The 121,896-nt window shown below is 45.3% G+C and overlaps 4 protein-coding genes and 1 long non-coding RNA gene across 11 annotated transcripts; 2 read left to right on the forward strand and 3 right to left on the reverse strand.

The window, feature by feature from the left end:
* The first annotated feature begins 7,803 nt into the window (after positions 1 to 7,803).
* LOC145360807 (uncharacterized) lies at positions 7,804 to 12,970 on the forward strand. The gene is made up of 3 exons (XR_013889772.1): positions 7,804 to 8,249; positions 10,847 to 10,956; positions 12,731 to 12,970. It is a non-coding gene; the product is annotated as an uncharacterized LOC145360807 (long non-coding RNA).
* Positions 12,971 to 28,662: 15,692 nt separating this feature from the next.
* LOC145360656 (uncharacterized) lies at positions 28,663 to 36,346 on the forward strand. The gene is made up of 4 exons (XM_080216005.1): positions 28,663 to 28,750; positions 31,657 to 32,052; positions 33,511 to 33,984; positions 36,225 to 36,346. The coding sequence occupies exons 1-4, from the start codon at positions 28,696 to 28,698 to the stop codon at positions 36,344 to 36,346; spliced, it is 1,047 nt and encodes a 348-aa protein (XP_080072131.1). The 5' UTR covers positions 28,663 to 28,695.
* A 15,097-nt stretch (positions 36,347 to 51,443) lies between these two features.
* On the reverse strand, positions 51,444 to 76,067 carry psma4 (proteasome 20S subunit alpha 4). Of its 2 annotated transcripts, none has more exons than XM_080216106.1 (10): positions 76,020 to 76,067; positions 73,809 to 73,893; positions 69,894 to 69,921; positions 68,162 to 68,204; positions 67,872 to 68,034; positions 66,831 to 66,908; positions 64,563 to 64,651; positions 59,348 to 59,478; positions 54,240 to 54,363; positions 51,444 to 51,794 (listed from the first exon to the last, which is right to left on the reverse strand). In XM_080216106.1, the coding sequence occupies exons 3-10, from the start codon at positions 69,894 to 69,896 to the stop codon at positions 51,640 to 51,642; spliced, it is 786 nt and encodes a 261-aa protein (XP_080072232.1). In that variant the 5' UTR covers positions 69,897 to 69,921; positions 73,809 to 73,893; positions 76,020 to 76,067; the 3' UTR covers positions 51,444 to 51,639. The 2 variants fall into 2 exon arrangements, with proteins under 2 accessions (XP_080072232.1, XP_080072233.1); XM_080216107.1 differs by having other exon boundaries at positions 73,837 to 73,893; positions 76,020 to 76,060.
* A 700-nt stretch (positions 76,068 to 76,767) lies between these two features.
* On the reverse strand, positions 76,768 to 120,309 carry LOC145360826 (hydroxylysine kinase-like). Of its 4 annotated transcripts, none has more exons than XM_080216311.1 (5): positions 120,265 to 120,309; positions 83,517 to 83,853; positions 83,180 to 83,319; positions 80,864 to 81,047; positions 76,768 to 79,035 (listed from the first exon to the last, which is right to left on the reverse strand). In XM_080216311.1, the coding sequence occupies exons 2-5, from the start codon at positions 83,842 to 83,844 to the stop codon at positions 78,566 to 78,568; spliced, it is 1,122 nt and encodes a 373-aa protein (XP_080072437.1). In that variant the 5' UTR covers positions 83,845 to 83,853; positions 120,265 to 120,309; the 3' UTR covers positions 76,768 to 78,565. The 4 variants fall into 4 exon arrangements, with proteins under 4 accessions (XP_080072437.1, XP_080072439.1, XP_080072436.1 ...); XM_080216313.1 differs by lacking the exon at positions 120,265 to 120,309 and adding an exon at positions 88,651 to 88,748; XM_080216310.1 differs by lacking the exon at positions 120,265 to 120,309 and adding an exon at positions 86,792 to 87,230.
* LOC145360825 (hydroxylysine kinase-like) lies at positions 90,806 to 120,351 on the reverse strand. Of its 3 annotated transcripts, XM_080216307.1 has the most exons (8): positions 120,265 to 120,339; positions 118,473 to 118,640; positions 114,365 to 114,455; positions 102,311 to 102,647; positions 100,616 to 100,758; positions 98,236 to 98,419; positions 91,877 to 93,347; positions 90,806 to 91,658 (listed from the first exon to the last, which is right to left on the reverse strand). In XM_080216307.1, the coding sequence occupies exons 4-7, from the start codon at positions 102,636 to 102,638 to the stop codon at positions 92,878 to 92,880; spliced, it is 1,125 nt and encodes a 374-aa protein (XP_080072433.1). In that variant the 5' UTR covers positions 102,639 to 102,647; positions 114,365 to 114,455; positions 118,473 to 118,640; positions 120,265 to 120,339; the 3' UTR covers positions 90,806 to 91,658; positions 91,877 to 92,877. The 3 variants fall into 3 exon arrangements, with proteins under 3 accessions (XP_080072433.1, XP_080072434.1, XP_080072435.1); XM_080216308.1 differs by lacking the exon at positions 118,473 to 118,640 and having other exon boundaries at positions 120,265 to 120,351; XM_080216309.1 differs by lacking the exons at positions 118,473 to 118,640; positions 120,265 to 120,339 and adding an exon at positions 118,805 to 118,921.
* Positions 120,352 to 121,896: the final 1,545 nt, after the last annotated feature.

Genomic DNA, 121,896 nt, shown 5'->3' on the forward strand with positions numbered 1-121,896 from the left:
TCTTTGTCAACCTGAAAATATCCCATTTACCCGTTTCAGTGTTTCCCATTAGTTTACCAATCCTTTATCCATTCCAAGGTTCAAATTATTTGACAGAGTTGATACAAATGAAAAGGGCAATCTTAAAATTAGAGATTCGTCATCTTGATTTGAAATCAAGCAGCATTTTTTTTTACCACCAAGGATAGTGGAAATCTGGAACTGTTTCTCCCCAAAATGCTGTGGACACTGGGGGATAGCTGGTGCCTTTAAGGCACAGACTGATAACATTTGGTCAGTCAAGACTTCCAAGGAATTTGGGGCAAAGGGAGATATTTGGAGTTATGGTGAAGATTTACCATGGTCTCATTGAAAAGATGAACTGGCTCGATGGGCTGAATGGCCTCCTCCTGTGCTTACTGGTAGTGTTTTGCATACGCACATTGAACATGATGGTCCCAAGATCACACAACGTGCAGCCATTTCTAGCCCACGCTCACACAAGGAAAGTGAGAGCCTCAAGAGGAGAAAACTGAGGCAAAAATGCAATGAGCACAAAATAAATACAGGTACTGCATGGCCTACAGTGGCTGAAGTTCCTATGTTTCCTGTTTCTTTGCTGAGATACTGGTTAAAGACAGCGATGGAGTATCATACACTTCCACCGTTTAGATGCAGTGGGACTGAAATTAATGCTTCACCTCCAAGGCACATTCTCAGGGTGTGGATGGTGATGGAAAGGCAGAGAGGAAGGTGAGTGGGGAGGTGGGGGGGGGGGCGGGGGGGGCGCGGTATGTTGGTGGGGGACAGTGCAATTGTTCAGCTTTGACGGTGTGGGACATGGACCCTCCTGTTTCCCTGCCTCCACCCAGTTTAAGCTGGGATAGGAAGGCTCTGGGCAGCCTTCCCACCAAATACTTTTTGGCACCTTTGACTGAGCAACTCAGAGCTTCATCCGACTGTCACTGATATTCAAGCCATTGCAGAGGGTGGGGTGAGAGGGGGTTGGGGGGGGACTCACCATCTGGGGAGATTAACAAGCTATCCCTGCCAGATTTGCTTGTAGCCAAGTGTGGAGTGGGAGGTATTTATTGTCACTTCGCTCAAGATCAAAGGACCTGGCATCGGGTGGGGGGGGTTGCTGAGAGCACCACCCCCTACTCTTTCCTCCCACCCATTACCCCTCTCTTACTGGCAAACCACTGCCCACAGCTGTCATCCCACCCAGCATTTGTCCTTCTTCAGGGGCCCACATGATGAGCCCCCTGGTGAAGGCTCGGTTGGATTACCAGCAGCAGACACGGTGCCCAGTGGTGCTGCCAACAGTGGGGAGCTGCCAGCCTCTGATTGGTTCTCAGGAGCAATATTGCCATCTGACTGGGGAATGTCCAGCAAATTAATGTACCCCCACCCCCAGAACCGGGAGCTCACAGTTGGGTTCCCACTGCCAGCTAGGAACTTAATCCCACTGGGGCTCCTGGAGATCAATTTGACCCAGGAACAGCGAGACTGGAAAATCCTTGTCCCTTATGTTTCCAGCTGGTTAGTATCTCCATCATGCTGGCGGAGCAGGGTCTGTTCATATGTCTGCTGTGGTGTTATGCACTCTCATCCTGATGTACAGAAGCATACTTTGGGTGCAACCTTACTGGCTCCCCAGACCTGTTTCACAGTTGGTTTCTCATCTCTCCTGATCCACCAGCACAGTTTTACTGACAAAATCAGATCTGTGCCCAGAAATATCAAAGGCATAATTTAAATGTCATTAGTGAATCCTGCACGCTATTGTCCAGGTTCATTTGCCCTGACCTACTCACCGGTCAGGGTCCCCACTGGCGAGAATCACTGCTGGTCTCCATCAATGTCAGGGACTGGGCCTGGTCACGTTGGTGCCAGCCTGGCAATGCGCAACAGGCACCATGGGAATGCCAGAGGCAGTGCTAAAGGGGAAGGTCCTGAGGGGGTTTGGGTTTGAGTGAGGTGGAGGACATAGGAGGGTCGAGGCAATGCAAAGGAGCTCCACAGTGGGAGGGAGCGAGCAACTGTGCAGCCATGATGATTGAAGGAGTTAGTGAGGGGATCTCCACAAAGGGGGGATTGGAGAGTGGGAGGAAATCTGTAATGGGGGCAATGGGAGGGGAGAAACACTTCAAAGTGGGCAATTGGGGGGCTGGAGGAAACTCAGCAAAGCAGGGGATTGAGGGGGGTGGGGGGGTGCCGATATATGTGGTGACTGGGGAGAATGGGGAGATCAACACAGGGAGCAACTAATGTGGGGAGTGTACACTGGGAGATCAGGGCATCTGCGCAATGGCGCCCCATAAGCTCAATAGCCAGCTTCATCGGTGAGATTAGGCTACGCTCCACCCACTACTGGCAAGAATTGTGTCCTGGCTCTTGTTTTGCATGAACAGCAATCAGATTGTGACTCGCAGCTTGCCCCAAAAATCCATGCGCTTCTCTCACATTTTCTCACTCTTTCAAAACTTTGAATTCTTTTCATTAAATTCCATTCTTTGTATTTTGGAGCTTTTTGTGATGTCTCTGGTTGGAGAGTCAAACAAACATCTCAACTGCTGTCCCCGGTTGCATTAACACAATGTCAGAGCTCACATTTCAGCTAAATCGGACAAACGGGAAATTATTAACTCTCATGCCATCTCGAGAAGTTCAGCTTCTCTTCTTTCTCACACCTCGGTGGTAAGAGTGCAACCATTACTCAGCAAGCACAGTCTAGTAATCTGAAATGGCACCCGGTGCTCTGTTTGTGGGTCTTTTTCTTCTCTCCCAACACGTTGCTGGTAAGGATGAATACTTCCAACCTTCCAAATGTTCTTCACATGGAAAGAAAAACAGAGAGTTTTGAAGCATTGCTGTTCTTGTGTAGATGTTTAACACAGTCTATTCACAGTCTTTCCTGTGTGTGTTTAATATGGTGTAACCATGGAGCATCAGTTTGATATTGTCATTCAGGGAGTGAGGAGAGACTAGGAGCAGTTCTTTACACAGTGAGTTGTTGGGGCAATGGAATACTTTGACAGGCAGTGTTTGAGTTAGAGACCATTCTATATTTCATCTGAGCATTGGGTAAGAATTTGAGGTTGCGAAAGATACAGGAGAGCGATTTGCTCAGTTAGTTCTGGCAGAGAACCACAATTAAAATGCAATTCATATCGGAGTGGGTGATTCAGTGTTACAGGCAGATCAAATCCCTTTGAGTCCAGATTTCCATCACTCTCTATTATGCTTCATATAATGAACCACAACAGCTCAGTGACTATCACTGCTAGCTGTGCAGATACATGGATTTGGGCCAGTGTCTGTGGGAGTTTGCGCATTCTCCCTGTGGTTGCGTGGGTTTCCTCCAGGTGCTCCGGTTTCCTCCCACACCCCAAAGATGTGCTCTTAGACTCATTGGTGTAACAAATTGTCCCTAAATTATTCTCCCCTGAATCTGGTTTCCAATGGGGGTACCATAACGTAGACACCAGTCAAGGGTGGTGTAGAAAAAATACATTGTTAAGATGGCGGCGTGGGCTTATTGGGCCGAAGGGCCTGTTTCCCGTGCTGTGTTGTTCTTTGTTCTTTGTATATTTCCTTCACTCCGACTCTATGGCAATATTCTTGTCTCTGTGTTAAAATACAACTCCTGACCTGTGTCTTGTAAAAGTTGGAAAGGTTTTGGGACTTCAGGAAGTGAGCTACACATCACAGAATTCCCAGCCTATGACCTGTTCTTGTAGCCACAGTATCATGGAGATGGTCAGTGGTAACCACAAGAATGTTGGCGATGATTTGACAATGTTGCTGGTATTGAATATCAGGGGGGGATCACAGAATTCTAACAATGCAAGAGGCCATTCAGCCCATTCTGTCCGCACCAGTTCTCTGAATGAGCAACTCACCTAATGCCATTCCTCTACCTTCTCCCCATCACACTGCACATTCTTCCATTACAGTTAACAGTCAAACTCCTTTTCAAATGCTTCAATAAACCTGCCCCCTCCACACTCTCAGGCAGTGCACTCCAGACCTTAACTACTCTCTGCATGACAAAGCTTCTCCTCGTATCAGTTTGCTTCTTTTGCTAATTAATCTAATGTTATACCTTCATTCCCGATCTTTCCATGTATGGGAACAGTTTCTCCGTATCTACACTGTGCAGAAGCCTCATGATTTTGAACACCTCGATCAAATCTCCTCTCAGCCTCCTCTTCTCCAAGGAAAACAATCCCAAATTCTCCAATCTATCTTCATCATCACTGGAATCATTGTTGTGAATATTCTGCATTCTCTCCAATGCCATCACATCCTTCCTAAAGTGCCTTGCCCAGAATTGGAAGTAATACTCCAACTGAGGCCAAACTAGCATTTTATAGAAATTCTACATAACCTCCTTGCTTTTGGACTCTATGTTTTATTAATAAAGCCCAGGTTGCTATATACTTTATTAACTGCTCTCCAACTGCCTTGCCACCTTCAATGATATATGTACATACACACCCAGCTCCCTCTGCTCCTGCATCCATTTTACTGTTGTAACTTTCATTTTATATTGTCTCTCCATGTTCTTGCTTCCAAATTGAATCACCTCACACTTCTCCACATTGAACTGCATCATCCACCCGTCTGCGCACTCCACCGACTTGTCTGTGTGTTTTTGAAGTTCGATACTCTCCTCCTCACATTTCACAAAGCTTCCAGATTTTGTGCCGTTGGCAAACTTTGTAATAGTGCCCTGTACACCCAGTTATAGGTCAGCAATAGACATCGGGAAAAGCAAGGGTTCCAAAACTGACCCCTGGACAACTCCACCACAAACCTCCCTCCAGCAAGAAAAACATCCATTAATCACTTCTCGCTGTTCTCTGTCGCTCAGCCAATTCCGTCTCCATGTTGCTGAAGTCCCTCTTATTCCTGGAGCTGCTCACAAAGCAGTTTTGCAGCTCTGTATCAAACACCTTTTGGAAGGAAAGGATTCTCTCTTTTTTTTGGAGTTAGTCATTTCCAGACATTTGTGTGATGTGAATGTCATGTGTCACTCCTCAGCCCGAGTCTGAACATGGTGTTGGTCTTACTTCATGTGGGAATGGACTGCTTCAATATCTGAGGAATAGAAGCAAAGAAAAAAGGTACAGGAGAAGGCCATTCAGCCCCTTGAGGCTGCACCACCAGTCAATATGATCCTGGCTGATCATGCACTTTCAGTTTCTCACTCCTCCTTTCTCTCCATACCCCTTGATCTCTTTAACTACAAGGGCCACATCCAGCTCCCTCTTGAGTATATCTAACAAATTGGCCCCAACAGCTTTCTGTGGCAGAGAATTCCAGAGGTGCACAGCTCTCTGGGTGAAGTTCTTCCTCATCTCAGTCCTGAATGGCTTACCCCTTACTCTTAGGCTGTGACCCCTAATTCTGATCTTCCCCAACATCGGGAACATTTTTCCCTCGTCCAGCCTGTCCAGTCCCATCAGGATTTTCTATGTTTCTATGAGATCCCCTCTCATTCTTTAGTACAAACCCAGCTGATCCAGTCTCTCTTCATATGTCAGTCCTGCCATTCTGGGAATCAGTCTGGTGAACCTTCACTGGATTCCCTCAATAGCAAGAATGTCCTTCCTCAGAGTAGGAGAACAAAACTACTCACAATACTCAAGGTGTGGCCTCACCTTGACCCTGTGCAACTGCAGCAAGACACCCTTACATTTATACTCAAGTACTCAATAGTGATTGGAGAATGAACGTTGTGTAATCATCAGTCACAGTGCCATATGTAACCTTATGATGGAGGAAAGGGGATTGATGAAGCAATTGAAGATTGGCCTTCCGTCAACAACTTCAACCATCCTCCTTTCTCCCATGTATGAGAGTTTTTAGACTCAGTGTAATACTGTGGGGAGGGGGGAAGGGGTGTCTTTATCCAGACCTCTGTGATGGGGGAATCTCTAATCAGACTCATTTACTGTGACAGGTTTTGATGAACATTAATGTTTAATTATCTTTCCTTATGGAATGTTATTTATCTCGATCCGATTCTGTGCTTATCCCTGCAGGATCCACCTATCTCCATTTCCGAGGATCAGGAGATGTCATCATTCTGCAATGCAACACACCCACTGGTGCTGGGAATGTCGGAACCTTGTGCAGCATTCAGGATTTCAGTACTGGAGCAAAAATTGAGAAAATACCATGTGAGAAAGAAGCGAAGAAAATGCAGGATTGTGAAAATTTTGGTCATGAGAAAAAGAAAGAGAAGCTGCAGTGTCAAAAATGCAAAAATAATGAAGGTGAAATGAATTCACTGACATTCGCTGTGAAGACAGTCGACTCGATGATATTTACCTGCACGGTTCAGGATTCCACAGAGTCATCAAAATGTCCAAACTGGGAAAACCCTGTCAGGGGAGGGATGTGAAAACCACAACTTGTTCTTTGTGATAAACCCGAGCGGTGAGTGAACTGGAGATATCGGGGGAATTATCACCGGGGGACATTGGGAAGATTGAAGCTGAGATATTAGGGGAGGCATTAGGACAGAAAGCTGTCATTCGAGACAATTATAGATTCTTTATGGAGATGAAATTATCAAGAGTAAAAATTGAGACACAACTGACTTCAAAGATAATGGCCAGGATGGCGGCAGGGCCGGAGAATCAACGGGAGTCCTCAAATGGATTTTACACAGTTGGGATTTCCTGTCTGTAATGTTAGTTCCTGCCATGAAAGGTCGGGAAGTCCATTGCCACACATTTTAATCTCATTAATGGGCTTCCCACTCTTATTATCCCCTTACGCTTCAATTTCCCCCCTCACTTCAGTGGGCTTTATAACAGCTTTTTGGCAAATAGTTTAAAGTTTTAAAGTTTATTTATTATAGTGACTGGTAGGCTTACATTAACACTGCAATGAAGTTACTGTGAAAATCCCCTGCAAAAATCCCTGTGTGGCACCTGTTCGGGTACACCGATGCAGCTAAACAGCATGTCTTTTGGACTGTGAGAGGAAATCAGAGCACCCAGAGGAAACCCATGCAGACACGGGGAGAATGTGCAGACACCACACAGACAGTGACCCAAGCCAGGAATCAAACCCGGGTCCCTGGCGCTGTGAGGCAGCAGTTCTAACCACTGTGCCACCATGGCGCAAACAGGGACCTGGCAAAGAAAACCCATCTTGGGTACACAGGAAGTACAGCCCCAAGGGGGTAGAGGGTCATGCCTGGAAACTATCCTGGCAGCACCTCCTGACATTGCCCCTTGGCACTGCAGTGCCAGAGGGAATTGCCGGAGAGGGTGGGCTTCCAGTAGGGAGGTCTGTGGGAGATGGTAAGGTGGTATTCCCTGGTGTTGGGGTTTCGCTGGGAGGGGCATCTGCATGGAGGTGGAAGGCGGTGCGGGGGGGGTGCTCCCCATTTCCGTGGAGGGCGGAGGTGGGATCCCCTCTTATTTTTATTGGTTTGGTTTGAAAGATGCCAGGTCTCTTGAAGTCTGAGGTTACTGTGGGAGAAGGTTCAATCAGCAGCCGGCCCGCCAGTGTGACATTTGGGAACCACCTCCTGGATTTATTTTGAGCAAGTGTGAAAAATTATGGCGGGAAAAGCCGGCAGTGGAGCTGGTGGGCTACAAAGGAACAAAAAATTCTGCCCAATGTGCTTGATAAACTGTTGAGGAGGTAACAGACAAAGTAGATGGAGAAATGCAGTGAATGTTATTTAACATGGACTTTTGGAAATCCTTTGACAAAGTACCGCATTGAGATTATTTGAATAAAATTATTCTTTTCGATATTGTTTCTAGATTCGGATGAAGGATTTTCTACTGTTGAAACTTTCTCGTCACTGACTGCATCAGAGGGAGAGAATGTGACTTTACCCTGCCAGTTTGAGAATAGAAAATCTCTGCCCTTCACTCTGCTTTGGATCATATCTGGAAATATTAACAAGTGTCTGTACTCTGTTCATATTGAGGATTATAGATCACATTCTAACATACACTGCTGTGTGGTTAAAGAGTCATCACAAAGAATCTCTAACCAAAGCTCAGGGAATCCTACAAATAAAAGTCAGTCTCACAACCTCACTATTCACTCAGTGAAGGAGTTGGACACTGGGAGCTATCTCTGTGTTGTACATGGTCAGGTCACAGGGAAACCTGTCTGGAAGATTACAGCAAACATCTCCCTCAGTGTTATAAAAAGTGCAGAAAATCCAGACACCTACACCTCAACATCTGGAATATTTCCAGTGACCAACAGTGGAATGCCTACAAATGGTAAGTCAGACTATGCATGAAATGAGTTAAATCATTTAATATCAATAATTCCAGCTGAGGGATTATGTGCATGCTGTTTCTAGACTCAGATGAAGTATTTTCTACTGTTCAAACTTCCTCATCACTGACTATATCATAGAAATCATAGAAATCCTACAGTACGGAAAGACGCCATTCAGCCCATCGAGTCTGCACGATCACAGTCCCACCCAGGCCCAACCCCCGTATCCCTACATATTTTACCCATTAATCCCTCTAACCTCCGCATCTCAGGACACTAAAGGGCAATTTTAGCAAGGTCAATCAACCTAACCTGCACATCCCTGGAACCCGGGAGGAAACCAGAGCACCCGGAGGAAACCCATGTCGTTATGACGCAGTGAAACTTGTTGAGTGTCAAGTTGCAGATTCTTCCAACTCACATCAATGGCAGATATGAAAAGAGAGAGAGAGAGAGATTCCTGGTCAGGGGTGTGATGGACAAGAGGTTGGAGCGTCTATCACTACAGTCCATAGCTCCAGACCGCAACACACATGTAAAACGTTCATGCTGCTACATCAACCCAGACTCCCTGAGTGAACCATGATGTACCTTCATATATGTCAGGTGGGAGGTGAGCAGCTTGATGAAGGAAATTAGTTTCGGGGGGCGGGGGGGTAGCGGTTGTGTAAAAAGGATGAAGCTGGTGGTGTGGTTCTAGATGAATTTTGGCTACAGAGCCGTGCTGGCTGAAGGTGCAACCACCAACGGTGGAGAGAAAGGAAAAGGATTTGAGGAAAAACTTTTCCAGCCAACGGATGCTGGGAATCTGGAAGTCACTGCCTGGAAGTGTGGTAGACTGGGGCAGCACGGTGGCACAACTGCCTCACAGCGCCAAGGACCCAGGTTCGACTACCGGCTTGGGTCACCGTCTACATAGGTCTCCTCCGGGGGCTCTAGCCTCCACCCACAGCCTGAAAGATGCGCCGACCAGGTGCATTGGCCACGCCAAACGTGCCCTCAATGTACCCGAACAGATGCCGGAGCGTGGTGGCCAGGGGATCCCCACAGCAACTTAAATGCAAGCCTGCTTGCGACTCTAATAAACAAACTTAAGAGGCAGAGACTCTCATAACATTTAAGAAGTTTTATGTATGTTGGAGCATAGCCCCTTTAAGGGGATGGGTCAGATAACCTGGGGTGTGGGGTGAGCTAGTTGGGAACTGACCTGAGTAGACCGTCAACGAGTGGCGTGCGGAGCAAGTAGACTGAAGAAAGACCTGTGTTCCCTGATGCCTGGTTGTGGAGTAGTTCTTGAGAAAATGTCTCAGTACTAGGGATTTAAAAAGAAATGTTTGGATGAGCACTTTAAATGCTGTACTATACAAAGCTGTGAACCAAATGCTGGAAAATGGAATTTGAATAGATATGTACTTGAAGAGCGGTACAGACTCTGTGGACCGAAGGATCTCGTTTTGTGCTGTGAAACTCTTCGGAAGCAATGCTTGAGAGATCAGAATCAGAGGAGCAGTGAGTCAGATGGGGGCGTGTTCTGCTGGAGGATGTTACAGAGATAGAAAATGGTGAATCTCCATGGGACTTGTGGATGGGAGTGAGAAGTTTAAATCTGGGGCGTCAAGAAGCCGGGAGCCTCTGTAGATTAATGAGGACTGTGCAGGTAAGTGAAGAGGACTTGAAATGGCCTAGGATTAGAGAGAGCAGAGTTGGTAATAAGCTGAAGTCTACAGAGGTTGCAAGATTGGAAACCAGCCAAAAGATCATTGAGGCAATCAAGTAGATAAATACAAAGTTGAGGGATTCAGCTGAAATAAGGCTGGATTAGGAGTGGATGCCAAGATCATGGAAGCAGGAAGTCTTCTGTGTTGCAGACAATATGGTGTTGGAACGTCAGCTTTTTGTTAAATTGGATACAAATGCCAGAATTTTGCCACCTCACCGGTCCGAAGCCCGCACGATCCCAGAGGAAGAGAATGTGACTTTACCCTGCCAATTTGAGAATCAGAAAACCTCACCCCTTCGCTCTGCTTTGGATCATATCTGAAAATGTTAACAAGTGTCTGCAGTCTGTTCATATTGTGGATTATAGATCACATTCTAACACACACTGCTGTGTGGATAAAGAGTCATCACAAAGAATCTCTAGCAAAAGCTCAGGCAAATAAAAGCAATTCTCACAACCTCACTATTGACTCAGTGAAGGAGTTGGACACTGGGAGCTATCTCTGTGTTGTACACGGTCTGATCTCAGAAATCTGTCTGGAAGATTACAGCATACATCTCCCTCAGTGTGACAAAAAGGGCAGAAAATTCAGACACCTCAACATCCGGAATATCTCCAGTGACCAGCAGTGGAACTCTGATCAACAGTAAAAATCAGTAAGACAATCTGCAATATGAATCATTCAGTGTCAGGAGTTCCAGCTGAGAGATTCTGGGTCTATTTGTACAGTTTGTATCTGTTGTAAATTGGTCCAATTTCCTTCCTTTGCCATTGACTATTGTAGATTCTAAGGGAAAGGTTTGTAGCCAGTGCAATGAGCTGTATCTAGAACACTGGATTGCAATGCCTGAATTTAATGTTGCTTCTGCTCTGTAGATCGTGACAGCAGTTGCAGTTCCATGCGTGTAGGTATCCTGGTTTTCTATGTGGCTGCATTAATTTGCTCTAATGGAGCATAATCAGAAGAGGACAACAATCTGCCAGAGGTAAGCAAGAATTTTAAAATATGTTTCTTCAAACTGGAAATTGTATTTTACTACCAACTAATTATGATGATTTTTACAGTCTTGCTTCTAACACATCTCATTTGTCTTGATCATGGCAACAGGAGAAGACCTTTCAGCCCATCGAGCTTGTTCTGCCATTTAATTTGATGATAGTTTATCTCTATCTTTACTACATTTGCTCATCTTGGTTCCACATCCCTTCATATACCTCATAGAAAATCTATCAGTCTCACCAAGGAAATTTTCAATTGATTGCCAAACTAACACCCTTTGGGGAAAGAGTTCTAGATTTCCATTACCCTTTGATGTCTTTTCTTTACAGCCCTGCTCGAACCTCAAGGTTGGCTCTCCTGATTTTAGACTCTCACAGCAGAGGTAGCAGCTTCTCTCCATCTTCCTGATCTAATCCTGAAAACATCTTAAACATCTCAATTAGATCACCACTTAATATATTCAAGCCCACCCTCTTTACTCCTTTTAGCATCCTGATGAATCTCCGTTCACCAAATTAACTTTCCTGAAGTGCAGTGGCCAGAACTGGAGCATAACTTCTACACCTTTATACTCCAGCCTCTGTGAGATGGATTTACACCCCATCAGCCTTTTTCATCATGTTATGTACCTGTCAACGAACTTTAGTGATTCACATGAACAAACACTAATTCACTCGTAAGAAGTTCTAAGCTTCTCACATTTCAAAATACTTTGACCAGTCTTGGGTGCAGTGTGGATGATGTCTTTACACTTCCCCACTTTGAATTCTGTCGCTGCCAATTTGCTAACACACTTAATCCATCAATGTCCCCTTGTGACTGTTGTCTGTACTACTTAATGTGCCTTAGTGTTATCAGCAAGCTCAGCTATTGCTTTATTGAAGTCATTTATAAATATAGTGAAATGCTGGAGTTCTGGGAGGTACAGATATTTACATCCTGCCAATGTTACTATATACCTACTGTCCCTATTTTCTGCCTTCCATACTTCCTAACCAATTTTATATTCATGTCATTGCCTCCAATTCCATACAGTTTATTTTTGTTGATAGCCTCTTGTGTGGAACTTTATTGAGTTACTGTCTAGAAATCTACATGGGTCACATCCAAATGCCCCCTATTATCTACCAAACTTGGTAATCCCTTATTAAATTAAATCAGGTTTGTTAGAACGAACTTACATGTTCGCATTGAGTTCAACAGATTCCTGATGGACAAGATTGCATGAAGCAGAGAGGATAGTAGAGGTAAACCACAATCAGATCAGCCACTGGTGGAGCAGGTTTGAGGGACCGAATGGCCTTCACTCCTGCTCCTAAATCTTTTGATCTTGAGTCCTCGTAGCAGATCTAGTAATTTCCCCACATCAGACTAACGGGTCTATTATTCCCTAATTTCTCTATCCCACCTGTCTGAAATTATGGAATAACAATGGCAGCATTTCAATCCAGAGGGATAATTCCTGAATCAATTGAGTTTTGGAAGATCTTGATTTAAAAATGCCAAATCCCCCTTTCAGATGTTTGACATTGTTTGAAGTATATGTCATTAAGTATTTCACCTGTTTTATTTTAGTGACAGAGGCAAATGTGAAGTTCAAGAATTAAAATGTAAGTAGTTTCATGGTTTGAGTATAATCCTCCCAGTCAGTGCTGTATCTAAGGCTCCATTATCCCATGTGACTGCACAGTGCCATTTTATTAATTGTCCCCAGCCAGAATTGGAACCCATTCAATGTGATCTCTTTTCTTACTATCCAGAGAGAGTCCAGAGGGACAGTGAACATGAGCGATGCGACTGAGCCCCTCAATGTCAGATGTGTTTTCACAGCTTGTGACGTGGAAATTGCGTGAAAAGCAGAGAAATCTTCTCAGCCATCCTGCGATAAGCCACTCCTCAGCTTTCACAGATTGTTCTGAAGTTATGAAGATCAATTTCACCACCCCCCACCTGCCCAACCCTCTCCATGGACAGCACAATGCTCTGCTGCTTATTATACACAACATGTAACTGATGTGATGGAAAGTCACTTAATAAATGATTGCTTTGAAATGATAATGAAATGATGAGCTGAGTAGGAATTTTATCCCAATCTAATGGAATAAATCAATTGACCCCAGCGAGGTTACAACTCTGGGTTTAAGGTTAGAATTGCCAATCACTTCACTAGTTACTCTTTGCCAACCTGAAAATATCCCATTTATCCCGTTTCACTGTTTCCCATTAGTTTACCAATCCTTTATCCATTCCAATATTCAAATTATTTGACAGAGTCGATACAGATGAAAAACAGGGGAAGGTAATCTTAAAATTAAACATTCATCATCTCGATTTGAAATCAAGCAGCATTTTTTTTGAACCACCAAGGATAGTGGAAATCTGGAACTATTTCTCCCCAAAACTCTGTGAACACTGGGGGAGAACTGGTGCCTTCAAGGCACAGACTGATAACATTTGGTCAGTCAAGGGGTCCAAGGAATCTGGGGCAAAAGCAGATACGTGAAGTTATGGTGAAGATTTACCATGGTCTAATTGAAAAGACTAACAGGCTTGAGGGGGCTGAATGGCCTCCTCCTGTGCTTACTGGCCCTCATTTGCACATGCACATTGATCATAATCAGAGTGTGGAGTTGTGATGGTCCCAAGATCACAAAACATGCAGCCATTTCCTGCCCAAGCTCACACAGGAAGACTGAGAGTCTCAAGAGGAGATAACTGAGGCTAAAATGCAATGAACTCAAACTAAACACAGGCACTGAATGACCCACAGTGGCTGAAGTTCCAACGTTTCCTGTTTCTTTGCTGAGATACTGGTTAAACACAGTAAGGAGTCTGACAACACCAGGTTTAAGTCCAACCAATTTATTTGATAATAAACTCACAAGCTTTCAGGGTTTGCCCCTTCATCAGGTGAATGGAGAGTCCTGGCCTCAGACAGAGCATATAACAGCACAGACAGTTTACAGATTACTGATTAGAATGCGAGTCTTTACAACTAACCTGCTATTCAAGTCTTAAAGATGCCGACATTGTGAGTGGAAAGAGCATTAGGCACAGGTTAAAGAGATGTGTATTGTCTCCAGACAGTATGGTAAGTGAGGTTTTGCAAACCCAGGCAAGTCATGGGGGATACAGATAGTATGACATGAACCCAAGATCCAACGCCGGCATCTCCACATCATACTGGTTAAAGACAGTGATAGAGTATCAGAATTTAATGCTTCAGCTCCAAGGCAAGTTCTCAGGGTGTGGATGGTGATTGGGAGGCAGAAAGGAAGGTGACTGGGGACGGGGGGGTTGCAATTGTTTGGCTCTGAGGGTGTGGGATTATGGCTCCTGCTGCTTCCCTATCTCCATCCAATTTAATTTGGGATAGGAAGGCTCTGGGCAGCCTTCCCACCTGATACCGATTGACGCCTTTGACTGAGCAACTCATGGCTTCACCGGACTGTCACTGGTATTCAACCCATAGCGGGTGGGGGCCTCACCATCTGGGGAGATTGACAAGCTATCCCTGTCAGGTTTGCTTGTGGCCGAGTGTGGAGTGGAAGGTGTTTATTGTCACTCAGCACAAGATCAAGGGAACTGGCATCGGGAAGTGGTGAGGGTGGGGGCCTGCTGAGAGCCACCACCCCCCCACTCTTTCCTCCCACCTATTACCCCTCCCTTACTGGCAAACCACTCTCCACACCCCCAATCCCATCCAGCGCTTATCCTCCTCCAGGGGCCCTCACGATGACACCACCACCACCCCCCCCCCCACCCCAGGGAAGGCTCGATTGGATTACCAGCAGCAGACACAGCACCCGGTGGTGCTGCCAACAATGGGGACTGCCAACTTCTGATTGGTTGGCAGTTCTCAGGAACGGAATTGTCACCCGACTGGGGAACATCCGGCAAATTAATTTCCCCCCCAGAGCCGGGATCTCAGCAGCAGGGTTCCCACTGCCAGCTAGGAACATAATTCCCTTGGGGGTCCTGGGGATTGCTCTGAGCTAGGAGCGGTGGGACTGGAAAATCCTGGTCCTTGTGCATTCGGATGGTTAGTATCTCCATCATGCTGGGGGGCAGGGTCTGTTGATGTGTCTGCTCCAGTGTTTCGCAGTCTCATCACGATGCACAGAAGCACACTCAGAATGTACACTTTGGGTGCGATCTTCCCGGCTCCCCGGACCGGTTTTACGCCCAGTTTCTCACCTCCTCTGATCCACCAGCACGGTGTTGCCAATGAAATCAGATCTGCACCCAGAAGCATCAAAGACATTAGTTAAATGTCATTAGTGAGTCCCGGACCCTATGGTCCTGGTTCACTTGCCCTGACCTACTCACCAGTCGGGGTCCACACCAGCGAGAGTCACAGCTGGTCTCCATCAGCAGGTTGTCGGGGACTGCACCAAGCCACATCCCCTGGGCATTGCCAACTTTGCAGCACCCAACAGCTACCCTGGGAATGCCAGAGGCAGTGCTAAAGGGACATGTCCTAAGGGGGTTTGGGCTGAGTGAGGTGGGGACATGGGAGGGGGCTCCACAGTGGGGGACAGTGAGCAACTCTGCAGCTGTGACAATTGAAGGTGTTAATGGAGGGATCTCCACAAAGGGGTGATTGGAGAATGGGAGGAACTCTGCAATATTGTCATTCAGAGAGTGAGGAGAGATTAGGATCAATTCTTTACACAGAAAGTTGTTGGGGCAGTGGAATACTTTGACAGGCACTGCTTGAGTCAGAGATCATTCTATATTTCAACTGATAATTGGGTAAGAATTTGAGGTTGTGAAAGATACAGGAGAGCGAGTTGCTCAGTTAGTCCTGGCAGAGAACCACAATTAAAATGCAATACATTTCGGAGTGGGTGGTTCAGTGTTACAGGCAGATCAAATCCCTTTGAATCCAGATTTCCATCACTCTCTGCCACTTTGTACATATCCTTCACTCCGACGCTATGGCAATATTCATTACTCTATTAAAATACAACTCCTGCCTTGTGTCTTGTAAAAGTTGGAAAGGTTTTGGGAATTCAGGAAGTGAGCAAAACATCGCAGAATTCCCAGCCTATGACCTGCTCTTGTAGCCACAGTGTCATGGAGATGGTCAGTGGTAACCTCGAGAATGTTGGCGATGATTTGACAATGCTGGTACTATTGAATATCAGGGGGAGATCACAGAATTGTAACTGTACAAGAGGCCTTTCGGCCCATTCTGTCTGCACCAGTTCTCTGAATGAGCATCTCATCTAATGTCATTCTCCTGCCTTCTCCCCGTAACCCTGCAAATTCTTCCTTTACAGTTAACAGTCTAACTCCTTTTCAAATGCTTCAATAAACCTGCCCCCTCCACACCCTCAGGCAGTGCATTCCAGACCTTAACTACTCTCTGCATGAAAAAGCTTCTTCTCATCTCAGTTTACTTCTTTTGCTAATTAATCTAAATTTGTACCCTCATTCCCGATCTTTCCACGTGTGGGAACAGTTTCTCCGTATCTACACTGTGCAGAAGCCTCATGATTTTGAACACCTCGATCAAATCTCCTCTCAGCCTTCTCTTCAAGGAAAACAATCCCAAATGCTCCAACCTATCTTCATCATCACTGGAATCATTCTCGTGAATATTCAGCATTCTCTCCAATGCCATCACATCCTTCCTAAAGTGCCTTGCCCAGAATTGGAAGCAATACTCCAACTGAGGCCAAACAAACATCTTATAAAAATTTCACATAACCTCCTTGCTCTTGGAATCTATACCACTATTAATAAAGCCCAGGTTGCTGTATATTTTATTAACTGTTTTCCAACTGGCTTGCAATGATATATTGTACATACACACTCCCTCTGCTCCTGCATCCATTTTACTGTTGTAACCTTTATTTTATATTGTCTCTCCATTTTCTTGCTACCAAATTGAATCACCTTTTGCATCATCTGCAAACTTTGTAATAGTGCCCTGTACACCCAGTTATAGGTTAGGAATAGATATCGGGAAAAGCAAAGGTTCCAACACTGACCCCTGGACAATTTCAACCACAGACCTCCCTCCAGTAAGAAAAACATCCATTAATCACTGCTTGCTGTTCTCTGTCGCTCAGCCAATTCCGTCTCCATTTGCTGAAGTCCCTCTTATTCCTAGAGCTGCTCACAAAGCAGTTTTGCGACTCTGTATCAAACACCTTTTTGAATGAAAGTCTTCTCTTTTTGGAGTTAGTCATTTCCAGACACTTGCATGATGTGAATGTCGTGTGTCACTTATCAGCCCAAGCCTGAACGTTGTTTCAGTCTTACTTCATGTGGGAACGGACTGCTTCGGTATCTGTCTCCTGTTACGTTTACCAATCCTTTATCCATTCCAGTGTTAAAATGGTTCGACAGAGTCGATACAGATGAAAAACGGAGGAAGGTAATACTAAAGTTAGGGATTCGTCATCTCAATTTGAAATCAAGGAGCATTTTTTTACCACTCTGGATAGTGGAAATCTGAAACTGTTTGTCCCAAAATGCTGTGTACACGAGGGGATAACTCAAGCCTTCACAGTACAGACTGATAACATTTGGTCAGTCAAGGGTTCCAAGGGATTTGATGCAAAGAGTTACGTAGAGTTATGTGGAAGATTTATCATAGTCTCATTGAAAGGGTGAACAGGTTTAAGGGGCTGAATGGCCTCCTCCTGCACTCACTGGTCCTGCTTTGCCCATGCACATTGAACATGATCAGAGTGTGGGGTCGTATTGGTCCCAATATCACACAATGTGCAGCCATTTCTAGCTCACGCTCACACAGGAACAGTGGGAGCCTCAAGAGGAGAAAATTGAAGCAAAAATGCAATGAACTCAAACTAAATACAGGCACTGAATGGCCCACAGTGGCTGAAGTTCCTATGTTTCCTGTTTCTTTGCTGAGATACTGGTTAAAGACAGTGATGGAGTATCATGCACTTCCACCGTTTAGATGCAGTGGGACTGAAATTAATGCTTCACCTCCAAGGCACGTTCTCAGGGTGTGGATGGTGATGGGGAGGGGGGAGAAGAAGTTGAATGGGGGAGGATGTTATTGTTTGGCTCTGAGGATGTGGGATATGGCCCCTGCTGCTTCCCTATCTCCACCCAGTTTAAGGTGGGACAGTAAGGCTCTGGGCAGCCTTCCCACCAGATACCGATTGACGCCTTTGACTGAGCAACTCACGGCTTCACCGGACTATCACTGGTATTCAACACATAGCAGGTGTGGGATTCTCCATCTGGGGAGATTGACAAGCTATCCCTGTCAGCTTTGCTTGTGGTTGAGTGTGGAGTGGTGCTTATTGTCATTCAGCACAAGACCAAGGGATCTGGCATCAGGAAGTGGGGGGAGGGGTGGGCTGCTGAGAGTCACCATCCCCCACTCTTTCTTCTCACCCATTATCCCTCCCTTACTGGCAAACCACTCCCCACTGCCCCCATCTCTTCCAGCACTTGTCCTTCTCCAGGGGCCCCCATGATGAACCCCCGGTGAAGGTTCGATTGGATTACCAGCAGCAGACATGGCACCCGGTGGTGCTGCCAACAATGGGGAACTGCCAGCTTCTGATTGGCTCTCAGGAGCAGAATTGCCACCCGACTGTGGAACATCCGGCAAATTAATGTCCCCCCCGGAGCCGGGAGCTCAGCAGCAGGGTTCCCACTGCCAGCTAGGAACTTAATTCCCTTGGGGCTCCTGGGGATTGCTCTGAGCCAGGAGCGGTGAGACTGGAAAATCCTGGTCCTTGTGGGTCCAGATGGTTAGTATCTCCATCACGCTGGGGGGCAGTTGATGTGTCTGCTCCGGTGTTACGCAGTCTCATCATGATGCACAGAAGCACACTCAGAATGTACACTTTGGGTGCGATCTTCCCAGCTCCCCAGACCGGTTTTACACCCGGTTTCTCACCTCTTCTGATCCACCAGCACGGTGTTGCCAGTGAAATCAGATCTGCACCCAGAAACATCAAAGACATCGTTTAAATGTCATTAGTGAGTCCTGGATGCTATGGTCCTGGTTCACTTGCCCTGATCTACTCACCATTCGGGGTCCCCACCAGCGAGAGTTACAGCTGGTCTCCATCAGCAGGTTGTCGGTGGCTGGGCTGGGCCACATCCCCTGGGCATTGCCAGCCTGAAGGAAATCTCACAACACCAGCTTAAAGTCCAACAATTAATTTGTAGCAAACGCCCCAAGCTTTTGGAACACGTTGTCCCTTCGTCAGGTGGGTGGGAGTTCTGATCACAAACAGGGCACAAAGACTCAATTTACATGCCTAATGACAGGAATGTGAATCTTTATAGTTAATCAATTCTTAAAGGTACAGACAATGTGAATGGAGAGAGATTTAAGCACAGGTTTAAAGGATGTGTATTGTGGTAGGATGAAAGGATGTGATGGGGCAGCACGGTAGCACAGTGGTTAGCACTGCTGCTTCACAGCTCCAGGGTCCTGGGATCGATTCCTGGCTCGGGTCACTGTCTGTGCGGAGTTTGCACATTCTCGTGACTGCGTGGGTTTCCTCCGGGTGCTCCGGTTTCCTCCCATAGTCCAAAGATGTGCAGGTTAGGTTGATTGGCCATGCTAAGAAATTGCCCCTTAGTATCCAGGGATGTGTAGAGGAATTAGTGGGTATAATATGTAGGGATATGGGGGTAGGGCCTGGGTGGCATTGTGTTCGGTGCAGACTCAATGGGCCGAAGGGCCTCTTTCTGCACTGTAGGATTCTATGATTTCTATGTATTGTTTCCAGACAGGAAAGTTAATGAGATTTTGCAAGTCCAGACAGGTTGTGGGGGTTACAGATAGTGTGACATGAACTCAAGAGCCTGGTTGAGGCTGTCCTCATGTGTGCGGAACTTGGCTATCAGTCACTGCTCAGCGACCCTGCACCCTCGTGTGTCATGAAGAACGCTTTGGAGAACGCTTACCTGAAGATCAGAGGTCAAATGTCCATGACCGCTGAAGTGTTCTCCAACAGGAAGAGAACAGTCTTGCCTGGTGATTGTCGAGCAGTGTTCATTCATCCCTTGTCGTAACGTCTGCATGGTCTCTCCAATGTACCAAGCCTCGGGAAATCCTTTCCTGCAGCATATCAGATAGACAACATTGGCCGAGTTGCAAGAGTATGTACCATGTACCTGGTGGATAGTATTCTGACATGAGATGATGGCATCCGTGTCGATGATCCGGCATGTCTTACAGAGGTTGCTGTGGTGTCATGGTCACTATTCTCCTGAAGGCTGGGTAGTTTGCAGTGGTCAATGGTCTGTTTGAGGCTGTGCAGTTAGAACCATAGAAAATTACAGCTTTTGGCCCTTCTTGTCTGTGCCGAACCCTTTTTTTCCTTGTCCCACTGACCTGCACTTGAACCATATCCCTCTACACCCCTCTCATCCATGAACCCGTCCAAGTTTTTCTTAAATGTTAAAAGTGACCCCGCATTTACCACTTTATCCGGCAGCTCATTCCACACTCCCACCACTCTCTGCGTGAAGAAGCCCCCCTCTAATATTCCCTCTAAACTTTTCTCCTTTCACCCTTAAACCATGCCCTCTGGTTTTTTCTCCCCTCGCCTCAGTGGGAAAAGCCTGCTTGCGTTCACTCTATCTATACCCATCAAAATCTTACACACCTCTATCAAATCTCCCCTCATTCTTCTACGCTCCAGGGAATAAAGTCCTAACCTATTCAATCTCTCTCTTTAACTCAGTTTCTCGAGTCCTGGCAACATCCTTGTGAACCTTCTCTGCACTCTTTCAACCTTATTTACATCCTTCCTGTAACTAGGTGACCAAAACTGTACATAATATTCTAAATTTGGACTCACCAATGTCTTACATAATCTTACCATAACACTCCAACTTTTATACTCGATACTCCGATTTATAAAGGCCAGTGTACCAAAAGCACTCTTTACAATCCTATCCACCTGTGGCGTCACTTTTAGGGAATTCTGTACCTGTATTCCCAGATCCGTCTGTTCAACTGCACTCTTCAGAGTCCTACCATTTAGCCTATACGTTTTACTTTGGTTTGTTCTTCCAAAGTGCAATACCTCACACTTGTCTGCGTTAAATTCCACTTACCATTTTTCAGCCCAATTTTCTAGTTGGTCCAAGTCCCCCTGCAAGCTTTGAAAACCTTCCTCACTGTCCACTACACCTCCAATCTTAGTATCATCAGCAAATTTGCTGATCCAATTTACCACATTATCATCCAGATCATTGATATAGATGACAAACAACAATGGACCCAACTCCGATCCCTGTGGCAGTCCACTAGTCAAAGGCCTCCACTCAGAGAAGCAATCCTCCACAACCACTCTCTGGCTTCTTCCATTGAGCCAGGGACTAATCCAATTTACGACCTCCCCATTTATACCTAGCGACTGAACCTTCCTAACTAACCTCCCTTGAGGGACCTTGTCAAAGGCCTTGCTGAAATCCAGGTAGACAACATCCACTGCCTTCCCTTCATCCACTTTCCTGGTGACCTCCTCGAAAAACTCTAATAGATTGGTCAAACATAACCTACCACGCACAAAGCCATATTGACTCTCCCTAATAAGTCCTTGTCTATCCAAATATTTGTAGATCCTATCCCTTATCACATCTTCTAATAACTTGCCAACCACCGACGTCAAACTTACTGGCTTATAATTTCCCGGATTTCTTTTGGAACCATTTTTAAACAACGGAACAACATGAGCCACCCTCCAATCATCCAGCACCTCCCCCGTGAATATTGACATTTTAAATATGTCTGCCAGGACCCCTGCAAGTTCAACACTAGCCTTCCTCAAGGTCCGTGGGAATACCCTGTCCGGTCCTGGGGATTTATCCATTCTGATTTGCCTCAAGACAGCCAGCACCTCCTCCTCTTTAATCTGTAAAGGTTCCATGACCTCCCTACCTGTTTGTCCAATTTCCGAAGACTCCATGCCCGTTTCCTCAGGAAATACGGTTGCCAAAAACGCATTTAGTATCTCCCCCATCTCTTTTGGTTCCATACACAGTCTACCACTCTGGTTTTCAAGAGGACCATTTTATCCCTCACTATCCTTTTGCTCCTAACATACCTGTAGAAGCTCTTTGGATTTTCCTTCACTCTGTCTGCCAAAGCAACCTCATGCTTTCTTTTAGCCCTCCTGATTTCCCTCTTAAGTAGCTTCTTGCATTTTTTATACTCCTTGAGAATCTGATCTGTTCCTTGCTGCCGGTACATTTCATACAACTCTCTCTTCCTCTTAATCGTGTTACAATCTTCATCGAGAACCACGGTTCCTCATACCTATTTACTTTGCCTTTAATCCTGACAGGAACATACAAACTCTGCACTCTCAAAATTTCTCCTTTGAAGGCCTCCCACTTTCCATTTACATCCTTACCAGAGAACAGCCTGTGCCAATCCACACTTCCCAGATCCCTTCTCATTTCATCAAATTTGGCCTTTTTCCAGTTCAGAACTTCAACCCAAGGACCAGATCTATCCTTATCCATGATCAGATTGAAACTAAGGCATTATGATCACTGGATCCAAAGTGTTCCCTCACACTCACATCCATCACCTGCCCTAACTTATTTCCCAATAGGAGATTCAGTATCGCATCTTCTCTAGTTGGCACCTCTGTATACTGATGTAGACAATTCATCTGAACACATTTAACAAATTCTACCCCATCTAAACCTTTAACAGTATGTGAGTCCCAATCTATATGTGGAAAATTAAAATCCCCTGCTATCACAACTTTCTGTTTCTTGCAGTTGTCAGCTATCTCTCTGCTGATTTGCTCCTCCAATTCTCACTGACTATTGGGTGGTCTATAATACAACTCCATTAATGTGGTCATACCCTTCCTGTTTCTCAGCTCCACCCATAGGGTCTCTGTAGACAAGCTCCCGAATCTATCATGCCTGAATACCACTGTAACATTTTCCCTGACCAACGATGCAACCCCCCAACCTTTTATCCCTCCCTCTCTATCACGCCTGAAACACTGGAACCCTGGAACATTGAGCTGCCAGTCCTGCCCCTCCTGTAGTCAAGTTTCAATAATGGCTATAATGTCATATTTCCACTTGTCAATCCACGCCTTCAGCTCATCTGCCTTCTCCACAATACACCTGGCATTGAAATAGACACACCTCAAAAGATTATTTCCACAACACTCAACTCTTCCATTTGTGATTTTGCTTGAACTATCCTGTCTTTTTACCCCCGCTCCATTATCTGCTCTGGCACTCTGGTTCCCATCCCCCTGCAAATCTAGTTTAAACACTCCCCAATAACACTAGCAAACCTCCCTGCAAGTATATTGGTCCCCTTGTAGTTTCGGTGTAACCCATCTCTCTTGTACAGGTCCCACCTGCCCCAGAAGAGGTCCCAATGAGTCAAGAATCGGAAACCTGCCCCTACACCAGTTCCTCAGCCATGTGTTCATCCACCCAAGCATCCTACTCTTACCCTCACTGGCACGTGGTACAGGTAGCAATCCTGAGATTACTACCCTCGGGTCCTGCTTTTTAACTTCCTTCCAAGCTCACTATACTCTCTCTTTAGGACCTCCTCACTCTTCCTACCTACGTTATTGGTACCGATGTGTACCACGACATCTGGCTGATCACCTTCCCACTTTAGAACACTGTGCACACAATCAGAGACAACCCTGACCTTAGCACCCGGAGGCAACAAACCATGCGGGAGTCTCATTCCCGACCACAGAACCTCCTGCCCGTGCCTCTGACTATCACTACTGCTCTCCTCTTCTTCCTCCCACCCTTTTGCACTGCAGAACCAGACTCAGTATCAGAGTTCCGGCTGTCGCAGTTTGTCCCAGGTAAAGCATCCCCCATAAAGTATCCAATTCAGAATACCTGTTGTGGAGGGGTATGGCCACAGAGGAACCCTGCACTGCCTGTCCTTTCACTTTTCCATTTCCTCTCCTTACAATAACCCAATTTCCTGTGCTCTACTGCTTAGGCGTAACTACCTCCCTAAAACTACTATCTATGTACTTCTCATTCTCCCGAATTAGACCGAGGTCATCAAGCTCCTTCTCCAGTTCCCTAACACACTTTGCTAGCAGCTACAGCTGGTTGCATCTTTTGCAGGTGTTGTCATTAGGGATGCTGGAGGTCTCCCTCATCTCCCACATCCTGCAAGAGGAGCATTCCAACATCTTGCCTGGCATTTTTTTTCTGGGGAAAAACAAGAATGAACATTCCGAAAAGGAGAAAAAAGACTACTCTCGCCTCTGCTTGTTCCCACCAAAGCCCATTTTGAGCCAAAGCCCTTCAGCCTTCACTCTGCTCCCTCTCACTCCGCTGCCCGCTGTTTATACCTCCCACTCACCACTGGCTGACGTCAGTCGCCTGCACAGTCTCGAGACAAAAAAATTACCTGCTGTCACTCCAAGCCTTTTTTTTTAAGGTTGGGGGGAGCAGGTGATGCTAGAAGTCTGGAGTCTCAGGTTTCCTCTCCATTCAAATTTATTGGGGGAAAAAAAGCCTTCCTGGGGTCACTGGGGCCTACTTCCTGTTTTACACTCCAAAACTGAAAAAAAACTCCAAAAAAAGTAAGGTAAAAATCCCTTATATCTTCAAGTTTTTGTAATGAGTCTCCACTCCAACTTCTCCTCTGGAAACAGTGAGGTCGAACCCTCTAAGGCAAACTCCTTTTAAAGGGGGAAAAAAACCTTCCCAGCGGTCACTGGGGCCTACTTCTTGTTTTACACTCCCAGGTTGTTTGAAGGCAAGAAGTGGGGGTGAGGGGATGGCCTTGGCGAGATGTTCGTCTTCATCAATGATATGTTGGAGGCTCCAGAGAAGATGTCGTAGCCTCTCCACTCCAGGGAAGTACTGGACAACTAAGGCTACTCTGTCCACTGTGTCCCGTGTTTGTCTTCTGAGGAGATCAGTGCGGTTTTTGGCTACGGCACATCGGAACTGTCAATCGATAAGTTGAGCGTCATATTCTGTTCTCATGAGGGCACCTTTCAGCGTCTGAAGGTGTCTGTTGCAATCCTCCTCATCTGAGCAGAGCCTGTGTATACGGAGGGCTTGTCCGTAGGGGATGGCTTCTTTAATGTGTTTATAGTGGAAGCTGGAGAAGTGGAGCATTGTGAGGTTATCCGTGGGCTTGCGGTACAGTGAGGTGTTGAGGTAACTCCTTAATGGAGATGCATATGCCAAGAATGTAACCGATTCTGGAGAGTAGTCCATGGTGAATCTGATAGTGAGATAGAACTTGTTGATATCATCATATAGTTGTTTCAGTGACTGTTCGCCATGAGTCCAAAGGAAGAAAACATCATCGATGTATCTAGTGTATAGCAACGGTTGAAGGTCCTGTGCGGTGAAGAAGTCTTGTTCGAACCTGTGCATGAAGATGTTGGCATATTGAGGTGCAAATTTGGTCCCCATGGCTGTTCCCTGTGTCTGGGTGAAGAACTGGTTGTTGAAGGTGAAGACGTTGTGGTCCAGGATGAAGTGGATGAGTTGTAAAATTGCATCTGGAAACTGGCAGTTGTAAGTGTTGAGTACTGAGGCAGTTGCAGCAATGCCATCGTCGTGGGGGATGCTGATGTAGAGTGCCGAGACATCCATTGTGATGAGGAGTGCTCCTGGTTCAACTGCTCCATGTGTACTGAGTTTCTGTCGGAAGTCCGTAGTGTCATGACAAAAGCTGGGGGTTCTTTGTACAATGGATTTCAGGATGCCCTCGACGTAGCCGGATAGGTTCTCGCCTAGGGTCCCATTGCCCGATACGGTGGGACGGCTGGGTATGTTTGCCTTGTGTATCTTTGGGAGGCAGTAGAGATCTCCAACGTGGGGAGTAAGTGGGATGAGAGCACAGAGGGTGCTCTGAAGGTCCGGATCAAAGGTCTTATCAGAGTGTTGAGTTGACGGGTGTGTTCTTTGGTTGGTTCTACGGGTAATTGTAGTATTCCTCGTTGTTGAGCTGTCGGTACACTTTTTTGCTGTAATCCATTCTGTTCAGTATGACAATGGCCCCTCCTTTGTCTGCTGGTTTGATGACAATGTTATGGTTGGGCTTGAGAGTGTGGATGGCATTGCATTGTGCTTGGGTGATGTTCAAGGCTGTCTTGTGAGTGCGGTTAATGAATCTGGTGTTGACACACTTCCTGGCCTAGGGATACATGTCAAGTTGAGGGCAGTGGCCTTCTGGAGGAGTCCAATTGGACTCCTTCCTCTTCGGTCGCTGCACTGCAGATCTCTCTGTCGGCTGCTCCGGTTCCAGTTCACTGACTGTCTCATTGTGTTCGCTGTTGGCCTCTTGGGGTTTGTGGAAGAACTCCCGCAGCCTCATTCGCCTGATGAATTCCTCTGTGTTTGCTGCGAGACTGATGGGGTCCATTTTGGTGGTGGGGCAGAAATTGAACCCTCGGCTGAGAATTTCAACTTCATCTGGTTGAAGTGTATGGTCCGAGAAGTTGACAATGGACTTCCCTGCAGTGGTGCTGTTATCTACTGTCGTACCAGAGGAGGCTTTGTTGCTGCTGGTGATGATACCGAGTTTCTCAAGTTTCCTGTTCTCAATGTGCATGTAGGTGGTGTGGTTCCTTTGTCTCGTCTGCTTGGCAGAGTTTCACAGATGGTCTGCATCCTGAGTGCAAGTTGAGAATATGAAATCTATCTTGGTTTCCAGGATGTGGCGTTTGCTGTAAAGCTGGTGTATGAGGTGGTTGAGGACTGTGAAAGAGGTGCAATGGCAAAGTCTCTCAGCGTAGTCTGTGTTATAGGTTGACCTGAGTGGGTTTGTGATCTGGATCTGCTCAGATGAGGAGGATCGCAACAGACACCTCCAGACACTGAAAGATGCCCTCAGAAGAACAGGATATGACACTCAACTTATTGATCGACAGTTCTGACGTGCCACAGCCAAAAACCACACTGACCTCCTCAGAAGACAAACTCGGGACACAGTGGACAGAGTACCCTTCGTCGTCCAGTACTTCCCGGAGAGGAGAGGCTACGACATCTTCTCCGGAACCTTCAACATATCATTGATGAAGGCAAACATTTAGCCAAGGCCATCCCACACCCCCACTTCTTGCCTTCAAACAACCGCACAAACTCAAACAGACCATTGTCTGCATCAAACTACCCAGCCTTCAGGAGAACAGTGACCACAACACCACATAACCCTGCCACAGCAACCTCTGTAAGACGTGCCAGATCATTGACACGATGCCATCACCTCATGTGAGAACACCATGCACCAGGTACACGGTACATACTCTTATAACTTGGCCAACGTTGTCTACCTGATATGCTGCAGGAAAGGATGACCCGAGGCTTGGTACACTGGGGAGATGTTATGACAATGGATGAATGAACACCGCTCGACAATCACCAGGCAAGACTGTTCTCTTCCTGCTGGGGAACAGTTCAGTGGTCATGGGCATTCGGCCTCTGATCTTCAGGTAAGCGTTCTCCAAGGCGGCCTTCACAACACACGACAGCGCAGAGTCACTGAGCAGAGACTGATAGCCAAGTTCCGCACACGTGAGGACGGCCTCAACCGGGATCTTGGGTTCATGTCACACTATCTGTAACCCCCATGATTTGTCTGGGTTTGCAAAATCTCACTAACTGTCCTGTCTGGAGACAATACACATCCTTTTAACCTGTGCTTAAAGCTCTCTCCATTCACATTGTCTGTACCTTTAGGAATTGATTAGCTGTAAAGACTCACATTCCAGTCATTATGCATGTAAATTGAGTTTGTTTCTTTGTACCCCGTTTGTGATCCGAACTCCCACCCACCTGACAAAAGAAAGCTTGGGACGTTTGCAACAAATTAATTTGTTGGACTTTAACCTGGTGTTGTGAGATTTCTTTTTGTTTTACCCCAATCCAACGCCGGCATCTCCACATCATTGCCAGCCTGGCAGCACCCAACCAGGCACCCTGGCAATGCCAGGGGCAGTGCTAAAGGGACAGATGCTAAGGGGCTTTGGGCCTGAGTGAGGTGGGGATATTGAAGGGGGTCCACAGTGGGGTAGAGTGAGCAATTCTGCAGCTGTGATGATTGAAGGGGTTAGTGGAGGGATTTCCACAAAGGGGGGATTGGAGTGTGGGAGGAACTCAGCAATGGGGCCAATAGGAGGGGAGAAACACTTCAGAGTGGACAATTGAGGGGCTGGCGGAAACTCAGCAAAGCGGAGGTTTGAGGGCTGGGGGGCTGCCAATGTATGTGGTGATGGAAAGGGGGGAGACCAACACAGGGAGCAACTGATGGGGGGAGCATACACCGGAAGACAGGAGCACCTGCGCAATGGTGCCCCATGAGCTCAGTAGCCGGCTTCATCGGTGAGATTAGGCTCTGCTCCACCCAATACTGGCAAGAATTGCATCCAGGCTCTTATTTTGCACGAAGAGCAATAAGATTCTGACTCACAGCTCACTCCAAAAACCCCCACGCTTCTCTCCCGTTTTCTCACTTGTTCGGAGCTTTGAATTCTTTTCATTAAATTCCATTCTTTATATTTTGGAGCTTTTTGTGAGCCTCTGGTTGGAGAGTCAAACAAACATCTCAACTGTTGTCCCCGGTTGCATTAACACAACATCAAAGCCCACATTTCATCTAAATTGGCCGAACAGGAAGCTATTATCTCTCTCACGCCATCTTGAGAAGTTCAGCTTCCTTTTTTTCTCACAGACAGGGAAGTAAGGGTGCAACCACTACTCAGCAAGCACGGTCTAGGAATCTGAAATGGCACTCGGTGCTCTGTTTGTGGGTCTTTTTCTTCTCTTCCAACATGTTGCTGGTAAGGATTAACTTCCCATTAACTTTCCAAACGTTCTTCACATGGAAAGAAGAAGAGAGAGATTGAAAGCATTGCTGTTCTTGTGTAGATGTTTAACATAATCGACTCACAGTCTTTCCTGTGTGTGTTTAATATGGTGTAACCATGGAGCATCAGTTTGATATTGTCATTCAGATAGTGAGGAGAGATTAGGAGCAATTCTTTACCCAGAGAATTGTTGGGACAATGGAATACTTTGACAGGCACTGCTTGAGTCAGAGATCACTCAATATTTCAACTGAGAATTCGATAAGAATTTGAGGTTGTGAAAGATACAGGAGAGCAAGTTGGTCAGTTAGTTCTGGCAGAGAACCACAATTAAAATGCAATACATTTCAGAGTGGGTGGTTCAGTGTTACAGGCAGATCAAATCCCTTTGAATCCAGATTTCCATCACTCTCTTCCACTTTGTACATTTCCTTCACTCCGACGCTATGGCAATATTCATTACTCTGTATTAAAATACAACTCCTTCCCTATATCTTTTAATAGTTGGAAAGGTTTTGGAAATTCAGGAAGTGAGCAACACATCGCAGAATTCCCAGCCTATGACTGCTCTTTTGCCACAGTGTCATGGAGATGGTCAGTGGTAACCTCGAGAATGTTGGCAATGACTTGACAATGTTGGTGCTATTGAATATCGGGGGAGATCACAAAATTGCAACTGTACGGGAAGCCATTTGGCCCATTCTGTCTGCACTGGTTCTCTGAATGAGCATCTCACCTAATGCCATTCTCCTGCCTTCTTTCTGTAACCCTGCACATTCTTCCATTACAGTTAACAGTCTAATTCCTTTTTAAATGCTTCAATAAACCTGCCCCCTCTACACTCTCAGGCAGTGCATTCCAGACCTTAACTACTCTCTGCATGAAAAAGCTTCTCCTCGTATCAGTTTGCTTCTTTTGCTAATTAATCTAATTTTATACCCTCATTCATGATCTTTCCATGTATGGGAACAGTTTCTCCGTATCTACACTGTGCAGAAGCCTCATGATTTTGAACACCTCGGTCAAATCTCCTCTCAGCCTCCTCTTCTCCAAGGAAAACAATCCCAAATTCTCCAATCTATCTTCATCATCACTGGAATCATTGTTGTGAATATTCTGTGTTCTCTCCAATACCATCACATCCTTCCTAAAGTGCCTTGCCCAGAATTGGAAGTAATACTCCAGCTAAGGCCAAAGTAGCATTTTATAGAAATTCCACATAACCTCCTTGCTTTTGGACTCTATGTTTTATTAATAAAGCCCAGGTTGCTGTATACTTTATTAACTGCTCTCCAACTGCCTTGCCACCTTCAATGATATATGTACATACACACCCAGCTCCCTCTGCTCCTGCATCCATTTTACTGTTGTAACTTTCATTTTATATTGTCTCTCCATGTTCTTGCTTCCAATTTGAATCACCTCACACTTCTCCACATTAAACTGCATCATCCACCCGTCTGCGCACTCCATCAACTTGTCTGTGTGTTTTTGAAGTTCGATACTCTCCTCCTCACAGTTCACAAAGCTTCCAGATTTTGGGTCATTGGCAAACTTTGTAATAGTGCCCTGTACACCCAGTTATAGGTCAGCAATAGACATCGGGAAAGCAAGGGTTCCAAAACTGACCCCTGAACAACTCCACCACAAACCTCCCTCCAGCAAGAAAAACATCCATTAATCACTGCTCGCTGTTCTCTGTCGCTCAGCCAATTCCGTCTCCATGTTGCTGAAGTCCCTCTTATTCCTGGAGCTGCTCACAAAGCAGTTTTGCAGCTCTGTATCAAACACCTTTTGGAAGGAAAGGATTCTCTTTTTTTTGGAGGTAGTCATTTCCAGACATTTGTGTGATGTGAATGTCATGTGTCACTCCTCAGCCCGAGTCTGAACATGGTGTTGGTCTTACTTCATGTGGGAATGGACTGCTTCAATATCTGAGGAATATAAGCAAAGAAAAAAGGTACAGGAGAAGGCCATTCAGCCCCTTGAGGCTGCACCACCAGTCAATATGATCCTGGCTGATCATGCACTTTCAGTATCTCACTCCCTCTTTCTCTCCATACCCCTTGATCTCTTTAACTACAAGGGCCACATCCAGCTCCCTCTTGAGTATATCTAACAAATTGGCCCCAACAGCTTTCTGTGGCAGAGAATTCCAGAGGTGCACAGCTCTCTGGGTGAAGTTCTTCCTCATCTCAGTCCTGAATGGCTTACCCCTGATTCTTAGGCTGTGACTCCTAGTTCTGATCTTCCCCAACATCGGGAACATTTTTCCTGCGTCCAGCCTGTCCAGTCCCATCAGGATTTTATGTTTCTATGAGATCCCCTCTCATTCTTTAGTACAAACCCAGCTGATCCAGTCTCTCTTCATATGTCAGTCCTGCCATTCTGGGAATCAGTCTGGTGAACCTTCACTGGATTCCCTCAATAGCAAGAATGTCCTTCCTCAGAGTAGGAGAACAAAACTGCTCACAATACTCAAGGTGTGGCCTCACCTTGACCCTGTGCAACTGCAGCAAGACACCCTTACTTTTATACTCAAATACTCAATAGTGATTGGAGAATGAACGTTGTGTAATCATCAGTCACAGTGCCATTTGTAACCTTATGATGGAGGAAAGGGGATTGATGAAGCAATTGAAGATTGGCCTTCCGTCAACAACTTCAACCATCCTCCTTTCTCCCATGTATGAGAGTTTTTAGACTCAGTGTAATACTGTGGGGAGGGGGGAAGGGGTGTCTTTATCCAGACCTCTGTGATGGGGGAGTCTCTAATCAGACTCATTTACTGTGACAGGTTTTGATGAACATTAATGTTTAATTATCTTTCCTTATGGAATGTTATTTATCTCGATCCGATTCTGTGCTTATCCCTGCAGGATCCACCTATCTCCATTTCCGAGGATCAGGAGATGTCACCACTCTGCAATGCAACACACCCACTGGTGCTGGGAATGTCGGAACCTTGTGCAGCATTCAGGATTTCAGTACTGAAGCAAAAATTGAGAAAATACCATGTGAGAAAGAAGCGAAGAAAATGCAGGATTGTGAAAATTTCGGTCGTGAGAAAAAGAAAGAGAAGCTGCAGTGTCAAAAATGCAAAAATAATGAAAGTGAAATGAATTCACTGACATTCGCTGTGAAGACAGTCGACTCGATGATATTTACCTGCACGGTTCAGGATTCCACAGAATCATCAAAATGTCCAAACTGGAAAACCCTGTCAGGGGAGGGATGTGAAAACTACAACTTGTTCTTTGTGATAAACCCGAGCGGTGAGTGAACTGGAGATATCGGGGGAATTATCACCAGGGGACATTGGGAAGATTGAAGCTGAGATATTAGGGGAGGCATTAGGACAGAAAGCTGTCATTCGAGGCAATTATAGATTCTTTATGGAGATGAAATTATCAAGCATGTAAATAAAGAGTAACAATTGAGGCGCAACTGACAGATTTCAAAGATGATGGCCAGGATGGCGGCAGGGCCGGAGAATCAACGGGAGTCCTCAAATGGATTTTACACAGCCGGGATTTCCTGTCTGTAATGTTAGTTCCTGCCATGAAAGGTCGGGAAGTCCATTGCCACACATTTTAATCTCATTAATGGGCTTCCCACTCTTATTATCCCCTTACGCTTCAATTTCCCCCCTCACTTCAGTGGGGTTTATACCAACTTTTTGGCAAATAGTTTAAAGTTTATTTATTATAGTGACTGGTAGGCTTACATTAACACTGCAATGAAGTTACTGTGAAAATCCCCTGCAAAAATCCCTGTGTGGCACCTGTTCGGGTACACCGATGCAGCTAAACAGCATGTCTTTTGGACTGTGAGAGGAAATCAGAGCACCCAGAGGAAACCCATGCAGACACGGGGAGAATGTGCAGACTCCACACAGACAGTGACCCAAGCCAGGAATCGAACCCGGGTCCCTGGCGCTGTGAGGCAGCAGTTCTAACCACTGTGCCACCATGGCGCAAACAGGGACCTGGCGAAGAAAACCCACCTTGGGTACACAGGAAGTACAGCCCCAAGGGGGTAGAGGGTCATGCCTGGAAACTATCCTGGCAGCGCCTCCTGACATTGCCCCTTGGCACTGCAGTGCCAGAGGGAATTGCCGGAGAGGGTGGGCTTCCAATAGGGAGGTCTGTGGGTGATGGTAAGGTGGTATTCCCTGGTGTTGGGGTTTCGCTGGGAGGGGCGTCTGCATGGAGGTGGAAGGCGGTTGGGGGGGGGGGTGGTGAGGGGGGGCGGGTGGGGGTGGGGGGGGGTTGGGGGGGGTCAGTCGGGGGGGGGGGGTTGGGGGGGGTCAGTCGGGGGGGGGGGTTGGGGGGGGTGGTGGTCCCCATTTCCGTGGAGGGGGGAGGTGGGATCCCCTCTTATTTTTATTGGTTTGGTTTGAAAGATGCCGGGTCTCTTGAAGTCTGAGGTTACTGTGGGAGAAGGTTCAATCAGCAGCTGGCCCGCCAGTGTGACATTTGGGAACCTCCTCCTGGATTTATTTGGAGCAAGTGTCAAAAATTATGGCGGGAAAAGCTGGCAGTGGAGCTGGCGGGCTACAAAAGAACAAAAAATTCTGCCCAATGTGCTTGATAAACTGTTGAGGAGGTAACAGACAAAGTAGATGGAGAAATGCAGTGAATGTTATTTAACATGGACTTTTGGAAATCCTTTGACAAAGTACCGCATTGAGATTATTAGAGTAAAATTATTCTTTTCGATATTGTTTCCAGATTCGGATGAAGTATTTTCTACTGTTGAAACTTTCTTGTCACTGACTGTATCAGAGGGAGAGAATGTGACTTTACCCTGCCAGTTTGAGAATAGAAAATCTCTGCCCTTCACTCTGCTTTGGATCATATCTGGAAATATTAACAAGTGTCTGTACTCTGTTCATATTGAGGATTATAGATCACATTCTAACATACACTGCTGTGTGGATAAAGAGTCATCACAAAGAATCTCTAACCAAAGCTCAGACAGTCCTACAAATGAAAGCCAGTCTCACAACCTCACTATTCACTCAGTGAAGGAGTTGGACACTGGGAGCTATCTCTGTGTTGTACACGGTCAGGTCTCAGGGAAACCTGTCTGGAAGATTACAGCAAACATCTCCCTCAGTGTTATAAAAAGTGCAGAAAATCCAGATACCTCAACACCTGGAATATTTCCAGCGACCAGCAGTGGAAAGCCTACAAATTGTGGAGGTAAGTCAGACTGTGCATGAAATGATTTGAATCATGTAGTATCAATAATTCCAGCTGAGGGATTATGTACATGCTGTTTCTAGACTCAGATGAAATATTTTCTACTGTTGAAACTTCCTCATCACTGACTGTATCGTAGAAATCCTACAGTATGGAAAGACGCCATTCAGCCCATCGAGTCTGCACCGATCAGAATCCCACCCAGGCCCAACCCCCCATATCCCTACATATTTTACCCATTAATCCCTCTAACCTCTGCATCTCAGGACACTAAAGGGCAATTTTAGCAAGGCCAATCAACCTAACCTGCACATCCCTGGAACCCGGGAGGAAACCGGAGCACCCGGAAGAAACCCATGTCGTCATGACGCAGTCAAACTTGTTGAGTGTCAAGTTGCAGATTCTTCCAACTCACATCAATGGCTGATATGAAAAGAGAGAGAGAGAGAGATTCCTGGTCAGGGGTGTGATGGACAAGAGGTTGGAGCGTCTATCACTACAGTCCATAGCTCCAGACCGCAACACACATGTAAAACGTTCATGCTGCTACATCAACCCAGACTCCCTGAGTGAACCATGATGTACCTTCATATGTGTCAGGAGGGAGATGAGCAGCTTGATGAAGGAAATTAGTTTCGGGGGGTGGGGGGTAGCGGTTGTGTAAAAAGAATGAAGCTGGTGGTGTGGTTCTAGATGAATTTTGGCTACAGAACCGTGCTGGCTGAAGGTGCAACCACCAACAGTGGAGAGAAAGGAAAAGGATTTGAGGAAAAACTTTTCCAGCCAACGGATGCTGGGAATCTGGAAGTCACTGCCTGGAAGTGTGGTAGACTGGGGCAGCACGGTGGCACAACTGCCTCACAGCGCCAAGGACCCAGGTTCGACTACCGGCTTGGGTCACCGTCTACATAGGTCTCCTCCGGGGGCTCTAGCCTCCCCCCACAGCCTAAAAGATGCGCCGACCAGGTGCATTGGCCACGCCAAACGTGCCCTCAATGTACCCGAACAGATGCCGGAGCGTGGTGGCCAGGGGATCCCCACTGCAACTTAAATGCAAGCCTGCTTGCGACTCTAATAAACAAACTTAAGAGGCAGAGACTCTCATAACAGTTAAGAAGTTTTATGTATGTTGGAGCATAGCCCCTTTAAGGGGATGGGTCAGATAACCTGGGGTGTGGGGTGAGCTAGTTGGGAACTGACCTGAGTAGACCGTCAACGAGTGGCGTGCGGAGCAAGTAGACTGAAGAAAGACCTGTGTTCCCTGATGCCTGGTTGTGGAGTAGTTCTTGAGAAAATGTCTCAGTACTAGGGATTTAAAAAGAAATGTTTGGATGAGCACTTTAAATGCTGTACTATACAAAGCTGTGAACCAAATGCTGGAAAATGGAATTTGAATAGATATGTACTTGAAGGACGGTACAGACACTGTGGGCCGAAGGACCTCGTTTTGTGCTGTGAAACTCTTCGAAAGCAATGCTTGAGAGATCAGAATCAGAGGAGCAGTGAGTCAGATGGGGCGTGTTCTGCTGGAGGATGTTACAGAGATAGAAAATGGTGAATCTCCATGGGACTTGTGGATGGGAGTGAGAAGTTTAAATCTGGGGCGTCAAGAAGCCGGGAGCCTCTGTAGATTAATGAGGACTGTGCAGTTAAGTGAAGAGGACATGAAGTGGCCTAGGATTAGAGAGAGCAGAGTTGGTAATAAGCTGAAGTCTACAGAGGTTGCAAGATTGGAAACCAGCCAAAAGATCATTGAGGCAATCAAGTAGATAAATACAAAGTTGAGGGATTCAGCTGAAATAAGGCTGGATTAGGAGTGGATGCCAAGATCATGGAAGCAGGAAGTCTTCTGTGTTGCAGACAATATGGTGTTGGAACATCAGCTTTTTGTTAAATTGGATACAAATGCCAGAATTTTGCCACCTCACCGGTCCGAAGCCCGCACAATCCCAGAGGGAGAGAATGTGACTTTACCCTGCCAATTTGAGAATCAGAAAATCTCTGCCCTTCGCTCTGCTTTGGATCATATCTGGAAATGTTAACAAGTGTCTGCAGTCTGTTCATATTGTGGATTACAGATCACATTCTAACACACACTGCTGTGTGAATAAAGAGTCATCACAAAGAATCTCTAGCAAAAGCTCAGACAAATAAAAGCAATTCTCACAACCTCACTATTGACTCAGTGAAGGAGTTGGACACTGGGAGCTATCTCTGTGTTGTACACGGTCCGATCTCAGAAATCTGTCTGGAAGATTACAGCATACATCTCCCTCAGTGTGACAAAAAGGGCAGAAAATCCAGATACCTCAACATCTGGAATATCTCCAGTGACCAGCAGTGGAACTCTGATCAACAGTAAAAGTCAGTAAGACAATCTGCAATATGAATCATTCAGTGTCAGGAGTTCCAGCTGAGAGATTCTGGGTCTATTTGTACAGTTTGTATCTGTTGTAAATTGGTTCAATTTCCTTCTTTTGCTATTGACTATTGTAGATTCTAAGGGGAAGGTTTGTAGCCAGTGCAATGAGCTGTATCTAGAACACTGGATTGCAATGCCTGAATTTAATGTTGCTTCTTCTCTGTAGATCGTGACAGCAGTTGCAGTTCTACACGGATAGGTATCCTGGTTTTCTATGTGGCTGCATTAATTTGCTCTAATGGAGTAATCTGCATAATCAGAAGAGGACAACAATCTGCCAGAGGTAAGCAAGAGTTTTAAAATATGTTTCTTCAACCTGGAAATTGTATTTTACTACCAATTAATTATGATGATTTTTACAGTCTTGCTTCTAACACATCTCATTTGTCTTGATCATGGCAACAGGAGAAGACCTTTCAGCCCATCAAGCTTGTTCTGCCATTTAATTTGATGATAGTTTATCTCTATCTTTACTACATTTGCTCATCTTGATTCCACATCCCTTCATATACCTCATAGAAAATCTATCAGTCTCACCAAGGAAATTTTCAATTGATTGCCAAACTAACACCCTTTGGGGAAAGAGTTCTAGATTTCCATTACCCTTTGATGTCTTTTCTGTACAGCCCTGCTCTAACCTCAAGGTTTGCTCTCCTGATTTTAAACTCTCACAGCAGAGGTAGCAGCTTCTCTCCGTCTTCCTGATCTAATCCTGAAAACATCTTAAACATCTCAATTATCACCACTTAATATATTCCAGCCCACCCTCTTTACTCCTTTTAGCATCCTGATGAATCTTCATTCACCAAATTAACTTTCCTGAAGTGCAGTGCCCTGAACTGGAGCATAACATCTACACCTTTATACTCCAGCCTCTGTGAGATGGGTTTACACCCATCAGCCTTTTTCATCATGTTATGTACCTGTCAACGAACTTTAGTGATTCACATGAACAAACACTAATTCCCTCGTGAGAAGTTCTAAGCTTCTCACCATTTCAAAATACTCTGACCGGTGTTGGGTGCAGTGTGGATGATGTCTTTACACTTCCCCACTTTGAATTCTGTCGCTGCCAATTTGCTAACACACTTAATCCATCAATGTCCCCTTGTGACTGTTGTCTACACTACTTAATGTGCCTTAGTGTTATCAGCAAGCTCCGATATTGCTTTATTGAAGTCATTTATAAATATAGTGAAATGCTGGAGTTCTGGGAGGTACAGATATTTACATCCTGCCAATGTGACTATCTACCTATTGTCCCTATTTTCTGCCTTCCATACTTCCTAACCAATTTTATATTCATGTCATTGCCTCCAATTCCATACAGTTTATTTTTGTTGATAGCCTCTTGTGTGGAACTTTATTGAGTTCTGTCTAGAAATCTACATGGGTCACATCCAAATGCCCCCTATTAGCTACCAAATTTGGTAATCCCTTATTAAATTAAATCACGTCTGTTAGAACGAACTTACACGTTCGCTAGAACGAACTTACACGTTCGCATTGAGTTCAATAGATTCCTGAGGGACAAGATTGCATGAAGCAGAGAGGATAGTAGACGTAAACCACAATCAGATCAGCCACTGGTGGAGCAGGTTTGAGGGACCGAATGGCCTTCACTCCTGCTCCTAAATCTTTTGATCTTGAGTCCTCGTAGCAGATCCTAATAATTTCCCCACATCAGACTAACGGGTCTATTATTTCCTAATTTCTCTATCCCACCTGTCTGAAATTATGGAATAACAATGGCAGCATTCCAATCCAAAGGGATAATTCCTGAATCAATTGAGTTTTGGTTTAATCTTGATCTTGATTTAAAAATGCCAAATCCCCCTTCCAGATGTTTGACATTGTTTGAAGTATATGTCATTAAGTATTTCACCTGTTTTATTTTAGTGACAGAGGCAAATGTGAAGTTCAAGAATTAAAATGTAAGTAGTTTCACGGTTTGAGTATAATCCTCCCAGTCAGTGCTGTATCTAAGGCTCCATTATCCCATGTGACTGCACAGTGCCATTTTATTAATTGTCCCCGGCCAGAATTGGAACCCATTCAATGTGATCTCTTTTCTTACTATCCAGAGAGAATCCAGAGGGACAGTGAACATGAGCGATGCGACTGAGCCCCTCAATGTCAGATGTGTTTTCACAGCTTGTGACGTGGAAATTGCTTGAAGAGCAGAGAAATCTTCTCAGCCATCCTGTGATAAGCCACTCCTCAGCTTTCACAGATTGTTCTGAAGTTATGAAGATCAATTTCACCCCCCTCCGCCTGCCCAACCCTCTCCATGGACAGCACAATGCTCTGCTGCTTATTATACACAACATGTAACTGATGCGATGGAAAGTCACTCAATAAATGATTGCTTTGAAATGATAATGAAATGATGAGCTGAGTAGGAATTTTATCCCAATCTAATGGAATAAATCAATGGATCCCAGTGAGATTATGACACTGGGTTTAAGGTTAGAATTGCCAATCACTTCACTAGTTACTCTTTGCCAACCTGAAAATATCCCATTTATCCCATTTCACTGTTTCCCGTTAGTTTACCAATTCTCTATCCATTCCAATGTTCAAATTAGTTGACAGAGTCGATACAGATGATAAACAGGGGAAGGTAATCTTAAAATTAGAGATTCGTCATCTCAATTTGAAATCAAGAGGCATTTTTTTACCACCAAGGATAGTGGAAATCTGGAACTGTTTCTCCACAAAATGCTGTGGTCACTGGGGGATGAACTGGAGCCTTCAAAGCACATTTGGTCAGTCAAGGGTTCCAAGGAATTTGGGACAAAGGGAGATACGTGGAGTTAAAGTGAAGATTTACCCTGGTCTCATGGAAAGGATGAACAGGCTTGAAGGGCTGAATGGCCTCCTCCTGTGCTTACTGATCCTGTTTTGCATATGCACATTGATCATGATCAGAGTGTGTGGCTGTGATGTCCCCGCCCTGGCCCCCCAGGAGCCAGGAACCCAGCAACAAGGCTCCCACTGCCAGCTGGGAACTTAATTACTTTGGGGCTCCTGGAGATGGGATGAGGGTGTTTTGAAGGTCTTTGGTAGACTTCTTCCAATTGACCAGAGGAGACGCAGGGATAGGTTACAATAGTTTATCGGGGTTCAAGCATGGAGGGAACTACCCCAGAGAGTTGGAGTACCCTCCCCTGCTCTAACAGAATAATCACAGTGACAGCAATCTAATACTGCTCTCTGCTACAAGTCACAGATACAGGCTGCTTATACAGTTAGTCAGTACACAGAACATTGTTTTAAAATTCCGATCTTGCCTCCATTATTAAACATTTGCCCAAAACCTTGTCCATCATTGCCTGGCTAGGAACTGTCTGTTTTCCTAAAATGTAAACTACATTGTTGACAAATTCTTCTGACCTCTCAGGTTGTGCATTCGACTCACACGTGACAATACTCTAATGCAGGGGCCTTAGGTCTACTTACCTTTTTATTCAACCTGTAATTTCACCTTTGCTGTGGCATACTTTGAGCCCACATTGCCCTCATTAACCTGTGCCCAGTGGGTGGGGAGGGGTGCAGTGGAGGGGTGGGGGTGAGAGTATTTTCAGGGGGTACAGTGGATGGGAGGGGGCTGGGGGTATTTGGAGGGGGTTGCTGGGGGAAGTGGAAGCCAATTGATGAGGATGCTTAGGTGGAAATCAACAGTAGTGTAGAGGAACTGTTCAGAATTGTTACAAGCTGGATGTTGGACAGAGGGTCAGCAGGTTGTGGCCTCTGATGGGTTTAAGGAAATATCACAACAACTGAATTAGCATTCAAGACAGTAAAATATCCCAAGATGCTTCACAGAGCCATAAACAAAATGCAACCTGAGCTCAGGAAGGATAGATTGGCCTTGAAGAATGTACCAAAATGACATTGACTGGAATTGAGGTGGCACAGTGGTTAGCACTAATGCCTCACAGCATCAGGGACCGGGTTCAATTCTGGCCTCGAGTCACTGTCTGTGTGGCGTTTTCTCCCTCATGTCTACCTGGGTTTCCTTCGGGTTTCAGTTTCCTCCCACAGTCCAAGAATGCGCAGGTTAGGTTGACTGGCCATGCTAAATTGTTCCTTAATGATGAAAGATATGTAGGTTATACGGATTAGCCACGGCAAATGTGTGAGGTTATGGGGATCGGGTGAGGGAAAGGGTACTCTGTCAGAGAGTTGGTGCAGAATCAATGGGCTGAATGGCTTCGTTCTGTGCCGTAGAGATTCTATCCCTCTTGTTAACAAATATTTTTTTTTAAAACAAATACCAAAAGTGTTACTGGATATCTTATTTTTGGAATACCAAAAAAATGGTTATGACCTGTGAGCCAAGTTTCCCTCTGGGGCTTGGTTAACTCTGCAATTAACATCTGCTGTGGTCAGTAATAACTGCTGAGGTGGTATGACACATTGTTCACCAGTAATTCCTAGGTTGTTGGAACATTTTCTTTGGGTGGGTGGGAGACTGGAATGAATTAAACTTGAGTCCGTTAATTATTTGTCACATTCACTGGAATTTTCTTCTGATTCAAGTTTTGAAGGAAAAAAAGTGAATGAGGAACTGATAGAAGAAACCAAAGTGTTGGGGAGTGATGGATGGAGCACAGCACATTGTTTCTAGTTGGATTAAGGAAATACCACAACAACTCGAAGGAATAGAACTGCAAAGGAAACTTAAAACATCAAAACAAAATGTGATTAAAGAGGTTGATAAAATATTCTAGCCCCTTTGTGCCCACTGGGCGTGGAAGGCAATGATCAAGCAGAAAGACACTGCATGCTCCTTCTCTAAGGACACCATTGTAGCAATGGTACAGGGCAGACAGAAGGGGTGACCCCCTCGATCACCCAGACTGCTGCCATTCTAATTTGATTTTGTTTGTATACAGTGAAAAGTATTGTTTCTGCGCACTATACAGACAAAGCATACTGTTCATAGAGAAGGAAAGGAGAGGGTGCAGAATGTAGTGTCACAGTCATAGCTCGGGTGTAGAGAAAGATCAACTTAATGTGAGGTAGGTCCATTCAAAAGTCTGACAGCAGCAGGGAAGAAGCTGTTCTTGAGCTGTTCTTTAACAAATTAATATAAACGCAGATGGTACTAATGTCCCAGATTAATATCACAAAACAAATTATTACGTCCAGGATTTTTGATTTTTTTTCTAAATTTGAGTGTGGAATTGTTTAAGGATAATATTTTTTTAAAAGAACAGAAACACCACAGGTTTAAAAAGATTGGCTGCTGGTTGCAAATGGTAAAGAATGCCTCATCAATCCGTATGATGCCATGTCTGACAATACCAAATTTTAACTCAGCCTAACTGACGGATGGATTAGCCGTGGCTAATGTGTAGGTTACTGGGATAGGACTCTCTTAAGGTTAACATACCGGTTCAGTTGGCAGTTAGCAAGGCAAATTCAATGTTAGCATTCGTTTCTAGAGGGCCAGAATACAAGAGCAGGGATGTACTTCTGTGACTGTATAAGGCTCTAGTCAGACCCCATTTGGAATACTGTGAGCAGTTTTGGGCCCCACCAAGGAATGGTTTGCTGGCCTTAGAGAGGGGTCATGATGTGGAGATGCCAGCATTGGACTGGGGTAAACACAGTAAGACGTCTCACAACACCAGGTTGTGATATGCTGCAGGAAAGGATGTCACAAGGCATGGTACATCGGGGAGACCATGCAGACACTACGATGACAGATGAATGAACACCGCTCGACAATTTCCAGACAAGACTGTTCTCTTCCTGTTGGGGAACACTTCAACGGTCACGGGCATTCAGCCTCTGATCTTTGGGTAAGCGTTTTCCAAGGCGGCCTTCACAACACAGAGACAGACACAGCAGAGTCGCTGTGCAGAGACTGATAGCCAAGTTCTGCACACATGAGGATGGCCTCATTCGGATCCTGGGTTCATGTCACACTATCTGTAACACCCACGACTTGCCTGCGTTTGCAAAATTTCACTAACTGTCCTGTCTGAGACAATACACATCTCTTTAACCTGTGCTTAACACTCTCTCCACTCACATTGTCTGTACCTTTAAGACTTGATTACTTGTAAAAACGCGCACTCCAACCATTATTTTGTAAATTGAGTTTGTGTCTTTATATACCCTGTTTGTGAACAGAACTCCCAGTCACCTGACGAAGGAGCAGTGCTCCGAAAGCTCGTGGCTTTTGCAACCAAATAAACCTGTTCGACTTTAACCTGGTGATGTTGTAAGACTTCTTACTTGGAGTGGGTGGGGGGGAGGTGGGTGGGGGAGGGGGTGGTGGTGATGGTCTAGAGGAGATTCACAAGAATGATTACAGAAATGGAGAGTTTGTCACATGAGGAGAGGTTGAGGAGGTTGGGTCTATATTCGATGGACTTTAGAAGGATGAGGGGGGATCTAATTGAAACTTACAAAATACTGAGAGGCCTAACTGAGTGGATGTGGAGAGGATGTTTCCACTAGCAGGGGAGACTAGAACTCGAGGACACAATCTCAGAGCAAAGGGACAACCCTTTAGAACCGAGATAAGGAGGAATTTCATCAGCCAGAGAGTAGTGAATCTATGGAACTCATTGCCAGACAGATCAGTTCATTGAGTGTCGTTAAGACAGAGATGGTTATGTTCTTGATCAATAAGGAGATCGAGGGTTACAGGGAGCAGGCAGGAGAATGGGGATGAGAATCATATCAGCTTTGATTGAATGACGAAGCAGATTCGATGGGTCGAATGGCCTAATTCTGCTTCTGTATTTTATGGTCTTATGGAAACTGGGCTATGCCATAACTAAAATCCCTGTCAGCTTTTTCTCACTCCAATGCCAGAGTTAAGTTTATTTATTAGTATCACACATAGGCTTACATTTACACTGCAATGAAGTTGCTGTGAAAAGCCCCTCCTTCAGCGCAGTGGCACAATGGTTAGCACTGCTGCCTCACATCCCCAGGGAATCGGGTTCGATTCCAGTCTCAGGTGACTGTATGGAGTTTGCATGTTCTCACCCTGTCTGCGTGGGTTTCCTCCGGGTGCTCCAGTTTCCTCCCACAGTCCAAAATGGCACAGGTTAGGAGGATTGGCTAAATTGCCCCTTAATATCCAAAGATGTGGCGGTTAGGGAAATTAGCCATAGTAACTGCATGGGGTTACGACTAAGATGCTCTGTCAGCAAGTCACCGCAGACCCAATGGGCTAAATGGCCTCCTTTTTCCACTGTATGGATTGTATGATCCCACTTGGCAGCCCAGCTGAATCTGGTTAGAGTCTCATTATTATCTATAAATAGAAGGGGAAAGTGTGGCATAATGATAATGTCGCAAGACCAAAGGCCCAGGCTAACGGCCTGGAGAAATGGGTTCAAATCAAAAGCTAAGTCCCAGTAAATTGTCATAAAAACCTACCTGGTTTATTAATGTCTCTTAGGGAAGGAAATCTGCCATCCTTAATCTGATCTGGCCCACATGTGATTCCAGACCCAGAGCAATGTGTTTGACTTGTAACAGCTTTCAAGGGCAATTGGGATTAGCAACAAATGCTGGCTTTATCAATGACTCCCACATCCCATGAATAAATAATAAAGAAAAATCAGGTTCCTACAAGCTAAATCAAAGCCAAGGCATTTGAGGGATAGGGCAGAATTTGGGAATTCTGCAATGAGTCACTCACTTCCTGATTCTCAAACACCATCACCAAGTCAGGAGTGTGATGGAATACTCTCCATTTGCCTGGATGAGTGCAGCTCCCAACAACACTTGAAGTTTGACATTCCATTCACCACCTTGAATATTTGCTCCCTCCAGTGCCAATTACAATGGCAGCAGTGGGTACTGTCTACAAAATGCACTGCACAAATTCATCAAGGCTCCTTTGACAACACTTTCCAAACCTGCAACCTTTACCACCTGGAAGGACAAGGGCAGCAGATAATAACAAACACCACCACTTGAAAGCTCTCCTCCAAGACACACACTTCCTGACTTGGAGCAGATCCTGACACAATGGTTAGCACTGCTGTCTCACACAACACTAGGGGCCCAAGTTCAATTCTGGCCTTGGGACACTGCCTGTGCAGAGTCTGCACATTCTCCCCATGTCTGCATGGGTTTCCTCTGGGTGCTCCACAGTCAACAGATATGCTGGTTAGGTGCATTGACCATGCTAAATTCTGCCTTGGTGTATCCAAACAGGTGCCAGAGTGCGGCGACTAAGGGATTTTTACAATAACTTCACTGTAGTGTAAATGAAAGTCTACTTGTGACACCAATAAATGTAAACAATGATTTACACAAAAGGATGCCTGAGGCTATCCTTTCAACTCATGCTATCAAAACAATTTGAAAGCTGGAGTTTAGTAAATACATGGGGCTATGAGGATATGGCCTGGGTGGAATTATTGTTGGTGCAGGCTCGATGGACCGAATGGCTTCCTTCTGCACGGTAGGAATTCTTTAATTCCTTCACTGTGACTGGGTCAAAACCCTGGAATTACTTTCATGTGCAGAGTCTGCATGCTCTCCCAGTGTCTGCGTGGGTTTCCTCCGGATGTTCTGATTTCATCCCACAGTCTGAAAGACGAGCTGGTTAGATTCATTGGCCATGCTAAATTCTCCCTCAGTGTACCTGAACACGTATCTGAGTGTGCTGATTAAGGGATTTTCACAGTAACTTCATTGCAGTGTTAATATAAGCCTACGTGTGACAATAATAAATAAACATAGAAACATAGAAAAACTACAGCGCAAACAGGCACTTCAGCCCACAAGTTGCACCGATGATATCCATACCTTCTAGGCTTACCTATAACCGTCAATTCTATTAAGTTCCATGTACTCATCCAGAAGTCTCCTAAAAGACCCTATCGAATTTGCCTCCACCACCACTGACAGCAGCCGATTCCACTCACCCACCACCCTCTGAGTGAAAAACTTACCCCTGACATCTTCTCTGTACCTTCTCCCCAGCACCTTAAACCTGTGTCCTCTCGTAGCAACCATTCCAGCCCTGGGAAATAGCCTCTGAGAATCCACCCGATCTATACGTCAACATCTCATACACCTCTATCAGGTCACCTCTCATCCTTCGTCTCTCCAAGGAGAAAAGACCGAGCTCCCTCAACCTATCCTCATAAGGTATGCCACCCAATCCAGGCAACATCCTTGTAAATCTCCTCTGCATCCTTTCAATAGCTTCCACATCCCTCCTGTAATGAGGTGACCAGAACTGAGCACAGTACCCCAAGAGAGGTCTGACTAGGGTCTTATAAAGCTGCAAATATAAGTATAAATTAATATAAATTAAATTAAACAAAAATGACAAACAGCATAGTGGGTGTACCTACGCCCGTGGCCTCCAGTAGTTCAAGAAGGCAGCTCACTGTCACCTTCTCAAGGCCAATTAGGGAGGAGTAATAGATGTTGCCCAGCAGTGACACCCATATCCTGTGAAGTAATATACGAAAATAACAAAATCCAGCCAGTTGTACTGAGACAAAAAAAAGGAAGTGCAGCTATTTTTGTGGTGGCAGGAAGGGCAGCAAGTTGTGAATGACTAATCTTATTGAGATCACAAGTGTAGCAGACCAGGGTTTCCCCGGGACAGAAAAAAACACAGATGCTGAGAAGTGAAAAAGCAGAACATACTGGAAATACTCGGCAGGTCACACAGCGCCTACAGAGAGGAAAACTGAGTTCAAGTTCCAGATCAACAAACTTCCATCAGGTGTCTATGGATGTTGTCGATATAGATTTTTTGGAGACATTTTGACAATCCCACAAGACAGATTATTAGTAAAAATAAAAGCACTTGGAATTGAAGGAGACACTGTGACATGCCACAATGATTGGGTGGGAGGTAAGAAACAGAAAATGATGAGAAAGGGAACGTGACCTGACTGGCAAGATGTACTGTGGATTTTCCCAGAGATTTATACCGGCGTGAGGATAGGGGGCACAACTTCTCACCATATCAGCACTGGATGAAGGATTAGAGTGGTTGTGTTTTGTAAATGACATTGCTCGGCAGATCTGGCAGGAAGGGTTAATGTTTCAGGTCGCTGACCTTCTTTGACAAGTGGACAAAGTTTAAGTGGTGTAACAGGTTTTAAGCTTTAGATCAGGTTCAGCAACACCAGTACCAAGAAGTTGTGCGTGCAGCATCCTTAAAGATACCATGCAGTGATAAATAACACGTCTGCAGCCACTTAAGAGAGACCACACACATAGAAGAACAGCTCCTGCATGCTGCAATTACATTTTAAAGAAACATTGGTCAGAAAACAGACCAGGGAGAGAGGAATGTTAACACAATAGGAACTATAATGGGTCTCTCAAATCTTCCCTCAAAACCACCAAGTGTGGCTGTAAAGATTAAAAATGGTCTTATTTTCTCATGAGTCCTTTACATACTTCTCTTTAAAAAAACCTCACAATGAAATTAAATGTGGTGGTAGACTATTTTTTCTTTATGTCACAAGTAAGGCTTACATTAACACTGAAGTTACTGTGAAAATCCTCTAGGCACCACACTCCGGCGTCAGATCGGGTACACCGAGGGAGAATTTAGCACGGCCAATCCACCTAACCAGCACATCTTTCAGACTATGGAAGGAAACCGCAGCACCTGGAGGAAACCCACAAAGACACAGGGAGACTGTGCAGGCTCCACGTAGACAGTGACCCAAGCCGGGAATCGAACCCGGGTCCCTGGTGCTGTGAGTGCTAACCACCGTGCTGCCCCTGTAGGCTGACTGAAAGTGATAAGAAATCCAGTGAACTGTATAACATTGCACAACTTGCCTGAACATTATTCACCCTGAACCCTCCATTCAGTATGTGGATGACCCGACTAGACAGGGGGCAAAGCCTGACCTCCGCTTGGGAAATAAGGAAGGGCAGATGACAGAAGTGTTTATGAGGAATCACTTTGGGACCAGTGACCTTAATTCCATTAGTTTTAAGATAGCTATTGAGAATGATAGATCTGGCCCAAAAGTTAAAATTCTAAATTGGGGCAAGGTCAATTTTGGTGGTATTAGACAGGAACTTTCAAAAGGTGACAGGGGGAGTCTGTTGGCAGGCAAAGAGACATCTGGTAAGTGGGAGGCTTTCAAAAGTGTGTTAACCAGGGTTCAAGTTAAGCACATTCCTTAGAGTGAAGGGCAAGGCTGGTAGAAGTAGGGAACTCTGGTTGACTTTGGATATTGAGGCCTTGGTCAAGAAGGAGGAGGCACATGAACATACACAGGCTACTGGGATCAAGTGGACCCCTTGAAGAGTATAGAGGGTGTAGGAGTAGCATTAAGAGAGAAATCAGGAGGGCAAAAAGGGACACAAGATTTCTTTGGCAGATAAGGCAAAGGAGAATCCAAAGAGTTGCACGGTGGTTAGCACTGTGGCCTCACTGCACCAGGAACCCACATTCAATTACAGCCTTGGATCACTGTCTGTGTGGAGTTTGCACATGCTCCTCATGTCTGCACGGGTTTCCTCCCACAGTGCAAAGATGTGCGGGTTAGGTTGATTGACTAAATTAACCCTAGTGTCAGGGGGATTAGTGGCGTAAATATGAGGGCTTGTGGGAAAAGGGCCTGGGTGGGATTGTGGTCGGTGCAGACTCGATGGGCCAAACGGCCTTCTTTTGCGCTGCAGAGATTCTATGAAATATATAAAGGGCAAAAGAATAACAAGAAGTAGGGCTTCTTAATGATCAACAAGGTCATCTATGTGTGGATCCACAAAAGATAGGTTAGATCCTAAATGAATATTTTTCATTGGTATTTATTGTTGAGAAAGGCACGGATGTTAGGGAAGTTGGGGAATTAAATAGTGATGTCTTGAGTGTATATATTACAGAGGAGGTGGTGCTGGAAGTCTTAAAGTGCATCCAGGTAGATAAATCCCTGGGACCTGATGAAGTGTATCCCAGGACGTTGTGGGAGGCGGGGGAGCAAATTGCGAGTCCCCTAGCAAAGATATTTGAATTATCGATAGTTACAGGTGAGGTGCCTGAAGATTGGAGGGTGGCAAATGTTGTGCCTTTGTTTGAGAAGGGCTGCATGGAAAAGCCTGGGAACTACTGACTGGTGAGCCTCACATCTGTGATAAGTAAGTTGTTGGAAGGTATTGTGAGAGACAGGATCTACAGGCATTTAGAGATACAAGGACTGATTAGGGACAGTCAATATGGTTTTGTGAGTGGAAAATCATGTCTCTCAAATTTGGTTGAGATTTTTGAAAGGGTAACCAAGGCAGTGCCGTCAATGTTGTCTACAAGGACTTGAGCAAAGCCTTTGTCAACCTACTGCATGGTAGGTTGTTGCATAAGGTTAAATCTCACAGGATCCAGAGTGTGATAGCCAATTGGATCAAAATTGGATTGATGACAGAAGACAGAGGATGATTGTAGAGGGTTGTTTTTCAAACTGGAGGCCTGTGACCAGCGGTGTGCCTCAGGGCTTAATCCTGGGCACACTATTTGTTATTTATTTTAACAATTTGGATGAGAATTTAGGAGGCATGGTTTGCAGAGGACACCAAGATTAGTGGCATAATGGATAGTGAAGGTTATCTAGGATTGCAACGGGATTTTGATCCATTGGGCCAGCGGGCTGATGAATGGCAGATGGAGTTTAATTTAGATAAATGCGAGATAATGCATTTTGGTAGACTGAACCAGGGTAGGACTTATTCAGTTAATAGTAAAGCGCTGGGGAGAGTTACAGAACAAAGAGATCTAAGGGTACAGGTTTATAACTCTTTAAAAGTGGAGTCACAGGTGGACAGTGAAAGCGGCATTCGGCATGCTTCGTTTCATTGGTCAGAACATTGAATACAGGAGTTGGGACGTCTTGTTGAAGTTGTACAAGACATTGGTAAGGCCACACTTGGAATACTGTGTACAGTTCTGGTCACTCTATTATAGAAAGGATATTATTAAATCTTTTCTGCACACTTTCTAGTTTATTAGGATGATATGGGACTTGATAGCTTGCGTTATAAGGAGAAGCTGGATAGACAGAATTTTTCCCCCGGAATGTAGAAAACTTAGGGGTAATCTTATAGAGGTCTATAAAATAATGAGAGTATAGATCAGCCAGATAGTCAATATCTTTTCCCCAAAGCTAGTGGAGACTAAAACTAGAGATCATGAGTTTAAGGTGAGAGGGGAGAAATACAAAAGGGTCATGAGTGTCTGGAACAAGCTGCCAGAGGTGGTAGTAGAGGCGGGGACAATTTTTTAAAGAAGCATCTAGACAGTTACATGGGTAAAATGGGTATAGAGGGATATGGAGCAAACGCAGACAATTGGGACTAGCTTAGTGGTAAAAACTGGAAGGCATTGACAAATTGGGTCAGAAGGCCTGTTTCTATGTTGTAAATCTCTGACACTCCCCATTTTGAGGCCTGGGACATGATTTTGATTTATTATTGTCACAGTGAAGAGTATTGTTTCTTTTGCACTATACTAACAAAAAAAGCATACCATTCATAGAGTAGATAGAGGAGAAGGAAAGGAGAGTGTAGTACAGGCAACATCCGGTTCCTACATCTCGAGTCCTCCCAGGCAACTGTGACCACACCGTCTGTTTCTCCACAAGGGGGCACCTTTGAACCACATCCAATCCTCACAAATCCATTAGTTATTTCCATCTTGCTCATTCCTGCATTTATTTCCCTTGCCCTTTGTGACTGGAAAAGTGGGCCTTGGTCTGGCCTCAGGGAACTACAGCTGGATCCCACCCCTTGTACTGGGTAAACAGAGAGGGTCAGCATTGTGCCGGGGTGGGGAGCGGGGTGGTCAAAACCACTTCAATCTCTGGTTGTAAGCTCCACCACCCTTATTAAGCAGTACTGGGGCTGACATTCTCTGCCAATTGGTCATAGTGTGAGAACGATCTTACAGAATAGAGAGTTGTGCCACCTAGTGGTCATAGCTATTAATTATTGGCTTACTAGGGAAATACCTGATGAAACAGAGAGCACGACCAGAGAAAAGATTAATTTAGTTTACAGCTCTTGCAATATTTCTGTTGTTTTTCTGGATTTGAAGCATTATTTAAAAGTGAAAGTTTTTGAACACTTTTGTGTCAGGTACTGCTGGTGAAGTGGGCACAAAGATCTCTCACGCTGTCACTGAGGCAATACAGTGGGACAGTGTCCATCATGCATCTTATGACTCAGTCAATAGGTTGTTCTTCAGAACTCTTCTGTTCCACATCTTAGGTTTGGAAGTTACTTTAACACTGGGTATCCAGAACCCATATTTGGGGAGTGATGCATGCCTCGAGTATTTCAATTCACCTTCTCCCAGGCTACAATGGTTACAACTCACTCTTGGGGTGGGGTATTCTTTCTCTACACCCTAGCTTTGACTGTAACACTACATTTTGCACTCTCTCCTTTCCTTCTCTATGGACAGTATGCTTTGTCTGTAAAGCGCACAGAAACAATGCTTTTCATTGTAGGCTAATACGTGACAATATTAAATCAAATCAGAGTGGACAACACATACTCTTCTTCTGGAGGGATTTGGGAAATGAAACAGGACAATAAGGGGCTGTCCCACAAAGTGAGAGATACTTGGCACGGTGGGTTGAACATCAAACTAATAATATAACTCACAATGGAACACTGATTCACTGCTTCCCGGGTGAGGTCTCACTTGGTGCTATCGTTAAACCCATTGCACTCTGCACCATCCACACATTCCTGCTGCCTGGGCTTTCCTGCGAGGCTGCCATTAATTCCTACAATGCAGAGCATCAAAAACAAGTTTGATAATCTCCCCACGAGCACCAGCCCTGTCTATCCAACTGCCAATAAAGGATTCTACCATCTGGTCAGGGCGGAGCGTGAGAAGGTGAAAGAGGGCGGGGGAATGACTCTTGTACAAGGTCTGGTCGAACACTTGTCTCTTCGAATGGCTAACAGTTAATCATAGAATCCCAGAGGCCATCAAGCTTACACTGATGACAATCCCACTCACCACGCCACCCCCAAATGTAAAACAAACATCAGAAATACATTTTTTTTGTCTTTATTCTTTATTGTAAAAACCCATCTGGTAATTTCTAGTGCATATACAATTGATGTGCGAAAGTGTACAAGGTGGTTGGATGATGTCTGGCTCCTCCAACTCTATACTGAAGATTTGCAGTCACCTGGATTTTTAATAAACTTCTATTTTTCACTCAAACACAAACCTGGGCCTCAATCAATCTGCAGTCCTATTTCTCTTTCTCCTTTTGCTCTTTTTCTTTCTTTTCACGCTCAGACTTTGCTTCTTCCTCCTCATGTTGCTTAATCAAAACCTCCACTTCCTTTTGCTTCAGAACCTTAATGCGTGTTTTCCCATTTTCTCTGGTGAGTGTCGCAATTTCCACTGAAGCACAAAGTCAAACATTTCAATTCTAGGGGTTATTTGAATTTCAAAGATTACTCAACAAGCTGGGCAAGGCACTGCCGATAAGAACGGAATAAAACAAATGAAAAAACATCTTCAAATTGTGCCAATTACTTGGTGGGCCAATAAAAATTTTACAGCAGTTACACTGTGGGACAGCAACAAAGCAGCCTTCCTATCCATCCAACTGCGACCTCAAACAGCTGGATGTCAATCTGGACTGTTAGAATGCAACTTGGAAAGGACGACTATTACAGGGGTACAAAGCAAAATACAGGTGGCAATAACATTAGTAACAAAATAAAACTTCAGGTTTCATATTAGTGGGCATCATTTGGAATTTCTGCACAGGTGGAGAGAGAAATTGTCCCCCTGTCATTCTTCAAGGCAAATAAATTTACATCAAGGCAGTTAATGAATAATACCCCTCATTCAAATTGCCATTCTCTGTGTAATATGCAACGTGCAGTTTATCCAACTATGGGCAGCAGGTACAATGTAGAGCTTGGCCCTGTCCTCGGAAGACACTCGTAGGAGGGAGAGTGGTTGGTCATTAGATGCTGGAATCCTGAATGGCTTGTCACCTCTGCAGGTTGTGGCCAGCCAGCTACACGGAGCAAAACTAACTCTGCCCCCCCCACCGCCTCCCCGACATATTTACAATGGAGATGAGGAGATTAAAATGGGGAGGAGAAGTATCTTTTCTCAGGGAGTCATTAATCACTAGGAATTCTCTTCCCCAGAGAGCAGAGGGATCTGCGTGACTGAATACATTCACTATTAGACGACTCGGTGGCACAGTGGTTAGCGCTGCTGCCTCACAGCGCCAGGGAACTGGGTTTGATTCCTGGCTTGGGTCACTGTCTGCGCGGAGTCTGCACATTTTCCCCATGTCTACATGCGTTTCCTCTGGGTGCTCCGGTTTTTTCCCACAGTCTGAAAGATGTGCTGGTTAGGGTGCACTGGCCATGCTAAATTCTCCCTCAGTGGACCTAAACAGGTGCCGGAGTGTGGTGACTAGGGGATTTTCACACTAACTTCATTGCAGCGTTAACATAAGCCCACTTGTGACACTAAAAAATAAATCTTTACTGAGCTAGAGAGAATTGTGATAGACAAAAGGAATCAAGAATTATAGGGGCAGTCTGCAAATTGACTTAAAGCCACAATCAGATTGATCTTGTTGAATGGGGGAGCAGGTTCGAGGGGCCGAATGGCCTACTCCTGCTCCTGTTTCTTTTACTTGTGTTGTGTTTGTGGTTAAAGATGTGCTATTCTCCAAAACAGAGACCTGGAAATCTTTGGCATTCACCCAAGAGCAGATGAGGCCTCTCTTTAATGTCTCACATGAAAGACTGCGCCTCAGACAGTGCAGCACTCCTTCAGTACGACTGCAAAAACAGAAAACCTCAGCAGGTCTGACAGCATCTGAGAGGAGAGAATAGAGCCAACGTTGAGTCTGGATGACCCTTCATCCGAGCGGGTCAGAAATATCTTCTCTCGGGGAGTTGTTAATTGCTGGGAATTCTCTTCCCCAGAAAGCACGGGGGACTCTTTCGTCCTTTTGTCTACCAAACATCTCTCTAGTTCAGTAGTGAATACATTCAGTAATGCTTTGAGGAAGAGTCATCTAGACTCGAAACATTGGTTCTATTCTCTCCCCACTGACGCTGCCGGGATTTCCCAGCATTTCCTGTTTTTGTTTCAGATTCCAGCATTTGTGGTAATTTGCTTTCTTCCCTCAGTATTAGTCAGCCTAGACACTAACAGGAACTCACAAACTACTCAGTTGTTAATCACACTGGGTAATAGGACAGATTAGAATAGGATTTATAAAACCAATCTCACTTTCTGGCTGCAGATATCACTGAATAAAGTTGTGCTTCTGTTTCCCTGATAATATCTCAAGACTTCAGTATAATTATCTGTATATTAAATGTTTTGATCTCTGAAAATGCAAACTAGGGACATAATGAGGCATTGATATTGAGAAATTAAATATCATAGAATCATAGAACCCTACAGTGCAGAAAGAGGCTCTTTGGCCCATCGAGTCTGCACTGAACACAATCCCACCCAGGCCCTACTCCCATATCCCTACATACTATACCCACTAACCTACGCATCCCTGGACACTAAGGGGCAATTTCTTACCATGGCCAATCAACCTAATCCGCACATCTTTGGACTGTGGGAGGAAACCGGAGGAAACCCACGCAGATACGAGGAGAATGTGCAAACTCCACACAGACAGTGACCCGAACCGGAAATCAAACCCAGGACCCTGGAGCTGTGAAGCAGCAGTGCTAACCATTGTGCTACCGTACCACCCGATACCGTTAAACTACAACTTGCAAGCTAAAACCAAACGGGAATAGAAACTTAAAATGCTAAATTCCTCTTCTATGAGCTATGATCTCTTACCTTTCTCAGCCGATAGTTTGCTAACATCCATGGTCTTATTCAACACTTTAATTGCCAACGCGAGTGCCGACTCCAGGGTCATGTCACCTTCTTTGAAATCCTGTTTAAGCATCGATACTGCAGCCTGGAATATTCACAACAACAAAGAAACTCAATTATTGAAAACCTCATCATTCAACGGCTTAAACCTCTTAACTAGTGTATAATAATTTTATTTATTAGTGTCACAAGTAGGCTTACATCACATTGCAATGAAGTTACTGTGAAAATCCCCTAGTCGCCACACTCCGGTGCCCATTCAGATACACTGAGGGAGAATTTGGCATGGCCAATCCACCTAACCAGCATGTTTTTCAGAATGTGGGAAGAAACCGGAACACCCGGAGGAACCCACGCAGATACGAAGAGAACATGCAGGCTCCGCATAGACAGTCACCCAAGCCAGCAGCTGAACCCGGGTCCCTGATGCTGCAGTGCTAACCACTGTGCCACCCATGGTGTGTTTACAATTGATCACCCCAGTGCAAAGTAAAGGTTCCAAGCTGCCCAATGGAAAAACAAATGTTGCATTTACATAGCACCCTTCACAACCACCAGACAATTCACTATTTTGAACTATAGTCATTGTTGTCACATAGGAAACACAGCATGGGTGGCACAGTGGTTAGCACTGCTGCCTCACAATGCCAGGGGCCTGGGTTCGATTCCTGGCTTGGTTCACCTTTTGTGTGGGGTTTACAAGTTCTCCCCGTGTCTGCGTGGGTTTCCTCTGGGTGCTCCAATTTCCTCCTACAGTCTGGAAGATGTGTTGGTTAGGGTGCATTGGCCCTGCTAAATTCTCCCTCAGTGTACCCAAACTGGCACCGGAGTGTGGCGACTAGGGGATTTTCCCACTAACTTCATTGCAGTGTTAATGTAAGCACTAATTAAAAAAAAACACAGCAGCCAATTTACGTACAACAAGCTCCCACCGACACTGTGATAATAACTAGATAATCTGCTTTCTTGCGATGTGACTATATTGAACAGAACACAGGATAACAGATGTGCTTTTCTATAAAATAGAGACATGGAAATCTTTGACATTCACCCGAGGAAGCAGATGAGGCCCCTCTGTTTCACGTGAGAGACTTCACCTCAAGCAGTGCACCACTCCCTCAGTACTAGAGTCAGCCTAGACTTTGTGCTCAGTCTCTGACATGTGACTTGAACCCACAATCAACCGAATTCTGAGGGGAGTGGGCTACACACTGAGCTGTGGCTGACGCACCAAGGCCTGGACTTGTAGATGAACCTGGGGGGCAATGTCCGAAAGAATTGCTTTATTGGGAAGATTCACCCTTTCAACTCTGTTCTTGTGAAGTTAGATGGGATATTTTAATACATTAAAGGAGTTTATAGACCAAATACTGTTGCTGATAATTTTATCATAATTCCTCATGCTTAACTCTTGATCAGCCCCATTTGAAAAATATTCCTTCCCTAGTTAACTATGATGGTGACTGAAGCAGGGGCTGACACCTTCACTGCTTCTGGGACAGCTCAGGTTTCCAGCTCAGACAATCAGCTTCTGCTTACAGAGCAGCAGCACAACTCAAAGTTGCAACCACCCAGTGATGGGACTTCCCAGCAGTGGCCATCGGGTGGTTACCGTTAGTCGTAAACGTAACTGGTCCCCAGGGCACTGAGGCCAAGTAGATGACTGTAACTTGCATTGACTGAGCATCTATTGACAGAGAGAAACATCCCAGCGTGCGCTGCAGCAATGCTAATCAGGCAAAAACAAGCGACAAGGCAGTAATGGCAATAATTAAATGAACTGGCCAATGGTTATATCAGAGGAATTCAGGGAGAAAATCTCAAAGCAGCTGAAGGCGCACTCACTAATAACAAAGTGTGAAGAGCGAGATGGATGCACTGTGTTCTGAAAAAGTTCTAAGGCTGAAGAAGTTTATAAGTATCAGGAGTATTAAATACAGCAATTTCAAACAGAAGGATGAGCATTTTAAACTGGAGGACAGGGTCACAGATCCATAGGATCCGTAGAGTGCAGGAAGAGGTCACTGAGTCTGCACCAACTCTCCAAAAGAGCATCATACTGAGGCCTGCCTCCCCCCGCCCCCCCCACCCCTCCGTATCCCTGTAATCCTGTGGATTTAGCATGGCCAATCCAACTAACCTGCACATCTTTGGAATGTGAGAGGAAACAAGCGCACCCGGAGGAAACCCACACAGACATGGGGAGAACACGCAGACTCCACACAGACAGTGACCCAAGCCGGGAATCAAACCCCGATCTCTGGCACTGTGAAGCAGCAGTGCTAAGCCACCGTGTCACCATGCCATCCACACTAATACTGGGTCAGCAATGAAGGAAGTGACAAGTGAATGCAAGCAGTGAGTTCTGGTGTAGGATTGAGTTTGAAATGGGCTCCTAAGACTCATGGGGATATTACGGGTATAACCATTAAACTCAAGCCTATCAATGAAGCAAAGATGAGTAACCTGGCTGCCTGAGGGAATTGTAAAATGAATCTCTGCAGCATTACTCCCGAATCTGGCTAGGATTTCTTTTATTCACCCCAGGAGTTATCAATATGACAGAGTAGGGAGGGGCGAGTCTGAAATATGTCTTTTACTGAATAGGGGAACTGGAGATGGATCTTTTATTGCCTTTTTGTACTGTTGCGTTGCCTTAACCAAACAAAAAGAACCAAACACTGAAAATGCACAATGATGTTAAGAGAATTTTCTGATTACAGTCTCAGTTAATCTGCAGGAGATCTGGCGGCATCAGTGGAGAGAGAAACAGAGTTAATTCTTCACATTTGTCATCCATTATAGACACAAATGTTAAAGCCTGTTTCTCTCTCCACAGATGCTGCCAGCCCTGCTGAGTTTTGTCGTATTTCCTGTTTCATTTCAGATTTCCAGCAGGATTTTACTTCTGCAGTGCAGGAAAAGCCAAGTGTTGACTCCAGAACATCCGCGTGCCTCATTCACATTCTCCACAAACCAAATGTCCTCATCCAGAATTAAACCATTGAGATCTCACATTCACAGATAGCTAATACCAGACTGAAATCTTGCATTTTACCATAAACCTAATAATTTCCTTTATAAATATTCATGATAAATCAATGAAAATCATAGAGTACAGAATAGGCCCTTTGGCCCATCGAGTCAGTACTGACAAAACTACACTAAATCTAATCCCACTTTCTAACACTTGGCATTTCGATATTTCAATGCTCACCTGTGTATCTTTTTAAAAGTTGTGAGGTTTCTCGCCTCTCAATCTTATACACCTCAATCAGCTCCACCCCTTAGCCTTCCTGCTGAGGAAACGGTAGATGAGGGCAGTGCAGTTGATGTTGTCTACATGGACTTTAGCAAGGCATTTGACAGGGTACCACAAGATAGGTTGTTGCATAAGGTCAAATCTCACGGGATAAAGAGTGAGGTAGCCAACTGGATACAAAATTGACTTGATGAAAGAAAACAGAAACCGGAACACTCGGAGGAGCCCACGCAGAAAAGAACAGAACGTGCAGACTCATCACAGACAGTCACCCAAGCCAGGAATTGAACCCGGGTCTCTGGTGCTGTGAGGCACTGTGCCACTGTGGTTGTAAAGGGTTATTTTTCAAACTGGAGGCTCATGACCAGCAGTGTGCCTCAGGGATTGGTGCTGGGTCCACTGTTACTTGTCATTTATATTAATGATTTGGATGAGAATTTAGGAGGCATGGTTAGTAAGTTTGTAGATGACCCCAAGATTGGTGGCATAGTGGACAGTGAAGAAGGTTGTCTTGGATTTCAATGGGATCTTGATCAATTGAGCCAGTGGGCTGATGAATGGCAGATGGAGTTTAATTTAGATAAATGTGAGGTGATGCATTTTGGTGGATCGAAACAGGGCAGGACTCACTCAGTTAATGGTAGGGCATTGTGGAGAGTTACAGAACAAAGAGATCTAGGGGTACAGGTTTATAGTTCCTTGAAAGTGGAGTCACAGGTGGACATGGTGCTGAAGAAGGCATTCAGCATGCTTGGTTTCATTGGTTAGAACACTGAATACAGAAGTTGGGGCTTCTTTTGAAGTTGCACAGACATTTAGAATACTGTGTATAGTTCTGGCCATCCTATTATAGGAAGAATATTATTAAACTAGAAAGAATGCAAAAAGGATTTATTAGGATGCTACCGGGACTTGATGGTTTGACTTATAAGGAGAAGTTGGATAGACTGGGACGTTTTTCCCTTGAGCATAGGACGCTTAGGAGTGATGTTAGAGAGGTCTATAAAATAATGAGGGACATAGATAGCTAAATAATCAATATCTTTTCCCAAAGGTAGGGAGTCTAAGTCTACAGGAAATAGCTTTAAGGTGAGATGGGAGAGATAAGGGTCCAGTGGGGCAATTTTTTCTCGCAGAGGATGGTGAGTGTCTGGAACGAGCTGCCAGAAGCAGTAATTGAGGCAGGTATAATTTTGTCTTTTAAAAAGCATTTAGACAGTTACATGGGTAAGATGGGTATGGGGGATATGGGCCAAATACCAGCAATTGGGACTAGCTTAATGGTAACAACTAGGCGGCACGGATAAGCTGGGTTGAAGGCCTGTTTCCATGCTGTAAACCTCTATTACTCTACAACCCAAGCTTATTCACCACCACTCCATAGCTCAAATGCTCCATCCAGACAACATCCTGGCGAATCTCTTCTGTACTGGAGGGTGTATCACATCCAATAATGAGGGTGTCCAGAATTGCACACTGTACTCCAGCTAACCAATGTCCTGTACAGTTCCACCATAACCTCACTGCTCTTATAATTGATGCCAGAATTGGTAAAGGCAAGTGCCCCGTATGCCTTAACTATCCTATTAACCTGCCCTGCTGCCTTCAGGGATCTGTGGACAAACACCCCAAGATTCCTCTGCTCCTTTGAGCTTCCTAGTGTCCTGCCATTCATCAAGTACTCCATGTAACTCTTCCGTGTTTTGAATTAGGAATAGTAGGATAACATCATACCTCAGTAAAAGATCAAACCAACGTGCTAATACAGCAGTTACGTCTCTCTGTACTCTATAGTTAAGGTACTTACAGCACTGTTATTCCCGATGCAGGTGGCTTTCCAACCTCCGTAGTTTCCGCTGGGGTCACTCTGATAAAGCTGATAGCCATAGTGTTTGTCCCATCCCATATAGAGCAGTGAAACACCAAAAGGACGCTTTCCTGTCAGAGATTGCCATGAGGAAATCAACAGAAAGTTTGAGGAGTGTATATATTAAAAACCTTCATTCAGTGAACAATCTATCGCAGCTCACAAAAGGCTTCGTGTACAGCAAATTATCCTGAAGCACAGCGATTAGGTGGACAAACATGATAATGATCGTTCACATAGAAAGGGAAAGGCAATGGCCTAGTGGTATTATCGCTAGACTATTAATCCAGAAACTCAGCTAATGTTCTGGGGACCCGCGTTCGAATCCCGTCACGCCAGGTGGTGGAATTTGAAGTCAATTTAAAAAATGTCTAAAATTAAGAATTTACAGATGACCATGACACTGTCGATTGTCAGGAAAACAATGTCCTTTAGGGAAGGAAATCTGCCGTCCTTACCTGGTCTGGACTACATCTGGCTCCAGAGCCACAGAAATGTGGTCGACTCTCAACTGTCCTCGGGCAACGAGGGATGGGGAATAAAATGCTGGCCAGCCAGCGGTGCCCACGTCCCAGGAATGAATAAAAAAAATGAGAGCAAGATGGGGGTAAGGTTCCATACTCAATGGAGCTCCAATGGGATTAAATAGGCTCCTGGGGCCTTTAAATCCAAAAAGCCTGCCTTCAAGAGCAGCTGGGCAATTAGAGGCAGGGGAGGGGTGGACTCTGTGATGGGTGAAAGGAGAAGGGAGAAGTCTTTTGACAGGGGTGCCCTCTGTGGGACTGAATAGGTAGCACTCCACAGGGTATTGCTGGTCTCCCCACATGGTGAGCAGGTCTCATAACAGCAAGAAGGATGAGATCCTTAAGTAACTCTTAACTGACCATTTAAGGTGTCACTAGGCCTCTGGGCAGGAAAGTTGTCCCCGACCTCTCTAACCCTCGGCATAACTGGGACATGGGGAAAGTCAGGAAGATGACAGGGTCCTCAATGTTTCCATTAGTTTATTCTATCCATACGTGGAATGAGTTTTGTTCTCCAGACAACGTGCAGATATGTGCCACCAACAGAAACAAAACAAAAAGGGTGTCATGGTGGCACAGTGATTAACATTGCTGCCTCACAGCACCAGGGCTCAGATTTGATTCCCAGCTTGGGTCACTGTCTGTGCGGAGTTTGCATGTTCTCCCCATGTCCACGTGGGTTTCCTCCGGGTACTCTGATTTCCTCCCACAGTCCAAAGATGTGGCAGTTAGGTGGACTCAGCATGATAAACTGCCCCTTAGTTTCCCAAGATGTATAGGTTAGAGGGATTAGCCATGGGAAATATGTGAGGTTACGGAGATAGGGCCTCAGCAGGATGCTCTATCGAACAGTCGATGGGCCACACAGAATCCCTACAGTGCAGAAGAGGCTATGACAAAGCTACACAGGTGTGGAAGAATAATAAAGAATACCACCACAGCCACTGACACTGTAACAGCAAAATCACCGAAATTAAGTTAATTCAGTTTTAAATTTACCATGGTGGCATTTGAACTCATGGTTTTAAGTTCAGGACCATAACCAGTACACCACCATACACCGAGAAACATCTTAATTTGATTTTATTTATCATTGTCACATGCACTGGGATACAGTGAAAAGTATTGTTTCTATACAGACAAAGCAAACCATTCATAGAGAAGGAGAGAATGAAGAATATAGTGTTACAGTTCTGGCTAAGATCAACTTCGTGTCAGGTAGGTCCTGTTAGCTTTCATATTGTAGCTAGCATTTTCATCATTGAATGGCAATGAAGATTCAAGACAACAAAAGATTCAATTCGATAAGCTAAAAATAGAAAGAGCTAAGGAGGTTGGCCTTTTAAATTGGTAAAAAATGTGGAAAAAGGTGACTTTTTTTTCCAGCTCATTGAATGTTTCCTTTACTTAAAGCTGCCATGAATAACAAGGAAAGCAGCTCAGTCATTTCATCACATCAACAAACAGAATCAGGCAGTGGGCAAGTGTCACTGTCAATTTGGAGAGAAGGTGGCTCTTGCGAACTGGAGGGTGAAGGTCAGAGAGAAAACTGTCCCAAAAAATTCAGTGAATATCGAAGGGGGAAATTACATCTGGGAACTGGTGAAGAGAGAATTCAGGAGGGAGAATGAATGACTGTGGAAATCGTTTCTGTGGAATCTGAGTGAATTTATTCCAGCTACAGTTTTCTTCTGAATTAATGAAGTATATGTTTATGAACTGTGAAATAATAAACCAATTAACCATTATTAAAGTAATTGTGTCTCACAATGCATCCAGACGTGAACTAGGGAGATGCAGTATTTGGAAGTGCTCACGACTTAATTTGCCTTACGAGATAAGGTGGCATGGTGGCACAGTGGTTAGCACTGCTGCCTCTCAGCACCGGGGACTTGGGTTCAATTCTGGCCTCGGGTCACTGTCTGTGTGGAGCTTGCATGTTCTTCCCATGTCTGCGTGGGCTTCCTCCAGGTGCTCCGGACTCCCACGGTCTAAAAATGTGCAGGTTAGGTTGATTGGCCAAGCTAAATTGACGCCAGTGTCGGGGGATTAGCAGGGTAAATATGTGGGATTACACCAATTGGACCTGGGTCAGATTGTGGTTGGTGCAGACTCAATGGGCTGAGTGGCCTCCTTCAGCCCTGTAGGGATCCTATGATTCTACGAACCTCATAAGAACTTTTGTCTTTATTATTTGGAGATTGGGCGAGTAATCTAAAAGTTTTCACAAGATACCCTTAGAGATACCCTTGTGTCAAATATCTTTGGGATCAATCTTCCTTTAATAATTCTACAAAATCAGTTACTGCAGAATGACTCCATCAGTTGCAATAACTGGTCCAAGAACTTTCTTACTAACTGTTACAACATGCCACCCGACTCACCACTTCCCTCCTAAACTCTTCTCCGCACTGCATCCTCTTCCTCCTTGTACACTTCCCTCTCCCAAGCCCTCTCGGTAAACAAGAGAGGAAGCAATGAGAGAGGTTTCTACTGAGCTGCAGGAAAGGCAAGTGCTGGGATAGCTTGAGGCCCTAGGAACAGGAATTGTGGCTTTTTTTTAAACTGATTGATCACGTCAGGCTTGGTTATTGTTCATTAATCTCCTGTCTTAGAGGAGTTTACACAGTAAGAAGTCTCACAACACCAGGTTAAAGTCCAACAGGTTTATTTGGTAGTAAACACCACTAGCTTTCGGAATGCTGTTCCTTCGTCAGGTGAATGGGAGTTCTGATCACAAACAGGGTATATAAAGGCACACAGTTTACAGAATACTGACTGGAATGCGAGTCTTTATAGCTAATCTGCTATTTGATTCTTAAAGGTGCAGACAATGTGAGTGGAGATAGTATTAAGCATAGTTAAAGAGATGAGTATTGTCTCCGGCCAGGACAGTAAGTGAGATGTTGCAAATCCAGGCAAGTCACGGGGGTTACAGATAGTGTGACATGAACCCAAGACCCCAGTTGAGACCATCCTCACGTGTGTGGAACTTGGCTATCAGTCTCTGGTCAGCAGCTCTGCGCTGTCGCATGTCATGAAGGCTGCCTTGGAGAACATTTACCTGAAGATTTGAGACCGAATGCCCGTGACCGCTTAAGTGTTCGCCAGCAGGAAGGGAACAGTCTTGCCTGGTGATTGACGAGTGGTGTTCATCTCACACTTCAGTGGTCATGGACATTTGGCCTCTGATCTTCGGCTAAACGTTCTCCAAGGCAGCCTTCATGACACACGACAGCGCAGAGCCGCTGAGCAGAAACTGACAGCCAAGTTCCGCACACGAGGACAGCCTCAACCAGGATCTTGGGTTCATGTCGCACTATCTGTAACCTCCATAACTTGCCTGAACTTGCAACATCTCACTTACTGTCCTGTCCAGAGACAATACATATCTCTTTAACCTATGCTTAATACTATCTCCACTCACATTGTCTGCACCTTTAAGACTTGAATAGCAGATTAGCTGTAAAGACTCGCATTTTATTCAGTATTCTGTAACTGTGTGCGCCTTTATATGCCCTGTTTGTGATCAGAACTCTCCACTCACCTGACGAAGGAACAGTGTTCCGAAAGCTAGTGGCGTTTACTACCAAATAAACCTGCTGGACTTTAACCTGGTGTTGAGAGACTTGTTACTGTGTTTACCCCAGTCCAACACCAGCATCTCCACATGTAGAGGCATTTCCCAGATCTTTGCTGATGGGCTAGGGTGGCAGTATACCTCATTTAATCATCAGGATCTGCCCAGCTATAACAATTAACATGCGGTGCTTCATGGACAGTTGTGCAGGCACACAGCTTAGAAGGAATACGGTTGTCCACCTCCTGCCTTCTCTTCAGATTCTATGCTCCCCATCTCACCTCCATCTCGATTCCAGGGATAGAATTACATTCTGCTCAATATTCCCGCTGTCGCCCCACAACGTTTCAATGGATAATTTGTACGGGTCAGGTCAGATGTTTTTGCAACAAATCAAACAGAATTATTCACAAATAAGTCACTTGTGTATTGCTGAAAGAGAGACACACTGTTGAAGCTTTTCACTGTACACTCATCAGAACAGATGCAAGAATATCAAATTTCAACAATTTATACTGCATAAGAGCTGGCTGTGAAGTTGCCATGGAGAGTGAACCAGACAGGTTATCCCACAAACTTGTTTCAAATCATAAAGATTTGACTCTGGTTAGTTGAAGAGTTGTCTTGGAGAATGCACCAGGGAACAGTCCCCTACCACCACTCTCTGCTAAACGCAGAACAGTGACAGACAGTTGATTTAAATTCATTAGAGTAACAGGGCAGCTTGCAACTGGTGGTCCAGATTGTCTTACTGAGAAGAATGTGCAAAATATTCACAGCTACAAACAATGACGTGGGAAGTTATGGAGAGAGCGCTAGTCTACAAGTGTCCCAAGGGGGAGTCAGGTTTTATAAACGGTTATATCTTAAGTAGTCTTTAATTTCAAGATGAAACGAGGATTTGGGGGCTTAGACATAGTTAATCAGAATTTCTACCTGGATATAAGGCCTGCGTGATTCACGTTATCATGGCGATGTCCTGCAACCTTAAGTTTGATGGTCACATTATCATTCACACATTTGTTTTAAAACATATTTTATTGTGACTTACCTCCGAACTGCGTGTAAGCTTGCTTAATATCGCAGAGTGTTGTAACCAACTGCTCACACGGGATCGGTTCTTGGTACTGAAGGAGATATCTGTGAATATAAAAGGAAACAATGATTGCAATCTGGACACTTGCAGGGGGATTTCTACTCTTCATTATTTAGTTTAAGTGGGTGTAAAGAAATGCTAACAGTCCTGCAATGTTTTTAAATGTGGAATTGAGAAGTTCATTCTTTAAGAGAAAGTCACATCTATATGCTTGATGTAAAATTATAAAAGGACGGTCCAAGCTGGGGCATTCTCATCTCCAGGACCCTGAACCTACTTCAGGTCACGCTAGGAAGAATATGCAGAGCACACTAAACTGAAGCTTCTTTATCCATTCATGCTTAGGGATGTGGCCTTTGTTTATGACCCATCACTATTCACTTGAGCAGTGAGCTACCTTCTTGAACTGGTACAGCTCAAGTGGTGAACATGGTCCAACAATGTTCCAGAGGGATTTCCAACATTCTGACACTGCAATGCTAACTTAATCACAGAATCTCTAAAGTGCAGGAGGCCATTTGGCCCACTGAGTCTGTACCAACTACAATCCCACCCACGTTCTATTCTCGTAACCCCTCATATTAGGGTCAGTTTAGCATGGCCAATCAACCTCACCCACACATCTTTGGACTGAGAGAGGAAACTGGAGCACCCGGAGAAAACCCACGCAGACACCGGGAGAACGTGCAAACTCTACACAGACAGTAACCCCAGGCTGGAATTGAACTGGGGTTCCTGGCACTGTGAGGCATGATGTGGAGATACCGGTGTTGATCTGGGGTAAGCTGTGAGGCAGCAGTGCTAACCACTGTGCCACCGGGGGCTGTATTTCCAATCTTGGGGTTGGGTGGGTATCATAGTGGTGAGTTTGCTGTTCGAGTAATCCATGAATTCAAATCCCAACATGGCAGCCTGGGGAATTCACATTCAGTTAATTAAATCTGAAATAAAAGCTAGTCTCGAAGATGGTGACCGTGGGATTATCAGTAAAGCCCGTTTGACTCACCACTGTTTTTTTGGGAAGGAAACTGGGTTAACCACAGCAATGCGCACGATTCTTAACTTCCCTCTGAAATGATTCAGCAAGCTACTATGCTGTACAAGAATATCAATAAATACTGGCTGTGCCAACCAATCCTGCATTCCATTAACAAAGAGAGATTCAGGATAGTTGGTACACTGTTTCCATGCAGATGATTACCTTGTCCTGCTAGGTTTATTTTACTAGTGTCACAAGACTTACATTAACACTACAATGAAGTTACTGTGAAAATCTCCTAGTTGTCACAGTCTGGCCCCTGTTCAGGTACACCGAGGGAGAATTTAACATGGTCAATGCACTCTAATCAGCTCGTCTTTCAGACTGTGGGAGGAAACTCATGCAGACACAGGAAAAGACTGCAGACTCCGCACAGCCAGTGACCCAAGCCAGGAATCAAACCCGGATCCTGGCGCTGTGACGCAGCAGTACTAACCATTGTGCCACCCACAGGTGTTGGAAACTGTGGGTTTGGGAAGTTCTGGTAAATCTGTGATGCTTTGCATCCTGTCGATTGTGTACACTGTGGACATTGTACATGGCCTCATGGCACTGACTCCACATACTAAATCTACTCAGGAGCCAAGAACCTGCAGCTTTACTTAAAAGTTGACAAAGTTGGCCTCTGCAGTAGGCATTCGGGAAGTTGGTGTTAAGGCATATTGCTGTGGTGGAGCAGCAAGAAGTTCTACTCTCAATAGACCTCACAACGGACTTGCTAAGGGGTTTACTTCCTATCAACATTAGGCACCAGGAACTCAGCACCAACAACCTGCAGCTGGAGAACTATCAGTTTGTCACTAGAGGGAAAATGAAGGATTGCGGATGCTTTGACTGAGACAGGGCTGTGATTACTGATGGAGATATCCTAGAACAGTTCCCACTGTGGATCCTGCAAGCAGCAGTTTGGCATCGAACAATTAAAACATTCTGAAATTCCAAACTCGAGTGCGAAAAGAAAGTCAGGGTGATGTGGGACTTGGACCTGACACCGTTTCCATGCAGATGATGCCCTTGTCCTACTATAAGTAGACTTACATTGACACTGTAATGAAGTTTCTGTGAAAATCTCCTAGTCGCCACACTCTGGTGCATGTTCGGGTACACTGAGGGAGAATTTAGCATGGCCAATTCACCTAACCAGTCAGAGGGAAAGCTCATTCAAAACTAGTGGATTATCTTACCTCTGGGCAATTAACCGCAGTTCATTTGTAAGGACATTGGCATCAGATGTTATTCCTGCGACGCTACAAGCCATATCACTGAGAAAGATTACCAAAAGTGGTCAAGTTAATTTACATCCTTACACAAGGCTTTCAGTACTAATGTTTAACAAACATTTACACATACAAGTAAAACTGCCTGTGTCAAAATAATATAGAAAATTCTACTGTTAATGGTCATTTTCTGTTGAAATCACTTCTCGGTAAACTAGTTAAATTAATCACACAAGTTATGTGAGGACACAGCAATCGCAGACTCTAACCAGAGACAGCTAACTCCCTCTCGTGGCTGCTTGCTGCACAGAATATCAAACCATTCAGCTTCCGCTTCATTCAATTGCTCACATATGATCTGATCCTCAAACCCCTTTCCATCCAGATTTCATAGAATGAATCACACAATCCCTATAGTGCTGAAGGAAGCCATTTGGCCCATCAAGTCTGCACTGACTTTCTGACAGAGATCTTACCCAGGCCTCTCCCCGCCCTTTTCCCGTAACCCTACACATTTCCCAAGGCTAAACCATCTAATCTTTGGACACTAAGGGGCAATTTAGCACGGCCAATCCGCCTGACCCGCACATCTTCTGGAGTGTGGGAGGAAACCAGAGCACCTGGAGGAAACACGGGGAGAATGTGCAGATCCCACACAAATAGTGGTCCGAGATTGGAATCAAATAAGGGTCTCTGGTGCTGTGAGGCAGCAGTGCTAAAACTGGGGCATCCTGAACAGGTCTCCTATTTTAAAGAATACGTCCCCTTGTTCTGGCAACCCCCACAATATAATTTATATTAAAATATAATTTATAATAAAATATAATTTCTCCTTACCAAAGCTTTTTAACCATCTTTCACAATCTGATCACGACCACCCCCACCCAATCTTCTAAGCTCAAGGGAGTACAAACCCAACTGACCTCATTTGAAAATCATATGGCTAATGTTAACTCAGGTTGGCCAGATAGAAGCCCAATAGACTTATGGATCAGAGTTTACACGTACTCGTTCAGTTTATAGATTTTTTCAGAGAAGAAAACTTCATCCAGTAGCTTGTGAATGTTACGTCTCTCTGCAGCCAGTAAAACACCGTCGTTTGCTAAGATTCCCAGGCAGGTTCCAGCGTGACCAATGGCTTCCATGGCATATTCAACCTGGTACAGCCTTCCTGTTATATCATGAAAAAGAAACGTTTGTACTTGAATGACATACAGCACAGTTGAACAGCAAGGATACAAAGCACACCCACTAAAACAGTCAGAGCCTTAGGAGGCCATCACTCACAGAACCCTCACCTTCTGGCGAGAATATGGTCGTCCGCGAGTCATATCTTCGAGACTACAAAGGCAGACAAAATAAGAATTAGTCTTACACGTTATATTTTAACCACCCTTCTCCCCTCACAAACATCGGTTACCTTCTTCTTTGAGGATTCGCCCCAATGTTGAGGCACCTACATCCAGACCACTCAATTGAGGATAGAATCCATAGAATCCCACAGTGCAGAAGGTGGCCAGTCGGCCCATTGAGTTTGCACTGACCACAATCCCACCAGGCCATATTCTCATAACCCTTCACATTTACCCTGCAATGCCCCTGACACCAAGGGACAATTTAGCATGGCCAATCCAACTAACCCGCACATCTTTGGACTATGGGAGGAAACCGGAGCACCCAGAAGAACCCCACACAAACATGGGGAGAATGTGCAAATTGCACACAGATAGAGGCCAGAGGCCGGAATTAAACCTGTGCAGTCCCAGAAATCACCTCCTCTCATTGTAGGAAAGAGAGGTTATTTTATCAGGATACTGATGATGAGGAACTTGATATGTTAGGAATAAAACCAAAAAAAAAGGCATTGAGCTCTAGGTGTTAGGTGGTACAGTGATTAGTACTGCTGCTCCACAGCACCAGGGTCCTGAGTTCAATTCCTGGCTTGGGTCATTGTCTGTGTGCAGTTTGCACTCTGTGTCTGTGTGGATTTCCTCTCGGTGCTCCGGTTTCCTCCCACAGCCCAAAGATGTGCAGGTTAGGTGGATTGGCCATACTAAATTGCCCCTTACTGACAGGGGGACTAGTTAGGGTAAATGATCGGGTTACGTAGATAGGGCCTGGGTGGAATTGTGGTCAGTGTGGACCGAATGGCCTCATTCTGCACTGTAGGAATTTATGATTTTATGAACATGCAGCAACTCAACACGAGCAATATGGGTAACTATTTCCAGGACTTTTTTTTTAATTCATTCGTGGGACATGGGCACCGCTGGCTGGCCAGCATTTATTGCCCATCCTGAGCTGCCTTTGGAGAAAAGTTGAGAGTCAACCACATTGCTGTGGCTCGGGAGTCACACGTAGGACAGATCAGGTAAGGATGGCAGATTTCCTTCCCTAAAGGACATTAGTGAACCAGATGGGTTTTTCCGACAATCGACAATGGTTTCATGGTCATCAGTAGATTCTTAATACCAGGTTTTTTTTTAATTGAATTCAAATTCTAACTGTATTTTCAGTAAGTAGTTTTATTATAGTCTGAGTTCCTTTGATCACTATACCTCTGCTTCCACTCTAACCTCCTTGACTACACTGGAGAGTCAGTGATGTAGTGGTAATGTCACAGGACTAGTAAACCAGAGGACTGGGCTAATGTTTTCAGAACACTGGTTCAAATCCCACCTAGGTGGAATTTAAATTCAACTAATAATTCTGGAGCTGAACATTAATCTTGATATCGTGACAATCGATTGTTGTAAAATCCAAAGGAATCTGCCGTCTTTATCTGGTCTGGCCTACATCCGACTCCAGACACAAAGCAATGTGGTTGACTCTTAACTGTCCTCTGAAATGTCTTAGCTGGCCATTCAGCTTGGGGGCAATTAGGGATCGGCAACAAATGCTGCCTTTATCACTGACACTCACAGCCCATGAAAGAATTAGAAAACAACCAACAAGCTTGAATACAGTAAATACATGCTCCTGTTAAAGTCAAATTTAAGTTTTTGTGCAATTAAAATCTCAGTTACTCACCATTGTGTTCTGAAGTTAGATCAAAAATCTGGGAACAGAGAAAGGAATTAGTTAATGCCTGCGATACTCTGCTGAACAAGACTGACAGTATCTGTCCCAAACATCTTCTTAATACTGACAACACAGGCAAGCTTTAATCAAGCACTCAGACAGAATAGCTTGCAACCAGAAGGTCGACACAGATGAAGGGGATCATTTGGCTCATCCATAAGGAACAGCTAAGTAACAAAGCAGAGTTTGAGGAGTGGAACCAGTATTAACATGCACATCTCAGTCAATGTGACTTGTAACTCAAAGATGTTGAAATTTGAGAATACAATGAATCAAGTGGCCATTTGATGGCATTTATTTTTAACTTTTTCCTATATCAACAAAGACAGACACACACAAACATACACTTTCTACAATTATCACCCACACTGAGGTAGGTAGCAGTAGAATTTCTCCGATATGAAGACTTAGTTAGCCCCAGTTTAGCCCTTCAAACCCACCCACGTTAAGAGTTAAAATTGGGCCTCAAAAGTTGGTCAAATGATGTGTTACAGATATGGAGGGACTGCAAATCTCCTTCCCTGAGATTATCAAATACAAAAGATGCTAACTATTCGAATATGTATTTACATTCCATTGGCACAATGTCACTTCCAGCATATTCTAAAGGAAAATTTTGCACAGAAAATCAACAATATATTAGTTAACCTGTAATTAGAATGAATTTTTAAATAATGACAGATTTGATTAGCCTAAGGCACAAGTTTCACTTAATTGAGAAGAAAGGTCAGCTTTCTGTGTCCTCAGAATGGTCCTTGCACAGGGCTGGGCAAACCTCACAACTGGAGGGCCACGTCTGGGGATGGAGATTTAACCGAAGATGGTATACTTCATTTTAATTGAGGCACTACCAAGTGCATTTGTAATCCATTCCACATCTATTAGGAAACTTGTTTCGAATTTTTACAAGGCCTAAAACCACAAAAGCGTCACTTTCTATTATGTTTTTTTCTCGAAGCTGTTCATCTTGCGCTCATCAGGACATTCACAAGAATATCAACATCAGGAGAAATCAACAAATTTAGATCATATGAGAAGAGAGTGCCTATTGGTTGGCAAGTGGACTCTGATGTGGAGAGAAACTCTCATGGAGAACGCACCAGTTGATAGACTGAAAGTTAACTGACAAGCATAGTTTGAAATTTAAACCAGGGAGCTTGACTCCGATTGATGATCAAGGCATTTCACTGAGGAATGAACCAGTGAACGGCTGACACTTATTTTGTTTAGCTGAAACAGGTGCAATGTGTATACAAGTTCTTTCTGTCTGCAAAGAACAGGATTCCTGTGTATTAATATATGTAGCTTCCAGTACATACAAATGCACCACAATGCAAGCCTGACCGATAATCTTAAATTGATTATCAGTGTGATTGTTAGCACAAAGTGGATTATTTAGCAAATGCTGCCCAATCACAGAGTTTCATCTAATCCCGGACACTGCATTTTAAATTTTGCAAGCATGACCTGGTTGGTCCATGCACAGTGGAAGGGACATGCTATTTGATATTATGAGCTATCTTTTGCCTACATAGCTGGCATCACAGTGGCACACAAATTCATACATGTAATCCATCTGTGCGATAGGCAGAATGTCTTTTCAGCGTGATGACAGCATTCTGTTAGTGGAGAATATTTGTGTTGTTACCGCATAGTAATAGCGAGAAACAGCTAGAGAGAGACAGGTTGTTCTCCCAGGGTAGTGTAAGATAGGCTGGGCCCTTCTCAGCGCTGAAGGTGACAGCCTGAGGCCCATTCACAAGCTTGCACGATATGTACCACAAAATGATATGATCTGGTTAGTTATCATCTCGCAGGATGCTTTCCAAACACCCTATTTCAGCATCAAGCTTAGGGTGACAAATGGCCTTGGCCTCACTTATGAAGCTGCCAATCTTGTAACATGTGGAACTGTCAGAATCCCAAAGTGCATATTGACTGATGAAAGTAGGCATTCACCATCCTTCTGGTAAAAATCAAAACCTTCACCATCTCTGACAGAAACAGAATTTGCTTTTCCAATTCTAGTTTGCCACAGTGTAATGAATCTGTGAGATGCCCATCTCAAAATGGTCTTTGATAAAGAGAATCACATTATAACGAAAACACACACAATGGTCTGATCTAATCAGGTGCAGCAGGTGGTCAGGAAGGCGAATGGGATGCTGGCCTTCATAGCGAGGGGGATTGAATATAAAAGTAGGGAGGTCTTGCTGCAGCTGTATAGGGCATTGGTGAGGCCGCAGCTGGAGTACAGTGTGCAGTTTTGGGCGCCGCACCTGCGCAAGGATATTTTGGCCCTGGAGGGAGTGCAGAGGAGGTTTACTAGGCTGATACCGGAGTTGAGGGGATTGAGCTATGAGGAGAGGCTGAATAAACTAGGCTTGTACTCGTTAGAGTTTAGAAGAATGAGGGGAGATCTCATTGAGACGTATAAGATGATGAATGGGATGGATAGGATAGAGGTGGAGAGACTCTTCCCGCTCAAAAAAGACAGTAGGACTAGGGGGCACAGCCTCAAGATAAAGGGGAGGCGGTTTAGAACGGAGTTGAGGAGGAACTTCTTCACTCAAAGGGTGGTGAATCTCTGGAATTCTCTGCCCGTTGAAGTGGTGGAGGCTGCCTCACTAAATATTTTTAAGAAGCGGGTTGATGGGTTCTTGATAAGAGAGGGGATTAAGGGTTATGGGGAGAGGGCGGGAAAGTGGAACTGAGCCACAACAGATCAGCCATGATCTTATTGAATGGCGGGGCAGGCTCGAAGGGCTTGATGGCCTACTCCTGCTCCTATTTCTTATGTTTTCTTATGTTCTTAATATTAGAATTTAAGGGTATTTAAAACTGCTTGCTGAATTTTGGAAAATTTGGTAACTATTTAATACTACTAAACTACAGTATTTATAGACCTCATGTCAATTGGACTTTTAAAAAATTCTACATGGGATGTGGGTGTCGCTGGCTGGGCCAGCATTTATTGCCCGTCCCTAACTGCCCTTGCACTCAGTGGCTTGTTATAGACTTCTTCAGAGGGCACTTAAGAGTCAATCACATCACTGTAGGTCTGGAGTCACAGGACATTGAAGGATTTTGATAAATCAGATGGGTTTTTATGACAATTGACAATGGTTTCATGGTCTTCATTAGACTTTTAGTTGCAGATTTTTATTGAATTTAATTTTCGCTATCTGCCATGGTGGGATTTGAGCCTGGATCCCAGATCTTGCTTTGGATTACTAGTCCAGTGACAATACCACTGCACTTCCTTATCTGTTATGAAGATAGTGACCACGTGGCCTAACACAGGCAGCTGCAAAGGGCTACATGAGAGCTTTGTTAGATTTCAGGGCTTTTTCCACCAATAGCAACTAGTGACTAGACAGCAACTTGGAACATTGGGCCCCTCAGAGGACAACATTCCCAGGATAAATGTAATCAGGGAGATATTTTGTTGGAATGCAGAATAAAAAGTCCAAGGATCGGAGCAGAGTTTTGGGAATTAGAGGATGTGTGTGTGAATCATGACAGCTTGCAGGGATTAGTATAAGTCTGGGATATTATCCAGGGAAGCGGTGGCAGGGAAAGAAGCTGCTTACCCTGCCCGTTGAAGCTGTACTCCAAACAATGAAGTTTTGCCAGCACAGAGCAGACCAGGATTGGTAACAGCCAGAAGCTCAGGGGACTGGGTTGGAACTGTAGTACAATAGGGAGTGCACTCAAAAATTATTCACCCTTTCTCCATCTCATTTGGGACCCTAAGTAGGAGAAGCTGCCAGACTTTGAACTGTGAGGATTTACTAGACAAAGATACAATCCCAAAGACTAAAGGAATGTTATCTCGGAGTGCCCAAGCATTGACAAGCTTACTTGAAACTATTTCCGATGGCCAACCGACCTCCTGAAGTGACTGCAGCCAGAGTAAAATTTTCCTCTTGATAAAGTTTTCCCAATCCTGTAATGGTATGAAAATCAAATATTCCTGTTCACCAAAACGGTAGATCTAGACATCAATGTGAACTGACATTTGGGACAAAGGAAAAATCCATTGCAATTGTTGCAGTAATGTCTCGATCTGACAATTTGAGACCATATTTATGACAGACAGAGTAACAGCGCTAACACTAAGACCAGTATGATTTTTCCTCGGAACCAGTCCTGAAGTGACATTAAACCTGAGGTGTTAACTCTTTTGCAGGACTCTGTTTTTTTTCAATTCTCCAGTATCTGCAATATTTTGCTTTTATTACCATACTTATGATGCATCTGGAGAAGGCGCACATGAGTGTTACTGTGCATCAGTGGTGGAGGGATTGAATGTTTGTGGAAGGGGTACCAATCAAGCGGTTGCTTTGTCCTGGACAGTGTCCAACTTTGAGTGTTGTTGCAGCTGCACTCATCCAGGCAAGTGGGAAGTATTTATCCCTTGTAAATGATGGACAGGCTTTGGGGAGTCAGGAGGTGAGTTACTCACCACAGGACTCCTAGCCTCTGACCTTCTCTTGCAGCCACAGTATTTATATGGCCAGTCCAGTTCAATTTCTGGTCATTGGCAACTCCCCAGAATATTGGTAGTGGGGAATTCAGTCTGGTAATGCCACTGAATGTTGGGGGGCAGGTCAGAAAACTGTAAGAACTAGGAGCAGAAATAGGCCATTCAGCCCATCGAATTTGCTCCATCATTCAATTACAGCTGATAAGTTTCTCAACCCCATTCTCCTGCCTTTTCTCCATAACCTTTGATTCCCTCAATCAAGAACCTATCTATCTCTCTCTTAAATACATTCAATGACCTGTCCTCCTCTGTGGTAATGAATTCCACAGATTCACCACCCTCTGGCTGAAGAAATTCCTCATCTCAGTTCTAAAGGGCCGCCCTTTACTCTGAGACTGTGCCCTTGGATCTGAGTCTCCCCCACTAATGGAAACATCTTCCCCATGTATACTCTACACAGGCCTTTCAGTCATTCTGTAGGATTCAATGAGATCTCCACTTAACCTTCTAAATTCCATCAAGTACAGACCCAGAGTCCTCAAACGATCCTCATATATCAAGCTTTTCATTCCCAGGATCACTCTGGTGAACCTCCTCTGGATCCCCTCCTGGTCCAGGACACCATTCCTTAGATATGGAGCCCAAAATTGCTCACAATACTCCAAATGGGGTCTCCCCAGAGCCTTATAAAGCCTAAGCAGCGCATGGCCTACTCCTGCTCCTATTTCTTATGTTCTTATTATCCCTGCCTTTATATTCTAATCCTCTCAGAATGAATGTTAACATTGTATTTGCCTTCCTAACTAGGTGGCACAGTAGTTAGCACTGCCTCCTCCCAATGCCAGGGATCTGGGTTTGATTCCCAGTTTCAGTCACTGTCTGTGCGGACTGTACACATTCTCCCCATGTCTGCGCGCTCTGGTTTCCTCCCACATTCTGAAAGATGCGCTGGTCAGAATGCATTGGCCGCACTAAATTCTCCCTCAGTGCAGGCACTGGAGTGTGGTGACTAGGGGATTTTCACAATAACTTCATTGCAGTGTTAATGTAAACCTTCTTGTGACACTAATAAATAAACTTTAAATTGCCAATGCAAGGGAGATACGGGGGGGACAGAGACTGAATTCAATGGGAAGACACTCCATCCTCCTCCTGCCTCCCCTACCCCCACTTCCACCCCCGGGCCTCCAGCCTCCCCCTCCCCCGGGCCGCGGCGCCACGAAGCGAAAGTGAAACCAGCGGCAGTGACTCGGGGATTTTCCTGCCTTCAGGCCGGGAACCCGAGCCCCGGCTCCGGCCGCTTCACAAGCCCGCCCGGGGGGCGAGGCCTGGGCGCTGCGGCCTCGGGGCCTGGCCCCGGGGGCACTCACCGGCCCGGGGCCCCGCGGTGAGGAGGAGGCGGCAGCGACGGGCCCAGCGAGACCGGGCCTGAGCTGCCGGGGCTCACAGAGCCGCACCGGGGCGTGGGGGGGGGGAAGCCGGGCCCCGGGCTAGGCTCAGGCCGCGGCCCTCCGAAGGCCTCCCCCCGCCGGTCCCGGTGCCGCTCCCCGGGTCTCCCTCTCCCTCAGCCCCGGTGTCTCTCTCACCCGCCGCTCCGGCTCCACCGCTGCTCCCGGGCCCAGTTCCCAACAGCCGACGAGACGCCGATCGCGGTCAAGAGCGGCCCGCGACCGCGTTCGATCTCTGCAGCGCCACCCAGCGGCCGGGAGGATGCAGCCCTTCAGCAGCTTAAAGACCAATAAATGGGGCTGGGAGATTGAAAGAGAATCCCTACAGTGCATCAAGAGGCTATTCAGCCCATCAAGCCTGCACTGACACCAATCCCACCCAGGCCCCCATCCCCATAACCCCACATATTTACCCCCCCCTCATAATAAGGGGCAATTTAGCATGGCCAATGCTCCTAACCAGCATGGGGAGAAACTGGAGCACCCAGAGGAAACCCACACAGACATGGGGAGAATGTGCAAACTCCACACAGACAGTGACCCAGGACAGGAATTGAACCCGGCTCCCTGGTGCTGGGAGGCAGCAGTGCTAACCCACTGTGCTACCACCTGGGATGTATCACCAGCAAAGCCTTCCATTTACTGCCCATCCCTAGTTGCCCTCGAGAAGGTGGTGGTGAGCTGCTTTCTTGACTCACTGCCGATTCTGTGGAGTAGCTACATCCACACATTCAAATAAAACTGAAATAAAAGTGTATAAAATAAAAATATTGTATCTGAAATAAAACTAAAATCTGAAATAAAACCAAAATCTGAATTTTTAAAAAAATCTGAAAAAGATATAAAATACCCGAAATAACAACCAAAAATCTGAAATAAACTATGTGATTTGATTTATTGTATGAAATAAACTTTAAAATTCTTTACCAGTGAAAAATATTGTTTCTTGGAAACATACCATACATAGAGAAGGAAAGGAGAGAGTGCAGAATGTAGTATTACAGTTATAGCGAGGATGTAGAGAAAGATTAAGTTAATATGAGGTAGGTCCATTCAAAAGTCTGATGGCAGCAGGGAAGAAGCTGTTCTTGAGTTGGTTGGTACGTGACCTCAGACTTTTGTATCTTTCTCCTGAGGGAATAAGGTGGAAGAGAAAATGTCTGGGGTGCGTGGGGTCCCTGATTATGCTGGCTGCTTTTCTGAGGCAGCGGAAAGTGTAGACAGTGTCAGTGGATGGACTGGGCTTCATTCACGACCCTTTATAGTTTATTGTGGTCATGATCCAAGCAGGAGCCATTCCAATCTGTGATATAACCAGAAAGAATGCTTTCTGTGGTGCATCCGTAAAAGTTAGTGAGAGTCTAGCAGACATGCCAATTTTCCTCAGCCTACTGAGAAAGTAGAGGTGTTGGTGGGCTTTCTTAACTATAAGTGTTGGCATGGAGGGACCAGGACAGGTTGTTGGTGATTTGGATACCTAAAAACTTGAAGCTTTTGACCATTTCTATTCCGTCCCCATTGACGTAGCCAGGGGCATGTTCTCCACTAAGCTTCCTGAAGTCAATGACTGTCTCCTTCATTTTGTTGACGTTGAGGGAGAGATTATTGTCACTGCACCAGTTCACCAGATTCTCTATCTCATTCCTTTACCCTGTCTCGCCATTGTTTGAGATCTGACCCACTACAGTGATGTATTCAGCAAACCTGAAAATCGAATTGGAGGGGAATTTGGCCACACGGTCATAGGTGTATATGGAATATAGCCAGGGGCTGAGAACACAGCCTTGTGGGGCAACGGTGTTGAGGACGATCATGGAGGAGGTGTTGTTGCCACCAAGGGCTAAAATCGAACCTAGGTCCGTGGTGCTGTGAGGCGCTAATAACCACTGTGCCACCCTTGATGTCTGGATCATGTTTTGAGGAGTGTATTAAATGATAGAGATGCAGAGTTGATCCAGAGTTAAAGGGGCTAGGCAGTTTTAAGTCATGATCGCGAATGATGGAATGGTCATAATCGCCCATAATGTGGTCAGCAACAGTGTGGATTAATTCTTCCCTGCTTTGGTCATCATTGTCCACAGGTCAATCAGGTTCAGAGGTCAGCAAAGCCAATTGCCATTGAGATATTCCTCACACTAATTTGAGACTGGATAAAGGAAATTCTGATGCGAGTCTAAATTATTGGAGAGAGGTCTACAGACTGGGTATTTACAGCTGAATCTGGAGATTCACTTGATGAAGGAGCAGCGCTCCGAAAGCTCGTAATTCTAAATAAACCTGTTGGACTTGGTGTTGTGAGACTTCTTACTGAATCAGAAGAAGCTAGGCACAAGGAAGAAAAGATAGATTAAAAAACGTATCTTAGGAATGAAGATCTTAAAACATTTATATAATTCCGGCTGCCAATCTATTGGTTAACATTGTTTTCAATCATTCTCCTTTCAGTCCCTCGATCTGGTTATAATTCTCTAAATTTGCACACCTTTATTGTGGAGTCCAATAGGTGTAGATAAAAGTCACAGGTAGAAGAGGGATTGGAATGAGGCACTCACTGAATGTTAAAATGGCAGTGTGGGCTTGTAGGGCTGAAGGGCCTGTTTCCTGTGCTGTGTTGTTCTTAGTAGTGCCCTTGTTACGTTGGAAGCCAATGTGTCTGCGGATACACAGAACCAACAGGGTCTGTGTCAGGTGCTGTGGGATTTTGCTGTCTCAAACCAAATCTTTTCCACTGCCCCTTTACCCAACAACCATAATTGGTGTAAACACCTCCAGCCAGGTTTTGCTGTGGTCAGAAGGTACTCTTCATTTTCAGGATACAGGAGAATGTTGTATCTCGCTAGAACCAGCGACTGAGAAAACCTGCAGAGAACCAGCAGAAACACCGCGTCTCGCTCCTCGGGGCCCAATGGGATCACGCTCTCAAAGCCCGACAGAACATGGCCTCCGACGCTTATGGGGTCGCTGCTCTCCAGCATCAGATACATTATGGAAATGGCCAGATCGGATACATAATAACCATCGTTCAGGTCAGAAAAGTCCAGGATACCAGAGATGTCCAGCTCCTGCTGGAGGTGTGCTGGGTCACAGTGCCCAGCTGAAGGTCGAACAGGCTGTACTAGAATGTTGGTGTGACTGAAATCTCCGTGATTTAGGCCTGGTAAAGACACAAACATTGCAATGTTTTTGTAATAACTCCACAGAGGCGAAAGTCCCATCGCCAAGTTACTTTATTTACACCATGCATCTGTACACAGCCAGTTCTCCAGTTGCTCCCTGTTGAATGCAGTCAGAGAGTCTGACATACCTGCTTTAAATAGGGAACAACGAGACTCCCTGATTTAACCATCGATTATATTTATTTTCAAATACAGACCAAATAAATCAAGTTAACTGAGGGACAACTTAAAATGGGCAGGTCCCCAAAAGGAAGGGGAACAGCCTAAACTAAAAAGCAAAGTAGAAAGGAAACTTAAAACATCAAATTAAAATGTGATTATCGGGGTTGATAATCACACTACAACCCCTGTGGTGCCCAGCGGTCGCACTCCAGCACAACAACCTCATTAGCCTGGCTGAAGTCATCGCATTTTTCTCATTTAACGGGCGCGATTCTCCCAAAGTGCTGCTAAGGAAGCTAGGTGCGTTTTCCACTGGGATCGACAGGGTAAATGAGGTGGGATTCAACAGCTTTGCGTTGTTCGCTAGCGGCGGAATTCTCCGGTCCCATCTGCTGTCAATGGAAATTCCCAAAGGAAAATGAACAGGGGGACGGGGTGCGATGTCGGCGGGTCTGGCGAATCCCACCGGGGTGAACAGCCGGAGAATTCCAGCCGTGACCTTCGATCATTGGTGAAACCACTCTTTACAAGATGCCTAACTGTGGAATTACTTCCAACTGCAGCAAGGACCCAGAAAAACTCACCAAAACCCGTAACTGAATATCTCCCCCAAAATGTAGTTCGTTATAAGACTGAACAGATATTACACTACAGTGTACATTTCATACATGTCAAATCAGTGAATCAAACCTATGGTTTCTTCCATTAGAATTGCATTTTTCACACAGACCCATGTTAATAGGATGAGGTGTTGTTCTAAAATTGTACCTAGTGCAGGAGCAGCCATCTGGCACAGTGCTCTAGGGTTTTGAGTTTTTATACAATAAAGCAGGGGGATATACAATAACACATTATAACACCTTATGAGTTATCAATCTTACCAAAGGCAACACTCCCAACACAGGGCGGGAGAGTTACCCTTGTATGCCTCCTAGCTGCCCACCATGGATAATAAATATGATAAGAAAACCATGTAAAAAATGGTGTTTCACGACGCTAAGAAAGATAATTAAGAAAGCCCACCAACAGCTCTACGTTCCCAGGAGGCTAAGGAAATTCGGCATGTCCACTACGATTCTCACCAGCTTTTACAGATGCACGATAGAAAGCGTCCTTTCTGATTGTATTATAGCTTGGGTATGGGCTCCTGCTCTGCCCAAGACCGCAGGGAACTACAAAAGGTTGTGAACGTACTCTTGTCCGTCATGTAAACCAGCCTCCCGTCCATTGACTCCATCTACACTTCCCACTGCCTCGGAGAAGCAGCCAGTATAATTAAGGACCCCCACGCACCCCAGACATTCTCTCTTCCACCTTCTTCCGTTGGGAAAAAGATGCAAAAGTCTGAGGTCACGGACCGACCGACTCAAGGACAGGTTCTTCCCCGCTGCCACATGAAGAGATGGGGAAATAGAGGGATACAAGAAGTTGGTTTAGATAGGACAACATGATCAGCACAGGTTTGTAGGGCCTGTTCCTCTGCTGTAATGTTCTTTCCACGTTTCTATGCAATCATAGGTTGCATGTTTTATAACCTTCTATGAGTCCCGAACCCCCCACTCCCTCTATCTGTTTAACCCCCCCCCACCGCCTGTAATCAATGCCCATTGGTAACTGGTCTGCTAATAGAGTGGCACCACTTACTTTGACAGAACTTGCTGAGATTGGGAAGTATCCTTTCCTTGAATTGTCGAATAATTTCCTCCACCACTTGGCGATCACGTCCCTCCTCCAGCGCGTAAAGGTATCCGTCCAGCACGTGGGTGTTCGAGAGTTTCCAGATGAAATCCTGTCGCTGCAGACTCTTCCGGGTCGGATGCTGGAATTCCTGACAAACAGACAAATCCATTGCCAAGGGGGTGAAGGGGTGCCAAGTGTACGGCAATGGGAAAAGGTGGCGGCATGGGCTGGACGTGGCAAGGGAGGGGAACACCATGTGGGGGTCACATAAGGCGTGGGAGTGGGGAATGTGTGATGGGATTGGGATGAAGATGATACAAGAGAGATGAACAGAATGAGATGGAGATAGAATGAGGGGTTGAATGGCCTGGGATTTGGATTTAAATAGGCATTGTTGCAATAATGATATGAATCTCACCGCAAATATTTGTTAAGTGTCTGCTAGTTGATACCATAAGACATAGGAGCAGAATTAGGCCACTCGGCCCATCGAGTCTGCTCCGCCATTCAATTATGGACTGATTTTTTTTCATCCCCATTCTCCTTTTCTCCATAACCCCAATCCCTTTATTAATCAAGAACCTATCAATCTCTGTCTTAAATCAATGTCCTGGTCTCCTTCTGCGGCAAAGAGTTCCACAGATTCACCACTCTCTGGCTGAAGAAATTCCTCCTAATCTCTGCTTTAAAGGATCGTCCCTTTAGTCTGAGGTTGTGCCCTCTGGATCTAGTTTTTCCTACTGGTGGAAACATCCTCTCCACGTCCACTCTATCCAGGCCTCACAGCATCCTGGAAGTTTCAGTAAGATCCACACCCGCCCCCATCCTTCTAAACTCAGTACTTAATAAACCAGCAGGAATCAGATTCCATCCCTAAAGTCTCCCAATGGAACATTATCTATTGTGTTGTCCCTTCTTTCACTGTGACCATCAGCATTTGCAAAAATTTTCAAGAAACTCATATCAAATTTTTTTTTTAATTCATTTGTGGGACATGGCTGTCGCTGGCTATTGCCCATCCCTAGTTGCCTGAGAGTCAACCACATTGCTGGGGCTCTGGAGTCACATGTAGGCCAGACCAGGTAAGGACAGTAGATTTCCTTCCCTAAAGGACATTCGTGAACCAAATGTTTTTATCTGACAATCGACAATGGTTTCACGGTCATCAGTAGATTCGTAATTCCAGATTTTTTTTTATTGAATTCCAATTCCACCAGCTGCCGTGATGGGATTCGAACCCGGGTCCCTGGAATATTAGCTGAGTTTCTGGATTAATAGTCTAGCGATAATACCACTGGGCCATCACCTCCCCTACTGACCTGGCTTTGGATATAATCATCAAAGAGAGCACTGAACTGGTATGAAACAGCGCTTGTGTGAGATATATGGATATCCTTTGTTTTTTTTAGAAAGGAGAAAACATTCCATACTCCAGCTATCGATGGAAACTGCAAATGCCTCTACTTTCTCAGAAGACTAAGGAAATTTGGCATGTCAGCTACGACTCTCACCAACTTTTACAGATGCACCATAGAAAGCATTCTTTCTGGTTGTATAACAGCTTGGTATGGCTCCCGCTCTGCCCAAGACCGCAAGAAACCACAAAAGGACGTGAACGTAGCCCAATCCATCACGCAAATCAGCCTCCCATCCGTTAACTCTGTCTACACATCCCACTGCCTTGACAAAGCAGCCAGCATAATCAAGGACCCCACACACCCCGGACATTCTCTCTTCCACCTTCTTCCATCAGGAAAAAGATACAAAAGTCTGAGGTCACGTACCAACCGACTCAAGAACAGCTTCTTCCCCGCTGCCATCAGACTTTTGAATGGACCTACCTCGCATTAAATTGATCTTTCTCTACACTCTAGCTATGACTGCTACACTACATTCTGCACTCTTGTTTTCTTCTCTGTGAACAATACGTTTTGTCTGTATAGCGCGTAAGGAACAATACTTTTCACTGTATACTCATATATATAAAACAATAATAAATCAAATCAAAGATGTGATTCGATTTTCTTCACTTTGATGTTTAGAATCACCTCGATGTTGTCCACCGATCACAAATAATGAGGAAAGCTTTTGAAAGAATTCCCTTCACGATATATTTTGTGCTGTCAGGTTAAAGAAGCTTCAAAGTGGCTCTGACCTGTTACAAGATCGATCAAACCACACACATTGAACTGCTTCACTGTGTCCTGAGGCGGACGGGGGGTGGGGTGTGCGCACCACTCTTCCTAGAGATAATTCCACAGGTAAAACACTCTGACTTACTGCAAGAACACGGTTCATCTGGGCAAGCGTTCGGCCAGCTTTGTACAAGATCTGAGGTCCTATCGGCGTCTGGGCCAATGGGGTTCCAGGTAAGTAGCTGAGTAACCGCACCATATGGATCTTATATTCTTCCCCACAATCTGGAAAAGATAATGCCCCAGTGTTGTTGTTAAGTTAGCTTCATGTATTGGGAGCCAAATGATCTCAAAAAGTACTGATTTCTAATTAATTCTGGTGTTTGCAATGATTTATGTAAATACGGACATTTATAAAAAGGAGAATATACTGGGTGTGTTGACTGGTCAACTGTAAACTGAGCCCAGTAACTAATACTCACCAATAGTTTCCAGTGACATAATCTGGCCATCAATGGTAGGGATTGGAGTGGGTGAAGGAAATCCTTTCTCACTCAAATACATCATGGCTCTCGTTTGTGCTTCAATCATATCGGCATCTCGGCTATCGACAGAGTTCATCACTTTGAGGACATAGCTCTCATTCTGATCTCCACTCTCCTGTCCCCCAGACACCACCACGTGGAAGTTCTGATCATCGTAACTGGGCATTGGCCGGACACTGGAGACCTTCAGACCGTACAACCGCTCGACCAACTCAACAGCCTGGGCTTCACTCAGCGAGGGTTTGATTAGAACAGGTTTCTCCATGGAGGATATCTGAGAAACACCGGGATAACGAAACTGATTAAATAAGGGAATGCGATGCACCAACAAATTTAGTTTATTCTTAACTTAAATTGTTCGAACAATTGTCAATTACATGACAGACAATTTATCTAAATTGTCCATATTTGACACTAGTGTGAGGATAAGATGTTTCAATCCAGGCGTAATTCTATTATAAACTGGGAACCTTTTAATCAAACCAAACTTTATTTAACAACATGGTTTAACTATAACAAATGAAGTAGCTTAACCTTTAACAATTGAGCAATATTTAAACATTACAAGACACAAGTTTTAACTGCTAATCAATCGCAATCAGTTGTATTTCAAGCAATATTCTTCTTATAGACTCAACCTCTTTAAAATTAGTTAGCAAAACACAGGTAGGTATACACGCTTGTCTTAGGCCCTAGAGCTTCCAGAACACCTTTGGATTGAGAGAAACAGAGAGAGAGACACCTCTTTTCTTATGGCAGCCCATGCAGCAACTCTTTGTATTTTAAAATGAAACTGAAACAGTACTTTTTTCCCCTGGAAGCTTGGCCCCCTCCCATTTAGCACATAACTCTAAACCTGTCAATCAACCTAATCAAAATGCTGCACTGAAACCCCCATCACAGACTGGCCTAAGACTATTGCTGTTCTTGAATATGATGATGTTAATAACTGATTATAAACTTTAAAATAAGAAAATAGATTTTGTCAGGGAGAGATTGGTGAGTGGGAGCCGCAGGAGATATAAGCACTGCAGGACCACTTTGTAATATTCTGACTCATTGCCCATTGCTCCAATGCAGTCGACAGCATTGAGTTCAATCAATCTCCATCCATGTGGAAAATGGCCCTTTAACATTTGGAAGGCAGTCGCCTTCCAGGCTATGGACCAAGTGCTGAAAAATGAGATTAGAATAGAGAGGTGCTCAATGGCTGGCGCAGACACAAAGGGCCAAATGGTCTCTTTCTGTGCTGTAAAAATCTATGGGAAGAATTCCCCGATCTCATCCATTCCCACCCTGCTGCCAGCGAGAGTGGAGAGCTTGGCGCTTAGCCAAAACTCCATTCACCGCAGCGACACCAGAGAATATTCCAGCCACCGGAAGGAGGCCGAAGGTTTTTAGCGAATTACTCTGACTCCAAGAATAGGGAGAGGGGCCTAATTCAAACTTCCCCATCCTGAACACCCACTAATCTCACACATTATATAAATAATTTGGATGTGAATATACGATATACATGGTTAGTAAGTTTGTGGATAATATTAAATTAGGAGGTATCGTTGATAAGCGAAGAAGGCTATCAAAAATTACAGGGGGATCTTGATCAGTTAAGGAAGTGGGTCAAGGATTGGCAAATGGATTTTAAAACAGGTAAGTGTGAGGTGTTGCATTTTGGAAAGTCAGACCAGGGTAGGACTTATACAGTGAATGGTAGGGCCCTGGGGAGGGTTGAGGAACACAGAAACCTAGGAGTACAAGTATATAGTTCGTTAAAAGTGGCATCATAGTTAGACAAGGTGGTGAAGAAGGTATTTAACACACTGGCTATCATCAATCAGGGCATTGAGTATAGGAGTTGGGACATTATGTTACAGTTGTATAAGTCATTGGAATATTGTGCACAGTTTTGGTCGCCCTGTTGTAGGAAAAGACATTGATAATTTGGAAAGAGTGCAAAAAATGATGTACGAGGATGTTGCCAGGACTAGTGGGCTTGAGTTATAGAGAGTGGTTGGCCAGGATGGGGCTTTATTCCTTGGAACATCGGAGAATGAGGGGTGACCTATCATGAGGGGTATCGATAGGGTTAACGCACATGGTATTTCCCCCAGGGAAGGGGAATTGAAAACTAGAGGGTGGAGGTTTAAGGTGAGAGGGGAAAGATGCAGCTGTATAGGGCATTGGTGAGGCCACAGCTGGAGTACTGTGCGCAGTTTTGGGCGCCGTACTTACACAAGGATATTTTGGCCTTGGAGGGAGTGCAGAGGAGGTTTACTAGGCTGATACCGGAGTTGAGGGGGTTGAGCTATGAGGAGAGGCTGAATAAACTAGGCTTGTACTCGTTAGAGTTTAGAAGAATGAGGGGAGATCTCATTGAGACGTATAAGATGATGAATGGGATGGATAGGATAGAGGTGGAGAGGCTCTTCCCGCTCAGAAAGGATAGTAGGACTAGGGGGCACAGCCTCAAGATAAAGGGGGGGCGGTTTAGAACGGAGTTGAGGAGGAACTTCTTCACTCAAAGGGTGGTGAATCTCTGGAATTCTCTGCCCGTTGAAGTGGTGGAGGCTGCCTCGCTAAATATTTTTAAGATGCAGGTTGATGGGTTTTTGATAAGAGAGGGGATTAAGGGTTATGGGGAGAGGGCAGGAATGTGGAACTGAGCCACAACAGATCAGCCATGATCTTACTGAATGGCGGGGCAGGCTCGAAGGGCTAGATGGCCTACTCCTGCTCCTATTTCTTATGTTCTTATGTTATGTTCACACAGAGGATGGTGCGTGTATGGAATCAGCTGCCAAAGAAAGTGGTTGAGGCAGGTTCAATAGTAACTTTGAGAAAGCATTTGGATAAGTATATGAATGGGAAAGGATTAGAGGGATACAGGGAAGAGCTAGGAGGGCCCAGTTGGGCCGAAGGGCCTGTTTCCGTGCTGTGTTGCTGTACGACTCCTGTACATCTCAATTGGTCTTAAGGTGAGTCAGGAATCAGACAGAGGGTCGAAAAATTGGGGAAAGGATGATGAGGGGAGTAGAATGGGGAGGGAGAGACCACGAGGGACACTTTTAAAAGCTCCATTTAGATTTGTTTAATGAATAACATCATTCCTGCATCTGACAGCCCACTCACTCCGACTCAAACAGTAAGGAAGTTTACAGAGGAAATCTCAATAAACACAGACTGGCAACTGGAGAGTTAAAAACTGAACAAACTTTCAGGTCTGAATCGAGCTCCTGCAGAGTTACTGAATTCTAACTTTGGTAACCAACGGAGACGATGGGAAATCTTCCTTCGACCATCAGTTCAAAAGCTGCAAGAGGCTACACCCGGATCTGTCCCAAATGTTCACGCTTTGTTACGACGCTCCCTTGCTGAATCCCTGGCATTCTCACCAGTTCGGAAAACCTACTCAGAGCCTTTGTGATAATCCTTCCTGTGACACCTCCCACAGAGACCACAAACAAATACATCCCCGTGCTTACCAATACTTCAACATTTGTTCCGCTCTTTCAAAGAAGTCTTCACAGGAGCAGAATCACAGAACTGTTACGGCGCAGAAGGAGGCCATTAGGCCCATCTTGTCTGTACTGGCTTCACTGCACCTAACCTACACATTCTCAGGGCAATTTGGCATGGCCAATCCGCCTAACCCCCCCCACCCCGAGTGTGGGAGGAAACCGGAGCACCCGGAGGAAACCCACACAAACAGTGTGCAAATTCCACACAGACAGTGACTCGAGGTTGGAATTAAATCCAGGTCCCTGGCACTGTGAGGCCATGATGGGGAGATGCCGGCGTTGGACTGGGGTAGACACAGTTAGAAGTCTCACAACACCAGGTTAAAGTCCAACAGGTTTATTTGGGAGCACGAGCCACTAGCTTTCCGAGCGCTGCCCCTTTGTCAGGTAAGTGCTGATGAAGGGAGGGGGTGAGGGGGGGGGGTAGGTGGGAGGGTTTGGGGGAGAGGGTTTGGGGGAGAGGGGTGGGGGGGGAGGTAGAGGATGTGAGGTTGGAGCAGAGGATTGAGCAGAGTGGGGGCTGGGGGAGGTTAGAGGAGGGGAACGTTGGGGAAGGATGGAGGGGGGGATTGGAGGAGACAGTTTTGGGGACGGACAGAATTGAATTGTTTTATAAATGTCATGACTTCTTTGCAGCCACTTTCTGAACATCAGTTAATTGCTCTGTGATGAATGACCCCGAGAGTATCAGTGTTGTACCATTGCTGTGGTCACTCAGTTATTAAATGGCAGAGCAGGTTTGAGGGGCTGGATGGCCTACTCCTGCTTGTAAGACTTCCATATGTCATTCTGGGATAAACAAGATGAACTGGGCTAGATGTCATTCTTGTTTATTTTGTGAATAAAGGGTGGAATCATATCTGGAGTGCTGTGTTTAATTGCTAGTGTAAGTTTACTGTGAGTGGGGTTTATGGGGTAAGATTGGCTGGCCGGGAGTTAATAATTGGCCCACGGTGAATGGATAGCCCGTTTTACCTGCACAGGATTCTCAAGAGTCCTTCCATTGACTTCAATCTTGTCCTTTTACCTATCTATTTCCCCTCTCTATCCTGATCTTTGCATCAGTTTTTTGAAGTATTGAAACATTATGATAAAGTTAGTATTGCATAGTTAGATACTGAAAATATATAGTTGTGGGACTTGGGGTTCGATTCCTGGCTTGCATCACTGTCTGTGTGGAGTTTGCACATTCTCCCCGTGTCTGCGTGGGTTTCCTCTGGGTGCTGCAGTTTCCTCCCAAAGATGTGTAGGTTAGGTGGATTGGCCGTGCTAAATTGCCCCTTAGTGTCCTGGGATGTGTGGGTTAGAGGGAGTGGGGGGATAAATATGCAGGGTTACAGGGATAAGGCCTAGGTGGGATTGTTGTTGTTAGAAACTCAATGGGCCGAATGGCCTGCTTCTGCACTATAGGGGTTTTATGATGTTATATTAGTGAGAACTGAGGCAGTAAGTGAAAGTAATGTCACCATCAGCACAGTGTTATAAGTAACTAATGGGATATTTGCCTGCACTGGTATTTGAAACATGTTCAGGAGGTCACACGGGCCACTTACCTTCTATCCAAGGTGATCTGTAACGGTGGGTGGTGCAGTTCAGGAAGAACTCGAGGCTTTGCTGCTGCTTACTTGATCTGAGTCTCAGGGGTGACCAGTCACTGCTGTACTGAGAGAAGCTTAAGTGCAGAGTCTCATGAACTTGGCTAAGATTTATTAATGCTGTATAAGATTCCATAGTTCAGCCCCTGGGCTGCTGATTAACAGAATGAACAAAGATGGAGTGAGATTACAATCACTCTTTATTGCTGAATTTAAGACAAAGGATTCGGAAGACGGGTTCTCAAGGCTACATTTACTCGCTAAGTCAGCGGGTGAAGGAACAGTGCTTAGATCATAAGACCATAAGATATAGGAGCAAAATTAGACCATTCAGCCCACCAAATCTGCTCCGCCATTCAATCATGGTTGATGATTCTCATCCCCATTCTCCTGCCTTCTCCCTTATCTCCTTCAGAACCCTGGGGTTCTATCCACTGAGGGTCCATCTGCTCCGGATAATTTATCCACCTTCAGACCTTCTCCTTCGTGGTGGCCATTACATTTACCTCTGCCCCCTGACTCTCTTGACGTTCTGACATGTTACTGATGTCTTCTACCGTGAAGGCTGACACAAAGTAGCCATTTCTTTGTCCCCCATTACTACTTGTCCAGCCTTGTTCTCCAGCGGTCCAGCGACCATCCAAAAGGAAATGATGATGCTTGAAGTCCGAGTGTCCAGTCCCAACTCCTAGAGGTGCACTTTCATTCATTCCGGTTTTAGTCAACTTTGCCTGGTTTTGCCAGGGACGTGGGCACGTGTTGCTGGTCCGTGTCACAGGGCAGGGACGGACGGCAAAGCCGCACCAGATGTGTGCCGAGTGACAGCAGATCCCAGGCAGTCTGAACCTCTGCACCCCGGCCTGGGGCAGCTGCTGCTTCACCTGGTTAGGCCTCAGTCAGCACACGGTGCACCCCTCCCCTACCCCGGAACACCACCCTGTGGAGGGGAAGGGTGAGCTGCTGCACCACAGCATTGCCCAGGAGTGGGGAGGGGAGGGGCAGAATTGAATTGTTTTATAAATGTCAGGACTTCTTTGCAGCCACTTTCTGAACATCAGTTAATTGCTCTGTGATGAATCACCCCGAGAGTTGTGGGGGCGGGGTGGGGACGTTAGGGGGTGAGTGCTCTTGAGGCTGCGTCCCACACTACACCTCAGCACTTGCCTAGGAGTGGGGTGGGGGTTTGGGGTGAGCGGGACTCCCTTACAGAACCTCACCCAGAGAGCTGGGAGGAAATAGAAGATCCCCCGACCCCTACCTTCTCCCCCCCCCCACCCACCCCCACCCCCCACCCCAGACATCACTGGTCCTCGGGCCAGCACCTGAAGATAGCAGGAGGAAGGCCTCCAGGTATCTCAGAGGCCTGCCTGCAACACCCCCGCACTGCGCTAGCAACACTTACCTCCTCACACCAGTTCAAAGCCGCCACGCCAGGTTGAGATTTTTATATACCTACTCTGATACACAAAGTTACATCACGGTAAAGAGATGGGAGACGCTGACGTGGGCAGAGATTGCCCAGTGGATCCCGATGGCATGTTAAGGTATGTAAACTCGTGCTAATCAGTGCCCGTCGGTTCTCTGCGGGTTCCCAGTGATGCCATTTTCCTCCGGCACGGATTGGAAAAGCTGGCTGGAAACCTGCAAAGTGGCCGACACGTGCATCTCCCAGGGGTCACAATGGGAGAATCGCAGCCAACACTTCGAGTCCATTTGATTCTTCATCAGATGTTGGTGCTGCATTAGGGTCAGGGTTGGTTGGGGTACGGTTGGATCCAATCTCTGGCAGGACAGACTGAGTTTAGCCCAGAGTTCCCTTTAGTAAAGCAACATCTCCATCTTAATCCAACCTTATTAATTTCCTGTCTCCCAGCTCAGGAATGGACATTTTCAATCCCTGATCCTGGGATCTAGATGCCTGAATTGTGCAGGAAGACAGAATTCCGCAGCAATATGCCTGGGAGTCATCAGTATTACACAGCACTATCCAGGTATAGATTGCAGGATGGTAATGGATTTGTCTCTTGGTCAGGAATTCCAGTATCCGACCTGGAAGAGTCTGCACTGACAGGAGTTCCTCTGGGAACTCTCGAACACCCACATGGATACCTGGAGTGAGCGTACTCCCATACATTTCAAAACCCTGATTAACTTGCAGCTGCCTAACCCAAGCTGATAAGGAGAACTGCTCTCTTTATGCCCTATTGCCCCAAAGATTTGGGTCTATTCAATCTAAATCTACAAACAAAGTCTCGAATGTAATGAAGCGACTGCAAGTCTTAAAGCACAAGAATCCTTCCTGTTTGGGACAGAATAGGTTAATTCTCTGCTTGTTTCAGCAGAGGTAGAGTAAGTTTTCTCAGATGGATGTCATGACGTCCTCATTTCAAACACTCAGGAATAATTCTTTCCATTTATCTTTTCACTTGCAATTTTTATCAGGAATATATTTGCAAACTTAACCAAAAAGCTTAAACCCATATTAATTAAAAATAAGATTTATCATAACGGCTTTTAAATATCCCTGCTACGTTAAGACTTTTACACTTACTTACAATCCCTCCAGTTTAAGCTTAAAATGTGCACGTTTAATTATTTCTACAGCTTTGCTCCCAGCTTCGGAACAACACAAAATTAAATCAACTGTTTGCTGAAAGTTTAACTCTCCTTAAAGCCTTTTAAACAGAACCTAGTGCCTTTGATGATTGATACAACTATCTTCCCAAAAATCACAGAGCTCAAATCTCCACCAGGTTCCTATTCTTGAAAATGACTGTGGCCATCGATCATTGGCAAGATGAAGGAAGTTAGAATTTATCTTGACCCTGCATTAATCTCACTAACGTAAAATCTCAACTGGGGGAGAGTAATTTATTGAACTCACACACGTCAACACAAATAGAAATCTTTTGTTTTCTTTCAGCCAATCTATAACTAGATTCCAAAGACAAGATTATCTGCCATACCTTACTCCTGATGTGGATGTGCCGGCGTTGGACTGGCGTAAACACAGTAAAAAGTCTGACAACACCAGGTTTTAGTCCAACCTATTTATTTGATAATATACTCACAAGCTTGTGAGTATATTATCAAATAAATAATATACTCACAAGCTTGTGAGTATATTATCAAATAAATAGGTTGGACTAAAATCTGGTGTTGTCAGACTTTTTACTGTGTATACCCTACTCCACCACACGAGAGCACTCCAACCCTTCTAATCTCACTCACCCTCTCTTTCCAAACAAATAGGTTGTTTGCATTTCTATTTCTCTCTCTTTTTAAACATCTTGAGTCCCGTTCTCAACACAGCCGAGACTTTCACTACGCTCTGACACACACAGAAAGCTGGTCCCTACATGTTTCTTTTAACCCGTAACTCCCCTCTTTGGTCTATGGTGCCCCAGACCAACTAATTTCACTCTGTTTCTCTCTCTCACACACACACACACACACACACACACACACACACACACACACACACACACACACACACACACACACACACACACGTCTTCCACAGGGGACTCATATTCCTGGAACCTCTTGCTGCCAGTTCACTCACCCAGCCTTTGTCCCCACTGTACCCGAGCAGGAGTGTGGCGACTGGGGATTTTCACAGTAACTTCATTGCAGTGTTAATGTAAGCCGATTTGTCACACTAATAAATAAACTTTAAAGACTTTTTTAAAATCTCACATTCAGCCGGACAAATGCAAGAATACCAAACTTCAAATAACCAGAACGTTTTATATCGCAGGGTAGCTTCCGATTGGTAGGCACGTTGAGCGTGATTGGCCGAGACGTTGCCATGGAGAAAACAACAGGGAATTATGGGCTTCCCAAGTTCGTAGTAATCCCAAAAAAGGCACAAGGCTTGAATGTGTTAGAGAACCTTCAAATTAATGACAATGACATCACAGGCTGGGATTTTACAAACTCGCTCAGGCGAGTCTCGTAAAATCCCCCCGAGGCTAACAGAGATTTCCGATCTGGGAGCCCCGCCTGCCCCGATTCCGAGGCGAGCAATGTCGGTAAAATTCCAGCCGTTCCGGTCGCACTTGCCCCAAGCCCGGAAAATCCAACCAAAGGTCAACGGGGCCTTTCCATGGTCCGGACTCCCCACCTGCGACCCGGGCCGCTACAATTCCCAATTGTAGGGAGGGGAGGGGAAAATTCCGCACCCTATCTCTGATAGGATCTGGCCGTGTCAAACCAGATCTTTTCCACCGCCTCCTTCCCCAGTTCCCACAGTTGGTGCAGACATCTCCAGCTTTTCTTCACCGTGATCAGGATGTAATCTTCGTTCTCGGGATCGAGCAACACACTGTGCCGCGCGATCAGCAGCGACTGGGAAAGCCGGCACAGCACCAGCAGGAAGAGGGCGTCTCTCTCCCCCTCCGTCAATGGGAGCACGCTCTCAAAACCGGCAATGACATGGCCGCCCACCCCAATGGGGTCCTCGCTCACGACCATCAGGTAGGCGATGTTTATCACCAGCTCGTAGACAAAGCAGCCGTAATTCATATCGCCAAAATCCAGGATGGCCGTAATCTGGAATTCTGGCACAGTGGATCTCTGATCCGCATTTTCTGCTGATGGATCCAAGGGTTCCAGCAAGATGTTATACTCGTTGCAGTCTCCATGAATAATTCCTGGAAAAATGCAAAAACCTTTGATTGTACATTCCTGAGGGAAGAGCACCAGTTATCAGATAGGAATCCGATAGTTTTGATTCATTCAGATGAAATTTCTTGACAAAAACAACATGATGCGATGTAGTATACAATGTTGCAAAGTTAGCGTCTGTAAAGTTAAAACAAAAGATAATTGTAAAATGAGTTGTAAAATTGCAGGGTCCTTTTAAAAGGTAGCTTTTTTTCTGTAGAGGTATATGAAGTACACAGAATGAAACATTTGTTTTGAGATATTAGGCAGTCGTGTTGCCAAGACAACAGGTTGTTTTTGAATTTTGCCCAATCAGTTTAAACCAGGCACTTAGCTAACAGCCACCTATTAGATTTAAATTTGATGTTTTAGTAACCTGAGGATCCATTGTGGGGTTTAAGATGCGGAGATGCTGAAGTTGGACTGGGATGGGCACATTAGAAAGTCTCACAACACCAGGTTAAAGTCCAATAGGTTTATTTGGAAACACAAGCTTTTAGAACACTGCTCCTTTATTAGCTGAGTGCTCATCAGGGAAATAAGAGACAGCTCTCAGATCCAGACAGCCAGCAACTGCCCTCTGATACAGCTACAGCCTCTTCCAGCTCATTTACGTCTTAAAAGAAAGCCTCACTTCAATAGTGAAGATGGCAAAGAAGACAGAAGATTCCAGAAGATAAGATCTGGTTGTATTTTGAGAGTGACTAAAAAAAACTTCTATTCTTTTGTTAATGACTGGGAATTATATTTATCTAAACAGCATTCTATTAGAATAGTATTTTATTCAGTTTGTTAATAATTTAGTTAACCTGTTAGATAAATAAAGTGTTACTTATTGATTTTACAGAGAAAGTGTCAGGTAGTTATTTTGATTTAACCACTAAAAGCTGCCAAAGAGCAGGTCGTACTTCTTCTCACACACTTTTAACAGATTATAAAGTGAGGTACTCCTCTTTGATAGTTAGGTGTTAGTTCTCGGAAAGGAAATCAACCTCTGCTTCACAACAATGGTAACTTATAAAAATGACATATTCAATATAACATGATTAGAAGGAACATGGAACTATGGACTTTGATCACTCAAAATTTCAATACTTCATGCCTGGGTCTATTCTGGATTATTATAGACTAACTGAGACTGATCACTGGTGTGATAATACAGTGCCTTTAAGAAATGTATTTGTGTCATGTTTCTAGTGAAGGGTATGTTTTCAACTTCAGCTCCGATTATGGTGCCACTTTGTCTGCTTCAGGCAGCCTACCTGCTGGGCATGCAGAAGAATGATTGTTCCTATTTATTGGGATGTTTGTTTCAATCTGAACTAATGCAGTTTTGTTTTTTTTTGGGTTGTCCCCTGGGGTTTCAGAGTAGGGTTTAATTAGGTTGATTACCAAGTTATGTGAATGGGCAGAGCTAGTGGAAAAGCAAGCAGTTTTTTATGGATTTTGCAAGGGTATGCTTTGTCTGTATATCACGCAAGGAACAATACTTTTCGCTGTATGTCAATAGACATGACAATGAAGCCAATCAAATTGAATTTTGAGCAAGAAAGTTCTAGAACCTCACGATCCTCAGAGAAAATATTTCTCCTCACCTCTGTGTTAAATGGATGACCCCTTACTTTTAAACAGTGACCCCCTAGTTCTAGATCCTCTGTGAAGAGGAAATTTCCTCTCTACATCTACTGTGTCAATACCCATCAGGATCTTATATGTTCCAATCAAGTTGCCTCTTACTCTTCTAAATTCCAGAGGATACAACTCTAGCTTCTCCAACCTTTCCTCATAAGACACCTGCCCATTCCAAGTATTAATCTAATAAATCATCTCTGAACTGCTTTTAATGTGTTCACATCCTTCCTTGAATAAGGAGATCAATCCTGCTAACTGTACTCCAGATGTGGTGTCACTAATGACCCGTATAACTGAAGCATAACCTTCCTACTTTGGTATTCAATTTATTCTCACAATAAATGAGAAGGCCTCACTAACTACTTTCTATACCTGCATACTAAGCTTTTCCATAAGAACTCGGAGCAGGAGTAGGCCATCTGGCCCCTCGAGCCTGCTCCGCCATTCAATAAGGTCATTCCTGATCTTTTTATGGAATCAGCTCCATTTACCTGCCCGCTCACCATAACCATTAATTCTTTTACTAATCAAAAATTTATTTTTGCCTTAAAAACATTCAATGACCTCAACTGCTTCATTGGGCAGATTCACAACCCTTTGGGTGAAGAAATTCCTCCTCAACTCAGTCCTAAATCTGCTCTCCCTTATTTTGAGGCCATGCCCTTTAGTTCCAGTTTCACCCGCCAGTGGAAACAACCCCTCTGCTTCTATCTTATCTATTCCCTTCATTATTTTATATGCTTCTATAAGATCCCCCCCTTATTCTTCTAAATTCCAATGAGTATAATCCCAGTTTACTCAGTCTCTCCTCATAAGCCAACCCTCTCAACTCCAGAATCAACCTAGTGAATCTCCACTGCACCCCCTCCAGTGCCAGTATATCCTTTCTCAAGTAATTTCTCTAGTGGTTCATGCACTCAGACGCCCAGATCCCTCTGCATCTCAAAGCTCTGCAATCTCTCACCATTTAAACAATAAGCTTTTATTAATTCTTCCTGCCAAAATGGACAATTTTGCATTTTGCCCACATTTGTGGCATGGTGTCACAGTGGTTAGCACTGTTGCCTCACAATGCCAGGGACCTGGGTTCGAATCTCTGCTTGAGTCACTGTCTGTGCAGAGTCTGCACAATCTCACCGTGTCTGCGTGGGTTTCCTCCGGGTGTTCCAGTTTCCTCCCACAGTCCAAAGATGTGCAGATTAGGTGGACTGGCCATGCTAAATTGCCCCTCAGTGTCAGGGGGATTAGCAGGGTAAATATGTGGAGTTATAGGAATAGGGCCTGGATGGGATTGTGGTCTGTGCAGACTCAATGGGCCGAATTGCCTCCTTCTGCATTGTGCGGATTCTATGATTCTATTTAATTTGCAAATCTTTGCCTACTCATTTAACCTGTCGATATCTTTTGTAGGCTCCTTACATCCTCTTCACAACTTACTTTCCCTCCTATCTTTGCATCATCAGAAATTTTAGGAAAGAAATCTTTAATCATTTCACATTCGGGTCATTTACAACTTGAAAGAATTGAGGTCCCAGTACCAATCCCTGAGGCACACCACTCCTTATATCCTTCCAACTGGAAAATTACCCATTTATGCCCACTCTCTGCTTCCAATTAGCCAGCCAACCTTCTATCCACGCCTTCTATTGCCCCCAACACCCCACCCCCCCCATACCGTGCGCTTTTAATTTCCACAGAGAGGGGCGTGGCAGAGTACGGGGTGGAAGGGACGACAGAGAGAGTGGGGTGGCAGGCAGAGAGGGAACAGCATGCAGGGTTCGGAGGGGTGGTGACAGAAATTGTGGGGTGGCAGAGGGGGGCACAGAAAGGGGGCAAGGAAAGAGCAGGGGGCAGGCAGGAACAGCAGAGAAGGATGCGGAGGTAGAATAGTGGCACAGAGGGGGTGGCAGAGAGGAAAGTGTGACAGAGAGAGGAAGCAGCAGAAAGGAGAGGCCAGAGCGGGGGTGGCAGTGAGGAGAGGGCAGAGAGAGGGGGTGGCAGTGAGGAGAGGGCAGGTTGATGGGGAAGGCGATGGGGGGTGGCATAGAGGGGGGGTGGCATAGAGGGAGGCACGCTGACAGTGGGTAACAGAAATGGGAGTGTTGGTGGGGGGGGGGGGTGACAAAAAGTGGGGGGAGGGGCAATAGAGGGGTGGGTGCAGCATAAAGGAGGGGGTGGCAGAGACTGGATGCAAAAATGGAAGTGTCAGAGAGGGGGCAGAAGAGAGGTGGATGGCACTAAGCGGAAGATAGTAGGGGGTGTGGCAGAGAGGGTAGTGACTGTGGGGGAGGGGTGGCCAGTTGGGTGAGAGTGGGCAGCACAGAGGGGGAGACGGAGAGGGGGGACGGCAGACAGAGTGGGGGAATGGTGACAAGAGGGGGGGGTGGCGCAGAGAGAAAGGTGGCAGAGAGGATGGGTTGCTGACAGGGAGAGAGGGGACGGCTGGTGGGGGGGGGTATTAGTGACAGGGAGGGGAGGGATGGCAGAGAGGGAGGGTCGGAGGTGGGGAGGATGGGGGGGTTGGTGACAGGGAGAGAGAGGGGATGGCAGCGGGGAGGGAGGTGGGGGGGTAGTGACAGGGAGGGAGGGGGCGACAGAGAGGGAGGTGGGGGGGGTAGTGACAGGGAGGGAGGGGGCGACAGAGAGGGAGGTGGGGGGGATGGTGACAGGGAGGGAGGGGGCGGCAGAGAGGGAGGTGGGGGGGTAGTGACAGGGAGGGAGGGGGCGGCAGAGAGGGAGGTGGGGGGGATGGTGACAGGGAGGGAGGGAGGGGGTGACAGAGAGGGAGGTGGGGGGGATGGTGACAGGGAGGGAGGGAGGGGGTGACAGAGAGGGAGGTGGGGGGGATGGTGACAGGGAGGGAGGGGGCGGCAGAGAGGGAGGTGGGGGGGATGGTGACAGGGAGGGAGGGGGTGACAGAGAGGGAGGTGGGGGGGATGGTGACAGGGAGGGAGGGGGTGACAGAGAGGGAGGTGGGGGGGATGGTGACAGGGAGGGAGGGGGCGGCAGAGAGTGAGGTGGGGGGGATGGTGACAGGGAGGGAGGGGGTGACAGAGAGGGAGGTGGGGGGGATGGTGACAGGGAGGGAGGGGGTGACAGAGAGGGAGGTGGGGGGGATGGTGACAGGGAGGGAGGGGGTGACAGAGAGTGAGGTGGGGGGGATGGTGACAGGGAGAAGGGGACCCAAGCTCCCAGGAGGCATTATCCAGGAATAGAGCAGTTTCTCAGTAAGGATGGACTCACCTTTCCGAAACTTGCTCAAATTGGGGAGAATCTTTTCCTTGAATTGTTGAATAACTCGCTCGACCATGGATCGCGTGTCTCCCTCCTCCAACAGCTGCAGGTGCTTTTCCAGGAGATGGAGATTGGAAAGATCCCACCTGAATCCATCCCTCTTCAGACTCTGTGCACTTGGGTGCTGGAACCCCTAACAGTGAGAATAATCTGTTAGTCAATCCTAAAGGACTGTTCAACCTGGCCAGGGGAGGCAATGGCCCAGTGGTAATATCACTAGATTGTTAATCCAGAAACTCAGCTAATGTTCTGGGGACCCAGGTTCGAATCCCACCACGGCAGATGGTGGAATTTTAAATCAATAAAAAAACTGGAATTAAGAATCTACTGATGACCATGAAACCATTGTTGGAAAAACCCAAATCTGGTTCACTAATGCCCTTTAGAGAAGGAAATCTGCTGTCCTTACCTGGTCTGGCCTACGTGTGATTCCAGAGCCACAGCAATGTGGTTGACTCGCAACCGCTCTTGGGTAACTAGGGAGGGGGAATAAATGCTGGCCCAGCCAGCGATACCCCTGTCCACATATTAAGTTAAAAAATTCCCCCCTCCCTCACCACAACATTCCTTTTTCAGGACAGAGACCAATGTCAGCCTCACACTCTTCAAAGAAAAAGGGGCACATTTTGGAAAGGAAGCTCATCAGAAACAATTATCTCTCTCCCTGCAGACACTGCCTGATCTGCTGAGTCTCTCCAGCATTTGCAGTTTCGATTTCACAGTTCCAGCAGTATTTTGCTTGTCCCTTGCTGATCTAACTGACCTTTGTTATAGACGCTAGGTCCGCCTCAAATGAATAATGAATATTGATGTCAGAGTTGCAAATTCATTAAAACACAGAATTAAACATATTTTAGAAGAAATACTTACAACATAAACTCATGTGTTTAGAAGGTCGGCACAGTGGGTTAGTGCTGCTGCCTCACAGCGCCTGGGAACCGGGTTCAATTCCAACCTCAGTTCATTGTCTGTGCAGAGTTTGCACATTCTCCCCGTGTCTGTGTGGGTTTCCTCCGGGTGCTCCGGTTTCCTCCCACAGTCCAAAGATGTGCAGGTTAGGTGGATTGGCCATGTTAAATTGCCCTTTAGTATCCCAAGATATGTAGGTTAGGGGGATCACAGAATCGTACAATCCATATAGTGCAGAAGGAGTCCATTCGGCCCATCGAGCCTGCACCAACAACAATCCCTCCCAGGATCCCCGTGACCCCATCTGTTTACCCTGCTCATCCCCCTGACATTAACAGCAATTTAGCAATGGCCAATCCATCTAACCTGTACATCATTGGACTGTGGGAGGAAACCGGAGCACCCGGAGGAAACCCACGCAGACACGGGGGAGCCCTGCCAATTCCAAACTTATCCGAGTTTGGAATTGAGCCCGGATCCCTGTGAGGCAGCAGTGCTAACCCCTGAGCCACTGTGCCACCCACAGTAGGTTAAATATGTGGGATTACAGGGATAGGGCTTAGATAAGATAAAAAGGTGGGCCTTGAAGGGCTGAATGGCTTCCTTCTGCACCTTAGGGATTGTATAACAGTCAGTTGATTCAAACTGAACCTTTGTTCTAGATGAGGTGCGCATCACTTTATTCCCCATCCCTAATTACCCTTGAACCGAGCGGTTTGCTAATCCACTTTCTCTGGTGCTACATGTCTGCAACACTATATTGTGCACCCTCTCCTTCCCTTCTCCCCATGTACTCTATGAACGGTATGCTTTGCCTGTATAGCGCAAGAAACAATGGGCAGAATTTTACCACCTCACTTGTCCCAAAAGTAAGTATACCTGACTTGCTAACTTATTTTAAAGAGAGGTTTTAGGCTGTAAGAAGAATATTGCTTGGTTGGAACTCATAGGGATAGGTTAGCAGTTAAGAATTGCATCTTGTCACGTTTAAATATTCTTCAATTGTTAAAAGTTAAGCTAATTAATTTGTTATAGTTAAATTATGCTGTTAAATAAAGTTTGTTTTGATAAAAGCTCATTAGAATCACTCCTGGATTGAAACTTTATATCTTCACATTAATGTCAAAATGGGAAATAGTTGAGGTCTAGTTTGGCTTCATTAATATACTTGGGGGGTTTCTGATCTGACCATTAGTGAGGCTAGCTTCCAATTCCAGATTTTTAAAAAAAAGTTGAGTTGCCATGGCGGGCTTTGAAACCGCGTCCCGCAAGAATTGGCCTCGATCGCCAGCCCAGTGACATTACCACAGTGCTACCATCTGATGTAGGTGGGTCTCCTAAGGGGATCTGGCATGACTGATGTAAAACCAATGTTGCCGTCACACTAAGAACTACAAAGGAATTCTGAACATTCAAATACCTCATGAAGGACTTTGTCCATTTGGGCAATGGTTCGACCCATTCTGTAGAAAGTCCGATGATCCAAAGTGAGATTGGCGAAAGGGACACCAGGCAGATAGGTCAACATCCTGACCATGTGTTGTGAAGATTCATTCCCTTTCCCTGTTAAGCATTTGGAGCATTAATTAACTTGGATTTTTAACTGTGTAGACAGAGAAAGAACGACCAAGACAAGGATCCAGCAACAATAAGAGCAATATTGGCTTTAAAATGAATATTCCGGCTGAGAGTTAAGCTTGCTAGGAATTTTGGTGGTGGCACGGTGGCACAGTGGTTAACACTGCTGCCTCAGAGTGCCAAAGACCTGCGTTTGATTCCCGGCCTTGGATCACTGTCTGTGTGGAGTCTGCATGTTCTACCCGTGTCATCCGAGTTTCCTCCGAATGCCATGGTTTCCTCCCATAGTCCAAAGTGTGTGGGTTAGTTTGATTGGCCATGCTAAATTGATCCTAGGGGGATTAGCAGGGTAAATGTGTGGGTTTCTGGGGGTAGGGCCTGGGTGGGATTGTTGTCGGTGCAGACTCAATGGGCAAAATAGCCTCCTTCTACACTGTAGATTTTCTATGAAATTCTAAGAACATTGTGACAGCCCCATAACCTACCCCACTCCTCAGGTTTTGGGGAAGAGACACAGCAAAGAAGGCAAGAAAGAACATTTTTACCCAACACACAGTGATGATCTAGAACACATTGCCAATGAGGGAGGTGAAAGTGGAGCTACTCAGTGGATACTGGATGGGCAGATGAAGGTAATAAATGTGCAGGATGACTGGAGGAATGGCACTAACTGGACCACTCTACAAAGAGCTAGCAAAATAGAGGGAGGAACTCAGAATGATCACAATCAATGGAGAAAAAAACATAAGGCAAAGCTAATACAAGACCATGTCCAGGCCTGTTGTAGATAAATAGATGGGGATTGCTGACTGGAATAGTGAATTAGTCTGTTGTGATGACTTCAGCCAGGTTAATGAGGTTGACTTGATAGATTATGAATACCTGATGAGTCCTAATTGATGGTTGAATCAGAGAGCCTCATGCTCCCTATTTAAAGCAGGTATGTCAGACTCTCAGCCTGCATTTAGCAACTGGAGAGCTGGCTGTGTACAGATGTATGGTGAAAATAAAGTAACTTGGTGATGGAACATTTGCCTCTGTGGAGTTATTACATCCATCAGTCCTGCATCACGTGATTACCAAGAAGATGAGCTGAATGGATTAAATTGGAGGGAGGCGATGGCCTAGTGATATTATCACCAGACTATTAATCCAGAAACTCAGCTATTGTTCTGGGGACCCGGGTTCAAATCCCGACACAGCAGATGCAAAACAAAAATCTGGAATTAAGAATCTACTGATGACCACGAAACCATTATCAATTGGCGGAAAAACCCATCTGGTTCACTAATGGGAAGGAAATCTGCCATCTTTACCCAGTCTGGCCCACATTTGACTCCAGAGCCACAGCAATGTGGTTGACTCTTAACTGCCCTCTGAAATGGCTGAGCAAGACACTCCGTGCCAGGGTGACTAGGGATGGACAATAAATGCTGGCCAGCCAGCGATGCCCATGTCCCACAAATGAATAAAAGAAGTTTCAAAGTTTGACATTTTTCAGTTGGACTGTAAGCTGAGCCCAGTAACTAATACTCACCAATAGTTTCCAGTGACATAATCTGGCCATCAACGGTAGGGATTGGAGTGGGTGAAGGAAATCCTTTCTCACTCAAATACATCATGGCTCTCGTTTGTGCTTCAATCATATCGGCATCTCGGCTATCGACAGAGTTCATCACTTTGAGGACATAGCTCTCACTCTGATCTCCACCCTCCTGTCCCCCAGACACCACCACGTGGAAGTTCTGGTCATGGTAACTGGGCATTGGTCGGACACTGGAGACCTTCAGACCGTACAACCGCTCGACCAACTCAACAGCCTGGGCTCCACTCAGCGAGGATTTGATTAGAACAGGTTTCTCCATGGAGGATATCTGAGAAACACCGGGATAATGAAACTGATTAAATAAGGGAATGTGGTCACTCTGCAGCATAATTAATGGGAAAAAAATACCATTCGCTTCATATACTGAAAATATGAGAGTCTGATGTAGGGGCGGGATTTTTATGGCCTCGCTCATCCCGAATCTGTAAAATCCCACCTGAGGTCAATGGATTTTTCCATGTTCCGCCCCTTTGGGTGGTAAAATTCCAGGTGTAATGTTATTATGGCGCATCCATGTTATCCCTCTGAAGAGCATCCTACTCAGTCCCATCCATTGGCTCCGTCTACAATTCTCGCTGCTTCAGATTCAGAAAAGCAGCCGGCATAATCAAGGATCCTACACACACCCCGGACATTCTCTCTTCCACCTTCTTCCATCGGGAAAAAGATACAAAAATCTGAAGTCATGTACTAACCAACTCAAGAACAGCTTCTTCCCTGCTGCTGTCAGACTTTTGAAAGGACTGATCACATATTAAGTTGATCTTTCTCTTCACCCTATCCGTAACTGTAACACTACATTCTGCACTCTCTCCTTTCCTTTTCCCCTATGTACTCTATGAGCGGTATGCTTTTGTCTGTATAGCGCGCAAGAAACAATGAATTTTCCTCTTCCACCCACAGGTGAGGGGCGGACCATGGAACGATCCATTGGCTTCGGGCGGGATTTTCCGGTTTCGGGACGAAATCGGCCGGAAAACCTTGCCCAATACTTTTCACTGGATACCAATAAGGTGGTTAACACTGCTGCCTCACAGCGCCAGGGACCCGGGTTCAATTCCCGGCCTAGGTCACAGTCTGTGTGGAGTTTGCACATTCTCCCCGTGTCTGAATGGGTTTTCTCCGGGTGCTCCGGTTTCCTCCCACAGTCCGAAAGATGTGCTGGTTAAGGTGCATTGGCCGTGCTAAATTCTCCCTCAGTGGACCTGAGTGTCGGAGTGTGTGGCAACTGGGTGATTTTCACAGTAACTTCATTGTGGTGTTAATGTAAGCCACTTGTGACACTAATAAATAAAGTTAAACAATAAATCAAATTAAATCATCCCCCATTCTATCACAACAGCTTTGTAAGTATATTTGCCTCATGCGTCTATCCAATTTCCTTTTAGGATTATTGACAATCCCTGCTTCCCTCGTGGGCAACGAGTTCCAGGTTTGTGGCCTAAAAATGTTTATCTTCAAATTCCCATATGTCCTGTTCAGTCTGCACCAACCACAATTCCAACCAGGCCCTATTCCTGTAACCCCACACAATTTCCTTAGCTAGTCCCTAAGGGGCAATGTGTCATGGTCAATCCTCATAACAAACTTGTTATCTGCAGGGTCAACTAATGGGAACACTAGTCACCGTGTCAAAATCTTCCATTTTCTTGCACAACTCTGTGAATTTAGTCTCCTTCGCTCCAAGGAGAAAGGACCCTAGCTTCTCCAATCTAACCCCATAGCTAACATCACTGGAACCATCTGATCAATCTCAAGGACCTGCACATCCTTTCTAAAATGAGATAACGAAAATTGGACGTAATATAAGAAATAAATAGGAGCAGGAGTAGGCCATCTAGCCCTTCGAGCCTGCCCCGCCATTCAATAAGATCATGGCTGATCTGTCGTGGCTCAGTTCCACATTCCCGCCCTCTCCCCATAACCCTTAATCCCCTCGCTTATCAAAAACCCATCAACCCGCATCTTAAAAATATTTAGCAAGGCAGCCTCCACCACTTCAACGGGCAGAGAATTCCAGAGATTCACCACCCTTTGAGTGAAGAAGTTCCTCCTCAACTCCGTTCTAAACCGCCCCCCCCTTTATCTTGAGGCTGTGCCCCCTAGTCCTACTGTCCTTTCTGAGCGGGAAGAGTCTCTCCACCTCTATCCTATCCGTCCCATTCATCATCTTATATGTCTCAATGAGATCTCCCCTCATTCTTCTAAACTCTAACGAGTACAAGCCTAGTTTATTCAGCCTCTCCTCATAGCTCAACCCCCTCAACTCCGGTATCAGCCTAGTAAACCTCCTCTGCACTCCCTCCAACGCCAAAATATCCTTGCGCAGGTGCGGCGACCAAAACTGCACACAGTACTCCAGCTGCGGCCTCACCAATGCCCTATACAGCTGCAGCAAGACCTCCCTTTTATACTTTTATATTCTTTTGTATTCTTTATAGAATATACTTCTAAAGAATATACTTTTATATTCAATCCCCCTCGCTATGAAGGCCAGCATCCCATTAGCCTTCCTGACCACCTGCTGCACCTGCAAGCTGGGTTTTCGTGACTCATGCACAAGGACCCTGAGGTCCCTCTGCACCGTCGCCTGCTGCAGTTTTTCGCCACGTAAGTAACAGTCCTTCCTACCATTATTCCTACCAAAGTGGACCACCTCGCACTTGCCAACATTAAATTCCATTTGCCAGTTCCTGGCCCATTCGCCCAGCCTATCTAGATCCTTCTGCAGACTCTCCACACCCTCCGCGCAATTTGCCATTCCACCAATCTTGGTGTCATCAGCAAATTTCGACACCATACACTCAGTTCCCTCCTCCAGATCATCTATATAAATGGTAAATAGCTGAGGCCCCAGCACCGACCCCTGGGGCACTCCACTAGTCACTAACCGCCAATCCGAATAGCACCCATTGACCCCCACTCTCTGCCTCCTATTTGACAGCCAATCCTCTATCCACGCTAACACCCTACCCCCAACTCCATGCCCCCTTACCTTCTGCAATAACCTCTTGTGAGGTACCTTGTCAAACGCCTTTTGAAAATCAAGAAAGACCACATCCACCGGCTCTCCTCTATCCACCACCCTAGACACATCCTCATAGAACTCCAATAAATTTGTCAGACATGACTTCCCCTTAACAAAACCGTGCTGCGTCTGCTCTATCAAGCAATTCCCCTCAAGATGCCTCGCTATTTCCTCCTTGATGACGGATTCTAACATTTTACCTACAACAGACATTAAACTAACCGGCCTATAATTCCCTGCCTTTTGCCTGCCACCCTTCTTAAACAACGGCGTAACATTAGCCGTTTTCCAATCTTCCGGCACTTCCCCGGAATCCAGCGATGTTTGGAAAATAACCAGCAAGGCATCCACTATCACCTCCGCCATTTCTTTCAGAACCCTTGGATGCATTCCATCCGGTTCTGGGGACTTGTCCACAATCAGTCCCTCCAGTCTGTCGAGCACCGCCTCTCTAGTAACAATAATGTCATTGAGACCCTCCTGTCCTACCATCTTTCCATCTTTCCCGGCAAATTATTCACGTCCTCCTCCGTAAAGACCGAAACAAAAAAGTTATTCAAGGCCTCAGCCATTTCCCCATCCCCTACCACTAAGACCCCCCTCTCATCCTCTAAGGGTCCAACGTTCACCCGAGCCAGCCTCTTCCTTTTTATATATTTATAAAAACTCTTGCTATCCTTTTTTATATTAAGCGCTAGCCCAGCTTCATAGTTTATCCTACCCTTCTTTATCAACTTCTTTGTCAATCTTTGTTGACATTTAAACCTCTCCCAATCGTCTTCTCGCCCACTACTCTTAGCTACTCTAAACGCCTCCGCTTTTAATTTAACACTTTCCTTCACCTCCTTTGTTATCCACGGCTTATTACCTCTCCTCCTACAGTCCTTTTTAACCATCGGAATAAATTTCTGCTGAGCACCAAGAAAGATCTCCTTAAAGATCCTCCACTGCTCCTCAGCAGACCTACCTTCCAACGCGCTCCCCCAGTCAACATTCGCCAATTCTTCTCTCATCCTACCGTACTCCCCTCTGTTCAAACAAAGGACGCGTGTCCGGGAACCCACTTTCTCCTCCTCCATCTGCACCAGAAACTCCACCATACAATGATCACTTTCCCCAAGAGGATCCTTCACCACAAGGTCCCTAATTCTACCCGCCTCGTTACATAACACCAGATCCAAGATAGCTTGCTCGCTCGTTGGCTCCAACACACACTGTTCAAGGAAACTATCCCGGCAGCATTCCAAGAACTCCTCCTCGAGCCCACCGCGTCCAACATGGGTCGACCAATCAATATGTAGATTGAAATCCCCCATAATTATCGCCGTTCCATTCCTGCACACCGCATTTATTTGCACATTAACAGCCCGCCCCACCTCCAGATCATTATTCGGGGGCCTATAGACGACACCCACCAGCGTCTTCCTCCCTTTGCTGTTCCTAATCTCCACCCACAACGATTCCACTTTCTGCTCTTTGGCTCCAATATCATCCCTTGCTACCACCCTGATGCTATCCTTAATCAGCAGAGCTACGCACCCCGCTTTTCCCTCCCGCCTATCCTTCCTAAACACTTGATACCCCTGGACATTCAGCTCCCAGTCCCTGTCACCTTGCAGCCACGTCTCTGTAATGGCCACCAGATCATATCCATTTGTGCTGATCTGCGCCACCAGCTCATCCACTTTATTCCGAATGCTTCATGCATTCAGATAAAGTGCCTTCATCCCAGCCTTCACCTGGACCCTATTTGCCAGAACGCCACCAACCATACTCACGCCCCCTACTCCCTTTATTATTGGGACTTCCTCGGCCTCTTCCCTTACCTGTACTCTCTCCTTAACTTTAGACCCCATAATGTCACCTACCCTCACACCCTCCCCCCCCTAATTAGTTTAAAGCCCTATCTACAGTCCTATTTACATGATTCGCCAGGACTCTGGTCCCAGCACGGTTCAGACCAACCCCATCCTGCCCGAACAGGTCCCACCTACCCCAATACTGATGCCAATGCCCCATAAATTCAAACCCATTCCTCCCACACCAATCCCTGAGCCACCCATTCACTTCCTTAATCTTATCAACCTTACGCCCGTCTGCACTCGGTTCAGGCAGTAGCCCAGAGATAACCACCTTGTCGGTTCTACTTTTTAATTCCATTCCCAGCTTTTCATACTCCCTCCCCAGATCCTCAGTTTGCACTTTGCCTACGTCGTTGGCACCCACATGTACTACCACGACCGGATTCTCACCCTCCCACTCCAGGTTCCTCTGCAGCCCAGATGTGACATCCTGGACCCGAGCACCAGGCAGACAACACACCCTTCTGTGCACTTTGTCATTGTGACAAAGGACAGTGTCAATACCCTTAACCCCACTGTCCCCAATTACGACTACGTTCCTTATCACCTTCTCTTTGCCTATATCCTGCGTCTGCATCACTGTACTGTGTGCAGTTTGCTCACCAACCTCACCTCCCTCGTTCTCGTCCACACTGGAAGCAAGAACCTCAAACCTGTTATGCAAATTGAGAGGCTGAGGCATCCAGTCCCCACCCTCCTTCCTCCGGTCCCCACCCTCCTTCCTCTTCTCAGCAGCCCCCTCTTGTTCCTGACCCTTAGAATTAGCCAGTCTAGGGGGGGGGGGTGGATGTCTCTTGCACCCCATTGACAATGGCACCCTCTCTCCCCCTGATGAGCCTCAGTGTCTGAAGCTCAGAGGCCAACTCATCTATCTTGAGCTGGAGCTCCTCCAGCAACCTGCACTTACTGCAGACATGGTCACTGGGAAGGACCCTGGGGTCCACCAGCTCCCACATCATACAGAAACAACACATAAGAATATAAGAACATAAGAAATAGGAGCAGGAGTAGGCCATCTAGCCCTTCGAGCCTGCCCCACCATTCAATAAGCATCACATGCCCCTCCATTATTCACTGTAGTAGTATTGAAAATTTCCACACGAACTTACCTGGCCCTTTTTCTCCCAAGCCCTTTGTTCCTAAGCCCTAATAGCTCACTCTGCTTCCCTCTCACTCCGCTGCCCGCTGTCTACACCAGGCCTCCTTTTAAACCTGGTGCTGTTTTAAAGCCTGCTCACCCACAAATCCCTGCTATCCACTCCCTTAGAATTCTTAAAGCGGTAAATACAAAAAGCCCGCAAAAATGCTTTTAAATGATTTAAACAGTTCTACAAAGTAGTTCTTACTACGAAAGTGCTTTAAACTTATTTAAACAGGTTTTTAACAGGTAATTTCTTATCTGACTCTCTGCTCCCTCACTCATCTGCTCCAGCAAATCTTGTCACTCTATTATAGAAAGGATATTATTGAACTAGAAAGAGGGCAGAAGAGATTTACTAAAATGCTACCAGGACTTGATGGTATGAGCTGGATAGACTGGGACTTTTTTTCTCTGGAACATATTTATTTGATTTGATTTATTATTGTCACATATATTAGTATACAGTGAAAAGTATTGTTTCTTGCGCATTATACAGACAAAGCATACCATTCATAGAGAAAGAAATGAGAGAGTGCAGAATGTAGTGTTACAGTCATAGCTCAGGTGTGGAGAAAGACTTAGGGGTGATCTTACAGATGTCTATAAAATAATGAGGGGCATAGATCAGCTAAATAGTCTTTTCCCAAAGGTAGGTGAGTCTAAAACTAGAAGGCATTGGTTTAAGGTGAGGGGGAGAGATCCAAAAAGGTTCAGAGGGGCAATTTTTTTCCTCACAGAGGATGGTGAGTGTCTGGAACAAGCTGCCAGAGGTAGTAGTAGAGGCGGGTACAATTTTGTTTTTTCAAAAAGCATTTATACCCTTACAAGGGTAAGATGGGTATAGAGGGACATGGGCCAAACGTGGGCAATTGGGACGAGCTTAGTGGTTAAAAAAGGGGCAGCATGGAGAAGTTGGGCCGAAGGGCCTGTTTACATGCTGTAAACCTCTATGACTCTATAACTAGTCCAGTGCACAGAACATATTTAGGTGAAAAGTTGAAGATGGGAAGGTTGAAAAGCTGTAACAGATGCAAGGTGGGCTCAAAGGGGGAAATAATCCAGTAGAATAGATAAACATCGAAGAAAGCAGAGTGAAAAGATCGATATCAATAGACATTAGAAAGCCCATATCACTAGTTTCTGAGTTTGGGTCAATTCTAACATAGGAAAACATGTTAAAGCAAGATACTTTAATACAAAGATGCTATTTAAGATAAAGAATGAGTAATCAAAATAAATTACTACCTGGTATCACACTGAAAGGTTTGTTTCAAAGGTGTTACAGAATTCACTAAGAAAGAAATTCCAGAGGATTAAAAGGGGTAAGTATTGAAGGTGTTATCGGACAACAAATTTTATGAAATTGGGCACACAAAATGGAAGCAAACTAAAGCTATCCTCAGAGCCCTCCACTAAAATCACAAAGTAACAGACACTGATCAGTAGGCAAGAGCATGCTTTTAGAATGCAAATGAGGGCGAGCTCATAAGGGAAATTGGACAGGATGGCACCTACAGGAACTAAATTAAAGAACACATCCCCACCCTATCAAAATCTAAACCAGTCAAACAACCCATGGAGACACCTAAAATTAACACAGTTAAGGAAGTGTTCCTGGTCCCTCAAAACTCTTGAGATCAATAACACACGTATGGTTCCAACCCCAGAGATCCTAGACCATTGATAACCAACCAATCAAAAACGATTAACACACACTTAAAACAATTGCTCCAACACTCGAAAACTTCGAAACAGGATGGCTGAAGTCAAATACTGTAAATAAATGATTAGCATTTGAAACGCGAAGTTCAGGTATGACCATAGCCCGCTGTGGGGGAGTCTTCAGAGCACTTTCGGGACAATCCAATTGTATGTCCTAACTGTGCTTTTCCGTCGACGTAAAGAAAATAAAGCTATGCCGTTATTGAACTTCACCCTGAGTCCATAGTGGTCGTTTCGCCCACTCGCGCTAACAAAGGTTTATTTAACTATTGTAGGAGCTTTGTGGAAGATTATGCAGTGCTTGTAAAACCCTTACAGGATTCCATCAAAGGACAGAGAGACTGTAGAATGGGGGAAGAAAGAGAAGCAAGGGTGGCATGGTAGCACAGCGGTTAGCACTGCTGCCTCACAGCGCTAGGGACCTGGGTTCAATTCCTGGCTTGGGTAACTGGCTGTGTGGAGTTTGCACATTCTCCCTGTGTCTGCATGGGTTTATTCCGAGTGCTCCAGTTTCCTCCCACAATCCAAAGATGTGTGGGTTAGGTTGATTGGCCATGCTAAATTGATCCTAGTGTCAGGGGATTAGCAGGGTAAACGTGTGCGGTTATGGGAATAGGGCCTGGTAGGATTGTGGTCGGTGCAGAATCAATGGGCTGAATGGCCTCCTCCTGCACTGTTGGGATTCTATGATTCAAGCTTTGACAGATTTAAAATTGGCTCAATGGCACACCCCACACTGCGTGGGCAGTGGTAAATGATGAAGGAACAATGATTGCAGAAGAGCAGATTCCAGGAAGTAAGTCAGCAGAACTGAAAGTCTTAACTAAAGCTTTAGATTGGTGTGGTGGGAAATTCTGTTTCGGTGGTTGGATTACTTAGAAATACTAAAAAAGTAATGTTTTCCGCAAAGGCAAATGAAACTCAGATTTAAAATGTAATAAAATTTATTTCTAAAACTGGTTTTGTTATAAAACAACAAAATACGTACGTTAGATAAATACAATACTTCAGTGGAAGGGGGATCTGCTGATGTTACAGCGCCTCGAGTTTCCTCCACAGACCTCAACTTTCGATCAAAATTTGGATGATTGTACAATTTGGTTGTCTTAGACACAGCCTAGCAATTAATTTAAGATCTCATTTAATATTTATCTTGTCAATCCATTCATGACAACATTCTCAAATCGAATTACATTCTGACACCTTAAATAATGGTTTCGTTACTTGTTCATTCAACTCTCTTAAGTATACTGCTCAATAAAAATAACTTCCTTGTCGCTTAGCAACACAAGGCTATATTTTTAACTTATTCGGCGTTTAGCAAGGTGGTTCGAACTGCTGCGATTCTCCCACTGTGACCCGCGACTTCTCTGTTGGGTCGCAGTGGGAGACACTGCGACCTTGAACAGGGATTCACGCATGCACTGGGAACGCACGTGCATCTCCCAGAGCCAGTGAACGGTCACCAGTCACCTTTCAGATCCCGAGTGAATCTCCCACCCCGCCAAGAATTCTTCATTCCGGTGGGTTTCAGACTAGCTCCCCGGGTTTGAGAGACCCCGCCGGAGTGAGGGGGGGGGCAATTGGGACCCCCCACGGGGTCAGGCGGTAGTGGGGGGGATGGTGCTTCCTAGCCATGGACACCCTGACAGTGCCAGCCTGTGCCCCCGGCACTGCCCAAGTGCCCATGCCCACAGGATGCCTTGGCACTGCGCACCAGCATCAGGCAGCGCCAAGGGAGCGGGGCCTAGGGGTGATTGGTGGGGGTGGGAGGTCCCGCTGCCACTCTGCAATGGAGGAAGGCCAGCGATTGGGGAGGGGTGGTCTGCCGTTGAGGGGGGGGGGTCGTTGACTCCGGGTGGGGTCTGACCCAGAGAGGTCAGCGGTGGGGGGAGGGTGGTTCTACCAGGGTGAGGGGATCACCACTGCTGGGGAATGGGGCCTCGACATCGGGGTGCTCTGGGATGGCGGGGGCTGGGTGGCGGGGTGGAGGGTCAGGGCTGGCCCAGGAATTGTTGTGGGGCCTCGATCGGACCGTGGGAGGGGGCTGGAGGGGCAGCACTGTCAGGAGTGCTGCGCAGAGTTGCAGAACTGTCAGACTCTGGCGCAAATAGACCCCGACTCCCCCGGGTTTTTAATGAGATTCCTGACTGGAGAGAAAGAGAGAGGCAGAGACAGAGGGACAGAGAAAGAGACAGATAAAAAGACTGACAGATTGGCTTTTTTCTGCCAACCCTGTACTGATGAAAACAGGTCTCCAAAACAGACTGACGGCTGAACACGTGGTTCCAAAACTATATGTTAATTCTTATCTCGTATTGAAATTGTTTGGCACATGCTGTCCCTGACTTGGAGAAACAGGTTTCACAGATGTTATGAAAAACTTTGTTTGGCTGATAAAGAGCCCTGCTTGGCTGTGTTTTGCTAGCATTGTACTTTCCAGAAAGGCAGCCAATTCCTAGCGAACCCAGCACACTTTCTGGGTTTTAAGATGTAGTCAAGTTAAAACTGAGTTAGTTCATTTTTGAAGCTTAGCATTTAGATGTAATTGCATCGACAGAAATATCTTAAAATGAAGTCTTTGCGTAAAAGAAGCAAACCACAGGCCTTAAGGGCACTCTGTTTATAATTACAGGATAGTGCGCGCAAAGTTAATCAAGATATCAATAACTTCATTTATTCATTTGTGGGACATGGGCATCACTGGCTGGCTAGCATTTATTGCCCATCCCGAGTTGCCTTTGAACTGAGTGTCTCGCTAGGCCATTTCAAATGGTAGTTGAGAGTCAACCACATTGCTGTGGCTCCAGAGTCACATGTAGGCCAGACTAGGTAAGGACAGCAGATTTCCTTCCCTAAAGGACATTAGTGAACCAGATGGTTCTTTTTTCTGACAATGGTTTCATGGTCATCAGTAGATTCTTAATTCCAGATTTTTAAAATTGAATTCAAATTTCACCATCTGCAGGATTCGAACCCGGGTCCCCAGAACATTAGCTGAGTTCATGGATTAATAGTCTAGCAATAATACCACTAGGCCATCACCTCTCCAAAACAAAGAACAACTGACAGCCAACAACATTTGAAACTAAAGGCGGTGAAATTCTGTATATTTACCTTTTCCAGTATTAACAAACAGTCCGGAGACACCATTGAATTGACAAGATGACTGTCTCCTATTTCATTGTATTGTTGAGTTTACTATCTTTAACGCAATCAGCCCACCCAGAGCTGTATACCAATATTTATCTGTATATGCAACACACATATGCTAAAACCACGGACATATCCAAATGTTAGATATGCACATACATTCCTACACATGCAGAAGAGGGAATACCTCCAATGCCTTTATTATGGGCAGATTTGATTGTGTGGGATCAGCTCATTCTGTCTTTTAGGGATCCACGGGCAGGTTTTATTAAGGAATGTGATAGAATAGACGTTTACAGAAATAGGACTTGTACGGGTGGACCAGTTGCATGAATAGATACTCACCTTGTCTTTGACATAGCCAACCCAGCCTTATTTTGAATGGAACTGATTCAGGGGCGCAAGGAATAGTGCATATCAAGAATAAGAATGGCTACAGAGTGAATTTAGGAACCAGCAAGTGTAGACGTAGCCAGTAAAATTTGTCTGGATCCACCCAACGATGATCGGGTTTGCAATATTCTGTATTGTTTTGACGGAGAGAACAACTATCCAATTCCCAATGGAACTTACTGGATTTGTGGAAATAAAGAATACCCATGATTGCCTACTGGCTTGACAGTCACCTAGGATATGTAGTCCCATATGTCTACCATACCAATCAGCTTCCAAAGGAGAGCTAATGACAGCATGGTGGCACAGTGGTTAGCACTGCTGGTTCAATTCCTGGCCTCAGGTCACTGTCTGTGTGGAGTTTGCACATTCTCCCCGTGTCTGCGTGGGTTTACTTCGGGTGCTCCGGTTCCCTCCCACAGTCCAAAGATGTACCGGTTGGGCTGATTGGCCATGCTAAATTGACCCTTTGTATCAGGGGAATTAGCAGAGTAAATATATGGGGTTACGGGAATAGGGCCTGGGTGGGATTGTGGTCGGTGCAGACTCGATGGGCCAAATGGCCTCCTTCTGTACTGCAGGGATTCTATGCCATGATGTGCCCTGGTGGGATTGGACCATTTCCTGGGGATAATGATGCCACCTTATTCACATATGAAACTGTCTATGGAAATAGAAGCCATTACCTCAGTTTTGGAAAAGGTTACCACTTGCGCTCTTGCAGAGATCAGCGATGAGATGGTTGCAATCGAATGGCATTAGACTTGATCCTGGCAGCTAGGGGTGGAATCAAAATGTTGGATTGGATCAAAATGTTGCACGTATGTAACAGACACCTCGGAGAACATAACTATTAAGTATTTGGAAAGAGGTCGAGAAACAGACAACTGGGTCAATTTTCTCTGGGGAAATGGATAACTGGCTTTGATAGGAATGAGCACAGTGCAAGGGATCACGCATCACACAGGGGATCACGCATCACACAGGGGAATCACGCATCACACAGGGGAATCATGCATCACACAGGGGAATCACGCATCACACAGGGGAATCACGCATCACACAGCGGAATCATGCATCACACAGGGGAATCACGCATCACACAGGGGAATCACACATCACACAGGGGATCACACATCACACAGGGGATCACACATCCACTACCTCCAAAAGAATGGCAAAGGTGACGTAAATTGAGGAGAAGAAGGAAACAATAACTATGAAACCCGTACCACCGAGTGCCTCAACCCGTGAGAACATTTACTTAAAGACAACTTTCTCATGCCATACACAAGATGACATTTCGTTTTGAATTTTAGCACCAATGGGAATCTGAACTCAGACGCAATTACACACATAGGGGTAGTTAAAGGTAATCAAGGCGGAGAGGGGAGAAATTAAAAACCAATCACATACTTTAGGATTTAACTTTATTTAGTATTGACTGAGCCAATCGGCCAGGAGAGGGGATTGTAGAATGGAATTTTAATTCAGCTAGTGAGACTCACAGACAGAGGCAGGTTTTCTTAGTGACAGGATATCTAGAAGGGTTCTTTATAACAAGTTAACATGGACAGTTTGCTCATTTGTGAATTAGAACAAATGAATATGATTTTAAAATTTATATATATATATCTCAAAGTATTGAATGTATTTTAATATATAAAATGTATCGTTCATCTCAGTCTAAAAGAGCAAAGTGTAATGGTAAATAAAGTCAGAAGGTTGGAGCTCGAATGCATTAGCCAGCAAAAGTAAGCATGAGCAGTTTCAAGTTTTTAGAACAAATATTGTAACATTGTCTGGAAATGTATGTTACTATAATGTCCAGACATGAGATAATGTATTTCCAGAACCCAGAAATCACGTACATCTCTCTCTGTTTTGGCAGTATACTAGTGGGAAAGGTTCAGCTATGGAAAGCTTCCATAGTTACATAGCAACCAGGAAATGGGTTCAGCCAAAATGGGACAACGTCTGGATTGAATGGACTAATGAGATATCATTCTCCTACCTTCTCCCCGTAGGCCCTGACCCCCTTATCGATCAAGATCTATCCATCTCTGTCTTAAAGACACTCAAAAACCTGACCTCCACAGTCCTCCATGGCAATGAGTTCCACAGATTCACCTCCCCCTGGCTGAAGAAATGGATGAAAATCATAACAACATGATTGAATGGCAGAACAGACCCAATGGGCCAAATGGCCTACTTCTGCTCCTATATCTTATGGTCATATTGTACTGAGTGGCATATTGCAATTGTCTGAGATACTTTGTCAAAAACTGGACTGAGGTGAACACTAAATGAAATTGATTTTAAAGTAAAAAGTTTATTTATTAGTCACAAGTAGACTTACATTAACACTGCAATGAAGTTACTGTGAAAATCCCCTAGTCGCCACACTCCAACACCTGTTCGGGTACACTGAGGGAGAATTTAACAGAGACAATGCACCTAACTAGCTCGTCTTTCGGACTGAGAGGGGAAACCGGAGCACCCAGAGGAAACCCATGCAGACATGGGGAGAATGTGCAGACCCAAGCCGGGAATCGAACCCAGGTCCCTGGCACTGTGAGGCAGCAATGCTAACCACTGTGCCGCTGACTAAGCTAATGAAGAGGCATATCTTAGATTACAAGATGTATAATTGTTCTGTATTTTGGTTGAGTGCCTCAAATCTTTGGAGAAGTTTCAGAGCCCTGAACCTGAGCTGTCTCACCCTTCAGAAACCTCCAAACGGCTGTACATTATTGTTTGATTTTTGTGTTTTAAATAAATTTTGATTACATCTTTTGAACACAGACTTTGCCTTCTGTGAGTTTTTGAATAGAGTCTTAGTTTTTAGACATTAGCCACCTTTTTAAAGAAAATTCCCCCACTATACCTATCATCTTCAAAGATCAGTGTGTGTGCATCCACATGCTCTTCTCTGCCTGCACGCTGTGATAGAAACAGTGTCATTAAATCTATATTGCCTCTATCACTCCTGCCAAAATCCTACAACTCACACTTCTCTGTGTTAAATTCCATCCGCCACTCATTTGCCTATTCTGCTAGCATATCGATGTTTAGTTTATTCATTTATTAGTGTCACAAGTAGGCTTACATTAACACTGCAATGAAGTTACTGTGAAAATCCCCTAGTCACCACACTCCAGTGCCTGTCCAGGTACACTGAGGGAGAATTTAGCATGGCCAATCCACCAAACCAGCACGTCTTTCGGACTGTGGGAGGAAACTGGAGCACCCGAAGGAAACCCACGCAGACACGGGGAGAACATGCAGACTCCGCACAGACAGTGTCCCAAGCTGGGAATCGAACCTGGGTCCCTGGCACTGTGAGGCAGCAGTGCTAACCACTGTGCCACCATGCCACCCCTATCCAATCACGCCAACCCTTGCCATGTGGTCTGGACTGTGTATGATTCTGAACAGTCCTCTGAAATGGCCCAGCAAGCCACTCATTTCAAAGGGTGGGCAACAAATGTTTGTCTTGTCAGCAAAGCCCACGTCCCATGGAAGAATTTAAAAAATATTTCCCAGTTACGCCCAGCTTAGTGCCAAGTGTCAGCAATGGACAATCCTCCTCAAGTCAAATTCTCACCTTGAGTTGACTTGTTTTAATTCTCTGTATGTGTGTTTGTGTCTGAAAATGGCCCTGTTTTTTGTGACCTTATAGTTTTTACAATTATATTTTAACTTATCACATGCTTGGATTGTATCACCACTGTTGCGTTGTTATCAGTTATTTCGTTATCCACTCCTATTCCTTCCTCTGAAATTACGCACTTATATTACGTAGATGTGGGCAGAATGTTTCCTTTTCTGGAAGAATCTAGAACTCGGAGTCACTGTTGGAAAATAAGGGCTCACCCACTTAGGACAGAGATGAGGCATATTTTATTTCTCTGAGGGTCTTTGGAATGCTCTTCCTCAGAGGTTGGTGGAAGCAAAGATTTTGACTACTTTTGCGGCACAGCTAGATTAGCAAGGAGGTGAAAGGTTATCAGGGATAGGCGAGAATGTGTGGAGTTGAGGTTACTTCCCAACATGCCTTTGTTACTGTCAATGAACTTAGAAGCATTACACTTGATCCAAGTCCATTTTTTTAAATCATTCATGGCACACGAATGCGCCAACATTTATTGCCCATCCCTAGTTGGCAGACTGGCCAGACTGGGTAAGGATGGCAGATTTCCTTCCCTAAAGGACATGAATGAACCAGATGGGTTTTTCCGACAATGGTTTCATGGTCATCAGCAGATTCTTAATTCCAGATTTTTTTTTCATTGAATTCAAATTCCACCATCTGCCATGGTGGGATTTGAACCTGGGTCCCCAGAATATTAGCTGGGTTTCTGGATTAATAGCCTAATGATAATACCACTAGGCCATCACCTTGCTACAGAGATAATAGCATAGATCCTTTTGTACAGTGGGACGGTTTAGCATTGTGGATTTTCCCCTTATCCTAACAGGTTTCTCTATACATTGTACTCATTTCCATCAGACTTTCAAATGAACCTACCTGATAATTAAGTTGATCTTTCTCTACACCCTGGCTATGACTGTATACACTACATTCTGCACCCTCTCTGTTCCTTCTCCCCTACGTACTCTATGAACGGTATGCTTTGTCTGTGAGAAAGATTACTTTTCACCATATACCAACACATGCGACAATAATAAATCAAATCACTGGACAGGTCTAGACTCTGTGGGGTCTTTGTTCCCACACCCTCCTCCACCAATCTTAGTTCAATCCAATGGTCACATTCCCCCTTACTGTACCTTGCCCTCCTCCAAGCTGTGACTGGGTCTTTGAGTGAAGAGTTCCTCTCTGCCTCCTCTGCAGTCTTTACTGCGCACAGTTGCTTCTGAGCCAGCATGACTCAAGGCAGAGGAATTTCCTGTTGTTAATTGTAGCTCCTTCCCAGAAGTTTGGACGCACAAATACTTCTGTAAAATTTAAATAATAAAAGAAACAGACATGTCCAGTTCTCAGTTACCAACCAATCCATGACTTGAAAACCCAGGAACGCTCGTGAAAAGCTAACATTACCTTGCAATCTGAAATTCTGGTCACGCATTCAGTGCCGTGCGATTTTGCAACCAATACTTACCAAGGCAAATGAAGGTCAGTGCAAAGGGTTCACTCTTTGTTTCAACTGACACCAATCGCACGGAAATCCAATGCAAACTTAATGAGTAGCTTTTCAACTCACTTAACCCTTTTTAAACCAAAAAGGGAACTACTTGTTTAGGATCCGATTATTATTGCAATAAAATAGCGTTGCAGTACAACACATCAGGCCATTCAGCCCATCACTCCTGTGCCAGCTGAGCTTTTCTATTAGCGTCACATATAGGCTTACATTAACACTGCAATGAAGTTAATAGGCGGCCCAGTGGCGAAAGATCAGCACGGTGACACAGTGGTTAGCACTGCTCCTTCACAGCATCAGGGACCCGGGCTCGATTCCTGGCTTGGGTCTGTGTGGAGTCTGCACATTCTCCCCGTGTGTGTGTGGGTTTCTTCCGCTTTCCTCCCACAGTTTGAAAGATTAGTTTAGTTTATGGGAATAGGGTCTGGCTGGGATCGTGATCAGTTCTTGTTCAGTGTACCCGAACAGGCGCCCGAGTGTGACGACTAGGGGATTTTCACAGTAACTTCATTGCAATGTCAATGTAAGCCTTAATTGTGACGAATAAATAAACTTTTACTTTAAGTTACTGTGAAAATCCCCTAGTCGTCACACAGGCGCCCGTTTGGGTACACCGAGGGAGAATTTAGCATGGCCAATGCACCCTAACCAGCATGTCTTTCAGACCCGGAGGAAACCCATGCAGACACAGGGAGAATGTGCAAACTCCGCAAAGACAGTGACCCAAGCTGGGAATCAAACCCGGATCCTTGGCGCTGTGAGGGAGCAGTGCTAACCTGAGTTATCCACCGAGTCTCACTCATCCGCTTATTTCTCTCAGCCCTGTACATTTTTCCTGTTCAAATATTTTTAAAAGGATGGTGCTGGAACGAGGTAATGTCTTGTGCACTGTTCCCAGCATGCCCTCTACTCCTATCTTTTTAAGTCCTACGCTCTTAAAATAGAACTCCAACTCTTCCAGTAACTTTCTAATAATGCTCGCCCTATCTGCGACTGTAACACTATATACTATACTGCACACTCTCCTTCTCCGCTATGTTCAGTTTAGTTTATATATTATTATTATAAATTGGCTTACATTAACACTACAACGAAGTTATTGTGAAAATCCCTTAGTCGCCACACTCCGGGACCTGTTCAGGTGCACTGAGGGAGAATTTAGCACAGCCTGTGCACCCTAACCAGCACGTCTTTCGGAAACCAGAACACCCGGAGGAAAGAACGGTACGTTTTGTCTGCATAGGGTGCAATAAACAATACTTTTCACTTTGTCCAGATACTTGTGACAATAATAAATCAATTCTAGATATGCAGTTCCTTTCTGAGAGATACTGCTGCGTCTGCATGGAAATTGGATGGTAGCAATTCCTGTAACATTGCGGTATTACCATATCAATACTCAACCTTCTCCGTCTCACCTCACAGCCGATGTTTCTCCTCGTCACAATGAAGATTTTGGTCACAAAGTAGTCTTTATGTAGGGTTGCTGCAGTGTAGCTTGGATCCGTGCATAGATCGATCAAATTAAAATCTTAAGTATTATTGAAAAAAAAGACATGCTGTCAAATCTTTTTGTCTTGCATTCATCAGGACAATGGCAAGAATTTCACATTTCAAAGGGTACAATAATTTATACAGCACAAGGGGAGAGTGCTGTTTTGTTGACAAGTGGGCTCTGAGGCATTGCCATGGAGAAACCACTAGGGAGCAGTGAACTGCCAAGTTTGTTGCCCCTTTTCAAATTGTTATCTTGGGTGTGGTGGTATTACCACTGAACTAGTAATCCAAAGATCCAGGGTAATGCTCTGGGAGCCTGGATTCGATTCCCACCTCGCCAGATGGTGCAATTTGAATGAAATTTTTAAAATCTGAATCTGGGACAGAGGAGAAAAATGGCGACCAACTTGACGGCTGCACAGCTGTTTTTTTTCATCACATCGCCCAGCACTTATGAAGAAAAACGTGCGGGCAGAGTATCCCACATCGTCACGCTTGTGGGCAGGACCTGAAAACAGCAGTGGTGTCGGGTTACCAGAGAGAAGCTTTTTAAAGGGCCAGTTAGAAAAAAAGAGATATCTGCTCTCTACACGCACACAGGCAAAACCCTCCCCGACAGACACAAACCTGCTCCACTTACATGGGAAAACCCCCTCCTCCTCCTCTGCCCCCTTCCACTCCTCCACAAACATGGTGAACCTATGAACCAGTGGACATTGCACAGCCATGTTCCACCTCCATCCCCCAACCCCCAGAGCCATACCTATCGGCACAATGCTTACCATCTGGTTCCTTTTGCCTGGTTCCTGTTACGCTGGTGAAGGGGAAGTCCCAATGCAAAGAGCAGTAGCTGCTACTGATATTTAAATAATCTATAAGGTATACTAGGATGCTATCGGTACTCAATGCTTTGAGTTATAAGGGGAGGCTGGATAGACTGAGATTTTTTTCTCTGGCGCGTAGGGGTGATCTTTTAGAGGTTCATAAAATAATGAAGGGATGTTTTGGACATCTTGTTGAAGTTGTACAAGACATTGGCAAGGCCACACTTGGAATATTGTTTACAGTTCTGGTCACCTTTTTATAGACTGGAACTATTTCCCTGGAATGTAGAAGGCTTAGCGGGTGATCTTATAGAGATCTATAAAATAATGAGGGGCATAGGTCAGCTAGATAGTCAACATCTTTTCCCAAAGCTAGGGGATTCTAAAATTAGAGGGCATTGTTTGAGGGGAGAGATACAAAAGGATCCACAGGGGCAATTTCTCCACTCAGAGGATGGTGTCTGCAACAAGATGCCAGAAGCAGCAGTAGAGGGTACAATTTTGTCTTTTAAAAAGCATTTAGACAGTTACATGGGTAAGATGGCTATAAAGGGATATGGGCCAATGTGGGCAATCGGAATTAGCTTAGTGGTGAAAGAAAAAGGGGTGGCATGGACAAGTTGAGCCAAGGGGCCTGTTTCCATGCTGTAAACATATGACTCTAAATGCATTGAAGTGAGGTTCCCAACAGTCCTGAGGTGAGGGGTGGAGGGAGAGAGAGAATGCATC

Source organism: Carcharhinus amblyrhynchos, chromosome 32, assembly GCF_965287045.1.
Source record: "Carcharhinus amblyrhynchos chromosome 32, sCarAmb.v2.hapA, whole genome shotgun sequence".
In the NCBI taxonomy this organism is placed as follows: Eukaryota; Metazoa; Chordata; class Chondrichthyes; order Carcharhiniformes; family Carcharhinidae; genus Carcharhinus; species Carcharhinus amblyrhynchos.

What these genes read in the sequence shown, in the direction of transcription:
- LOC145360825 (XM_080216308.1), bottom strand. Translation starts at nt 102,638, where the DNA reads ATGGAGAAACCTGTTCTAATCAAATCCTCGCTGAGTGGAGCCCAGGCT. An exon ending in TGGACAAAGTCCTTCATGAG is followed by an intron (nt 98,420 to 100,615) that starts GTATTTGAATGT and finishes TCTCACTGTTAG; the next exon opens with GGGTTCCAGCACCCAAGTGC. An exon ending in TTTGAGCAAGTTTCGGAAAG is followed by an intron (nt 93,348 to 98,235) that starts GTGAGTCCATCC and finishes GCATTTTTCCAG; the next exon opens with GAATTATTCATGGAGACTGC.
- LOC145360826 (XM_080216311.1), bottom strand. Translation starts at nt 83,844, where the DNA reads ATGGAGAAACCTGTTCTAATCAAACCCTCGCTGAGTGAAGCCCAGGCT. An exon ending in TATGTCACTGGAAACTATTG is followed by an intron (nt 83,320 to 83,516) that starts GTGAGTATTAGT and finishes TATCTTTTCCAG; the next exon opens with ATTGTGGGGAAGAATATAAG. An exon ending in TCTCAGCAAGTTCTGTCAAA is followed by an intron (nt 79,036 to 80,863) that starts GTAAGTGGTGCC and finishes TGTCTTTACCAG; the next exon opens with GCCTAAATCACGGAGATTTC.
- LOC145360656 (XM_080216005.1), top strand. Translation starts at nt 28,696, where the DNA reads ATGGCACTCGGTGCTCTGTTTGTGGGTCTTTTTCTTCTCTTCCAACAT. An exon ending in TCTCTTCCAACATGTTGCTG is followed by an intron (nt 28,751 to 31,656) that starts GTAAGGATTAAC and finishes TTATCCCTGCAG; the next exon opens with GATCCACCTATCTCCATTTC. An exon ending in CTTTGTGATAAACCCGAGCG is followed by an intron (nt 32,053 to 33,510) that starts GTGAGTGAACTG and finishes TATTGTTTCCAG; the next exon opens with ATTCGGATGAAGTATTTTCT.
- psma4 (XM_080216106.1), bottom strand. An exon ending in CTGCGGTTAATTGCCCAGAG is followed by an intron (nt 64,652 to 66,830) that starts GTAAGATAATCC and finishes TTATATTCACAG; the next exon opens with ATATCTCCTTCAGTACCAAG. An exon ending in AGCTTACACGCAGTTCGGAG is followed by an intron (nt 59,479 to 64,562) that starts GTAAGTCACAAT and finishes AATCTCTGACAG; the next exon opens with GAAAGCGTCCTTTTGGTGTT.